The sequence below is a fragment of the Ptychodera flava genome (genome assembly GCF_041260155.1).
Source record: "Ptychodera flava strain L36383 chromosome 23 unlocalized genomic scaffold, AS_Pfla_20210202 Scaffold_24__1_contigs__length_23054250_pilon, whole genome shotgun sequence".
Lineage (NCBI taxonomy): Eukaryota > Metazoa > Hemichordata > Enteropneusta > Ptychoderidae > Ptychodera > Ptychodera flava.
In genome coordinates, this window is record NW_027248278.1 from 22,288,610 (window position 1) to 22,432,788 (window position 144,179).

General features: G+C 37.6%; 5 protein-coding genes across 6 annotated transcripts in view; all 5 read right to left on the bottom strand.

The window, feature by feature from the left end:
• LOC139125012 (multiple epidermal growth factor-like domains protein 10) overlaps nucleotides 1-708 on the bottom strand; it is a 5,795-nt gene extending 5,087 nt beyond the window's left edge. Inside the window, exon 1 of the mRNA XM_070691121.1 lies at nucleotides 350-708. Coding sequence (XP_070547222.1) covers nucleotides 350-660 — 311 coding nt within the window. The 5' untranslated portion in view covers nucleotides 661-708. The remainder of the gene's footprint in view (nucleotides 1-349) is intronic.
• Nucleotides 709-21,257: 20,549 nt separating this feature from the next.
• LOC139124548 (multiple epidermal growth factor-like domains protein 10) lies at nucleotides 21,258-30,231 on the bottom strand. Of its 2 annotated transcripts, XM_070690684.1 has the most exons (7): nucleotides 29,610-30,231; nucleotides 28,074-28,123; nucleotides 26,246-27,170; nucleotides 25,256-25,311; nucleotides 24,233-24,344; nucleotides 23,037-23,101; nucleotides 21,265-22,795 (listed from the first exon to the last, which is right to left on the bottom strand). In XM_070690684.1, the coding sequence occupies exons 1-6, from the start codon at nucleotides 29,756-29,758 to the stop codon at nucleotides 23,065-23,067; spliced, it is 1,329 nt and encodes a 442-aa protein (XP_070546785.1). In that variant the 5' UTR covers nucleotides 29,759-30,231; the 3' UTR covers nucleotides 21,265-22,795; nucleotides 23,037-23,064. The 2 variants fall into 2 exon arrangements, with proteins under 2 accessions (XP_070546786.1, XP_070546785.1); XM_070690685.1 differs by lacking the exon at nucleotides 24,233-24,344 and having other exon boundaries at nucleotides 21,258-22,795.
• Nucleotides 30,232-37,081: 6,850 nt separating this feature from the next.
• On the bottom strand, nucleotides 37,082-39,107 carry LOC139124461 (uncharacterized). The gene is made up of 4 exons (XM_070690601.1): nucleotides 39,024-39,107; nucleotides 38,620-38,805; nucleotides 38,061-38,264; nucleotides 37,082-37,283 (listed from the first exon to the last, which is right to left on the bottom strand). The coding sequence occupies exons 1-4, from the start codon at nucleotides 39,040-39,042 to the stop codon at nucleotides 37,099-37,101; spliced, it is 594 nt and encodes a 197-aa protein (XP_070546702.1). The 5' UTR covers nucleotides 39,043-39,107; the 3' UTR covers nucleotides 37,082-37,098.
• Nucleotides 39,108-41,650: 2,543 nt separating this feature from the next.
• On the bottom strand, nucleotides 41,651-46,065 carry LOC139124733 (multiple epidermal growth factor-like domains protein 10). Its single transcript, XM_070690848.1, has 4 exons — nucleotides 45,717-46,065; nucleotides 44,982-45,031; nucleotides 42,883-43,807; nucleotides 41,651-41,720 (listed from the first exon to the last, which is right to left on the bottom strand). Exons 1-4 carry the CDS (start codon nucleotides 45,857-45,859, stop codon nucleotides 41,651-41,653), a joined length of 1,188 nt encoding a protein of 395 aa, XP_070546949.1. The 5' UTR covers nucleotides 45,860-46,065.
• A 1,701-nt stretch (nucleotides 46,066-47,766) lies between these two features.
• Nucleotides 47,767-73,539, bottom strand: LOC139124569 (death-associated protein kinase 1-like). The gene is made up of 12 exons (XM_070690702.1): nucleotides 73,449-73,539; nucleotides 71,969-72,070; nucleotides 70,989-71,087; nucleotides 57,839-57,937; nucleotides 57,206-57,310; nucleotides 55,770-55,829; nucleotides 55,285-55,416; nucleotides 54,411-54,662; nucleotides 53,472-53,598; nucleotides 51,762-51,910; nucleotides 50,984-51,163; nucleotides 47,767-50,297 (listed from the first exon to the last, which is right to left on the bottom strand). The coding sequence occupies exons 1-12, from the start codon at nucleotides 73,476-73,478 to the stop codon at nucleotides 49,092-49,094; spliced, it is 2,541 nt and encodes an 846-aa protein (XP_070546803.1). The 5' UTR covers nucleotides 73,479-73,539; the 3' UTR covers nucleotides 47,767-49,091.
• Nucleotides 73,540-144,179: the final 70,640 nt, after the last annotated feature.

Sequence of the window (144,179 nt, forward strand, 5' to 3'; positions counted from 1 at the left end):
TATTTACAGGGCGAGTCACATAGTAAACCCACTTTTATTAAATCGCTGCATAATCACTGAAATTTGTTTTCAAGGATTTGCCTTTGCACCAAATACACAGTATGCACTGAATTTGTAACCAAAATTACATTACATGCTCATATCATAAATATTGACATTATCATATCACCTCTCCATTGACGGTGGGCTTACAGATCAAGAGAATCAGATTTCCCATATTTTGCTGATTGTCAAGCACATCGCGACTTTGGTTTGTTCGCACATTTTTTGAAATTGTTACACCATCTTTTTTTTTCATCATCAAATACCAACATTTCCCATACCCAGAAATTCAATGTACTCCCCTTACCTCTCTGGACAGATACATACTCTAGTCGTATCAACACCAGCTACCCCGTTATCACTCAGGAGATATGGCAGTTCACAGTTTATGCCTATCCATCCTGCTACACAAGATATACAGTCACCAGTATCATTGTTGCATTCCAAGCAGTTCTCGGGACATGTCATTCCTACGTTACTACGTTCATTATCGTAACCACACTGATGATTACATCGATCACCATACCAACCGGGTGTACAGATACATGATTTGTCCTGAGGTCTACAGTCATTTCCGTTGTAACAGTGTAGGCAATTGTCTTCACAAAAATTGTGCATGTTACTATTGGCTTTTGCAACGGATGTATAAACGTTACAGTCTGTACAGTCTCTTCCTCGCCAGGTAGACGGACAATCACACACATTCGGATTTGCCTTACTACATTCCCCTCCATTGAAACAATTACATCGATGTTGGCATTTGTCCCCATAGAAACCAGGGTGACATTTACAAGAGCCGTCAGCAATGTTACAGAGCATATTACTTGGGCAATTACACACTTCACTGCAGTTCACACCCCAAGTTCCACTTTTACACATACAGCCAGAGACGGGATCACAAACAGTACCATTGGGACACGAACACTTGTTTTCACAGAAGTTGCCATAGTAGCCCTCTTTGCACGTACAAGACTTGAATATTCCTTCATCGTCGTTACACGTAGCGTTATTTTCACATGAACAGTTAAATGCGCAAGTTGCACCATAGTGTGAAGGGAGACACTCACACGATCCGTCTGTTTTATTACAAATTCCTCCATTTTCACATAAACACTTATACATACAGCCTTCGCCATAAAAACCATTAAGGCACTCTGAAAGAAATCCATAGTATTGGTAATGAAATAGATACATCAATTAAAACCTTTTCATAAATGCCTCTATTCTTGGAAGAAAACACGGTCATGATTAATTAATATCAGAAGGAAGAAAGGACGAAAAGTGAAAGATGTACGCACAACTTCTAAAACAGCATTTTAGAAAAAATCACATTAAAACTAAGATTTGTGTGCTTCGAAGAACTGTTGAAATAAAAGTGGGGGTATGAGTTGATTATAACATAGATTTCCTTCAAGTTGGTAACGACGTTCACAAATAAATAAACAAACAAACAAACAAACAAACAGACAAATAAATAAATAAAAAATATGTTTGACACTTAATAGTACAAAATTATATCGACTCAACATTTCAAACAATACGTTTCTATTACTATAAATAAACATTCGTGTACGTCAAATAGTTACACTATTTGTAGTGTCTATGTCTCTTCATGTACTTGTTTCCCTCTCAATTTAAATATTTGCTATTGTACACTTTACAATAACCTAATCACATGAATAACTTAAAGTGAATATAACCGTATAACCGTTCCTGGTTTATTTGTAGTAACATGAAACGTAGTTACAGTATGTTTAACATTAACATGTTTATTGCTGTGTTTCACTGACTGAAAGCTCGATGAAATTGAAATCTAAAGTATCACTGAGAGCCTGCCAACGACATTTTCTGTTGCTGTACGTTTCTGTTCAAGTGCACTGGTGACTGTAAGTATCTACAAACGACGTCGATTTATTGTACTGGTCATTGAAATCATTGATACAATTTTTATACTTATTTATGTTATTAATCTTTTTTAAAATTTCTTGAAATCCTAAATCGCCTTCTATTCGTAATATCCCCGTCCCCCCAAAAACCGACCAAAAGTTCCATAGTTCAAGCGATGTACATGATCACGACCACTCTGAAGGGTTCAAACTGTGATGCATTGCTAGTATAGCATATTTATTTTCATGTTGAGACCCATCAAGGCTTTTAGTTTTCACGATGAGTGTACTGGTATAATGTACTATATGTGTTGATAAAGCGATTTAATTCGCTATATTTGTGAAATCGGAGTTGATGGGATAAGAGTGAACTCTCCCCAGGAGATAACGCCTCGCTGCTATCCTGCATTTGTGTTGATAGGTGGTCGCAATCTCGTGGTACACAAGTCACTGCATGGGTGCGGTTTATTACTTTAATCAATTTCACGGTGATATTGATGCCATGATACTTACCGGTACAGATGGAGTTATTGAGATAGTAACCATCACAGCATCTGCTTATTCTGTATAGAAGAAGAAACAATAAACATATGACACAACAATATTTACAGAAGACATTTCATATTGTTCGTTAACAGTAGTTTCTATCTGAGTATAACGTACAGTTGAGACTAGCGTCGAGGTCAATGCAAAAACATCAGATGTACGAGGACTTTGTGAATTATCTGAGCATTTAACACATTTTAAATTCAAATTCACGAGCAAAGATGAAAAAATACCATTTTCTCAAATGCCCTGATCTTCACATTATTTAAAATTTTGATTGGTATTCGTATACCGTATGGATGAGTAATCGTGAAATATCCATTTCTCTTTATATTAGCAAGGAGGTCTTGTCAAAACAGATTTTCTTGTTTATGAGTAAAACAGCTTTAAGATCAGAGGTAAAAGAGCATCTAACAAAGTCAAAGTTATCGAAATCCGTGTCACTGTTACAGTACTACACATCTATGGATAACAGAACTAGTATAATAATTTTGCTTCAAGTTTTAAGCTGGTTTACTTGTCACAATCCAATCGACATAATTTTACGAAAATATCTGAAATACTTACTGCTGTCCTCCCTCGTAATGAAAGACGCAATAATGAGGATCACCGGAATTCAATTGACTTGTTCCGTAGTAGAATATCCACAGCACAAGACCAATACAAGAAGATATGCACAAGACAGATGACAGGTATTTCCTGTTCCCATTGCTAAAATTCTGCACTTTTCACTAGCAATGCTCTATACAACATTTGACGTTTGAAACGTGTATTAATAATGGTGACGTCCAACACCTCTTAACAATCCTGATTATGACAGACAATCCGTAACTGCACGTCTACCAGAGGATATTCACCCAGGCTTTGGTGAAACGGCCGGAATTTGCTTTGATTTTCCTCTATTAGTAAGTCAGAACTGAAACAGTTGTCATTATTTTTCGTGATTGATTTTGGTTTCGAATCGTCAAAGTTCATCGGGAAATAAAAAAAAACGAGCTGTAGAACAATGCAAACCATTCAACTGAAAGCCCTGCCAATCTTCCTCTGCAATAGAAGCCCATTTAACAATATGACACAAGTACATTTAGCAGAGTTGACAAGGCTTGGAAAACTTCGGTTTAGTCACCAATTACTCGTTTTGCCTAATCTCGCGTGACAGAACAATGACGAAGAAAACGCGATATGACTCCATTGGTTGCTTATACCAGGTAGATTTAGGCTTTGTACGAAAATCTTGTACCTTGTGCATTAATTTATCGGCAGAGCGTTTCCATCACGTGCACTTCACCAAAATTAAACTTGATTACGAAACAGGATGAGATGGCAACAGCATATTTGACGGAAACACTGCCTGTATCAACAAAAATTCAAAGACACTCACTTATGAATTCACGGAAAATTTAGTTGCAATAAACCAACATGGGGTATAGAAACATATACATATTAATATTTAGTTTTTTAAATGTTTCAATACTCATTTTTATAGTACTAGTGCTACTTTCAAACGTCTTCATTGCAGACTTTCTTTTCGTAAATGATCGGCTAAATCAGTAACTATGTTCAGAATTTAAATTATATTTCCAAATATATACCTTCCGGATCATCTTGCGTCTTATGGTATACACATTAGTTATTCAATTAACTACCTCTTTCAAAGTTTGGGTTTTTTTTCGTTTAGCCGAAAAGATTTCAAGATTTCAAGATAATATCTTTGTACCAAAAAGTACCATGTTGCAATGTACATGCAAATAAATTGGATTATTTCTCAGAATTATTATTTTCACCACGCTTTCGAATACATTACGTACTTTTATCTAACTTGGATAAAACAAGGTCCAATCGACATGCAAATTAGCGTATGGCAGCAACATGGCTGCAGTAACGACAACAATAATACTGCAGGTAGCATCGTTAAGAGACGCAAAAACTTTTTGTGTCAGTTCAGGATTCTTAAAATGTTCTCGTGCCAGCCCTTATTGATAAACTTAATAGACACACAGAGGTGTTCTCGAGTATAGTACTAAGCGGCGTATAAAATTGACGTAGAGGGCTCGTCGATTGACGTTTTTTATTGTAAAAAGTTGTTTTTCTTGGGCAAAAACAAAACATCTTTCAATTCACATTGTTCTATCATATAAGTTATGTCAAAGTAACTCAACCTCTACCGTTGGTCTCGTTTTAGATGAGGATATTAAATCAATATTTTACGCCTGCACTTTAGATAAAAGATTATATAATCTTTTTTGTGTACAGGATGTAGGATAAAAGGATGTAATTATTGTCTATCTCAACGTAAGATGATCCCATACATATGCAATAAGTTTTGAAAAACAGCCATGAGCGTTTACGCCATTGTCATTGCAATAAAAATAACGAAATAACAAGGAAATGAATGAAGGCGGAGAAATTTGATAAATTGTTCTTGGCGCAAATGTCGGAATGCGTAATATCCTTCTAGCTCATACATACCAACGTTGTATTATCCTGTCTAGAAGATGGCGTCATACTAACTATGGAAAAAAGATATTTAGGACAGTTGTGAATATTCATGTTTTTCTTCGAAAAACACCAGCCTTCATCATGAAGGTGCAGTTATAATTTATTCATATTTCTTGATGTTGGATTTTAGATAGAGTTGACATTGATACCCATACAAGTGCCATGCCAGGGTCAGTTACTGTCAAGAGCAAGTATGCCAATGTGTTCAATGGCGAATCTGTGGAAGCTGAAGAAGCACCGATCAAAATCGTAAGTAATATTAAATTAACGCTTTGGTCTGTAAGTATCATATTTCTGCAAAGGAAACAACTAGTAATATGTCAAATTCTTCATTACGTGAATGCACGTGAACACGTCTTTAAGAACGCACAAAACTTATCTCTTCTTTTTGAAGGCAAACGAAAGGGATAGTGTTAATTGAAGGCCGATCATACATCACATTTTTATCCAACTATAGAAAGAGCTTAAAGCTGTACGCCCCTTTGAATTAAAGGCCTCGAATGTTTCATCAAATTTACTCTACGAAACATTCAACCATTCCATTTGCAAAGCATAAATACAAGTCAGGAGTCGCGTTCAAAATTTGGCAGAGAAAGAATAATAACTTATGTTTACCGGTATTTGAAATTCAAATTAGCCGCGATCTTTGTATTCACCGTATTGATAAAGTTAATTTCCATTTTGCACAAAACGGAGACGTCAAAACTTAACTTACTTCTAGAGTGTCAAAATGTGCCCTGATAAGTGGTACTCCAGACAAGAGTTTTGTAGTTTGAATATCTGTCTCCAAAGTCCATTAAGCTTTAATTGACTGTTTTCATACTTGAGGTCAACAATATTACATCAATACTGACACATGGTACTGCTTCATATTCACGACACGTCACGGACTCCCTGTGCCCCGCAGAGAGTGTCCGTGTAGAATAGCGCATGATGTGATTATGCGTACATAGGGATAAGGGATTTTGATTAGCACAAGGAAGGAAGAAATTTGAGACATAATTGCACTCAATGTGTACATGTCAAAGTACATATTACCACACCACCCAATAGTTGTACGCTTCCCCGCTTATACTATGACAGCTTTTGACCATCAGGTAGTTCTTCTTTATTTTTTAATTTCAACTCTATTTGCTGATCTATTCAATTTGGATTTTCAGCATTGTATTGCAAATATTAGAACATAAGTTTTGTCTTTCGCACATCTAAGAAAACACAGCTTGATAATCGAAGATCGCAACGGGCGTACAAAATATTTGATTTTTATTTACTGCTGATCATCCCTCGATGTTCTAGAGAATAATGTGAATTAAAATGCACGTTCATAATATCGAACCTTTCGTGGTGTTGCCTGCTAGCACGAATACACAATACATAAATAATGCCGACTCTGTAAAACCAGTTTTAAAATAGTCACACTTTGTCAGTAATAGCGACATTATAATAGAATATATACCTTTACGCAGTGAATTTCAGACACGCCTAATGGAGATTTTTATGATGGGCTCTTCCGCCATAAAACGCACTAGAGGAAGCAATGACTCGGCTATAAGTATTTGCTTCATTCTCAAATGTAAATAAAATAACATCATGATATCTTTCCTTACAAAAGAAGAAGAGAAAAAATAGAGGTAGGAAAAATGAGAAATTGCAAATTATGGTCTGTAATTCTGTGCACCATATTTACCGCCTAAAGAAAACATATCTATGTAAGAGGTAACAATGGCGGAAAAAATGGGTTACTGTTTGTCTGCCAGGGAGACGTTTTATATATAAGCTTGAATGGAAATGATTATTGGACCAGTTAAATGTCATATTTTATCACTGCGGATTTACGTACAATGCGCATTTCGCTTCTTTTCGGTTCTGCTTAACATCTGAAAAATTATATATAATCCAGGCTTTTGAATTTGGATATGCAGATTGAACTATCGATTGCTAAAATTATCGAAACGAGTACAGTCTAATTCTTTCGATCCATACTGCATGATGTCCAGCATACAGTACATTGTTCCAACATTTGTTATCTAATGCAAACAACCGAATGTCTCACAAAAGAGAATCCATCGAGCTAAAGTAATTTCGCGTAGAGTGGCTACACTTGAGATAAGACTCGGTTGCCCTGTCACGAAAGAGTAACGTTTCAAAAATATGACCACCATTCAATGAGACCGTATCGCTTTATGATACTTTCTGTTCTGTTTGTTAGATAAACATATTACGGGTTTCACGCACACAACTAGTGTCTACCCACGCACACTGTACTTTTATTGATATGAGTATTCGCTATACTGATACGAGCAGCAGAACAATGCTTCTTCACAGTCATAACAATCCTATTCAGGCATCGTTTTATCTGGAAAGGCCTCTAAATTCAGCATACAGTGTAAAATTATACTTTAAGGAATTATAAAACTTCCTTACACAGTTTGAAATTGAATACTCAATATATATTTACAAAACATTGGCCCTTGTACAAGGCACAATAAAAACATACGTATACACCGATAGAGACAGACTAAAACACCACTTACAACAGTACCGTGTCGGTCGAGATTGCTGTGGTGAGATAAAATCACGGTTTTCTCGACAAATAAATCCTACCTCAACATTTAGCAGCACTTAGCTTACTTCGACTGCATTAGTCCAATCATGGCATTATGTAAGCTATCGACAGCTGCTTCAATTATTGGATTTTAGCTCATGTTGTTTGGTTTCAACTTTCCCACAATGCAGTACTTCTCCATAGGATTCGAACTCGTTACTGAGGTACCTTAATATAATATGTTGAAGAAGGTCTACTGCCTCCGTTTTAGAAGACAGTGAAAGATTATAAGCACCGATATGAATCATCTGACTAAAACGTTGTGACAAAATAAACTCCATGTGCATTCGATGAGGTCTTTTATTTCATACTTTGATAGGAAAACATCACAGAAGGCACTCTTCAAAGCTATACAGAACATAAAAAATTATGACTTTTTATAACAATCTATCACAAGGGAACATTGGCAAATTTTGCCTGCATTATATATCTGCGAATAGTAAATTTAATACAACATTTGGACTTTTCAAACATTTTAAAAATGATCAAAAGCGTCGGTAGTGTCGTTAACTGCAACGTTTCTTATAAGCTTATTTGTGAGACTTAATACAAATTTGGAGGAATAAATGAGAGTATCAGTTAGTTAAGGTGCTAGTATTTGGCATGATTGATTGAGAAGCCAAGGGCAGAACAACTCGGCAAAATCCCTGCGTCTCAAAAATTAGTGGTTCTATAACTGAGCTAAGTTGTTACGATTTTTCTGACTGCGACCTCCCCAAACACCGTAGAGTTCGCACTCACGCTCGTGCACTCACTATTACACACGAACTTTGTCTAAGCAATTGATACATCCGTTCGCTTAAACTGGACGATAAACAGCCTCGAGGACAATTCTGTCCACCAGCACTGATGAACCTAGGGTAGAAAACACGGTAAAATTTCAATCGTGTTCAAAATCACGATAGCAATGGAAAGAAATGGGAAAAAAATCGAGCTTATTATGAAAATTAGTGAAGTCTTAAACATGTAAAGAGCTAATTAAGGTACCCTTCCACATAACATAGCATACTTTTGCTCAAAATCACTCTTTGGTAAACATTGATTTGATTTTCATAAATGTGCCGACCAAAGAGTACAATATAGGTTTTGTTCACCTTTTAGCATGGCAAGCCACTGGAAGTTGTATAAGAAAGAAGCGTTAATTGATGCAATACTGGCTCCACTTTTCTCTAGTTTTCAACATTTCAAAACAAATTAATTCTAGTCTGCCTGAGTCAAATTTTGTGAAATTTCCATATTTAATAACTATATAAAAAAAACAATAGTGCTGTTTTACATTAAATATTTTGCATTTGGAATAAGAGTAATTTCGTGACTTTCATGACTTTAATCATTTTTAATGCCAGTCTTTTAGCCCCTGCCAAAAGAATAGGAATAGACGATAAAGTAAAAACTTTCGGTTTTTCTGCAAATACTGTAGTTTTCAAATAAGATATTATATTGAATAAAGTAGTGTCACGGTTTTTTACATTGATGATAAAACTATGCATCAATCATGCATTCATCCATTTGTTGTTTTAATGTTTGCAAACACTGAAGCTATATCAGTTCAAGTTTGCAAAGCAATGAGATACATCAAAGGCAAGCACGACCCCTCCACAACTCTCCAATTTAAAATGACGGCTCTCTTATCCTCACTTGTACAACGCTCTGTGCATCTTTTTGCAGTGATATAAACTTTTGATGTAAACTTTTGTGATCTCCACTAGTGCCTTCCTTCCGTGTCAAAAGTCCTCTATGATATAGTACGTTAGAGTTACCATAAACTCTCCGGGGGTGCTAAACGGGAGGAATCAGCAAAGCCACAAATATTGCCAGTCAGGCTACATTTTGCAGTGAAATATTAAGGTCAGGCAAAAAAGTGTTCATTGTTTTTTGGAAAGGAGTGTGTTTGTCGGTCAAACTCAAAAGACTGTCAAATTTTTTGAGTAGAAAAAATATTCATGTCGGTAGTTTCACCACCCTGTTAAGATTTAATGCGGTATACCTTAAAACAGCTTTGTGCCAATTCATGAGGCTCGCTGCGTAGACTTGATATCAAACGATTTCCAGCGATACAAGAGTTAAATAAACAAACAATTCGTATATTGTTCTGCTCTCCAAAGATAAAGAACTGAGTCATTCATCAATTGACATGAGATTTTATTTAATATTACCATAAACCTGCGCGAAAAGCTTGGACATGAATCGGACTTAAATGGTGAGTCGAAGAGGTGAAAGAGACAGATGGAACAAGTGACTCGGAGACGTATAGTAAAAAAAGCAGCCAAAAAAGCGTTATTAAATATATTAGTCGAACTGTCACGGAGAAAAATCTAAAGTCACGGAGAAATCACCATCTGTCATAACCAATATTTTTAGGGGGTTGAGGGCAGCGTCATTTAAATAGTTATGTGTTCATTTCAAACAAGAAGGTAATTGAACAGTTCCTGATAAACAATATTCGGTTGTAATAAAATTACAATAATTGGATGGAGAAGTGGTCAGAAACACACCCTCGCCAAATTAACACTGCTAAATTTGTCTTGAGAACAATGTAATCAATACTTTACGAGCATGCTAAATGTACCTGTTTACGAGCATGACAAATCGTATCAGATAGTTTATAAATTTTTAATTAGAAGCTATGTGATTTGTGATGTCAGTTTTCAGCACGTGTGTTTTGTCATTAGTCATTTGTTTTGTCATCTGTCATTTTGTCATAATTAATTGTATAAATAGGGCGGTTGCTTTAGGGAACCTTGGCCTTTATTCATCAGCTGGTTGTCAAGCATCTTCATCAAAGATATACAGATTCTTATTGTCATCCACAAGCAGCTACTCTGGTTGATCTTTGGTATCCTGCTCGTAAGATGAACGTAGGATCAGTAATGATAGACAGATGCAACTAAAGACTGAAGACGGAATGAGCGAATGTTGGGGCTGTTGCAGTATAATAATGGATATTACGAGACAATGGATGTCGATTGAAATCGATACATGTGCACATAAAAGACAAACTTTGTCTAAGAATAACAGAAGTTCTGTGTACTATGTACTAATAAGTGATTGTGACTCGTTATAAATTAAAGCTGAGAGAGAGCAACAAAAATGAATGGCAGTTGTGTTGTATTTGCCGAGCTTGCTTTTCAAATGTCATCGTACTTGCCTCGTGTTGACAGACTTGATTAAGACAAATCTATAGTTGATTTACTCTGGAAAAAGCAAAATAGCTCCAAAAATGAAGAAAGTATGACAAACTTATGGTTTTACACTTTTTTTATCCCTAATATAGTGATATCTTCTGCCTCGTGTGAATCATCATAGTATGAAACCATATACAGCTAATCTAAATACCATGCTTACCAGGCAGGATCGTCAGGGCCGGACAATAGGTGTACTTTGGCCATGGAAAACAATAAGTGATTTAATCCAATTTGACAACGTGAGCTACAACATGAGTCATCAATGCCATATCGGGGTATTTCTTACTACATGCTATCCACCACGCAAAAGCATCATGAAACAGTCATTAATACTCGGTGAGTCAACAAACCATTAAAGTCTACTATATGGAAATCCGAAGACCAAGTCATTACGCGGAAATTCCCAAAGTAAAATTTTGACATGATGACGTAATTCTCCGCAATTAGCACGTATTTAATAAATTAGGCACCGTGGGGCAGGGCTACGGTAACAGGCTCACTATCATAGGATGGCGAGCTCGAGACCCGGTACTAGAGTAACGGACTCACTGTCAAAGGATTATGAGTTCGAGATTCCATCACGGTGTTGTGTCCCTTAGCAAGGCACTTTACTCCTCATTGCTGCTTGGGGAAGTTGGGTGTTGGCACCTCATCCTCTAATTGGGTCCTCCTGTTGAATGAGAAAATAAATGGAAAATAAATAAAAATAGAAAAAGTAAATAATGGTGGTAATTTTAGAATTACGCGGGATTCTTGATGTATCCATTCAATCGGCATTAGTTTCCCTACTGCATTTTTCTTTTTCATTAAACCGCTCTCTTAGGGCCAGTTTGCAATCCATCTAGCATTCAAGCCGGAGTCTAAAAATAAAGTGTTTCATCTGCACTGAGATGAGAGAGCACTTACTATTTCAAAGACTACTATTCAGGATATTGCAATTTTAAAGAGGTCACGAAAATTCTTCTCCGATTTTTCCGTTCACATTTTTCGTCGGAGTTTATGATCATACTTCACATGGGCTGATCATTCGAAAGTTTCGATGGAATATCCTAATGTATGCCCTTTGATTAAAACTAATGACTCTTCATATAATTAAGTAATAAAGCACCCAGCGATAGCGAGTGCATATATGAAGTGAACTGGACAAAATCGAGTGGTATACCGTTGCTGGGTGTGATTTATTGCTATTATATCATAACAGTATATTGTAATTCAGACGTTGAACGTCATAAACGGATTATGCTCAAGCTGAGAGCTCGTGCGTATGCCAGCCGTATATCGTCAATATACCACGGTTCTTTTCGCGCGACGACCAATCAGATTGCTATATTTGCACCATCAATATACTGTATAATATGATAGTGGTTATCTTTACAGATTAATCGCAAATGCCAAAACATTGGTGTTTGCTAGTTGCCGGTAGAATCACACTTGGTCCAAGCCTGAGACTATAAAAAATACAGTCGTTTAAATCTTCTGTAAAATACACGTTTAAGCATTGGATAATTCATGTCTTATATTCTACAAGTGGTTTCATCCCTCCTAGTATACTCTTATCAGTTGGCTTGAATTACCAAATTTACCGCCACTGATTGTGGACCTGTTTACTTTGAATCGGGTTGACAATGTAAATTATCGCATATATCTTCTTTGGAGTAGTTTGGGTATGATAAATCCAATCCAGCGGTTACATGAACACAGAGTCTTATGAATGACTTAATATCGGACTCCGATCGAGTTTAGATATGTGTATCATTTTCTGTCCCTTGTATCTCTTAAATACGCGTGAATGTGCAAATTAATTATTTTATATTTAACTCCTTGTGCAGGGATTGTTTTATTATGGTGTAAACGATGCTAGTACTAGCTTATTGCTTGTCAGATTGATACCATGTTATACAATTATTTTAAATTTTACGGTTATTCTTCTGTAAATGAGAGGAGCAAGAGTGAGGATTGCCAGCATACACATTAGTACGTAAAATTTCAACAGCACAGAACAAAAACAAGCGGATGTGACATGACACACAAAAAGAATTCCCGTTTCCATTATTATAATATGCTTAGCTGGAACCTGCTATCGTATGTTATTTGGTTTATATTGTCAACAAGAAGACATTGCGTAACATTTGGAAGCTCGCGCATATTTCAAACCCCAGTTGGAGATCTTCATCGCGACATTATTTTGGACAGGTCTACGACTTAAGGTTGATTTTGATTGTTTAATTGTAGTAAGGTGCAGCTCGATGAACTCACAAATGAAACGTTTGTACAAGCAGCGACGGCGAGGAAACAAAAACATATTTTTTTTTCAAAATTTCTTTTGAACGTTTTCAAGTAAAATTTTTCAAGTTTGACATGTAATCGATGCCGTGCGTTACCATATTGCACAGAATCAACTGAGCACTTGTACGCGTTCTCAGTGCGTTCTTTTTAGAGTTTGTGTTGATGCTAGGCTGCTGAACCCTCGGTCCAAATTCGCGTCCCAAATAAAAACATTGTCCGCTTTTGTATTTAACCTTATCTTAACACGTAACAGGTTTGACCTGAGCGAGCGCAGCGTGTATTGACATTAAGGTTATTATTTCCATCATTTGACAAAGCATGCATGCCAATCACGATGTTCACTGCATATTTTTGCCAAAGTTCTGTACAAGGAACTCAGAGAATGACTGTCAAATATTTTAAAAAACAACAATACATTTCAGTGATTTATCTTGAATCGGCCCAGCAATCAAGTTTACCCAAGAATATCAATTTTAATGGCAAAATAACATAGTCAGATCAGGCTACAACAGTAACAAAGGCCCCGAAAAGACGAACACATAACAAGTATTGGAACCGTGGTGGCGCTCTGCATCTGATTTCGATTTCTTGCGTGAGTTAGAAGTTTGTATTCCATCAACCTATGTAACTCTCACAAGTGTTGGCTTGTTTGAAAATGGCGGCGCACAGTGATAATGAGCCCGACTCTTACAAATGGTCGAAATAATATTTTTTACAAAATTACCTATTGTTTTTGGAACAGAACACGATTGGAACTAATTTGGGATAATTGGATTTTCATATTTTGCAAATTTCTCAAAAGTGTTAGGTGCAATATAGCCAAATGATGCCATATCGCAAATTTTTCAAAAAACAAGTGTGTATAAAACAAAAAAAAAAAGAGCAGATGAGATAACGTTTGTAAATTGACATTACTTCACCATCGATAAAATAGTTCCAATCGTGTTACAGAGAGCCTCTCTTATCAGCAAAGTCCATTTTCAGCTTGGAAACTCTGGCAGTTGAGATCTTTTATATCTTGTAATCCGTGACAAAGTAATCACCACATATGAACTGAATATGCTCACGTGTTTTACAACAGGTTCATTATAGTAGTACGCTTCACATATCAATAAGATATCTGTTATATCACTATATGTAGCAGGTTTTATCAACTTCGCACAGTACTCTCAGAGTTTAATCACTAATTACAAAACTTTATTTAATATGGAAATGAGCTTTAATTAACTTGACACTGCTCAATGCTTCATGGGACAATTAGATATCAATCAGATCAACATTTGTAGCACGTTTCATTTAATTCAATGCCGTAATTTTACAGTAATGTCACTAATTAAAAGTTCATTTAATATGCAAAGGAGCCTACATTAACTTGACACTGTTCAATCTTTCATATCACAATGAAATATTTATCAAATCAATATCTGTAGCACGTTTCACCAAATTTGGTGCGGTAATTTCAGTGTTATATACCTAATTACAAAGTTTATTAAATATGCAAATGAACCCTTAATTAACTTCACACTACTAAATGCACAACACATTTAGATATCTGTCTGATCAGTATATGCAGCAGTTTTCATCACATTTGATGAAGTTATTTCGGAATAGATAAATTATAAAGAAGGCAGTTCAACCAGTACTCCTTGTCTTCTAATGATCTTTATTTAAAAATACCGACGTTTCGGCAACACACAGGTTGACTTCTTCAGGGCAAAATCTGACTAATAAAAATGAGCACAAACAGAAGTAAAAATCGGGCTGGTAAAAAGTAAACTGAGAGTAAAAACGAAATAAAATGAGAATTACAATACTTATGAAAACTGGAATTACAGTGAGTGAAAAAACCACAACTACAGCTGTAAGGAACGAAATTAAAAACCAGTAGTGATAAAAAACAGTGAAAAGCGCTATGACTAAAAATTAAAGATCAATAAGCCTTTTGAAACAAGAAGGGTGGTTGAAACAAAGGTACAATGGAATGAAACTGACCTGGGTGCGGAGAGTGGAACTGTACCAGCTGAAGTGGAGGGTCGGAATGAGCAAGTTCATGGTGAAGGGACTCCTAAGACGGAAAAAATAGTCTGAACTAAGGGGTCCCCTAAGTGGTTGGAAAAGGGGAAGAGTTGAAACGCGGGAAAGTAGCTTTATCCTTCTCTTTGGTTAATGCCCTTGGGTGTGAGTGTGTCAATTTCTACAATGTATTTTTGTTCACATAGTCTTCTTTTTCTGGTATTTGTGGTGTGTACTTTGTGTAAACCAGTAGCTTGGAAGTGTGATGGACTGTGGTCGAGTTGATTGAAATGTTCTGAGACTGGGGTGGGTTACGACTTCGGATCGTTTATATGTGTTCGTAAATTCGTCTTTTGAGTTCCCTTTTCGTCTCCCCGATGTATTGTTTTGAACATTTCTGGCAGGTGATAATGTAAATGAGGTTACGGGTGTTGCATGGGATTTTGCCGATTAGTTGTGGGTTTTACCTGTTGTGGAGCTGGTGATTGTGTTGGTTTCTGTAATGAATTGGCATTGATTGCAGTTGCCGCAGCGTTTAGTTTCATCTGTTGTGGGCTGATGAGGTAGTTTTTTGAGGTCTGCTCTTAGGGGAATTTTTCTAAGATTTGGAGGTTGTCTGAAGGCTGTGATAGGTACTTCCGGAATGGCTTTGTTTATTTCTTTGTCCTCGGAGATGATACCCCAGTGTCTGCGGATAATGTTGGAAATCTTAGGGGGAGTGGGGTTAAAGGTGGTGACAAAGGGGATTCTCTTGTATTGGGCTTATCAGTGGGTTTTGTGGTAAGTAAGTCGTTTCTTTCTATGTTACTGGCTTTTTCAATGTAAGCTTTGACTGTTGGGTTTGTAGCCTCGTTTTGCAAAATGATGTGTCACTTCTTTGCTTGCTTTGTCATAAGTTGAAGTGTCTGAACAGATACGTCGATAACGGAGAGTTTGGCTCCAAATGACTGATTGAACGTGTGATTAGGATGGCAGGATGTTGGCCAGAGATAGGGATGTTTATCTGTGGGTTTGCTGTAGATTGAAGTACGAATAGAGTTGTTTTGTATCGACATATCAGTACCTAGGAAAGCAATGTGTTTGAGCTATGTTCAATGGTAACTTTGATGGTTGGGTGTACTTCATTGCAGTGCTGGTGGAATTTCAGGAGGGTGGAGAGGCCATGGATCCAGATAAAGCGGACGTCGTCAATAAATCTACGCCATTGTGTGGGCTGAAGGGGTGTGTTATGAAGGATCGTATTTTCAATTTTGCCCATCGCGAGGTTAGCATATGACGGGGCTACTTTAGAACCCATAGCCGTTCCATGTTTTTGAAGGTAGAAATTGCATTGAAAAGTGAAGAAGTTGTGTTCAAGAATGAAATAGAAAGATTTCCAACATTATCCTTACAACTGTTTCACTCACTGTAATTCCAGTTTTCATAAGTATTGTAATTCTCATTTTATTTCGTTTTTACTCTCAGTTACTTTTTACCAGCCCGATTTTTACTTCTGTTTGTGCTCATTTTTATTTTCAGCTTTTGCCCTGAGGAAGGCAACTTGTGTGTTGCCGAAACGTAGGTATTTTTAAATAAAGATCATTAGAAGACAAGGAGTACAGGTTGAACTGCCTTCTTTATTTAATTTATCTATGCCATGATCCTGTTTGTTCCCGCACTCTACGTGTTGCTTCTATGGTGTAGTTGGACTGACTCTTTTTAGAACACTCTACTTATTTCGGAGTTATATGAGTAATTATACAACTTCATGAAATATGCAAATGAGCTAATTATAAACTTTACACTGCTCAATGTTTCCCAGTACAATTTGATATTTATCAGATCAATATCTGTAGCAATTTCATCAAATATAATGCTGTAATTTTGGAGTAATATCACTAATTACAAAGTTCATTAAATGTGCAAATGAGCCCTTAATTAACTCCACACAAATAAATGCTTTACACCACAATAGATATCTGTCGAATCAGTATCTGCAGCAGAATTCATCACATTTGGTGCAGTTATTTTGGAGTTATATGACTAATTACAAAACTTCATAATATATGCAAATGACCTATTTGTTAACTTGACACTGCCAAATGCTTCTCAGTATAAGCAGATATTTATCAGCACAATATCTGTACCAATATTCGTTGCAAGTGTCGTCAAGTTTGGTGCAGGAATTTCAAGTTATCTCACTAAAACAAAAGTTAATTAAATATGCAAATGAGAAGATAATTGACATGACACTCACAGTATCATGATAATGTTCTGAGATTGTCATCTGTGAAAAGTTTCATAAAATTCTGTGCAGCATTTCTTGATATATGTCTACACTGTCGTTACCGTCTCCATAGGGAAACCATTGTACGGAAGAAAAAAAAACGATATAGCATTACTTCATTAATATGCAAGCCACACTAACCATAATCTTATCAGTTCTTGCAAGTAGCATATGGTACGTGTCTACCAAATCTGACTTGAATCCGTTCAGACACGTTGCTAAAAATGGCCGCCTCCATGTAAAGACCGGAACTGCAGGCTTTTCAAAGTCGTAAAAAAAGTAGATTCGTTCCTTTCAAAATACATGTACACAAGTGTGGCCGCTTTCGCTTCACTCGCTATTATAATAAGGTTGTAAATAGTGCCCTTGAGTATTTGGTGCGGATATAAATCCTCTGAAGTGAAGTGAGGTGATTATTTCAAGCCAAAATATGCTAATGTTTAACCCAGAGGTCTTATAATATCCACAATCAAATACCCTCGCTTGCCATTTAAAACTTTCTAAGTCAAAACCGATGGACCCAGCTTATACGTTCTTTGGTACCGTACGACAACTAGTTCTTTTTTACACTACTGAACAGCACAAGGATGAGCTTAAAATAGGTTTGCAATTAGTGTACAATTCCACACAGGTAAGATATACTGATATAAATATCAAGATTTTTAGCGTCATCGAATTCACTTTGCGTACAATAAGACTCATAAAGAAGTTTATAACTTACCCAAGCAATTTTTAAATTCAACGATAAATATTTAGTGTCGATGCACATCCAAAATTGTACTGAGCAGAATAAAATCATAATCCGCACTAAAATAAACGGTTACTGGTCAACTGAATTCACTCCGAGAATAATATCGTATATGAATATGCACACACATGCATATGAAAGCATGTTACAAGCTTTGGGTTAAGCAAAACAAACAAATATGTAAGCAAACAAACTAAAAAACTGTCAGCCGTAACCTGAACTCTATAGCCGTGGATGTTTTATCGTCAGTCGAGAGCAAAAGAGTTTCCGTCAAGTGACAAAAATTAAGGTATCTACATGTGGGATATTCGAGTTTCTGTAACAATAAATGTCCATAAGACGTAAACATCAACGACAGGAATCGGGAGTGACGAGTTTACGCCAGCGGAGACCGGTGACGGCGGCGTTCTGTCCTCAAGCATGCAATGGGGTAATCTTGGCCGGATACTGTCCAGCGAACGGAAACCTTCGGATCCGCAAAGATCGCACGCTTATAATATTTTTGAAAAACCAAAACATCGCCTAGAATGTGCAGTGTCTAGGTCATATCGTTGTATTGACTTTATAAATATTGAAAATACTCCAGATAACTCTGCATATCGTTGCTGTCTGCCGCTAGCGCGGTGAAACTTTTGTCTGCCGATGGATGATTTGCTTTGGCGTCGGGACAACGCCAGACAATACCTGACACGGTCGCTTGACCGAATCTGTATGTCTGATTGGTTGAGATGAATTGCGGTGTATCAAAATTCCAACTTGATCGGATTTATGAATGAAAGTACCTGCAAATCATTTTCATATCTCCTAGGTGATGGGCCGTTTAACACAGCAAATTTAGAGTAACCCCACGAAATAAAAGACAGATTGCAAAGATACTTTTATAATTTGCGACCAAAATTTTTATCTATCCACATCGAAAGAAACATAAGAACACAAAAGATATAATAAATATATAATCCCATGGCATTTTTCTGTTTGCCTTCATCGCTCTCTCTCTCTCTCTCTCTCTCTCTCTCTCTCTCTCTCTCTCTCTCTCTCTCTCTCTCTCTCTCTAATATATTCGTCAGTTGGTGATAAAGGAGTGTAAATATGTTGTGGGCTTTATGAAAATTCAAACCTGTTTTAACCTGTTTTTTGTCTTAGATAAGTATCAATTAGTCAGAATCGTGGAATGATAATAAAAGTTATACGTTTACGCAGTGAGTTTCAGATACATGTGAGATTGTGGGCTTTTCCACTATTAAACGCACCAGCATAAGCAATTGCTGGACTAAAGTTGCTTCTTTCTAAAATGTAAAATAAAATGGCAAGATTATATCTTTCTTTACAAACGAAAGTTAGAAAACAGTCAAAGAACGAGCGAATGAAGAAAGAACGAACTGCAATTTCTGCCTGCAATCCTTTGCATCATATAAACCCCGAAAAGTAACAATATTCTTTGTAAGAGGTAACGATAGCGTAAAATGGTTGATTTCCATATGTTCGACAGGAAGTGCAGCCATGTTGTTCCCTATACGTTGTATCGCTATGATTATATATGTACAGTACATACCTAGCTTCTTTCGGTTTGCTTCAACTTTGTAAAATTTTCTTATTTTCCTCATTGTCATGTCTACTCCAGGGTCTTGAATTATGATAGCATGCAAATTGAAATAAGGATTGTTCGAGTTGATTACATGATTACAGTGTGGTTCATTCAACCTAGATTATATAATGTCCAGCATGCAGTTCATTGTTCCAACATTTGCTATCTAATGCAAACTACAGAAAGTCTAATAAACGAGAAACCATCTAAAGTAATTTCGACTACAGTGGCTACACTTGCGATAAGACTCGGACAATCAAATAAATGACCACCATTTATTGAGATGGCATCTCTGTTATGATTCTTTCGGCTGTTCTTGTGTCAGATTAAAACGTTGATGATTTCATGAATACAGTGTGTGCAGACGTTTATATCTGCTTCTTGTTGTTCTCATCAAGAACTATAGAATACGCGTCGAAACTAGTATCTACCCACGCATGGGTTACTTTTATTGATATAAGTATTTGATATACTGATACGAGTAGCCGAACAATGTCTCTTTACAGCCATAACGATACTATCGAAATTTGCCAGACGCTCAGCCGTACATTGGCATCGCTCCAGCTTTGAAGGTCTGTAGATTTAGTATTTGTGAAAGTAGACCCTAAATGAATTATAAAACTTCCTTACACAGTTTGAAATTGAATACTCAATATATATTTACGAGGAACACCAAACGCAATATACATTGTGCGAGGCATAATAAGAGCATTACGTGCATTGGTAAAGACAGACATTGAGTGGTCGACTGTAACAGCTGTTACAACAATACCATGTTAGTCGAGATCGCAGAGCTGAGATAAAAATAGGGCTTTTGCAACACCATATACCTTGCCCAATTCAAGGTATCCCATAAGCTACCGACAACGACATTAATTATGGAATTTTATTTTGTGTTGTGTGGTTTCAAATTTCGCAGTTTTTTTCCTGGTGGATTCGTACTAGCAAAACATGGTATCTAATCACCACTGGGCCAAATGCAAATCTCTAATGGAAATCTCTAAAAGGGTGGTTCTATAACCGAGTTAAATGGTCAAATGTGACCAACAGTCCCTCAACAAAGCTAGATAATTAATGAGCCGCAATCACAGACTAAATAGCACTAGAAAGTTTGAGGTTTAATAGCAAACAAATCGTATAGAGCGAAATATATATCACTGTTCGGGTGCCTGTTACAAGGTCAAGTCCTTACATGTGTGTATGAGACTCCTTATTTCGATAACTTCTATTGACAATTGAGCAGATTTGCCTGGTTAACTAGTCAACGTAAAGACTGCACATTCCATAAGTTTAGCGCCGCATATTATGGCATGTACATGGTGTCTTAATCCTTAAATATTGTTGAAGGTGTACTCTCTTCGTTTCAGGAGAAAACAATGAGAAATTATAAGTAGCAATATCTGTTGTCTGACTTCAATGTTTTGGCAAAATAACACTCCCTGTACCATTGAGTAAGATCTTTTATTTTACCGTTTCACATGGAAAACAGATAACATAAATCGCAAAGTCTCTCTTACAGTGGAGGTGGATGTTAACTATTATTGCGTAGCTCTTTAGTTCCTTGACGAGTAGAATATAAGAGATTAACGAAAACACAGACTTGTGGATGATTAACAAGAATCTTTATTTCTTCAACAATGCTCTACACAGAAGTGCCAGCTAATTGTGACAGGGCTGGTCTTTCAAGGTACGACTCTACTTTGTACCATACAACCTATTATAATTCGCCATTTTATGGCGTGTAAATTTTAATAAAGACACAATATTTACCGATCATCAAACAGCTGCACATTGCGTTAAAGATCCAAACAAACTCGTAAAAATAAAATCCATAATGTGACAGGTTTACATTAAGTTAGCGGTCGAACAAACGCATAAAACTTAATATTAATTTTATTACAGGCACAATTTTTAACAGATTAAAATATTTATGTCAGCGACCTCCAGGTGGGTGTATGCTCCTTTAGTCAAGACAATGATAACAAGAAGGACTAGAGTTAGCTCTGTACCAGAACATATATGACCAAAGTTTTATGAATGAGTGCTGAGATATATGATTTTTTTATTACAATCTATCACAATAGAACAATAGCAGAATGAAATTACAATTTCAGTTTATAAGCCCAAATAACCCTCTAGGTATCTAAGTTAAGATAGATCTCATTGCAATGTTAATATAATCAGGTAAATATTATTGGTAACTTTCCAGAACACCAGATTAAAAGTTGATATTTTAAGAAACGCTATGGAAAGGATACTTTAAAGCAGGGAACTTTGGTCTACTTGACCCCTTTTGTGAACATGCATAGTCTTGCATTATGCATATATACGCGCGAAATTTCAAATAGATGTATGACTGTTCCAAAAATATTCAACTTAATCGAAATTATTTATATCATCGTCAAATGCCTTTCTGATAAGGTTATTAGTGTCGCTTCACATTTTGAAGAATCGTCGAGAGTGTTAGCTAAGGTACTAGTATGATTGTTTAAGATGTGGTTGGGATACAAATGCAAATTTGAATGACTTTTTTCGTGAAGACTGCATCTAAAAAGGACAAACTAGAGAGAAGAAAGGCGTTTTACAACATTGCATTTTACACTCTTATTTTTGTTCGTAATCGATAAACATTTCATCAGAAATACCGAGATGTTCATCAGGACTACCAACTTCTCTTTCTTTAAGACCTCGAAATTAATCTCTGCTGCAGTCCTTTAGAGATAGGTATGAACCTCTAAATTTAACGTTTGTTTATATCTTTGCATTGTCTCAAAAACATCGAAACTAATTAAAATCGTTCTACCATCGTCTACATCAGTGCTGTTTGTGAGATCTTGTGTTTAATTGTGTGTATCACTTGATGCAAATCTGCTTAAACCATCGACAGTGCAAGTGAGTAGAGGCATTTGTCATTGTGGATTTAGAAGCAGATGAAAAGTCGAAAGACTCATTGTTGAAGAGTACGTCAGAAAATGTAACAATGCAATTTTGAGAGTAGAAAGGCAAACGACTAAAGCTAATCTTAAAAATAAATTGTTAAAAGACATCGGTTCAATCCGACATCACGTCAACACGTTCACCAGGTCTCCTATCTCTTCTTTTAGTAGGATCATTATTGTCACCGGCTTCACCATCTGAAAAGATAACAGGTATACCGTGACAGCTTTCAAAAATGTGTTGAACAATAGGGAAATGACAAAGATATCGTATAACTATATAATATGAAAAGTAGGAATGTTACAAAGTAGAATATCAATGTAGCTCAGAAAATGTCAGAAAAGTTATTGTTTCCTCGTTTTATAGGTATGTAAGTAAAGTAAGGGAAAATTATAAGAATGTATTATTCCAGCTTGGAGCAGATTACTGTTGGCTTACTGTCGTGTCAGTGTCTCATCTGTCTGCACTAAATAGTTGCATAATCTGGGTCCTGATGTATATTCCTGAGAGAGAGAGAGAGAGAGAGAGAGAGAGAGAGAGAGAGAGAGAGAGAGAGAGAGATATGAGGAAATATCCTGGACGTAGACCTCGTATACTGTAAATAGTAAATTCGATTAGTAAGGTCACAGTTAAACATACAAACAAGCAAACAACCAGATAAAATGAAAATCAAGACATTGATGCGGGGAAACCCTTACTAAAAATAAAGGGTTTTCGAGTTTGAGACTTTGCAAGTTACTGATATTTTATTTGCGACAATCTTCGATGTGCTCGTTGATGTAAACAAACAACAATGTCGAAGTATTGTTTTTGACGAGCAACGTTATTAACAACCCACAATAATCATTACAGCCTGATAAAATACATCAATTTCAAAGATTTGACTCCCTGTGTTTAAGTTTTGTCGCCAATATAGATGTTCGCATTCATACATCTAGACTCGACCGTCGCCTAAACTTTTGTTGCACAGAGAGTACCTTTATGCCGCAGCTGACCCTTTCAACGAAAATTTTCGTCAATTGCTGCGTCCAGGCCGCACGCTTCGCCTCCAAATATCGTATTGTCAAATCAATATTTTCGTAGATAACGACAATAATAAACATGAATACACAAGGGTTAATTCCAAATGAACTAGAGTCGGTGTAGCAGACTTGACCGATATTGCATGTGTCGTTGAGATTCAGTCATTTTTTCCTACAATCAGCAAAACCTTGTCTTGAGTTAATTTCATGGCCTATACTATCTTTGAAATAGTGTATATTTCGCTGTCTGACATTTACGCTGTGTAAAAAATGAGCGTCATTTCTTAGCTCAATCGTATTTCTTTCCTAAAACGAAGAAATGAATTTATGAATAATATCTAAATGAAGAAAGGTTTTAGTAGATGAGACATACCCTGTCACAAAAATTCAACTGCGTAGTTCAAGTGCAAATGCAGTTTTATAGAATAAAAAGGAGAATATTTGCTCTAACTCTTATGTATTATACTATCGCTAGAGACATTGTTAAGTTGGCTATATTAAAAGGATATTAGCAATCGATATTGGCCGATATCTTTTACCGACACTATCAAAGATCATCAAAACGACAGAAAAATTATGAGTGCCCTTTTTAAAATATGCCGATGTACCCACCTTGATTTCAGTTTTTTGGTTCGATATCCTACGTATATCCATGTAGCCAGAATAACAGCAAATAATATGAAAACACATATCAACAGCAGAGCTATCGGAAGCATGTGTTTGCCTGTTAAAAGTATTGATACGGATATTTTTTTTCATATGAAACAGTTATACAGTGAAACACTGCAGTGGCAGTTCCTCCATTGACTTTTTAAAACACTTTATAGATACGTTCATAAGGAAGTGCTCGAGCAAGAGAACATTCATAATGTATTGGTATGTTCTCACCTCTAATCACCTTAAAAGCAAACTTGCAAATCTAACAATTCTTCTTGGCCGGTCTACAGCTTACGCTGATGTATGTTGGTACATATAGAGTAACATAAGTTTGTATCATCTTGTATCTTCTTGTTTTTTAATTATGGAGATCGAAAGTATTTTACCCCATAGTCACAGCACATACAACGAACACATTTTATAATTCATGTCGGTTAATTTTGAAAATCTTCTTTTATCAAAACTGATGGTTCATTTTGTTCTGTATGAGGAATAGAATGTTTTACAAGCATGATCAAATTACGAAGAAACGTTCCAAACATTCATGTTTGTGGTCCTTTTGCCTGAATTCTAAATGAGCCTTGGATCCTGATTAACATTTTATGTGACAATACGTTGCTGTCTTGTTTAATTTTTGAAAGTTGTGGACTGAATGAAGCTTTCAGATTCTTGTTTTGTTTTACTGTTCTCAAGAGATTAGTAAAGTAGTCTTCTTTACATTCAAATATACATACGGTTTAGGAAATTTGTTCAAAAACTCCAAATTATGCGAAGTGAATTTAATTTCTTAATTATGAAAGACTTTGGTTCAAAGTTACCTTAGGAAGTTCAACGTTTGCTGAAAATTTACAATATGCTTTATACAATAGCGTATAATCTCAATGCTGTCTATTGCTTCGCTGGTTTTCTTTGAAAATTATAAAAGATAGCACTTTATAATACTTACGAAAAACGGCCAAACTAACTACCTTACCATACCTATAGTATATCCTTTGTACGGATCACAGGATCCATCAATGCAGTTTTCCCGACAACTGTGAATATACAGAAGTCTGATTAAGGTCTGATGTCATGTACTACATTGACAGTATATACAATTTTTCGTGTCAAGCAACTTAATTGCTTACAATGAGCATATGCTCCCATCGGATAATGTTTCACCCCTGTCTGTCTGTCTGTCTGTCTGTCTGTCTGTCTGTCTGTCTGTCTGTCTGTCTGTATGCCTGTTTTTGTGTCTGGCTGTATCTTTTTTTCTTTCTGTTCCCTGTCTCCCTGTCTGTATCTCTGTCTGTGTCCCTCTGTCTGTCTCTCTCCGTCTCTCTCACATTTATATAAACCCGTAGGTCCTTCAGAGTACCGTGTACCCTTAGTGTTTATCTCACTTTTATCTCAGTCGGATGGCGAGTTTTACAAAGAATAACTATTCTGTACATAAGCGATTTAATATCCTTAAAATCATGTTATCATTTGGTCTATTTGTGATGCATTAATCCCATCAAGGCCAATTGTGTGTATTTAACGAATAATTATTTTACAATGGTACACGTCGTTCTTGAGTAAACGCCATTTTAACAAAGGAGACCAACAGGCAAAACATATATATATTCAATACTTGGCTTCTTCGTTCTGGGTTATTTTACTTTAATGTTCTTGGCAAATTTGGACATTATTACAACTAACATTTTTGCTGTAATTTTCAAGAACAATCTATGGACGCCCTAGATGAGAGAAAACTATGCCTATATCATATTTTCAGGATCTTATTTCATGTTATTCTATTTTAGAAATAGAACGCTTCGAAGAACACTATAAATGTGAAATCAATACTGTTAATTAACGCCATAGTCGACCACAACGTAACAACTCCTAACCTTGATAAATGACGTCAGAACTTTCAAACTGTTTTCATGCATGTGCATGTGTGGGGTGTGAACCAATCTTGATGCTAACTGATTTGTACTGGCTTACCTTTCTGTACAGATGCACTTTCCATTAGCATCAGTGCAATTTATTTCGTTACCATTTTCGGGCAGATGCAGCTCACAATTCACCCCTGTCCACCCCGTGACACACGACATACAGTAATCAGTGTCTCTGTCACATGCCAAACAGTTCGTGGGACATGCTTTGTTACAGAGTGGGCCATAGTAACCTGGACGACATGAACAGTATCCTGTCACATGATTACAAAGTTCAAAACTCTTGCAAGGACATTTCCCAGAGCAGTTGTATCCATAGTAACCAGTCTCACACTGCTGATCACATCGATCACCATGCCAACCGGGTGTACAGTTGCATGTTTTGTCCTCAGGCGTACAGTCATTTCCATTGTAACAGTGTAGGCATTTATCGGCACATAAATCATGTTTCTCGCCATCAGATTCATAATTGTTACAATTTGTACAGTCTGGTCCTCGCCAGGTGGACAGACATTTACACACATTCGGATCTACATTATCGCATTCTCCTCCATTGAAACAATTACACTGACGTTGGCATCCGTCCCCATACAAACCGGGCTGACATTTACATGAGCCGTCAGCAACGTCACAGACCCTATTAGCTTGGCAATTACAAACTCCTACGCAGTTCACACCCCATGTTCCATTTTCGCATAGGCAGCCTGAGACAGGATCACAAAAAGTGCCGTTGGGACACGAACACTTGTTTTCACATATGTAACCATAGTAGCCCTCTTTGCACGTACAAGACTGGAAAATACCTTCTTTGTCGTTACATGTACCGTTATTTTTACATGGACAGGGAAATGCGCAGACTGCACCATAGTGTGAATAAGGGCATTGACACGACCCATCTGTTGCATTACAAACTCCTCCATTTTGACATAAACAGGAATACGAACAGTCTCTGCCATAACGACCATCGTGGCACTCTGAAAAATATTGTTAAAATTAACGGTAAAGAAATACGTACATCGATAAAGAAACATGAATGGCAAAAGCAATCGATATTTTCTAGTCGATAGAGAAAACATTGTTACGATTAATTTAAATGTGAAAGAAGGGAACGGACAAAAGGTAAAAACGTATGCACCATATCTAAAACAGAAATTTCAGAAAATATATTTATGTCTATTTATTTATCACTAAACATCGCGACAATATGTGAAAGTAGGAATTCCGACCCTTATTACAAAGTTTCTTAGCAGAATTGCTCCCTGATCGTAGCTCTGCGTAGTAGGGTAGAGTTTAGCTTGATTGCTGAGGGCGAACAACTAAGGTTTGATAGTGATGTAGTAGCCTGGTTAAAAACATCATAAAAACAACCAAACAAACGGATAAATAATGAATAAACAATCAAACAACAAACAAAATATAAATAAATACATACATACATACATACATACACATACATACATACATACATACATAAATACATAAATACATAAATAAATATATATATATATAAATAAATAAATAAATAAATAAATAAATAATTAAATAAATAAATAAATAAATGAGTAATATTGATAATAACATTGCTTTTGAGTCACCGAAACTATTACGGTCACGAGCACCATCACTTGGCAAGATAACAAGTAGTGATCTTGCCATTAAAGCTTGCTAATATCGTGTTATAATTTATTTGATATCATTCCATTATATTGATTGCTCAAATACAGCGATTTGATTGGTCTTAACTAGAGACAAAGTCTCGCTATCGCTCGTTCATTTTTGTCAAGTAATGTTCAAAGTCTCATTGTACGCCACCTGTCGCTTGGTATGGTTTAGTGCTTAAATCTATTTCATGATAATATCAAGTTTTGATTACTTACCGATACAAGCGGAGTCATTGAGATAGTAACCGTCACAGCATCTGTATACTCTATGAAGAAGTGACAACAAACATGTGATTAAACACTGTTAACTAAATGCATTCAGGCTTATAATAAACAATGTAATAATATGAGGTTATTACGAAAATACCGCAGAGGATGCACGAGGACATTAGCGCAGCGTATCGCCCAACGCGAAGCGGAGGGCGTTGCGCGGCTCCAATGTCCGAGTGCATCCTTTGCGGTATTTTCGTAATAACATTATTATTATTATACATGTTACATTCCTGAATAGGCATCAAATTGTCAGAGTAGTGAACCTTACCGTGCAATGTCAACAATTTTTCTTCCGATTTTATCGCGCCAGTGTGAAAAACTATCTCGGACTCGCTTCTGCAAGTTTTGTAGTGTGTGCACTACACACGTACGTACAGAGAGCGCGCGAGACATATTCTGGCACAAGTCCAATGAGTCCCTTGTGTTCAACAGTGAACGCGCAGATACAGCCGCAGGGGATGGGGCGCTTGGAAACCGTTCGTGTTACGGAACGGGCGTTCCATACTGCGCACGCAAAATTTTATTGTTCTCGATTGTAGATGTATAATAATATACAGTTATTTAGAAAATACTGTAGTTTCTGTTTGAATACATCGTACTGTGAGAAGGCTTGAGCAGTTGTGAGGTCAATACCGAAGCTTAAGCATGGGTGTGTGGGATTGTTTACGGAGCAGGATCTTTGAGTTCAAGTGATAGAGACAGAGGCGTCGACTGTATTTCTTCAAACTTTATTACTACAGCTACGATGAACTACTGCTACAATAACATAATGTATCAGTGGGTGGATAAGTGACGACCGATCCAGTAGTGAGCGATGCGCTCTGAGTGTACGCATACACATACACTATACTGTGCATAAACATTTACTAAAGTAAAGTGGCTAATTCAGGCTGTGATATAGCCGATTTTGGCGGGGGAAAGTAAGAAGCGTCTTTGACTTTGATTGGTTAGAGATGAGTCACACGTCAGAAAGAATTAAAACTATGTGTAAACACAGGATATTGGAAGGAACTGAAAGAGTTGCAATCTGTCTTCATTGTCAAGGAATTAAGAAGTAGCTATCTTTGTATACGTTTCTCGACAATGGGATGCACTAGTTCATACTGCACATACACATATTGTTATACACAATCAGTGAAGAATCGTATCGTTTAGCACACTAATAAAATATTCAGATCTGGTCTTCTTACAATGTACGAAATAAATGTTGGTAAGGTATACATTTTAGGAATTCCACTCTTTCAAATTTTGTTGAAAACAAGCTTTTTAGTTAAAAGTCAAAGAGCGTCCAAGAACACCTAAAGCTCTTTGACCACGCGTCATTGTTATTGTACTCCGTATCTAGGGATAAGGAGAGTTACTGTATGGTAGAAATCAATGCGTAACAGAAGAGTATGCATCACAATTTTTATTTTATGTAGGTCTGTGCTCGTTGCTTGTCAAATTAACACTATGCTTAGGAGTGTCTGAAATACTTACGGTCCAGCTAGGCCTTCATGTGCGAAGCAAGCATGAGGATCACCAGGATTCACATTGGCTTGTTTAGAATTAGAATTAGAATATCCAAAGTACAGGACAAAAACAAGTAGATGTGGAAAAGATACACGGAGGGCGTTTCTTGATTTCATAGCCGGAGTACTGAATTTTTCAGCAGAGGTACCAGTGACTTTAGGCTACGTGTGACTTGTGTCAAGACGTGTCAAGTCAAACACCTGTAACAATCCTGAGTATGAGAGGAGATCTCAAACTGTACGTCTACCAAAGGATATTCACCCCGACCTTGATAACTTTCATTCGTCCGGGATTACAGTTGTCGTCAGTTTTCGTGATCACTTTTGGTTTCGAATGGTCAAAGTTCAAAGAGGAAATAAAGAACGAACGGTAGAACAATCCTACGCACAAGAGTAGAGATCGTAATGGTGTTCCCCTGCAATACAAGTCAAGTGATCCAACTTACACAGTTTCAAAAGTCTAGGTACACAACTAAATGAATACGAGCTGACAGTGAGGTTGGCCTAACTCGTGTGACCTAACAATGGCGAGGAACACGCACTTTTTGTTGTTTGGCTGGTTGTACCAGGTACCCCTAGCCTTTTCTATAAACTATTGTGTACTTGCGCATTGATTTATTGGCGGACTACTTTTGATCCTGTGTTTGCGCACTATATCAAAGTTTAACTAATATTAACGAAACAATAAGCTTGCGTAAGCATTTTTGAGAAATTTTGCGATGGAAATTTAAATACCTGTTAATAGCAATTCTAGTAAAAGGTGATGATGAATACAACCTATATAGGCTACAGAAATGTATTAAGATAAACTGTAAGCCAAAAGTATGTTTCGATTATGGTAAGCCGATAATATGTTTTTCGTTCAGCGAAAATACGAGTGACAAAATATTCATGGCACCAGAGGTCGAGAACAAATGTTGACAAGGTAATGACGTCATTACCATTTACGAGCTGAACGAAAGGCTTGTAGGCATGCGTTATTTTTTGCAAAATAAATCGAGTTTCTTTCAGCGATTCCGCTTTGAAACTCTGACCGACTTCTGCAATCATATGAATATCAAGTTACCAATCACTTTGAGGTTTCAGTTGCACGCGACGAACATCGCCCGCTGGGCAAATTGAAGGCAATCGCTCACTTTTACGTACCTCCTGCGGAGTTACACTATTACACTATTTCTAAGATAGCATAGGCCCAGAAATTTATCACTGACAAAGTTATGCTATTTATTCGATTTACGAATCATAAGAATCTCAATGTCGTTCCAGCTAGCTTTGGCAGACATGCGATAATAGAAGGCAAGTAGGAACGCTTGAGGCACTCAAGTAGAAATACACATAGATCAACGTGAGTAGGTGGTGTATTTTGAAAATTATTTATGTATCTCTTTTGAAATATACAGATGTTATTGTCTATATTTTTCTTGTCATTATTTATTTTAATCAAGAAACACATTCTGACGCTAAACGTGCTGGAACGCTCTACCTCATTGACGTAGTGGCATGCCATTAGACGTTTATTGCACGCGCAGAGCTGTTTTATAAATACATGTTACCAACATTGAGCTTTTCGCCTTTGAAATCTTTACTGTTATCATGTAACAAGACGCGCTCGGCTTTGTTCAGTAAGGCATGTATTTCAGATTATTTTGTAAATTTTCGTTATGTCAGTTTTTTGAAAATCATGTTTAGAAAATAGTTTTACACCCTCCTTTCCTGTCGGACCAGTGTTTAATACAATATGTATCAGAGCTTGATAATTCAACTACTAAATGCCTGTGAAGCTGATGACAAAGATTATCCAAAGGAGATAAACTAAGTTAATAGTTATCTTTAGAGACTTTTATTGTACACATCCTTGAGTTTTCCAGAAGTTGAACTTTCTTTACGCTCACATATTTCAAATCTTGTCCAAAAATGTTTTGAAACACTCTGGGCCTAATTGTTGAGTGTATAGTATAAAAAAATCAAGAAAGCATGAAAGACCTGTTGGTGCGATTTTGCACACATGTTGTTAATATTCCAGGATTTGGAGAAAATATCAAATGCTTATATGCAGTATGTATATAACACAACATTATGGTTTTAACAATGTTATTTCTGAAGGTGTTTCACCTTATGCAAATTATACGGCGTAAAAATCACAATATACTAAACGCATAACCTGTCTTAAGAATGTGTCACAAAGTCACATTTTTAGCCGAAGGGTCATTCAAAAGTATTGTAAGTTTAAATTAATTGTATCGAAAGGTGAAAATTAGAATTCTATAGTATATAGATTTTCAAACACGGTTCGAAGGCATCATTAGGAGGAATGTCATTATTATATAGTCACTTATTCAGAATATAAACTTTTAATCTCAACAGTTGCACACTTCTTTCTTTTAAAACAGAATCGACAATTATGAGAGCCACCTATTTTTAAATACTGTAAGTCGATACAGTTTTGGTGAGTTTTTCAGTAGTAACCATACAGAAGTCACATATATTATTTTGGTTATCTATTGATCAAATGATTCATACTAATGGGTTGTTAGTTCGACGTCACGTTGCTTTTATATACGGTGCACATAGATTGTGCAGATAAGACACACAAGTTTCAATAAGATATGCTGTTTATGGTATTTGACCGGATAAAAATAACGACACTGATATACATTTAATTAAAGTTTTTGTAAAGACGTTACTAAGAAAGAAATTCACTGAAATAATCTTCAAAGTAAAGGCCATATTATCATCTTAACAGCATACAGATGTACAGTAATAATGAAAATACACCATACATACATTAAGTATACTACATAAAAAGATCTTCAGGGAGTTCTGAAAATGAAAGAAAAGCGATAAGGTATTAATTGTTTTAATCGCAAGATTTGAAAATGTCTAGTTAGTCTTGTCACTAGTGCTAAAAATAAAAGAGGAAACATATGGAAAAGAAAAATAATATTTAAAATGTAAGGTTTGAAAGAAATGAAGCACCATCTTTGAACGAAAAGACGTCACTTCAAAGTGAGGAGACAAGGAGCAAAGTGTATTCGTATATCAGAATTTTAACTACTTGTGATACATGGGTACTCTACCAGGAGACGCTGCTACAGCTCGGACTCTCCTTTTATTCAACTGCTGAATACGTATGTCCAGTATGAAAGTAATGTAAAGAAGATTGACCCTACCCTCAATGCCGGCTGATTAGAGGCAAACGTAGAATTTAGACATCAACATTATTTTATGTACCATAGGAAATGTAAATCTGGATCTGTGATCATTTGCACCATAATTGCCGCCTCAAGGAAAATATTCCATGTAAGAAGTAACGATGTCGTAAAAGAGGGTGACCGTATTTCTAGCAAGAAGGGAAGTCAGGCATACCATTACACATACGTTGATGTCGCACTGATGTAATACGTACATTGAATTGTTCGCGTTTCTGTCGTTTTGATTAAAATGTGTAAAGTTACCAGTTTTTTAATCGCCAACGTCTATTTTTGGCTCTTAAATGGGACAAAAGGTAGGTCTAAATAATGATTACTCGACTTATCGACACGACAACAGCAGAGTTCAATCAGCTTAGCCTTATGGTCTCTAGTTAAAAGTTTACGAATCCGACATGAGTAATCTAATACAAACAGCAGAAAGTCTCGTAAAAGGCAATTTTACTAGCTTCATTTATTACGCCTACAGCAGCTACGTGAGATAAGACTGGATTCTCCTGTCATGAGTGAATAAAGTTTTAAATCAATGACCACCGGACTTAGATTTATTTTGATGTGTTGAGATAAAATCACTTTTATGAGACTTTGTTCTTTGTGACTGTTCGATAATCATATTTAGGCTTTCCTGCATACAATATGTACCGACATTTCCTCATCAACAGTTGAAACTAGGATAAGCATCGAAATAAGCATCTACCTACGCGGAGGTTACACTATAACTCATATGAGTACCCGAACAATGCCTTGTTGCAGTCATAACAATCATATCATAACTTGCCAGATTGTTAGCCAAATAAAGGCACCGTTTCCGTCGGGAAGACGTCATCAGATTCTGTATTCGCACAATTAGACTTCAAAGGAATTATAAAACCTCACTATAAAGTTTGAAATTTGATAAATAAATATATAATAACGAGGCGCAGCCAAAGCATTGTACTTTGTGCAAGGCTTAAAAAAGCAACGTTTTTAACTGCAATCTACATTGGTAACCAACATTGAGTGGTGAACTGAAACAACTGTTACAACAATACGGTGTTAGTCGAGAATGCAGAAGTGTAATAAAATTAGGGCTTTTGCAACAAAATCAAACATGCCTCGACGATTTCTGACAATTGAATAGCTTTCGCCGACCGCATCGGTTAAATCATGGCATTTACGAAGCCATCGACAATTGCTATAATTATTAATTGTTTTTTTACAGGTTTCCCACTATGTAGGATATTTTTCTTTGGTATGTGAACACGTTACCTTCGGTACATACTCACCTGGGAAAGAATTCAAAGATCGAAACCAAGTGGTTATATGCAAACCTCTAAAAAGGTGACTTCAAAGGAATTATAATACTTCACTATAAAGTTAATAATACTATAAAATTAATAGCCCACACCCACACCGCATGGGTCACTTTTCATTCATTCACTACAAAATAAATAAAATTCGTATAGTGGGGTGAGTCACAACTTCATACCCAGAAAATTACATTTCTCTGGCTTTGCATCATTCGTATGACTGATCCTCATAACCAAAAAAATCAATTCTTAAGTTGGTTACTTCTGTGCGAGTCCCTGTTGAATTCATAGGATCCTTAGGCAGAAATATTACGTAATGAGTTTAGCCAAAACTCACTATAAACGCACATGAAATGAAGAGCCCACAGGACTGACCACAATGATTCCGACTGATCCATTAACTCACTTGGGAGAGCATCCGAAATGTATTCGGGGGATGTGGGTTCGTGTCTCGCATGGGTCACTTTTCATTTCATATACTACAAAATTAATTACCTAGTTAAATTGTCATTTGTAACCAAGAGCCCCATCACAATAATCGAGAATTAATAAGACACGCACACTCTTAAGTAATGCACACCATTGAGGTAAAGTTAAATGAAACACAATCACGCTAGCAAAGAAACTCAATAAAGCGATTAATACATCACTATTTTGGGTCAATGTCACGAGGTTAGGCCCTCAAATCATGTATACAGGACAACTTTGTAAGGATACTTCTACCGACCATAGAACAGACAAACATAAAACTAGTCCTGTGATAGACTGCATATTCTGTAGGATTAGTACCATTCAGACTGGCATACGTAATTCCATTAATTCATGGTGACCTAATTCCAATATGTTGAAGGAGGTCTACTGCAATGCTTTCAAGAGAAAACAAAGACGGATTGTAAATACAAATGCTCTATAACTGAAATGGTGTGGAAAAATAACACTACTTGCACTTGATGAAATCTTTCATTTTATAGTTTGATATAAAAAAGGAAGAATAGCAGAAGGCAATCTGTGTAGTAAAGGTGAATATTAATTGTCACTCTACGTTCTTCTCTTCCTTAAAGAGTAATACATTACACATCAAACAAAGAACAGATGTGTGAAAGATTCATAGGAATCTTATTTTTTTTCTTCTAGGCTATATACAGAAGATCCCACTGATGGTGAAAGGGCTGATCTTTTCAAACTTTAACTCTACGTGCACATCTGTCACAATATATAATTAAATGTGTAAATTTAATAAATACAAATGTTCACCGGTCATAAAACAGATGCACATTACGATAATGATCCGAACAAACACAGAAAAGCGACTAAATAACAATTTTAATACTAGCACAAAGTGCATTCGATAATAAAAACAGTGCATATTAGGTTCAAAATTAAATCAAGCTCATTTATACGACAAAATAATGTTTAATTAACTAGCTTTTTTGATTAACAATATATTTATATATGTTTATTTGTTAAAATTGTGGTGTCTTAAGTAAAATATCCATGTTAGCGACTGCCAGATGTATGCTCCTCCACTCAAGGCATTAAAACACCAAGGACTCTCTGTTCAAGAGTTAAACATATACAACCAAAGTTGAACGGTTAATGTTGTAATTTTTGACTCTTTTTGACAATGTAATATAATGGAACAATGGCAGACTGAAAGTTTACGTTCAGATAATATTACGTCAGAACTCAATAAAACTAAATTGAAAAAAATGGCAAACCATTCTGAAGTTCTACCGAGAATTAGTAAAATTTGTTCAAAAGTTTGCATTTTGTGTGAAGTACAAAAAAGCAGTCTCTCGAAATTAAAGTGCTCTATCATAGATGCAAAGACAAATTTACTGGACAAAATGTTTGATATTCGCCTAGCATATTTATGTATATTGACATATATGGAACACAATATTAATTGCATACGCAACGTATATCTTTGTATATGGAACATTCCAATACGTTGATATGCGTAGCGTATTTCTATGCAGATCATGAGTATACGTAATGCAGATCTTTGCACACTAAGTGTAAACTATAGTTTTGCATTTTATTAGGATACGTACGTGTATACTTAACGTATTTGACACATGTACAGAATCAGTATATGTGTATATATTGTTGTATATCAAGCATTTTGCCAAGTTTAAATATGAAAAAACAGTATTTGCCTTAGTAGAATTTTGCATAAACATTATGATAGGTTTTATTGAAGGTTATGATTATTAGATGAAATTTTGTTGACTTGTACCAGCACGATGAGTAAAAAGTAAAGAAGGAAATAATCACTCCCAAAGCTAACACTTACTTCAAATCAAACAGCTATGGTGCGTTCATCCCGTAGTGGGGTAAGCAGAATCAGCCTATGGTTTGGCTTTCCGATAGAATTTCCGCCTTTTATCAATGATTAAGAACGATGTGTCATCAACTTATTGACAAGATGTGACAGTCTGATTATTGCCTTTGAGTTCAGGGTGTAAGGTAAGGTATTCACCACTGATTTGTATTTCGTATTATATCCATAAAATGTAGTAAAATAATATTGTCCACAAATTATATCGGGTCAACCGAAGCAAAGTAATCGGTGCCAGACAGATTAAAATATTTGAACTTGCGAAAGGTCTTCCGTAAGGGTTATATCAGAGTTAAAGACTACAAGATGGTAGCATACCTACTGCTAAGTGTTTTACGATTTCTATTAGAATCATAAATGTGAAACACATTTTCATATTTCATATTTTCAATGAGGTATGTGAAATCGATAAATGTCTTTGAACGTTGTATTTTGTTTTATAAAATACAAAGGCTTCTTGATTATTTAGGACAAAAAGTTCCGATTATATATATATATATATATATATATATATATATATATAATAACATAAAATAACAAAATACTTCAAGTACAAAGTAATAATATCTGTCACACCAATATCCACAAAGAAACGACAGGTTTTTCAGCTCTGCACTCTCATTTTAATTGACCACGCCCACAAGTTTTTTCAGATCTGCGTACTTTTCCTTTTACAAGATTTTGATGTTCATCTCTGCTAAAGTCCCTCAGAGATTGGTATGGGCGTTTGGGTTTAATATCGGCCACAGCGTATTCGGAAGTGTCTTTCTTATCACTGCGTTTGTGTCTTGATATAGTTTGACCTGAAAATATTAAGGCATAGATAGATCATGGCATATTCAAAAGATCGATGCCCTGGACGTGCACAAGAATTGAATTGGCTTAGCACTCATATTCAGTAGGCAATCGGTCAAATTTCAAAGTGGCTACATATTTTCTATTCTTACATATATTTTTACAAAAATCCAATTTTATTATCTATTACAACAACAATACTATTTTCATCCACTGATTTCATGCACTTGACGTTTGGTTATAAAGCCTTTAACATCGAACATTTCTAACAAGCGCATTTTACATGAACTTTCATAATAGTTTAGTAAACGAAAGTATGGTAAATTTATAGGAATTGTGGCTTATATTCATACAGGGTCGTTTGCTTTGAATTGTCAGCATAATCAGGCGAATATTGTTAGTAAGTTTCAAGAAGAGAATATATTTAACAAAAGCTGTTAATCGGATATTTGAAACCAATGCACTATGATCTACCCGACCTCTTTGTCAGTCTACATTGAGCTTGCATTACATGTGTACGCTATGTAATTTGAAATGCAACTGCTAAACTGATTGAAACATTTTCAATCTGATCGAAATGGATTGTCGTGCTGTCAACTGCAACATTTCTCATAAGATTATTTGTGTCACTTTAATAATGCAAAATTTGAAGAATTATCGAGAGTGCAAGCTACTTATGGTGCTCGTATTTTGCATTTTTGATTGATAAAGATGTAGATCTTTAGCTGAAGAGTGCATTTGAAAATGCAAAGGGCAAAGAGAGCGGAAAGTCTTTCTCATCTTACATTCAAATCGTTGCGGGTCATTGATTTCATCGTAAATGCCGACATGCTCATCAGGCCTCCGCTCATTCCGTTTATTTAGAACTTGATAATCATCCCTGCTGAAGTCCCTCAGAGATTGGTATTGACGTCCGATTTTAGCGTTAGCCACTGCGTATTCGAAAGGGTCATTACAATAAGTGTGTTCATTCCTTGGCATTATTGCACCTGGAAGTAATAAGGCATAAATGTATTTTGGTGTGTTTCATGATAATGGTGAATTATAAGCTTGGAAAATATACCCTCCTATTGTTTTAAAACAGAGATTGATTCAGCATCGTGTACATTAATGTTGTTTGTAAAGACTTAGTTTTGATGAGTTTTCAAGTAAGCAATCTCATAGAATCTTAAAATCTTACAAATATCGATAGTCCAAGTCAGTAGAAGTATTTTTGAACATTGTCTATGAAGGGCATGTTTGAGAAGCAGATTGAAATTTAAAAGATTTAATCTTGAAGAGTAATTTTGAAAATCAAAATGCAATTTAGCGACTAAAAAGGCATATGAATACACTTTATCTTACGATTAAATTGAGAGTCATCGCTGTGATCGGTCCTTTCAACAAGTTCACCAGGTTTATTGTGTTCTCCTTTGATAATACTTTGACCTTCACTCCTGCAGAAGTCGCCTAGAGATTTGTATGAACGTCTGATACTATCGTTCGTTACAGCAACTTCTGTAGAGCTATAATTGTTACCGTCTTCACCATCTGAAACGAGAGCAGGCATACTGTTACAGCTTTCAAAATAATACGAGTGTTGGACAATAGAGAATGACAAAACTGTATTATGTAATGTATAAATCAGTAAGCGTTTGAAAAGTTATTGTTTTTTTGTCAAGTGTGGTGTATGTAAACTTGTAGAAAACTGTAGAGTTACTGTTTTTCCCAGTCTTGAGATTTACCTAGACGGATTGCAATTGGCTTACTCTTGTCTCTCTGTCTCATCTGAGTGATGTCTTTAATTGCGCCATCTGGGTTCTGCTGGTTATACCTGAGAGAGAGAGAGAGAGAGAGAGAGAGAGAGAGAGAGAGAGAGAGAGAGAGATATTTATCATTTTATGTCTTGAGACGGTAAATCATGAAAACAATCGTCGACAGTTGCTGGCGTCTAGCTACAGAATATTACGTAAATAGCAAATTGCACGGAGTAGAGAAATAGAACTGAAAGGCTAGTTAGGAAAACGATATAACGGCAGGAATAATGTGAATTATCACATGCAAAGCCGATTTTTTCATCTCTTTACAAAAAATACTGGATTGATCGTCTGGTCGTTCTACATAACGACAGCCCGTGTCTATGATATCAATTTTGGCGCGTCCATCTTCTATATTTTCGTCCATGTGAAAAAATTACACGGCGGTCGATATTTCTTCCGGGATTGATATCTGTGTTCCTGAAATTCGTCAGACCTTTTAGAGTCTGACAAAATAAATAAATTTGACATTTTCTTCCTTGGGTTTTTGCTTTTTAGCCAACATGGAGGTTTGTACTTGTGTATCTAGACTCAACGGTCGCCTAGACTTTTGACGTACAAGAGTACTTTCATGCCGCTAGTAACCTTCGTATATTCGAAAGGAATTACGTAAATAATTTTCAGAAAAAAAGAACGCGAGGATGGTGGCATTACCGTAGGTTTCGTAATCGTGCAATCGGAGTTTTGCGCGGCCGGCTTGATTGATGATACGGCGTCCTAGTTGTTGAGATTTAAATGATTTCTACGTTCTTAAAAAATAACATGACTTTGTCTGAGGTAAATTTCTATATGCTATCTATGAATTTTTGTATAGTTTCGCGGAAGGTATCTGTTGACCGAATATCGCTTTGCATTAGCACGTCCACGAACGTAAGTGCCATGTTCTTCGCTCATGCCTGTAAAACAAATAGACAACATGTCCATCCCGTATCGATATTATTCTATATGTTGGTCAAAAATTTAAATGCAGAATCGTTACTGAAAAATCCTAGCAATTAGCAAAAGCACGAATTCTTGGCCTGTGCATATGATACGTACATTATTCCCTAATATTCTTTTCATTCAGCTCGGAAGGTACTCATGGTGTCACCACACTTCGACTAGTTTTGACACGTTCATCGCATTGCCCTTCGCTGAACGGAGATAAAGATGCTGAATACTATCAAAATAATAAAGATAAGAAACAACCAACCACCAAAATCAACCGCACAGTGAAATTAGACTGTTTGATAGAATAAAATGTAATATATTTACTTTAACTCTGTGCTCAAATATAATTTTTCAGAAAACCTCTAGGGTTGCAGACACAAAAAGGATATTAACTACCAACATTGTTCACATCTTGCACCGACACAATCACAAGTAATATCACACAATGACAGAAAAATTATAAAGTTATTTAATTATATCTCTTACTCACCTTAATTTCCGGTTTTTCGATCGATATCGTGTGCATATCCATGAAGCCGGAATGGCAGCAAAGAACACGAAAAAACATACGGATAGCAAAATTATTATAAGCGTATGCTGGCCTGTTAAAAAGATTGATACGGACATTTTTCAATTAAAGCTGTCAAATGAATGCGTTCATTTTAAAATACATGATACAATGAATAACTTGTTTTATGTAGTATTCCTTTCATTGTGGTAGTTCTTATATTGACTTTCTCACAGCACACTTCATGGTACGTTGATAATGAACACCAGGAGAAGGGTTTTCGCAAAAGAAAATGTAATGTATTACTGTAGTCTCACATCTAGCGGTCTTAAAAGCAAATTATTAGACTTCAAATGTCTCAATTGTTAGCTGGTCTACAGCTCATATCGATATTTGGTACTTTGTAAATATAGAGTAAAATAAGTTAGCTTCATCTTATTTTTATGAAATCAAACATCCCCCCCTGGAGGCACAGAAAACGGACAAATTGTATTATTATTTTTGCTGATCTGCACAATTTTGAAATAAAATATAAAATTTTCACGATCAATTTTGTGATTTTCGAAAGTTACAAATAGAGAATGGCGGCTATTTGAAATCGTTTACTATCGGTAAATTAGGAATAAAATCTATTATCAGTACCTATCGTTCGCTTTGTTCTGAATGAGAGAGAATATTGTACATCTATTGGCAAGTAAGAAACGTTCCAAAAATCATTGTTTGTGATCAAAATTGCTTAATTTAGAATGTGCCTAGGGTTCTGATTCACTCTGAATTTTATTTTACAAAATGTTGCCGCCCGTCTGACTTGTTGGCTTATTATGAAAGTTTTGGACTGAAAGGAGTTTTCAATCTTTTGTAAGTTTGTTTTTTTCTCCATAATAAGTAAACAGGTGTTCTATACATTCTCATATACGCGTATTTTAGAAAATTTATTTTAAAAATTCAATTTCTGCAAAGTGAATTTAAATATTGCTCTAGATTATGAAGGAAAATGGCTTAAGATTACCTTTTAGGAAATTGTACTAAAAGTTTACGATATTCTCTATCCAATAGCGTATAATATCAAAACTGTCAACTGTCTCTCAGACTTGTATGCGAAACAAAATAAAATGTAGCACTTTAAAAACCTGACATCAAACTACCTCAACATACCTATAATATATCCTTTGTGCGGATCACAGGATCCATCAGTGCAGTGTTCCCGACACCTGTGAATATATAGGATTCAAGTATAATTATGCATGCAACATTCAAAGAAACGTATAAAAATGTTTACACTATTTTCATTATCGATCAACTTAAATGTAAACGAGCACGTGGTCCTAATTTAAGATGATCGGATCATCCTTGTACCCAATCTGACTGTCTGTACGTCTCTCTGTCCGTCCGTCCATCCGTCTGTCTGCGTTTGTGTCTGTCTATCTGTCTGTCTCCCTGTCTGAATTTCTGTCTCTGTCTCTGTCTGTCTCTGTCTCTGGCTGTCTGTCCATATCTCTCTCCGTCATTCCGTCACTCTCTGACAAAGGTCTTTCAGAGAAGTATCGTGTAATCTAGATTTAATAATGTACATAATTAGCGAAATTGTCGGATTGTTAGTTTTTATCTCAGCCAGATATCCAGTTTTAGCTAAAATAACTGTTCGGGAAGGTAATCATATAATATCCAAAAAATCATAATGCTACATTTGTATTTGTTATATTTATGATGACTTTATTTTATCAAGGCAAAAATATGTGCGTTAAATGAAAAAAATAATTCAAACAATGCTGCATGTTCTTGGGGAAACACCATTACAGCAAACGCAGTCAGCAATGAGACAGATTAGCAGATTTGTAACTTATAATGTGTTTACCTAATGCTCTATTCAGTGAGAGATCGAAAACTAAATAGCACTAAATAATACTCAGAAAACAGTCAATACAAATACATGACAGCCGTGAAACGCATAGATCGTAACCTCTCTAATGTTAGAATTTGTACTGAAGACGTGGCTGCTTTGTTTTACATTTATGCTCTTGGAAATTTTGAAATTATTTCAACTGACATTTTTTTCTGTAGTATCGAAGAGCAAATTTCTGGACCTCAGAGGTGTAAGATTGCTGTTCTTATGTCATCTTGTCAGGATTATTTATTTCTAATATGTTATTCTATTTCAGTGAAAAAAGTTTCGCAGAACCCAATCACAAAGTTTTAACATGAATTATGCAAAATCAACATGGAAAATCGATCGACCTTATAGCTTACCATAATGATAGCAATTCCGAACCCTTTATAAATACTTCACAGATTTCATACATTGTTTTCATGCATATGTCTGTGTCGTGTGTTCGACGCATCATTGTCGATACTATTTGATTGGTGCTGGCTTACCTTTCTGTACAGATGCACTTCCCATTCACATCAGTACAATTTATTTCGTTACCATTTTGAGGCAGGGAAAACTCACAGTTCGTCCCTGTCCATCCTGTCACACACAATATACAGTAACCGGTGTCCTTTTTGCATTCCAAACAGTTCTCAGGACATATTTGGTCACATGATTGTCCAAAGTAACCTGGGTGACATGAACATTCTCCTGTCTCATGATTACATCGTTCAAAACTTTCGCAAGAACATTTCTCAGAGCAGTTGTATCCATAGTAACCAGTCTCACACGGCTGATCACATCGATCACCATGCCAACCAGGTGTACAGTTGCATGTTTTGTCCTGAGGCCTACAATCATTTCCGTTGTAACAGTGTAGACACTTATCTTCACATAATTCATATATTTTGCCACCAGATTCATAACTGTTACAATCTGTACAGTCTCTTCCTCGCCAGGTGGACGGACATACACATACATTTGGATTTGCCTCACTACATTCCCCTCCATTGAAACAATGACATTGATGTTTACATTTTTCCCCATAGAAACCAGGATGACATTTACACGAGCCGTCAGCTATGTCACAGAGCATATCAGTAGGGCATTTACAAACTCCACGGCAGTTAACACCCCAAGTTCCACTTTTACACTCACACCCGGTGACAGAATTACAGACAATACCATCTGGACATGAACACTTGTTTTCACAGATGTTGCCGTAGTAACCCCCTTTACACGTACAAGACTTGAATATGTCATTATCGTGGTTACATGTACCGCCATTTTGACATGGACACGTAAATGTACATTTTCCACCATAATATGATTGAGGGCATTCACACGACCCTTCTGTTTTATTACAAATTCCTCCATTTTGACACATACAGTCACGCCGGCAGTCTTTGCCATAACGACCATCGTAGCACTCTGAAAAAAATATTTATTATATTTTACTGAAATGAAATACACACATCGATAAAGACCTTTACTTTGGCAAAGTCTAGTCTAAGGAGAAAAAAACGGTCAAGATAGATTAGAATTAGAAAGAAGAAAGTAGACAAAAAGTGAAAACTGTAGTTAATCTACAACATAATATTTGAGAAAATAAACGAGTCATTTATTTAGTTACCATTAAAATGGTGACAGCGTGTGAAATATAATATTTGTGTTCTTCAAGTTGAACGAAGTTTTGGAACTGTAAGGAGTCACCAAAGTTTATGTTACGACTTCTCAAAAAACGAAGCTAAGGATGCAAGTATTTCCTATGCAGGTAAATGTCCTACTCAAAAAACACATCCTTAAGGTATTGAAAGAAAATAGATCAAAACATCTATGTTATAGGCGATATATTTATAACCACTCGGACGGGTCTAAACTGCTATAGATTGTTTCACAGTTAGAGCATCAGATCTCTGAATTTTCGAGATCACTGTACCGGTATAATTTAACATTATGTAACATGGCTATCGTAATTTGCTAACACTTAGTCACATGGCAAAACTCAAAATTGACGACTCTTCTTGGAAGGGAACGCGAAAGGCTCATGGCTAAATCCAGCTGAATTAGCGACAGTTTATAGTCTCGCAATTGACAAGAGATTCTGACGACAAGTTCAAACAGCGATATCCTCATCTATGGATTTTTTTTTGATTTTCGATATTTACGCATATCGATCTGAAATTAAGCCGTTCAAAAGCAGAAGTTTTTGTTCCGTGCAATAAATTCAACAACTCATCATGATGGTGTTCATGAAAGTACTACTGATTATATCATCGCATTTGACGTATCAAATCTATTAGTGTCACTAACACCATTACATGACCAGACGACAAATGCTAATCTTGCTATTAAAGCTTGCTGATACCATGTTTCTATTTATCATATAATACTACCATGTTGATGGTGCACATATAAGCGATCGAATAGGTCGACACGTGGAACAGCCGTGCTACATTTGAGGTGGAATACGTGCGAGCTCTCAGCCAGAGACAAAAGGTCGCGATCGCTCGTCCATATTATTTCGTTTACTGTTCAAAACATCATTACGCATGGTTTATTTCTTAAATATACCCAATGACGATTTCAACGCTTGACTACTTACCAATACACATCGAATTATTGAGAAAGTATCCATCACAGCATCTGTATACCCTATGACGAAGTAATAATGAACACATGATAAAACAATATTTACTGGATGATAAACAATGTAATAATGTAAAATTACTCACAAAAATACTGTTTTTTCATTAGGTTCATCGCACAACTGAAAAAACCAACACAATTGTGAGGACAATACCGTATCATTATATATGCGAGGACATTAATCTCTTTATTATATAAATAATTAACAAACTATTATCCACATTTTAAAGTCGAGTTTACGAGCAACCGGGTCAAAGTACAGTTTCAGAATATCATAATCTTATAGTTAGTTGGCGGCAACGGCGCGTGTAATCTAGATACCCGTCCAAAGCGTCAGTGAAAAATTGCAGTTCAACAGACATATTGATACATTGTCATAGGTCTTGTCTGGTTTTCTAACACTGGTGGTGAAGTATACATATTTTATCAAAAAATGAAAGAATGTCAGATTTTCCAGTGTTTGTTTAACACGGCTTTTAGGCCAAAAGTCAAAGAGCGTCCAACAACACCTTAACTTATTCGACCCCTCCTCGCTATTATCTTACCCGGCGTTTACGGAGAGCAAGATTTACTGCACGATAGAACTTAATAGGTTACTGAAGCATGTGTATTACAATTCTGCTTTATATGCTGGATATGTTCGTTGCTTGTCCGATTGGCGCTATGTTCTTTAAGTGTCTGAAATACTTACGGTCTTTCTCCTAGGTGATAAGCAAAGCAAGCATGAGGATCATCCTGCTTCACACCGGCAAGCTGCGTATTTGAATATCCACAGCAGAGGATAAACACAAGTAGATGTGGAAAGGATACACGGAAAGCATGTCCTGATTTCATACTTGGAGCTTTGAACTTCCGAGCAACGCCAACGATGACTTAACTTTGCGTGTAACGTGTAGCAAGAAGGGTGAAGTCCAACAACCCTGAACAATCCTGAATATGAGAGACAATCTGTAACTGCACGTCTGCCAAATGATATTCACCCAGACCTTGGTGAATTCTGAATCGTTCAGGATTACCTTTGATGTTCCTCCATTAGTAAGTCTGAACTGAAACAGTTGTCGTCCCTTTTCGTGGTCAATTTTGGTTTCGAATGGTCAAAGTTCAACGAGGAAACGAAAAAGAATTGCAGAACAATTGAAACCTCACAATTATATATTCGTTTGGTGTTCCCTTGCAATGAAAGTCCAGCAAACAATGCAGTCAGTTGTATACTCTACTACGGAAAGAATAAGATTTTTACAACGTTTGGAATACTTCGATTTTGTCAACAATATTCTGGTTTACCTAAACTCGGTCACTGAAAAATGACGTGGAAACACACTTTGACTCAATTGGCCGGCTGTAGCTGTTACCTCAGCTTTCCTACGAAACTGTTGTATACTCGTGCATTAATTTATCGGTGGAATGTTTTCCATCATGTGGTGGCGTACTTCACGTAGGTTCAACATATAATGACGAAACAAATGAATAGGCATATATGACAGAAATGCTTGTACTTCTTGTGATAATACCAATTAAAAGACATCAAAATATGAGTTTTTGCAACATTTGTAATGAAGACAACCAACACGAGCTAGAGAAATTATTAAGCACTGGTATCAAAACTATAAAGCAATGATCCGAACTTGCCAAAGGGATGGAGTGAATGAGGTCGTGACAAATTGTATGGGAAGTTTTACGTAGATGTTAATATCAAGAAAAATATTGACCACAAAATTGCTCTTCTTTATTTGTTTATGTATCTATAATAAAACAGAAGAACAGACAGCGACTTCGAGAACCGGTAGGTCCAGAGAAACGGACTCACTTTCACAGAATGGTGAGTTTGAGACTCCAACATGACGTTGTGCCCCTGAACAAGACTCTTTATTTCTTATTGCTCAAATGGGAAATGGGTGATGGGGTACTTCATTCTGTAATTGGGTGTACGCTTGTTGGATGATGGATAAATAAAATACAGAGAAACGAACAGGACAAAGAAAAATGACATGCTAATTACAGGGCTCGAAATTAGCGGTAGTCCCGCGTCCACAGACTACCAACTTTTCCTTGGGGCTACCGATGTCCATGAAATGGTAGCCCACATGGACTACCATAGCCTGGGACATGAAATTCAGTCAGTACCTGGCGTGCCATTTCCGGTCTTTCACTTTGGACGAGCTAAATGCAGTCGAACCCTAGCTGGACACAGTAAGGCCAGACCGTAACTTTGTTTTACAAATCACAAAGACGAACCCTGCGACCTTTGCAAGAAAGTTTCAATATCTCACCGATGTACTTGGATAACAGACACAGGAAATGATGGCCAATGAAAACGTATTCTCATTGCATTTTGATCAAATGGTATCAATCACAAACTCGTTCCTGCTACAGAAAGCCCATGGTCTGTTTTAGCCTCGCTGAGAAGGTGGTGGTCATTGACATGAAGACTATTGGCACGCAACTCTGAGAATGGAACGGGTTGTCAATACAATGATAGGTCACCAAACTTTTTATAGTGTCACCGTCGTTAATTATACCAGTTTTCTTTTGGGGAGCAAAGGTGTGCAGTATTCACATCAAATGTCTAACAAATTCACTTCATGGGCAGAATCTTGAAAAATCCTTTTTCTTCTCTTGGTAATGAAAGACAATAACCCTAAACTAAAATATGCATGGGCTACCAGCCATTGTTACTGGACTAACAATTTCAGAAAATGGTAGCCCAAGTGGACTACCAGGGGAAAAAGTTAATTTCGAGCCGTGTAATGTTATTCAACTTTACAAAAACACCCTTCCATTGACTTACTTTCCATTAAAGCGGTTTTATTTCAACTGTTACAAAACTTTCGATCTTGTAGAAGGATCTGTGTTAAAATTTAAACTTTCCTATAAAATATGGAAACGATCGATCGGAAAACTTGCATCAGAAATAGTTAGCCTTTACACTGTATCACCGAGCATTCACAGAAATCAATATTATTTTTATAAAGTGTTAAGTGTAATTTCCTATTTCCAAAACAAGCTGTTTTTATACAGTCCCAGTTCAGGTTGTAATAGTCTTTTTTGTACCTGATTACGATTGAATAAAACGAGGAAACAATTTGGCCTCTAGTGTGTAATAAGTGATTTGATGACACAATTTTCATAACAATTTTACAATGAAATTCCGTATATTCTACATTTACTAAATATGTTATGGAATGTTAAGTCTTGTGTTGCTGTATAGAAAGACTTGAGTATGCGTGTAACAATGCGGTAGCATGTTTCAAGAGGTCAAACAACTTTTCTTCAGAAACTAAATGTATGAAAAGGATAAAATACCCTTTTGACTAAAGCGAAATGTCCCTTTTGACGCCTTATATCGACATCATCCTTTTCAAGCTAAAGTTTTTGAGTTTGCCGTATATGCAAGTTTGTTCTACGTAAGCTGTTGAACGTTCATTCTATACCGGGTAGATTACGAGTCCTAGATGTCATGTCTTAACAATATGGCTCTTGTGCGAAAGGGTATCATCCTCAAAACATACTGTTGGCTATACATGTCTTGCAGGGTTCGACAGAGAGTGAGTATTATTTACTGAAATTACATTACTTAATATGATTTACATTTCACGAAAAGCATGTTATAATCTTAAATGTGTTCTGTGCTACAGTTTTCGTCTTGTAGATCATCATATTTTTTTCCAAAGTGTTCTGACACATTCTATATTATTTGTTCGACGTCTTCTCATTGCTATCTGTCTTTCCTAGTTCGGACCTCTTTGGAAAAATTGTGTAACAGAAAGTTATGTTTCTAATTCAGCTTGCATTCCCATGCCTTACACAATCAGTTAATTTGCATACAATACATGTCGTTTCTGTGAAATCTTGCCGTAATGGCTTTTCTTTCAGTCCTTGAGGAATACTGTCATCGGTTTTATCAATCCGTTCGAAATCATTGAAATGAAGTTATTTAGGACACAATATCTCAATGTGTAATGTACAGGCATCATCTGTTGGCTGTATTTCAGTCTTGAAGTTAGAATCACAGTAATTCAATTAGTCAATTGTTTGCCCTGGTCAAATAATTCGAAGACGTTGATAGCTAGAGTTTGTTGAACATTTTCTGTATTTCTTCTCTCGCAATGTCTACATTACAATCTTCATGGCGTAGAATTTTCATCAGGTTTATAAAATTGCTCTGATAAAAGCAATCATTCTCAGGTAATTTTTCGCCACCTCGTTTTCTGTCCGCCCACCGCTTTGACCATTCTGACAAGATATGTTGAGTAATCGATTTTGGAAAGGCTCTCTCTTCCCAGCCTGCAACTTCCGCATGTTCGAAGCCCATTAGGTCGGCCATCATTCTGTAGTCTCCTCCAACACTCCTCCTTTTATCCATTATGATTGAAAACGTCTTCAGTGTATCTCCAAGCATCCATTTAACATCACTTTGGTATCCAAGGCTTCGAAGAACTGTAGGATCATAACCGATGCAAAGTAAGCTACTCGTTTCTTCTAGTTTATTTTCTCTTTCATCGAACACTTTTGCGTTCTTACGTTCTGCTTCTATGATTTGACTCATAGTGTAGTAGCTGACTTTCTCAGGGTCACTGTGATTTTTCAGAGAATTTACACTCAGAACATGGACGTCGATATTGGTGCCAGGGCAACAGGTATTTATGACATCGTATACGTCATCGGTAACCGATTCAAGCATTTTGTAGCATTCTCCAATCTCTTCTTCTCTCTCTGCCCGTACGCAGAGATGGATAGCTCTCCATCCTTTGGTCATGTAAACCAAACCCTCTACATTACAACAAATTTTACTGCCATTTTTCCAAATGCCTTTGGTTGGGTTTTCCAAATCCCTGAAATGCCTCTCCAGTCGGGTTTGAAGTCGTGGAAATAATCCAGGGGAGAAACTATCTGTATCATCCCTACATTGGAACCTCCTTCCATAGTAGATCTTCTTTGTAAGATCTTGTTTCCACTGATCTTCTGGTATCTCATTTTCTAGCAAACCAGGTATTACATACCTTAACTCTGTACCTTCAGCTGTATTGATAGAGACCTCGAATAGAAGTTCAAGCTCTTTAAGAAGGTCTACTAGGGAGTCAATATCAGCAAAGTCTTTGAAAACGACATCAACATCATTCCGTGTGTACATGGTCTTCTTTTCTAGCCTTTTGGAGTACTGCACGAATATCTCTGGGGCCAACATCGGACCAATTACCCGTGTACACAGCCATTGAGGGTCGAGTACAATTATATTACCACTTTGCGTTAAGGTACCCTCGATGTAGAGAATCTAGTCAATAAAGTGATTGCAAAATGGTATTGGGTTATTTCACCACGAACATAGATGAATATTAACAAAGAGATGCTGTGTTATTACCGTATGTTACATATATGCGTTGCTGATTATTAAATAGGAAAGTGTTCACAGAGAACGGGTGTCATGTCACAATACCACTGTCAGATTGCGTTGAAGGTCGAAGCTTGAAACTCCTCTTGACGGAAATTAATGTATTAAAGATCGGCTAAATAGGATCTTTATCATTCACTTATGTGTTGGTCTTACCAATATCCCAACCGTGCTCGTCATCGGTAAAGTGATTTATCAAAACAACCACAAACTATTAGTGCGGAATTCAATTTCATAGAATAATGAACGGGTTAACATGGAAATGTGTAAAAAGTCACCACTGAACTTAATATTTCGTTGTCAGGCCATTTTATAATATTGCATGTCTGACTAAAATCCTCAGAACAAATGTATATGAATTGTTCGCTAAAACATATTAATACAAAATATTTACATATTGCTGAAGTGATTGCAGATAAATTTGTACACTGTCTCTACAGCCTGTTAGATGCCATATTTATCGTGTCAGTCAATTAACAATGTCGGCTGGTACACCTGTGTATGTACATATGCAGCATTGCAAACTAACGGGGTTTTTTTGCCTCAGTACATTGATATTAGCTACACACCTCGCCTAAGTAGTGCAGGAATCGTGTGATTTTCCTCACTGGCTCTTCATAAATAAACGGTTTTAACTCTTTCACCTTCTGCAGATAAGAATCCCATTTCATAACAGGGAAATTGGTGTGCATCCATCCTTTCTGTTCTGCTCTTATATATTCGCAAATTTTTGGTACAATTTCTTCCTTCTGAAATAAAGGAATAATGTGTAGAATGGTTCAACGACAGCTGTAATTATCGATACGTTCGTCCAAAAACATTCCTCGATGAACCCACTATTGAGATTAAAATGGCAGTTTTGCTTTGAGGATTTTCTGGGGCCAAAGTGGACCAGCGTACGGTATGACTTCTTGAACCCCACCACACGCTGTATGAAAGTTGCAGGAGACAAAATTCCTTACTTTTGTACCTTCCCTTTCCCTAAGTGAACTTTTTGCACATACATCATGCTTTGTAATTATGGCCTGCTGCAATGCCGGTCCTCTTGGCTGATCGAGCACAATATCTACCACAGTTTTTGCGAGATTGATGGCTATTTTACCAGTTAAAGCATGTATAAAAGCTTTGGCCACTACAAAGAAGCAGGAACACTTGTAATGCTAGCAAAACAGCAGAATACAATAGTCAGTACAATAAAATCTGTTGTTTAGTTTTCAAATTAAGTATATATTCAAATTTTAAGTGATATATGCAATCGTATATTGACAATGTTTTTTCTATCAAACGTTCCTTGCGACTGCAGTTATCAAATTTCATATACCATTATCATAGTACTGTAGAAAATACCTTTGCAAGTTTGATGCATGCTCGCAGTCTCTTCATATCACTATGCTGTGAGTCGTGACAGTTTAGTATAAACGTCTCATCAAGTATGTTAAGATAAGCCCCAAACATTTCCCGAGCTGTGTGGGAGATGTTGCAATACATAGCCTCCGCTGTGAAATAATTAAAAATAAAATATTGAACGGGGATAACTAATCGCGATGACATATTTTAATGGAAAGCAAAGATTTGAAGTAGCTACTATATATTACATTTAACCGAAAGCTTATGTAAAACAAATGTTTGCTTTTATTTCACATAGAGCAAGAGATATGATAACAAAATATTTACATTCTATACAAAATAATTTTTACAGAAAGGTAATATTCAAGTTTTATGATTGTTGAATATGCAACATTGATTTCTACTGAAAAATAAACACCGTGCAGATATTTAAAAATGTGTTTGTTCTTGATTTTTGCCATTTACCAGATCATTGAAGTTGACATTTGCTTCATCGAACATTTGAAGTGACATTGCAAATTCGTATGGGAGGAGTTTATCATTAATGTTATACTGTTTAATAGAAAGGCAAACATTCATAGGCGCCTCTACAATAGCTACTACTTATAAAATGTTGCTACTTATACTGATACAGTACCTGCGCTATACACATGCTTTGAAGAAGCGTTTTTTGGTTATTCTAATTTTGGCCCTCAAGTATAATCACGTCCCGCGTCAATATCCGTCAGCCGAAGCCTTAGAAAGTTTTAGTACTTTCCGAGTCTGATTGTGCTCCGTATTTGCTGACTCTAAAGTTATTATCTCTCTAATGTTTGCAATCGACATTGACTCTATGCTATAAGTAATAGAAATTAACACTACAAGCCAAGTATTTGTTTTGCATGGATTGTCTCCACAGGAAAAAACAGCTTGTTAGAAGGACCCGATCAAGGTAGTTAATGGGTCTGAAGATGAGCATGGCAATGAATCTTGGACTACAAAATGTGTGTTAGGTGGGTTAGAAAGTGCCGGCTGTGCTTAGCATGATCTGCCAATATAGTCGCAGACAACAGCAACCCCGTGACAGAAGCACATGTCCCAAAATCTGTAAACTCGCTCTTTCATATAATTGTCTTTCAAATTCAGTTTTGGCGAGGAAATGCTGAGTTCGAGTTGATTGGAGAAATGGTAAAATCTGATAATAAACGGCCAGTAGAACATTATTGACGCTTCAAGTGTCAATCGAGAAGCAAATGTCATTGTTGTATTCAAAGTAAGAGATGATCTCTCTCGCCATATTCCACAACTGGCCGCTGTGCTTGGCGCAATGTGCAAGTAAGAGATTTTGATGTGATATTACCGTTCGAACAGTTTTGCCGTATCTGATTCTTGTTTCTAAAAATAAGTGATTGTATTGCAATTGATATCATGTCTTTGGCTGGAATAAACGATTGCTAATATTTTATCATAAGCAAAATGTGTATTACAATTGCCAATTCCTCTTTGGTTATCCTTAACAAAATATAGGGGAAACACATAGCAAAGTATGATATCGGATTACCTTTTTGTGAACCGACATTAATCACAAAATCAGTTGTAGAACTGATGAGAACAACCTTGATTTGTATTTTTCGATATTCTTATTCAATTTGCCAACGATGACTTCCACCTTATGTACACGTTTACCGGTAGTTGCCTGCTGGATAATGTTTCCTACACAGTTTTACGCACCTTGCCTCCTTGTTCCCTTTTTCAACAAGTCTGCTCTGCTCGCTATCAATATTACAGTTGGTTTTACACGGTCTTCCTCAATACATTTCATAATAACTGCTTTGACAAAAGCAAGCCATGAGGTAACCTTGTAAGAAGTAATGAATTAAATATGCATTACCTTGTGGCAAAGCATACTTTTTTATTATATCATTTTTCCTGCTCATAAAACTGTTAAATAAACTTGCTTTATAGCCTTGTATTTAAATGATTATCAATCAATAAACAATTAATAAAAAAAATATCTTCCAAGGTCACGCAGAACGCGTTCCCCTCTCCTCTTCCAAGGCTGTGTGGCCAATATTTTTTCTATCGAGGAACGATATTTTTCTGTATTGACATGGCAATTTTGTCATATATACTATTATCACACCATTCGATTATCGTGCTTGGCTTAAACTTGGTTAGTTTTCATAGTATTACTTAAAATTATAAAAAACATGGTTTAGGAGGCATTTGCCCCACTGGGTGAGATGATCTTGGTCGCCTTGGATGTCCATGAGCTTTTTGCTCATCGATTAAGTGCCCGGTGAGGTGATCTAACCGTTGAAGGGACGTACCTATGTTTTGTTATCGCATTCTTTTAGCATTACATACAGTCGTACACTCATCCCTGCTAAATGCAAGTTTTAGAGCCGCAGGTGCACGCCACGTATCATTATAAAATTAAATTGTAGATGCCTACGATTGCCAATAAACACTGCCGTGTTTCTTCTTGGCATTGTTAATTTTTTTGTCGTGTTGATTTGGTAAATGAATAGTTGAAAGTTTTGATTAGGAAGGTTTGAGCTAAAGTTTTAGTCTTTCACTTTTGAGGCTCATGAAGGGAACAGGAGGTTTCCTATAAGCCTTTGTTATCTAAAGTATATTTTCACACACTGTAAGTAGATGTACACTAACCTCCTTCTTTTGCTTCTCAGGTTTATCAGTGATCCTGAAGACGATTGCGAATATAGAATTTTCAGCCGAGAGGAACATATTGTGGGTGACATAATATTCCGTCTGTCCTGCGAAATCCCATACCCTGAAGGTTCCAACTTTTGCGATGTTAATCGTGGCCATGTCTATGCCAGGGGTTGGTTCATACTCTTCATCCCCAGAAGCGGGCGCTTTTTCCTTTGATCGACTTAGGAGCTTCGCCTCAAGAAAGCCCTAGCGAAAACATGTCTTTGACTTTATTATTCCCCATTTTTATATCTTAGCTCATATAAACACCATTGCAACCAATCAGTCATTTCACATTTGTGCTATTCAAAATGTGGTAAATGAATAGATGGGATACTTAAAGTTTATTTTCTAATGACAGTAATAGTCAATCAAAAGCAGGTATGGTTAAAACATATCGATCATAGTACACAGTTTTTATCAAAGTGTCCGTAAAATATATGATTTTTCCTAAAAACGTTGACCACAAATAGACAATGAAACTGCCGGAGAAACATTCGACGTCAGATGAGAACGCTTTTAGACATCGCCCATACAGCTTTTAAATCGATGTAAGATATTTTATATAGAATGCAAGAAGTTTGCAACTGTTATTTGAAATAATTTTCCATTTCCTTGTTAAAATGAAGGCGATGCGAAGAGTGTTTGACCATAACGCTTTGTTGCTCTGAGAATTATATTATGATTCATACCGTTGGTAACTTAAAGAATTATATTGCTATAAGGCATCATATATGATAAGCATTCTATTGTTGATAGACAGACTGACGTTTTGTCAAAACTATGGCAATCTCTATATATTATTTTAGTCATATCATCAAGTGCCTACCCGTTGTAGAGCATTTTTCAAAGTTGTTTTTCCATTACCACCAAATCCGCACAGACAGATTTTCATGATATTGCGTCGCACACCTGGCTGTTCCTTCATCAAGGCATTAAACTCTTGCTGCTGGCAATACATCTAGGAAAGTATAATAAGATTATGGTATGCGACTGAAGATGCAAATTGGAAAATATCAAGTCATATTTATATTTTTACAGGAAGGAATCATAGCAAAAACCAAAAACATGTCATATTACCAACAGCATCGTCGTATAACTTTTAAAATGATTGACAAATCTTACAGCAATGGAGGATAATATTTATGGTTTGATACATGTGTATTTCACAATGTTGCATTTTACTTTTGTCAGTGAATAGTATAATATTCTTCTGAGCAATCTTGTCGAACTTACAAGTGTTCACTTGCCAAAACAGACATATAACAACTATGCTTCTGACATCAGTTACATAGCGACGTACATCATACATACCTTGTGATGATTGGAAAGCTCAATCCTGGTATCCCTATTATAGATCGCATTGAAGATAGTCTGGAGTTGTAAAAGATTTACACAAAACTACTTTATTCACTTATAAATTTATAGTCAAATGTTTAATGTTACAAAAATGACTTTAAACATACATCTCAAAATCGGGGAACCTTTAATGTTGTGGAGTGGCAAAAGGCACCTATCTCAGTCTTTCTGACACTGTGTGACAGCATATGTTTGTATATTGTTTACAATTTTTCGTGCGTACCCACAACCCGTTGTTCACGCCGGCAGCGATTAGTTATTGATCACGTAAGGTAAAAAAAATATTCGTGTACTGAATATCACATTTGCGTTTTGGCTGCGTTGCACTTCATGTTTATATGTAACTCGTTAGTGTAATGGGGACGAATTGTGAACTTTTATCTAAAGCAGCATCTGCGCTTGTGAGCGTGAAATCAGCAGGCACCAAATTTGCAATCGTGGCATCGTTGTATCTCACAAATAAGGACTATTATACAGCAAGACACTGGCAATGCCAGTCTTGACAATCATGTGCTTTTCTCTCCTGCTGTCTCTACCGACGCGACAATTCACCATCTGTGTCATATCAGTATTCTACTGGTGAACTGTTGTCTGAGCTGTAAGTTTGCTGGCCAGAGTCACCATGCCTGGTTTAAGTGATCTAAATCTAGTGGACCATAACCGAGTTTGTCTGCTACTTCACAAGTTCATGGAGTGAACAGCTTATATCGAATTTGAGAGCTCCTTTCCTGGCCAGCGGACTTTCAAATTTGTAAACGGCATGTAATAGTGAATTCCTTGTTGCATAATTAGACATAAACTAGTATCTCCGAATAAATTGTAAACATTGTTCGTTTTTGTTGCTTAATGTTTACTGTATAAAAGTCCGTTTTGCGAAAGCTCTACCACAAATTCAAAAAATTGTCACTTCCCAAAGTTTTCTCTTTTTCTTTTCACTTGGTTCTTCCTAACTTTTAAGTAAGCCTCTCCCTTTTTCCACTTTGAGACAAAGTGCAATATTCGCCTAATTTTGAACATAGCGTCCAACGCAATAAACGTAATGGATTACTGTGGCGTAGTCTATTTGGAAATCTTACTTCCCCAATCACTGTCTTAAAATTTCTCATTTAGAAGTTAGGATGGTAGCAGCCATAAATAAATGAACCTGTCTGTCACTTTTGCAAAATCAAACTCACAGTATACAACTTTTAGGAAGGCGTTCCTCGTCATGACTAAAAAGGATCAGAAACTGTTTAGGTAAAAATAAAAGTACGCCGAGGCTTTTTATTATCTTTTTTATGCGATGGCTTAACGGCAATCAATTCGGTACCTGAATTGTCGTTTTGTCCACAAGCAACCTGTACAAAACCAATTTTCAAAAACTATTTGATTTCACTAACTAGAATACTTACATTTGTGATTTTGTCGTCGTCATAGAAATATTCCAGAAAAAACTTTGCAACACCTTTATTCTGATGAGCACTTCGTCCCGCGATTGTCAGTGCTGTTTTACCGTCCTAGAAAAATACAATATTGCCTTCATTAGTTTCTCGCAAGACAACGACGAAGAAAAAAGGGGTATTTTACTACGAAAAGTGAGAAAAAGTTATCTTTTGTGAAACACGGTGTAAGTCGTAACTCTATGTAATTTAAAGTAACAACCGAAAACTGTTTGGGTTTGTAATTTGTGTTTTCCACAATGCACGACGCGTGCCAAGTTAAACATATTGAAAGATTATTTCAGTATTGTAATCGACACGGGTATTCTTTTATTTTTTTTTATTTTTCTTTACGTAAGTGAATTGAAAGTAAAGGTTTGCAGAAAATCATCGAAGACATTGAAGAATCGCTGTGTGATACAACTACCCACTTTATCGTATACAGTTTTTACTAAACAAGTTAAGTAGTCTTCATATGCATATAATACTAGTGTGGGAGTCGCATAGCAAAATTACCAACTGGGATTCTAGTATCCGTTATTACATAAACTTTTGTGTTAATAAAGTAAGGCACTGTCAACTGAAAAAGCCAGGCATCACATTTACCGTCGCCTCTATGTCCGTTGCTGCTTGAGATTCCAACAGCAATCTAATAACGGGTACGTGACCTTCATACACTGCATGGTGTAGCGGTGTCAAGCCATGCTGTGTACATATTGAAAAAGCATATGATTAAAATTCCAATGTTTGGTTGTCCGTCGCTTTCAAATTGGACGAGAAAATGTATCAACTTGATACTTAAAATTAAAAGTAATCAGAGTAAGTTTATCACGTTTAGGTGATGCTTAAACCGTTTTGGACCGTTTGATAAACATGAAACGAGCACAGGGAATCATGTACATCATACTGAAGTGAAACTATACTCGAAGCCAACATCACAGAAAACACTGCAAATGTATGGTTTAGCACAATAGGGTATAAATGATCTTATATTCTCTTCGCTTTCATACTTCCCGCTGAGATATATTTTGCGTTCACTTCACGGCACTTAATGACAACGCAGAAAATGGAACAAAACTGGTAATTCACACTGCTGTTGATGACCAACGTAGAGTAGGTGTATCAACCAACAGTAAATTCCTACAGCTATGATTTATTAATGTATAATATAAGCTACAATGCATTACACCCCTTGCAAGTTAGCTCCGGGTGATAAACATGTTTATTACACCTCACTCATTCAGCGTGCACTGCCATTGGTTAATCACGACTCACGTGACATGTAAAAGAACGTGATGATGCCCTCTGCGAACTTGATGATGCCCTCTGCATTTGATATTACATGGATGACGTCATTTTACTTACTGCGCGTCCTTTCTGCGCAAAACAAATTGTCGTTCGCTTGTTGTACTTTGCAGTTGGCAACTTATGGCTGCAAAGCGTCATGCAGAGCTGTCACCGGCACAGTTAGACGATATTTTGATGCAAGTAAACAGCAAACGATCGAAAATGGCAACAAGGATTGCAATTTCTGTGTTCAGCGACTATGCAAGCAACAAATTTGGATACGCCACCGAGGAGATCGGCAAACTTTAGCGGCAACCCTAGACTCGGCACTGACAACATTTTACGCTGAGGTCCGGACTCAGAAGGCGAACTGTTCTCGAAGAAGTCTTTGTGTTTTTGTTTCTTTCCATGTTTGCTTGTTCGGTGTAATATAAATAATAACACATGAGAGCTTGGGCAATATCATGATTTTTTGCCTGCCCTCGGGCTGGTGGTCATGATCGAAATACTGATGATGCCCTCGCCTACGGCTCAGTATTTCGATAATGACCACCATCCCTTGGGCAGGCAATAAATCGTGATATTGCCCTCGCTCTCATGTGTTATTATTGAAATAACATGATTTGTTAAACATAACATAAATTATCAATTTTCAAGTGAGTGCCTTTAGGGACATGTGGCTTTTGATTAAGTCCACGATTAATAAAATGTTAAAATGATCTTTTTAAGGAACCCGAGTGAGCTCTTCTGTCGCAATATAAAGAGAGAACTCGTATACTGATAGGAACGAACACTGAAAGATATGGAAAGAGAAAAGTGATTTTCCGAACAAACTTTATCGAAGAGAAATCAGAATGGCCATAGTGTCGTTTATCCCTTTCACACGTGGGATAACGAATTTTCAATTGCGTCATAACAGCAGTTATTCAACATCGTCCTAAAAGTAATATATATTCTACTCATAAGATTCCCCGTATTATGGCTATCGATTCAAAAGGTAATTACTACTATATAGTAAAAAGAATTCAGGTTGACCTATTTACGCCCGGGTCTTTTTTCACCCCGTTCTCCAAGCACAGATCGTAAAGAGACCCTGTTTTGTGGCCACACGTTCTCTTCTCATTCAGGAACACGGTGGTACAGAAATATGCTGATAAAAATTCATACTGTTGATAAAAAATGCGGTTTTTCAAAATCTCTCGCAAAATCCCGTGTACTCTCGCTTACCCTAACAATTGACGGTGCCCCCGCGCGAGAAATTATAATAAAGGCAAATATAAACAAACACAATCGCATTTAATGAGGTACATTTTGGTAAGTTTCTTGCGGATTATTGTGACATTCACCTTGTTTAATTTGTTTGCTTAAATTATCTCCGTGTTTGAGATTAATAATTATAATATCCCGTCTCCGGTGGGGGGCTCGCGACCGACTTTTTGTTTGTAAGTGCGCCCGACCGCTATACGTGACCCCCGTCGCTTACCCTATGTTCTAACGGAACAAATTCAGCACAAACAAAAACCGCTAATTTCAAGTATCTTTACGCGTATGATGTCCCGAAACATGTTAATTTACTCCAGCCGTACCTTTGTTTAGTCGTCCCGTCTTTAAAATTGTGAATGGGTTTGATTTAATGACAATTAGCGACATCAAACGAACACTCCGGACAAGCCGCGGAGTCGCACCCCCGACCATATTTTGCCTGTGCAAAACAAACATGAACCTGTGACCGAACCGGTATACGCTCGTAAAAGAGGCGTAGATTTAGATCAATAGATAGGAATATGATAGGAGCCATGAGCTTTTTTGTTAGCGATCCCTGGGATCGCCTTTGTTCTGGTCTGTAAGAGGATTATGGAGGTGTGATAGCCTTTTGTTATCCATTGAAATTGTAATCTGGTGGGTATATTTCCTGATGAGACTATCTGGTGCCAACACATGCCTTTAAAAATTATACCTTCAAACAACATGAACTATTCAAAACTTCCAATTTTTAAAAGATATTTCGATTTCGCGCGCGTCGCCCAGTCGGTCGCCCAGACGTACAATGAGGTCAACGAACTCCTATGTATGTTACAAGCCGATGAAAGGCGCGCCGTATCCTGGCTTGGGAAAACGTATATATGTGCATATTGCGCAAAGTGAGGAGTTTGTGAAAGGATGTTTGGATAATAATGTCAGAAAGATAAAGTTTTACAATGAGTAGGGATGTAGTGTATTTCTTTTCAAGTATTGCTGTCAAATTGCCATGATTAAACACAACCAGTCCGGCCGGGGCTGACACCGGGATGGAGTGGCGGAGGTCGATCATCACACGAAAGGACGTGAAAATGTTCTGATGCGACGTAGTCCGTCCCTTGATTTATTCTCAGTGCATGGAGACATGGGACATAACACTAAAACAAAAGCTGACCAACTTCGCCTTTTGTAAGCGCAAGCGTTCCCGGGGACAAGGATCCGCTTCGCCCGTACCCTGGCCCATACTTCCATCCCAGCTTTGTACTCAGCCGGCGGTTAACGTTTTTTTTTTATCTTTTATCTAATGTAAGCCTCATGTATCCATGTGAGATATACACTCCGTGTGACAGTTTTCGGACGACCTCAGTTTTCGGACATTTAATGACATGCTGTTCGTTGTACTCACTTCGCTCCGTATTGATAGTGTTTTACAAGTCATGCTACCGCATATTAAGTCAGGTGACGCTGCTGTCCCGTTTTGGATAGTTTTTTTTGGTTGAAGTTATTTCGGGGGCTACAAACTTGGCGACGTCAGCCACACCGTACGATACAAGGTGTCGAACGCAACACACAAAGACAGCCCGTGTCCGATATCTAAGCGCTAATACACGTCGAAATATAGTTGAGTCGTCCAAGGATTAAACGTAACTAATTATCACGAAATATTTCCATATAGTTTTCTAAACACATCGAAATTGAAAATCGGGGTTCGAAGTTTCAAAATATCAGTATTGAGCCCGTATAATCGTATTCCAAATACGACGTCCGATTATTGCGATAGAAGTCCGATTACTATGCACTCAAGATGGGTATAAAATTTGGCAACTTTGACCCCCTAAATGCCACTTCTGTCGGTGTTAATAGTTTGAGGATAATCACAATAAAGTTTCGAAAGGTATGATAATAAGATTTCGCAGTGCTCGTCATTTACGAAACGGATTTGTGCGAAATTCACTACCCTGTCCGAAAACTGTCACACTGAGTGTATATGTGGTCCAATTTCGATATATTGTAGTCTAATTTCTATATTCTGTCTTACACACAGACCGTCAAACATAAAAAAATGCTCACATGCCGGCTGGCCCGGCGTGTAACGCCGGTAACACACGGAGGCAGTACACAACTCACGGCTAACATTGTCGGCCAACTTCAAGAATCATGTCTCAAAGTTCTCCATTCTCTTCCAATAAACCCGGGACAATTTTACTGACAGTATTACACTGTTACAAATCAATCTGTTATGATGGACTGTGTATACACTCAAACTTTCGATTTCATAAACCAGATTTCAGATCTCTCCGTTCAAGAGACGAAGTTTCTCTTAAAACTCAACCAACAAGACTCAAATTAGGATGATCGTTCTTTCTCATATGTCGCTGTAGCAGCAGCCATAACTCTTTTCCGTTGCATGACTCGGGGTTTTCCGATTGCAATCCATATTCGTCCGAGAAAACGAGAGCTACGACTGCACAGATGAATGTCGCTGCTTCTTCGTGGAATAGACTTTCTAGTCATATTCGGTCAGCATCAAGTAACGAAGTTTTGAAATCTTGAGAAAGCAAAGTCATGCGACAAGCGCCAGTGAAAGTTTTCTTTATATGCTTTGTCTGGAAAACTTGGGTCATTTTGCTCAGCTCTCGTCTGACGTTGCACTAAAAATAGCGTTTAGGACCCGATAAACAAAATGTTACACTTGGTGGGGTGATAGTGATAAGTGGAACGGCGTTTCTGTCCAATCACCTACTGTTGCGCTCGTAGTTAGGGGAATTACGAGTTGAGAGGTACCAGCCTGGATCGTAATGCTTTCAGTAACTGAAGCCGACACACCAAGATGTAGATTTAACACAACCTTGTACTTTATTGCAAGATGGCGACCGTAACGTTCACTGTCAATGGTCTGATCTCAAGTCTCCGTCTCTCTTCTAGTCTAAGCTCTCTACAAGTTAAATACATCTTTAAACTGACATAATTATTAAAGTTATCACGTGGTAATTTTCCCACCAGTCTTTGATTGATTCTTAAGATTAAATAAGATCACACCATGGAATATCCCATTCTCGATTGTTCACAATGAAATCTTAACCAATAATTAATTAAACTATCACACTATCTCTTATCTGCTTCTCGTACGATCTGAGTCAATGACCTTCACACGTCTTGGCCACGTGAGGGACGCTTCGAGATAAATCTCTACAGGGAGGGGCGTTACACTCTCCCACCTTTTTTATAACCAGCGTCCTCGCTGGTCAAAACGAGTGACGAAGCATGGCGATAGTTGACAATTGCATCTACTTAAAATAAAAAAATACATTAATCGTAAGGCAGTGTGGTTAAAATACGCATAAATCACATATTTTACAAGTTAGCATAAAGTCATTATTCGTGCACCTACAAAATTACAGACTAACATAAACGCATCTAAAATACTTACAGAAATACTAATAAAATCACTAAAATACATCCAACTACAAACTCAAAGTTCAACTATTCTACATAAAATACAGAAAATCGACGAAAATTATTCGAAAATCGTAACATGTATCAATGATTTTTTTTTATTTGTGTGAAAGGGTGGTTTAGCTGGAAGGGGGTGGACATTGAGAAGGATGACGTAATTTTGCTTGGTGTATTCTGATATCACGGTCAAAGGTTCAGGGTAACCATAGTAACGACCGTTAGGCATCACTAGACTGTAGCAAATAGCAACTCCTGTGCCAATATTCGGGGCTCTTTCTATCTCCAAAATCTTCATAAAACATAAAACAACAAAACATCAACACAAAACCTCCTCAACAACGTCAAAACTCCAAAAAAACGCGATTAACCTCACTATCGCTCTATCTCCAAAAACTCAATTCCTCAGGCCATCGGTCAAAACTAAGGACCATTGTATCACTTACGGATCACTAGCACTGGCATTCCTTGCTAACTGAGGGAGATACACAACAAAACATCCACAACTCCTTACACTTCCTTCTTCAACAACAAACATAACTTCAACTTCATCAAAACAAAACAAAACAACTCTTCAAAAAGAAAGATGCCTCGTTTGCATACAATTTAGAGTATTATCCTAATAAAAGAGTGGTTTCCAAAATACCAGAAAATTCACCAAAACAAAAAAAAGTCATACATGCTTATTTGCGCTGCTGTCGGACCTTAGAGTGGGTTTACCTATAGTGGGGACTGGATTTGACTTCAAACTTTCCAAAGCTGCGTCATTCAGATTCTCCTCCGGTTCCCATGTGTTATGTTTCGCATCGTATCCATGCCATTTTATCAAATATTCGCGCTTTCCATTTCGATATCTACATTTTTCAATTTTCTCTATACCAAAGTACTTATTCTTATCATTATCATCACACTCATCATCAGTTTGTGATACAGAAAGCTGGCTCAATCGTTCTTCGGCGCGCTCACGAATTTCGCGGCGACGTTGTTTGTTTCGTTGATTATTATCAGATGACTCGAGGGGCGTTTCACTGGCACTAAAGTAAATGTCGGTATCTGACTCTAAGTGGTAATCTACAGTTGCTGGGTGTGGCATGTTGTTTACGTCGTCGTTTGTCTCACTATCATCAGCGCTGTACTGACTCGATTGTGAATCTAACAGTCGGCGTGGTCTCAGATGGGCGTGTTTCAATCGATTAACGTGAACAACATTTTGTACTGCTTTACATTTCCTATTGGTTGTAAACGGTAGTTTACTGGGGATACTTGTGCACTGATTGTGTATGGGCCTCGATAGGGATGGGCGAACTTTGGACTTTTTCCGACTGCCACTGCTGGAGAGTGTAAATAGACTGTATCGCCTACTTTAAACTTGACAATCTTGCCCAATTTTCTGTCGTGTCTTTCCTTCATAACATTTTGCGCTCTGTGTATGTTTTCTTTGGCTAACCAAACCGCTAAGTTTCGTTTCTGCGCTATGTCTTTCAAATGGAAATCTATATTTCTTGATCTTGACTGTTGTGGCAAAATTTCTACATCCACCGGAAGTTTCGCTTCATATCCGAACATTGCCATGAAAGGACTGACACCAGTCGTCTCATGCGGACTTGATCGATACGCAAACATCACGGAAGCTAAATATTGATCCCAATCATCTTCTCTTTCAGACACATACATAGACAACATACTCAGAAGACTTTGATTCATACGTTCCGTAGCCCCATTGGAGCTCGGGTGATAAGGACTCGTAAAACGTTTTGTAATTTCAAAATAACGACAAACTTCTTTAACAATTTGTGACGTAAATGCTGGTCCTTGATCTGAATTAAAATACTGGGGAAACCGAATATACAAAGGATTTGCTCAAACATAATCTTAGCAACTGTCTCAGCCTTCATATCAGGGGTTGCAAATGCCCAACTAAATTTCGTCAAATATTCCGTAAACAACAAAACGTACTTATTGCCTTGTTTTGTTTCTTTCAAGGGACCTAGAAAATCAACTCCAACTCGTTGCATAACTGAGGACACGGGGATGGGGAGCAAAGGGGCTTTACCTCGAGGACCGCGCTTGCGCGAGTGACATTTCACACATGAATTTACATAATCAGTAACGTCCTTGATCATTGTTTTCCAGAAATAACGCAATCTTATAGTCTCCAAAGTACGGCGTACGCCTTGATGACCAGCTGTAATATCATCATGCATTCTCTGAAGGATATAAAGTTGCAATGATTGGGGAACCACAACCTGTCTAACGCATTTCTCTTTATTTGCAGCCTTACCTGTCGCATTCCAGTAATGATATAACACACCGTCAATGATTGCATAGTTATCGCTATCACATGTCACGTATCGCGCCAATTTATCGTCATTCGGTAATTCGCCTTTCTCGATAAAATCAAACCAATATTTTAACTGACTATCTTTCCTCTGCAAATTCTTAATCCGTGTCAACGCCTCATCTTCCTCTACTATTTGATCAGTACTACTCGAGTCACGGCGATTAATCTCTAGATTTCCATCGTCAACATCATCACTAGATTGTAATTCCGCGCCTGTCTTAGATTCAGTCTCCGTATACAATTGCCGTACATCCGTTACAACATCATCATCGGAGGGGATACCTATTTTATTTACTGGGACCACCGATTCGTTACTTTGAATTTCCGTAGACATACTTGTATCATTATCCTCATTTGATTTTGTCGCCTTGAAATCAATATCTACTTCCGATTTCACATCATCAATGAAATCTCTACCGCTGAAATCGGAACTATTGTCACAAACTTCCGAGTATTTCCTACGAGACAATCCGTCCGCATGCGCAATAGACTTCCCTGGTTTATGAACAATTTCAAAATCATAACCCTGCACTTTAAGTATCCAATGAGCGATTCTACCTAAAGGTTTCTTAATTCTGAACAAATACGGGAGATTTGCGTGATCAGTAATAATTTGAAATTTCGTTGAACGCAAGTAAGGGTCGCATTGGGCCAGACCATGTATAACCGCGATAGCCTCCCTTTCTGTAGTTGGTATCGCTGTTGCGCTGCGCTGAGGGAACGCCCACCATAACGATAGGTCTCTCTACTCCGTCTTGCTCTTGTGTCAATACAAAACCAACGCTATAGGCCGAGGCATCTGTGTATAATTTGAAAGGTTCGCCGAAATGTGGAAATCCTAGAACTGGGGCAGTAATAAGGGCTTGTTTAAGAGTATCAAATGCTTCCTGACACTTATCATTCCAATAAAATTTAACCTCCGTCTTCAACAATTTATAAAGGGGACCAGCAATCTTTGCAAAATCTTTGATAAAACGACAATAAAAGCCAACACATCCTAAAAATGCACGTAATTCGGAAACATTCTTGGGACGGGGAAATCTCGAACAGCACTCACCTTTTTCGAATCAACAGAAATTCCATCTTTGTTGAGAATATGACCAAGAAATTTCACCTGTTTCTTACCAAAAGAACACTTCTGAGGACGAAGTTTCAATCCAGCCTCACGGAGGCGAGACAAAACCGCGTCGAGATGTTGTAAGTGTTCTTCAAACGTCCTTGAGAAGACAATCAAATCATCAATATACACCAACACATAATGCCATAACATATTCCTGAAAATAAACTGCATAGTACGTTGAAAAGAATTAGCTGAATTTCTCATACCTTGGGAAGTCGATAAATTCATACAAACCATCATGACAGACAAAGGCCGTTTTGTGGGTGTCTCGTTCGTCAATGGCAATTTGCCAAAAACCGGACATCATGTCTAAAGTCGAAAAGTACTGGGGATTTTGATCACCGATCATTTCAAGAGACTCTGTAAGGTTGGGATAGGAAATACATTCGGTTTTGTAAGAGAATTTATACGTCTATAATCTAAACAGAATCTATATTCGTTCGATGATGATGATTTCTTCACGAGCACGACCGGGAAGAGAACTGAGAAGTGCTTGGGGAAATTATACCTTGGGCCAGCAAATTATCAACTTCCTTCTCAATGACCTTGCGCTTTTCTGGGTCAACTCTATAGGGCGGCATTTTAACAGGTTGAGCCCCCGGGACTAATTCAATTCTATGCTTTATGACATCACAGTAACCCAACTTCTTATCATCACCGACAAATGCTTGTCGATTTTTCCATAATATTTCTTGCAAACTCTTTCTTTGTTGATCACTCAAAATGAATCACTAAAATCAAACTGACTCAGATCGTTGACGGGCGGTTTCATTACTTGCTCATTCACATTCGTACCAACATCAATATCCAAATTATGAACAGTGGCACCCCCGGGCAGAAAACGGAACGCCCCAGTTTTGTCCCCTTTCTTATGTATACATCCCTTTCGGTCGTATTAACTAATCTTACTTCTTATAAACTAATCATTGATAAAACACGTGCTGCCACGACTCCCAAATGGCTCAAAGTTTTGGTGTTTTCTGTATGTCCCAGAATTCCATCGGGCATATGATCGTTAAATTTACCGGAAATTTCTAATTCTGATCGAGGTGGAACAGTGAAGCCCTCGGTAGCCTTGACAACCAAAGCCGAACGAAGCTTTAATCTCTTACTAGCAATATCAATTACAGCTCTATACTTTGTAAGAAAATCAACACCAATAATTAACTTTTGTTTCAAATTTTCTACTAAATGAATCGACATCATAACTTTCTTACCAGCAATATTAACACGTGCATTTACAACACCCTTAATTGGAATTTGACGATCATCTGCTAATTTGATTGCGTTGTAATTTGACTTGTGAATTCTCTGATTACGCAATTTGGGAATTTCAGATAACAAACTCACCGGAGCAACCGTAATGGCAGCACCTGTATCAACAATTGCTGGAACATTCTGATTCATTATACTAACATTGATAACACTAATACCTTGTACACAATTATCATCAATATTCAAATTACACACGCTCTTAACATTATCAAATATCCCCTTATCTGGCCGTTCACAGGTACCATCCCCTTGATTCTTTCTCCAAACACCTGCCGGCTTTATTCGTTTTTTTCTTGGTATCCACGCCCCCCTGCCGGACAGTTACGAGCAATATGGCCAGCTTGACCACAATTGTAACAAACTTTAGCACCTTGCCCAACATTATTATTACTATAATTACCGCTTGGACATGCAGATTAATGTGCCCAACCCCTCCGCAATTATAACAAACCACATTTGATTGATTTGCCGATTTTGAAAAGTCTGTTGTCTCCCATTGTTCCTGAAATGCTGGCTATTGTTCCGTTGGTACGAGTACGAGTTCTGTCTCTTGTCATAATTATCACTAAAATTAGGACGTACCATTTCTACTTGTACTGGTGCTGGTGATATCCCGCTCGTCGCTGCAACCTGCGGTACGGCGGTCTTCTTTTCTTCTGCCAGAGTTTTATTCTGTTTGACCAGCATCATGACGACCTTTGTCAGCTCCGATGTCGAAGAACCATCGTCCTCAGGCAGATCAACCACTAACTCGCCGGTCTTCGCGGACGTGAAAGCCGCCCTGAAGTCCTCGGGGTCCCGTCCAGCGACGAACTTCTTCAGCTTTGGTCGCAATCCCTGGAGGAAAGCGCTCAAAAGTTCGGCATCAGCTCGACCATACCGATCACACTTGTCTTTCAGGCGACCTGCATAACTCTCCATAGATTCGTTCGGCCCCTGGCGAATGCTGCGAATTTCTTCATCATTACGCCACCTCGGTGCCTGTCGGGTAAAACGCTCACGAAAAGCGTTTCTAAGGGCCTCCCAATTTCCCAAGATTTCCTCTGTCTGTGAGTTAAACCAACACTCAGCCTCATCAGTCAGTAGCAAACCAAAGACATCACGGATATTGTTTGGCTGTAATTGTCTCAAGTGCACGTACAGTTCAAACTTCCTCATCCATTTCTGAGGGCAGTCGCTCTCTCGCCCAGTGTACCTAGGAGGCATGATATTTGCACTAATAGTCAAATTGTCAACGTGCCTACCTAGAGCATCCATTTCGGCTTGTCGGACTTCTTGCCCTCGGTCTTGCAAACCCTGCACCTGTTGAAGTATCTCTCCGATGCGCTGCTGGAGGTTGTCATATCGCTCATCCTGCTGCTGGTTCAGTTGTACAGCTACTGGTATATCTGCTTGTTCTGCCATGTTTGGTTCTTGTCGCCTGATAATTCTACCAGATCTAAGAATCATATATTCGTCCTGCTTCAGTATACTCCGGATTCTCACACCAAATTGTTGCGCTCGTAGTTAGGGGAATTACGAGTTGAGAGGTACCAGCCTGGATCGTAATGCTTTCAGTAACTGAAGCCGACACACCAAGATGTAGATTGTAACACAACCTTGTACTTTATTGCAAGATGGCGACCGTAACGTTCACTGTCAACGGTCTGATCTCAAGTCTCCGTCTCTCTTCTAGTCTAAGCTCTCTACAAAGTTAAATACATCTTTAAACTTACATAATTATTAAAGTTATCACGTGGTAATTTTCCCGCCAGTCTTTGATTGATTCTTAAGATTAAATAAGATCACACCATGGAATATCCCATTCTCGATTGTTCACAATGAAATCTTAACCAATAATTAATTAAACTATCACACTATCTCTTATCTGCTTCTCGTACGATCTGAGTCAATGACCTTCACACGTCTTGGCCACGTGAGGGACGCTTTGAGATAAATCTCTACGGGAGGGGCGTTACACTACCATGTTTGGTTTAGGCGTCAAATTTAAAATTCATTGTTATCAGTGCGTACATATTGACACACACACACACCCACTAACTCATTAAGCTGGCAAACGCTCTCGCAGATATTTGTATGACAAAAATCTGTCATGATATCGTTATACCATATGCAAATTTGTTGTCAACTTACTTTATATTTCAGGAAGGATAACCATCAAGTGAGATATGTTGCTGATAAAAATGACTCGCGAACTGACTTTACAATTTAAAAACTGAAAACTGTGAAAGTAGGCTATGTGCATTTTTGGATATCTATGTTGTCGACGAATTTCATCATGTCAAGGCACTTCAGCAATTTTGGCTCTGACGCTTTGCTAGACCAATCATTTTGGTAGCGCACAAAGCTCATACACAACATATTGAATTGGGAACTATTTCATTCAGGAGGCTTCTGCGAAGCATCTTGTATTAAAAGTAAGTTAATCAGCACTGACTTACTATAAGAAATTTTGGCAAGAAATTTGCATTTATTTTTGAAGCCCTGCATTCTGGTCAAGATATACTTTGCGCGATTTTTATAGGTCTCAAAATTACTTATTATTGGCAGAACCAAAAACTTACCTGGAGTACTTGTAGGTAAATTGATATTTTGCAATTTTTTTGCGGAACGACTATGAAAAAGTCAGTTTAAAAGTTTGACATGCAAGTATTTAATGACAATCTATGCGATGTTTCCATAGGTGACGCTTAACATTACCAGCCATTTACAATGGTTACCGAAAACAAAAGGTGAACGATAATATTACATGATCGGTCATCGTGCGGAGTGAGTAGCCTTGAATGAACTTGATAAGGGGCTGGGCAAATACTCAGCACACTGCTAAATGTGGCCAGGAAGACCATAGTTTAATGTTCCACGTTTCGTTGTGTAACCTATATACATGATATCACCACAAAAATAAACTATTTTATGGCATAAATGATGTGCTTGCTTACGTTATGTTAAAATGGGACTACATTGTGTCGTTCATTCGAACAGTAAAATACGATTCCCTTGACATGTGTTGGCTACAGTGTAGCACATTGTTATTTTCCTACCTTGTCCATAGCATTGACAAGCGCACCATGTTTAATCAGCACTTGAGCCACATCTAAATGACCCTCTGCGGAGGCCACATGCAATGCCGTTGATTCATACTGCAAGAAACAATGTGGCTATGTTACTCTGTAAAAATAATTGTTTCACATGTAAGTGCGAAATTTCTTGGAAAGACATAAAAATGCACAATAATTCTCACATTACAAATCATGAAGAAGAAGAAAATGCAATAACGCTTGCTATCCAATGATGGTAGGGGATAATTAGGATAAAGCAGGGAAGAAGGGTGCAGGCAACGTGTATATGACTAAAATTATTGTCCAGTAAACGATGCCTCGCGTTGGTATTGTGGTTTACGTAAAGGAACTAGATAAAACTCACAGATATAATTTTTATTGCAATTGTTACTGATTCATTGACATTTTTATGTACATTTGTGTGACATAATGTTTCCGATGAGCGAGAGATTTGCAGCATTCAATGATTAACTGATTTAATGATTTAAATCAACGAAACAGTCTTCATAACAAGAGGCCGTTAAGGGTCCTTAACGGAATTCGGCATGGAGTCCCTTGAAGCGTTTTATTGACTTGGAACATTGCAATGACTTAGTGTACAAAAACAGTGCTAGATATCTATCTCAAAAGATGTCCGACATAATTTATTTGTTCGTTGACCTGCGAAGTCTTGATCAAGTTCCAATAATGCATAATGCAATGTACGTTGACTTACACACTGTCTTTTGTGTATAGAGCGCGCTGCTTGGCTAAGATACGTTGGGTCTGTTTTTAAACGTTAAAGTGTTGATATGCTTGAGCATTGTACTGGTGGGTTTGGTGACTTTGTCGTTAACTAATCGTCGCGAATTCGTAACAACATGATCGTATCAGTTTCAAGCTCAAATAATGAAACGTAATAATGATATTCTTGAATGCGTGGTCAAGTGATATTATTATATGCGAACTCTTATTATACTCACTCCAACGATGGAATAAATTCCCTTTTTATTGACATCATATCCCCCATCTATCAATGACTTAATTCTGTGAACATCATCGTCCATTGCAGCATCAATAAGGTCCTGTAGATGTAAATATTTAGTGCTATTATCCGGTTGTATGTATTCTGTTGCAGCGTTTAGAATTATACGTGGGTATTTTAATGTAAAATATTATACGGAAAGAAGTACCATTTTAAATTCCTGTATGATCAAACTCATTTATATTCACTGATGTATTTGCATATCACTATATATCACAAGATTTAGATGCGAACATGAGTACGCTGAAAACGCAAATTAAGCATTAAATTATCCCAATTTATGTTAAGGGATATAGTCGTCGGAACTGCGTTCAAAGGTCGCAGGAGACCCCGTACGACTAATGTAAACACTGTATAATGTTACGATGGTGATTGATGAAAGTTAAAACATGTCTTTTATAATCTTTACCGTATAATTTAAATATTGCATCTACGATGAAGAGGTGCATCTAGATATCATGCACGAAATAATTTTTTTGTAAACAAAAACTCACAGAGGCGTAGTTCCGACGACCGTTTCCATTTAAGAAGATAAAAACACTTTATTTCTGAACCAGTTATCTACCTACCCGGCCCAACATTTATTTCATCTGATTTTTACCATTACATTTTTATGATTTGATTATATTTCAATGTGACTTAGAAGTGGTTTTTATTCACTGACGAAACACAGGTAAATGAAATAGAAACGTTTCCCTTGTATTTTGGTTGATAATGTAAGACTATCACTTTAATGTATTTTTGTGAACACCATTCACGAGATACCCTGACTATATGCACATATTTGACAAGAGAGTAAAAAGCGCATTATTAAAGTCAAGTCTATAAGGAAATCCAAACAAATGAAGTTTAAACGTGGAAACGGATTACAGATATAACTACAGTGTCATCATTACTGTAAAAAAACTTATATTGCACTCCCCATTTTCTACATGGAAATATATTGTACAATATCATAGCTTTATGTATTTCATTTTCTCAAGCCTACGTGTAATTTACAACACCCACTGTGCCAAGGCCTAAGAGCTACATATTGACAGGTCTTATGGATAACTAATATGTATAGTGAGTCACATCATTGAGGTTATATTAAAGTGTCGGCAATTGGAAGGGTTATAGCACATTCATATGTTACTGTCCAATGCTATTAGAGATGTCTTACTACCAATAGAATCAGAATAATACTACAAAGCCATGATCCACATCATAGACATGAGTTCCAGAGTGACAAACTCGATTTAACCTGTTTTGTAAATGAAGGACTATCCTTGTCTTTTTTGAAGGTGATTCATAATTCTGACACAAACCAAAACTACAAAAAACATTAGGGAGAGTTGTGCTCTCTTTGATTTATTAAGGAACATTATTTGTTTTGATCAGTGGCCGCAATCAATTCTATGGATTTAAACTGCACCAACCTGAGGGTTCTTCTCCTTGCCCGTAGCCATGGTTACACCATTTACAATTCACTGCCTACATTTGCTATGTATATCTCCAGGGAACCCTGTTAGTCTGTGGAGGCAACATACAATTCACGGGTCAACAGACATTCGAAATTCATTTACTTTACATTTGATAATATATTTTCATTTGTTTTGGCAAATTGACGTTAAGATGTCCAAGGCAACAGGCAGCCAATTATATACGCATATATCGAAGTTGATTTAATATACCGCCCTTTTTCTCTGCAGCTCCGAAAATAGTGTTCCCCTAGCAAAAACTTTGAAAATAATTATGTCTTTATTTCAGAGGTGAAAACAGAGGTGTGGCATACTGAATTTCGAGTTGCTATGCTTACAAAATGCGACCAAGGAGGAATATGTCCGGAACTAAACAAAGTTTAAATGGTGCTGTTTTGAAAAGGAATCTTCAGTTTCAATGGTATTGGTTATTATCCCGTTTATACATTTCCTACAAATTACTGCCTTACGGGAAGACCCTGTTATCATGACACGAAATTTTCCGATACTACTTTCCAAATGCTGTACGGTTTTACTTTAGAGAACGAGGTCCGATGTTGCAATACACCAAAGAGAAAATACACAGTCCTGTATCAGACAAGAAAATGCATACTTTGTGGAGTCCACAATAAAGCTTTTAATGAATGTACAACAAGTCCTAGGGCAGTACTCGTGCTAATAGTTATTGATCATTGTTTACGGCAATGCAGTCGACAACGTATACATGTAAAGGCTGGGTTAGCACAGGAATTTTGTATTGTCTCAAATTAAAAAAGGACTGGCCCTAAGAGTGTGAGCTTGTACATAATGATTATCCCTGCATTAGGCCAGGCCCTCTTTAAATCGCATCGTTATGATCATCATCGAAATATCTGTACAAGGAAGAAAACGCCAATTGGATTCATGGTGGGAATTCCAAATCCATAATCCATTGTCCTCCTCTTAAATGGTGCTATGTGCTCACTGTGTGAAATAAGATATGATCTAAAAAATTGTCCATTAAGTCACATGTAAAAAAGCTGACATGTAATTCATCGGGCAAATTCTATGACAAAATATCGCTGTCTAAACAACACAGTCTCCTCTGACCTATCGTCAGCTTTTGGAGAAGAAAAGTTGAAATTTAGTGACTGATACCTGGCGATGTTTGTTGATTTTCTGCAGCCTTGTTTTACCACAGAAACATTGTCAGAGTGTTTGGAAAGACCTGAATTGGATTTGAATTCACAGAAAAACATCTAAGCTCGGATATAGCTATACAAAAGGCGATCGCCGGTATATTTACCATCTATTGAAAATTCTAACAAAGGGGTGGCCTTGCATGACCCGAGTCAGCGCTTTCTATTGATTTATTCACAGCTTTATTAAAATGTCGTCTGCTAAACCAGTCAAGTTTCGTAAGCCTCTTCAAATTTTAGCGGACGGAACTTTTATGGGGGATCAAGTCAATTTTATGAAATACAGGTTTTTGCATTTCTAAAATCATTATGATGTTTATCTCCATAATAAAACAGCTGAATAGTTCTTTAGATTATAAACTGTGTTCTATAAAGTCGTTGTCTAACCCAGGTTAAGCAGGTATCGACCTCTTATAACTTTATTGTAAGTAAGTAAGGGATGTCAAGTGTAAACGTTAGTTAATGACTGAAGTAGAATTTCATCTGTATGATTTTGTATTCGTCTACAAATGCGAGTCTCAGGTCTGCTTGTTGTCCGTCTAAATTCACTGTTCTGCATGAAGCTGTGCATTAGGTTGCCCAATATAGCCATAGTTACTGATATTGCTTTCACTTCTGTTAGGTATAGAAAACTGTCAAATAGCCTAGCCTATAATAAACCGTTTACAGACCCTTAGTTGTTAATGTCCATTTCTCAGGACCAAGATGTTTCAAATAGTCAGAATAGCTTATTTGCCTGTGGCCAGCACATAATCCAACACAAGTACAGATGGTCTTATGGAGTTTACAGAACCCGAAAAAGTACATATTGCTCGAACAAGAGTATTCAATAGTTAACAACCAAACTTATAATGTCGTAGTGTTTTGAACAAAACAGCATTGAACATCACTGTACAGAAGATTTGCGATAAACAGTCAATCTTTTCTTGAAAGCTCTAACAAAGAGAGTCACTTGCCATGACCCCATTGTAAGACATATATTCTATCGCCGATGGCGTCAAATATTCAGACTAGTGTCATCTGCCAATAGGGCCTTGAAGAAGTGAATTCCTTATTTTGTGTTCGGAACCCCTCTGACTTCACATTCATAAAATTTTCTGAACCAACAATTGATTTTAGTTACGTTAAATGTTTGAAAGGGCAAATTTCTTCACCTGATGCTCAATCTTCGATAAACTTCAACCTGAAATTCCCATTCTAAAATTCCAAACAATTCTGCTAGTAATATAAGAAAATAAATACAAATAACAACCTTAGATTCTGTCCGATCATGCTAAATTATTGTATTGGAATTCTTTGTTTGATTCCTTCGTTTCGTTCGTCTGAGGAGAGGGTAAATATGTAAAACTTATTTAATGAGGCGCTCACTTTGACCCAATTTCCTATTATGTCACAGCCACTCATTCAGACATGCAAACACCAGGTCAAATGTCCGATTATACATAGTGCAATGTAAGTGCACATAGCATTATTACACTAAATGTAACATTAGGTGAATAGGTACCTTAGAAAACATTCCAGCAAAAGTGGAGTGGTAGACTTGCTCCAAGTCTGTGGGCATAGTAGTATCAAAACATACAATAAGTTGAAGGAATAAACATCTGCTGACCGATCGCGACGCGCTAATGGAGTGTATCAAGGGGTGAACGCCTTTGCCCAGAGTAACTGAACTGCTAAGAAAAGCAAGGCGACTGGGGCCAGTCTACTGTTGTGGCAACTTTCAGAGCAACGTGGCAATGGTTACTCTTCAAGAACAATATTTGCATGAACTGATAAAAATTGACAAGGGTGATGAGTTGAAATACAGTGCCGTACCAACGCCATTTCTATCTCAAATTTTACCGTGAATGATTTTTATGGGGAAATATGTTTCTACTCACGTGAATCTTCCTCTCTCTGAATGAGGTACTTAGAGCATGCGCTGAGAATCCCACTTTTGACACAAACAAAAATGTGATCTTTTATTATGCTAAATAGTCTATACATAAGGTTTCCGGTTTTTGTTGCGTGTGATGGCAATAACCTCAAATCAGTTCTCTAATATTTTGACTCAGTTCCTGTTGAATATTTCTTTCCACATCTATGTTAAAAGGACAACATGTCAAAAATAGATGCTACAAGTTTAATGCTATAGGAAAAGCACATTTAAATACAGTGTCCTTCTTTAAATATGATTCACAAAGGAAAATGTCTGAGTATATTCTAATGCACATAGCTCTGTACTCCTCATGACGACGAAAATACTAGCAGTAACAATCGCACATTAATTTGAATATGAGAGATGTCCAATTTAGAAAAAAATACAGGGTTGAAATTTAGACTCTAATCATGGCATTCATTCAATGATATCAAATGACGAATATTTATTCACTGGGCACAGAAAATCAAGGCTATTCCAGTAGAAAATCTCGACGCCTTTGAAACGCTTTGAATGTTTGGGTCACTGGATAAGGCCGACTGACATTGCTAGAGGATGTAGGAGCATGGTTCAAAGTTCACCTTTTGTATACATGGTGTACGCAAGTAACACGCTTTGAATACCGACTTACAAAAGGCCAGTAATGGATACTTCGCATTCAGTGGAGAACTCGGACAAAAGGGTCACATTTAGCATGACGGCGATGTGAAGTGTGACCGCGATGTGCTGTGCGCATTTACTAGTTCACCGATATTATGTCTAGATTGCGACTATATATGAAAGTTTATTGAAAACGAGCCACCGATTTATCAAACTAATGTCATGATATAACTCTCTTCGTCTGTCGCCTTAATGCCTTTTCGCTCATATATTTTTAATGAAGTGAGCAAATGGGATATTATCAAAATAAAGGCACAATGTATGAATTACAACAATTTGGATGAAAGCGTATACCTCAAAGAATCAATATGGTTGAACGAAATCAATCGATATTGATTTGAAGTGCTGTAGCAAATGAACAACTTTGAATGTAGGCTGCCCCTGTACATAAAATAAATTGGCATGCTGCTCAATAACCAAACTTTGCATAGAGAACAGTTTCCTTGCAGCGGGAGTCATCGAATGTTCCGGATTTCAAATTTCTACATCACTATCTGTGAAACAACAAAGAAAAGCTCAGCGGGTTCTAATACAGTTTGTTCAAGTTCTTACCTGTAGAAGACCAAACGCACATGCATGATTGTAGACGATGTTAAAGGGTGTGCAGACAGCTGCGCACGTTTCTCAACTACTAAAAATAACAAGCCATCAGTGATCACGAATAATAGTTTCCCTGGTGTTTCAATCAATTCATTTCGAATTGGGATTTATAAGCACACACCTAAGCACTGGAAAACTATTTCAAAAACACTTGACGTAAATCAACCGAAAGCTCTAACCAACAGGGCCACACTGAATGACCTAATTTTTATATAAAGGTCGACAATGTACCTTTTGTCGTTTGACCGGTTACACTATGTACCCCTAGCCTTTCTATAAACTCTTTTATACTCGTGCATTAGTTCATTGGTGGAGTTCTTTCGTTCCTGTGGTGGCGCACAGAGGTGCATGTCTAATGTGATAACTGAAAGCATGTAGAGACTCGGCCGTCTTCGTTCAGTTTCAAGGAGTAGTCATAGATCTTTGTCGTAAAATAACACAACGGTGCCATTGGTTTTCAGGAATGCAATTACTTTAAAAATATCAGTCAAACACCGACGTTTAAAATGATCTTGTATATTTTAATGTAGTTGGAATTGGCGAAACGTTTGCAAAGTCATTAAACGATTTTCTTTACTTTTAGCCGCACGATGAGTCTTTTTTTCTATAAGTGAATTTCAACTGTTGGAAGATATTCAGCTTGAGTCATAGTGTTTGTAAATAAATTCAACTTTGTCTTTTAAAGGGCCATTATTTGTAACTTTGACCATTTTTACCACGGAAAATTCCATGTTGGAGGCTCATATTTGTTGGGAAATGTTGTTTTACGAAGAAACAAACATGATTAGTGATGTTATAGCCAAATAAAACTGCTAATTTTTGTTCAAACGTGTTGCCCTTCCAAGCTCGTTTGTTGACGTCTGGCATGCTCGGCGTGCTTGGGAGAACGCAGATATGGTGACCCCGCGATCACGCCAGATGTACATTATTGCGGGATCAAATCAAACATCTGGCTACGCAACGTGCTCGGAAGTAGTAAAGAAAGCGTGGACAACTGGGATGAAGTAAGAATTTTACACCCCATTTTATTCATTTATCTACATGAAGCGAAGGAAAAATTAACCATCCATGTAACTAAAGTATAACCCTGACCTATATACGAACTCACGCATGCGCAGCAGTGCATTGTCCTGAACTAAGCAGGGAAATTCCCTTCTGAGTCACACACAACATGTTTTATACATGTACGGGAAATTCCGTGTGAGTCATCACCATCAAACTAGCCTATATAAAGGACCCCGTTGTCAGTCCGGCCGGCCGGTCGCGGAGTCTAGCTGATGTTGAACTCGAGAGTTCCTATCGGTGCGAACTTGTTCACCTGATAGATAAAATTTTAGTAATTTCCTCTGAACTTAAAATATGACGAAAGACCATTACTTCAAACAAAATGAGTCGTTTCAGATGAATGGTACTGATATCTAAAGTGTTCACTCTTTTATCTTTACGTACAAATGTAGTTCCTAAGTCGTTCTCTATTCTATTCCCACCAACAAAACATTCAATACTCATTTCCCCTCCCCGATCTTTATCAATACTTATGATAATATCACAAGTTGTTCTGTTATCTGTTTTCATAGCATAATATCCAACCAAATCGTCAAATTCATCTCCAGTAGCTAACTTTACACATCTAATGAGAACTGTACCATGTTGAAGTATTTTCATATTATCAGTCATCTGTTGATTTACTGTCTGTAAAGTGAAATCAGCTGCCTCATCACCGACACTTTTAAGACCCAGTTTCTTTAAAGTTGTGTCCCAAAATAATCTTACTGGAACTCCGCTAGCTGTATACGAGCAATAATTCTCCCCCTCGTTTATCCACCTTCTTAGTGTATTATCTGCCTTCATTATTGTATTAAGAGGACTAATTTTAAGATGAATTGGTATACCAAGAAGTGCAATGTATGGATTCGTAGGAGTAAGCCAACTACGAAAATCTACAATTTATATTTGTTTACATTGCTATCAAAATAAATCACATTCGGAGTTCCTGGTGGTTCAGCAACACCTCCTGCAATTTCACTATCCCAATATATCTAAGATGTTACGCGGCACATTATAAGGCATGAATTTCTGACTAGCCGAATCCCATGTCAGAGCAAAAGGAGTAGAATCATTCGAAGCCTTTGTGGCGTCAATTACAGTTTCATCAATGTCTTTAAGTTCGGAAAATCTACAGCATGTCGTGGGGTGGCGCCGCGGCATTGGCTAAAACGAAATATTTTTCGCGGTCTTTATAACGAAGGACGTAATCCTTATTATGATTAGCAGCCATTTTAGTATTATTGTTAACTTTAACATCACTCAGATCTTCAAGCTCAAGATTTTGCATACGAATTGTACCTAGACCGAAGCCACTTGGATCAGACATACTCCGTAGGGACCTATATACAGTGAAAATTAAAATAATACCTTGTAATATACAATACACAGTCATGGCTTCAGCTATAGGAATGACAGTTCTCGGTGCTGTATTAAATGCAACGGCATTCACAGGAGGAAATATTATCGGACAAAAGCTTTCTGGGAATGGTGACGCTCTTATTGAAGAGAAAGTCCGACATGATAAAGCATTAGAAAAATTTGAACATGATCGCAACGTCTGGTCAGAAAAAAGATTACTACAGGCTGACTGGGAAAGAGAAAATCAAGCAAAGGACGCACATGCTGCGGCAGAATTAAGAGATACAGATGCAGAAATCCTGGAAGAAGCAGAAGCGGTGCAAAGCAACTCTACGTCAGGCCCTTTCGGAACGGTTCCGAAGGGGCAGTTCAATTCTCAGATTATTATCAACCCAGCCCTGAGCAAAAGAAATATGAGATGATCTATATTGCTGGAGGATTAGTCGTGGGATGGTTTATCTTCCGATAGGGTTCCTTCGGAACGCACCGGTGGGCCCGCTTCGGGACTACTACAGCAATTCAATACAAAAGCTAATTGGCCAGTTATTGAAATCGATCATGTTCCCATCCTGATCTGTTATCCAGATACGCATTGAATTCATGTAATCTCCCCCTTTTCTCAATGGCATAGAAATTGCTCCGTTTTTAAAATCGTAAGTAACCTTTTCACTTATTTCTCTCGTATCCCGGATGGGAAGTATTTGTAAACAGTTCGATACTTTCCCCTGTATGTATCCTCCGGAGGCACCCGAACCAAATGAAACATAATTTCCAGTAACATCGACTACATCTGAATGAACTATATATTTAGTGACTGTTAAGAAATCCACTTTCTTCGGACTCATAGTACTTTTTATAACTGGGTTGTCCTCAGGTTTATCTGAAAAACCAACTACGTTGGCAAAGCTACCTGTAGCATTGAAATAAACTTAACATCTTTAGCCAAAGTTAGAAGAACGTGGTTTGTCGGCAGATGTTTTTCAAAATTAATTTTTTGCTTCAACCCGATTGCTTTGTTTTAACGTATCGATATTGTAGTTACCTGGACGTATTGATTTAGTCTTCTTCGGTTGGTCACCTTCTTGATATTTTATTACATTATTCGTCGATGTTATGTTATGCCATGAATTATATAGTCCGCACTCTAGCAGTCTTATCTTCGTAAACTGTGTCGTGTCAATGCAAGGGTAAAAATTAACAGTGACTGGTTCACCTGTTTGGCTTTCAATCCAAATGATCATTGTTGTACGTTGTATATATTACTAAGTATAAGTGTTCGATGAATATTATTATTATTCCGAAGGTGCCCATTACACAGTATAAGGTTCTGCAGGAATAATATTTTTCTGTTCAAGGAGATCTTTTGTGCGCAACCGCGGCAGCAGTCGCACCGCCTAATTTTGCCAATCGAATTAAATTTGGTCGACTTGGATCGCCAACCTCTATTTTCAGAAATTTGCTGGAGATCATAAGATATCCCATCGCAAGTCCTGGCGATTACAATACCATCGTACATTGTGTTTACAACTGTTTTAATATCCATGATTGCTGACTAGTATATAAAATAAAAAATAAAATAAAAAATATGGGGAGTTAATCCATCTCATACAATGTAGAGGAGCTGGGTCCTCCCTCCCCCTCCCCTCTCCCTCCCCCTCCCCTCCTCTCGGAACCCCTGTCGGAACTGTTCTGGATGGAGCTGCTACGTGCTCTGTTTTTTTTCGCTTTCTGTGGAGGATCTTTCCGGACGGAACAGGGGTATGTCGAGCACGCCCCAATATAGTCCTAATGCAGTCAATGAAACTCCCACAATTCCTAAAACAAGATAACATTTATTATACCAGCGTGAGCTATCGCGTGAGCTATCACACTGTTCTTTCATTGTAGGCGGTAGGCTTATACAGTTTGTCGCTACCGCATCACTCCCCTCCCCTCCCTCCCCCTTCATTGCTTGGCGTTTCTTCTCCTTGTTTTGCCTGTTCCATTCCGCTAGTCGCTTGCCCGCAGCAACTCTCCCTGGATGCTTCGTCGGTAACGTCACTTTCTCTATGTTGCGCTGTGTCGGTGGTAGAGTCGTCCCTGACGGAGTCGTTTGCGGTGTGGGCTCCGTCGTCGGCGGGGCTTCTGACGGAGTCCCTGGCGGAAGCCCTGACGGAGTCGTTTGCTGAGTCGGCGAAGTTGAATCCATTTATTTCAGGTACTATATTAAAACCGATTTTTTTAAAATTTAAATGTTTACCCGTAATTAAACCGGTGGAAATTAGAGCAATCAGGGGTCCCATGTGTAGGCTATCCGTCCTGATAATCGTTTTATTTCACTGTTTAGAATAAAATCCTTTTTAGATCAGTGGCATAGTTATCTCGATCATCGATTGGAACTACCTGACTTATTGCACGGGCTCCTAGATCTATGAAACTTTGAGTGATTATTATCATTATAAGAGAACTGTATTTCGCTTCATAGACTTTAAATGCTTTATTCAACGTTTCATCTCCCCATTTTTCTACATCAGCAACTGAAATCTCCTTACCAAAAAATAACTTGCTTTGACCACTTGCGATGACACAGAGTATTTTTTCACGTTTTGTCTCTATTATGGATCGAGCGTCTGAAGGTAGTTCCGAAGGCCCTTCGGAACGCGTATTTGCCGCTGCCGATGACTTTATTAAATTCTCCATTGTTTGCAGTATGTTATCTATTCTTAGTAAAAAATAAAAAATTCGTTTAAACCTGAATCCGAAATATAATATTAACATGGTCTGGAATGTTAGTACCCCTAACGTTCCGACAGGGATTCCGAAGTATGGAAAATTCTCCTCCATTAAAATCTATCTGTATATAGAAACACGAATCATGAGTACAGACTTATTCCCAGTTGCTTTTCAATTGAATAAGATGAGCATACCAACAGTACAGCATGCTGATTCCCCCCCTTCCAAACCGAATGGGGGAATAAAACCTATTCTCATGGACTTAGAAATATATGTAACGCCGACAGATAAATTTACTTTTCATCCACGGGATATATTTAAAGATAACGTAATCACTCATCGAACAGCTAAAGAAAGTAATGTCTGGTTGGGCAGTCCAAACATGAAATACTGGGACCAGCAATTAAATTTCGCCGTATGGTGCAGCACTACTGGTTGCGGTATATCATTCGCCCATCTCTTGGTTCGAAGGAAATTTCCGCCGCAAATACGATCATTCTGTCGTTTTCATGTATATTTTACAATACGTCGTATCCTTCACGAAATGCAGGTTGCACTTCCAGACGATACCCCCACCTTCAAAGCGGGCGACAATCCGTACAATCTCGTCCAATATGAACTTCTATGTACAGAATTTGGAAATATAAGTCCAACGAAGTCCGACTTTCGTTATCGAAAAGGTCAAAATAAGGGTCTTGGTTATGGATATGAATATTACACTAATCGTGGGCCCGTTAGACAGCCAAAAGCAATATACAACGGTCGGGACTTTTTCCTCTCCGCCGACGGAGGCGTTTTCTATACACATACCATTTTTGGAAAGAAAAAACATATACTGTCCGACAAAGAACGACCGCACTACTATTTCTTCCGAAATGATGGATCGGAGGGCGGAGGGACAATACAATAGTTTCATTCCTCTGAAGGGAGACTCGGGACTAACAAAGGCCGGTCTCGCCCGCCTCAATGAAAGCCTTGAAGCCTACGTATATTGCATACTCGGCGCACAAGCAAATATTCGCAGTACCATTGTGGGCGATACTGGCAGTGCACAGCAAGTCCGAAAAGAATTCGGTGTTCTCCTCGAAGATGAAATTCGCAATACGACAAAGTAATTAGTTATAGGCGATATCAAGACACAATAATGAATACTGGTGTAAAACTTGATATGGCAGTTTCACCCAATTTACTTCTCTTACCGTCTGAGATGGTCATTCTTTCGGGCCCGGCGATCTCGGGTTATAATAATGAATTGCAATACGCTACAGAATCTATGTCCTTCGGGGTGAACGGTGATATAAACACGGAAGTTCGAGAAAGTGCTGTACACGAGATGGAGGGGGAGATCCTGTGAAGTGGCAGGACGAGCCCGGAGAGTCACCACACCTCACAATGACACGACTCGGTCCCCGAAGGCCCTTCGGAACGCTTCGGAACGGGCAGCAGCAGTGACCGGCGCAGACCCTATTCACGAATATGGTAAAATTGGTTTGTTATCTTTAGCAATATTCATTACATTTATGTACAGTATATAGATCCGATGTATGCAACTGTACCATTCAACATGATTGTAACTGGACCGACAAATTCTGGCAAAACAGAATATGTGATGGATCTCCTCACCGGTCCGTACCTAGGAAAATTTGAATATATAGTTTTCATTTGTCCGACATTCATGAACAATAAAACGTATGATAAAAGATTCATTTTCACCGATGACAACGTGTTTGTATTTCCGGTCGGACTCGATGCTGTGGATGATACACTAGCCTTCGTACGTGACGAATGGGCCAGTACAAACACTTTAATAGTACTCGACGACTGCGCTGCGTCCAAAGATATGAAGAAGCGCAGTGACGTTTTAGTCAAACTTGGTTTCAGCGCAAGACACGACGGACTATCTGTCTGGGTTCTGACTCAGCAATATACTAGTATTAGTAAACCATTTAGGGAAAACATACAGATGTTAGTACTTTTTTACACACCGAGCAAGACAGATAACAAGACTATTATAAAGAATATGGAATGGAGGTGTCAGAACGGGAGGCCACGGACCTGGTCAGACAATTGAAAAGTAAGCCATTCAGTAAACTAGTATTTCATTTACGGCATCCGTACGACATAAAATTTTCGTATAATATAGCAATTATGGAAGCCGAAGGTACTCTTAGAGAATTATATTACAACCCGAAAACTGGTTTTGGAGGTGTACAAAAATTGTATGACGCAGCACGGGCCAGCGGACTCCACGTCACTAAGAAAGAGGTGCAGGAGTGGTTAAAAACTCAGCTAACTTATAATCTACATAAACCGGTACCTCGTACTCGTGGCGCGTTCCGAAGGGGCCGGCGCGTTTTTGTAACATCGATAGACTCTCAATGGCAAGCGGATCTCGTGGAATTCCCTCCCCCGTTCGCAAAAGAGAATCGTAACATTCGATACATGCTAACAGTAATCGATGTGCTCAGTAAATACGCATGGGCCAGGCCGATACAGTCAAAAACGGCTGATGATACGTTAGAGGCGCTACAAGACGTGATTAAGAAATCCGGGAGAAGGCCCGACAAACTTCAGACAGATGAGGGGCGGGAATTTACAAACCGAAAAATGCAGGGGTGGTTGGAGGAGGTGGGAATTCATTGGTTTCACACCTACAGTGACAAAAAAGCTAGTGTTGTTGAACGTTTTAATCGGACCCTTAAGACGATGATGTGGAAATACTTTACATACAGACAGACACGAGAATGGCTTTCTATTCTACCCCACCTTCTTGAGAATTACAATAACACCGTTCACGGAAGTATCAAAATGAAACCCAGGGACGTAACAGAGGAGAACGATTGGCAGGCATTTTATACACTATTCGGTCCTGAGTTGGCAGCTGGGGGAGCCAACCCTGAATTCAAGCCGGGGGAGAACGTGTCCGAATTACAAAATACAAGACCACTTTTAAGAAAGGATATTTACCAAATTGGACAGAGGAGATTTTCGTAGTTTCAAAAGTTGTGTATGCAGCTGGACTGGGAACGCCACCAGTTTACAAAATAAAAGATCTGAATGGAGAGGAAATACTCGGCACTTTCTACTCCGATGAACTTCAGAGCGCCCGGGGAGCCGACGAGCTGTACAGAGTAGAACGAATTTTGAAGACGAAAAAAATTAGAGGAAAGAAATATTATCTGATAAAATGGCGCGGTTATCCAGAAAGTTTCAATAGTTGGGAGCCAGAGGAAAATGTTATTAGTACTACGTAAGTACTTCGTAAGTTCATGTGCTGGTACTTGTCAAGTACTACGTAAGTTCCTGTGCTGGTACTTACGAAGTACTAACGTAAGTATTTACGAAAGTTATTCAATAAGTACCATGGAAAAAGTCTTAATTTCTTGAAAGCCGAAAGTGTCAGTTTACCACCTCACTTCCACCCACCTGGCCAAGTATTTATCATGTACTGTCGTAAGTAATGTTCACTTATTGCATCTTTTTCGGCAGTATGTGGATGAGGTGGTACCTCAGTTCCTGAACATATTAAGTTTGCAAGATCTTCAAAGCGACTTCTCATGTTGCCACGGTCCGTTCTTTCGAGCGCCCCTTTTCAGCTTTATCAATAAGTTCTGGCTGAAGTATAATGTACACAACTGACATGAACCATAGACAAGTAACTCCAAAGTCCACCCTTTTCATCATATCAAGTGCTCGTAAGTCAAACGGAGCATTATAAGCACACACTGTTTCACAAGCATTAAGAAGTTTGTGTAGGTTCTTGAGTGAGACTCGACGTTGTTCTAGTTGTTCTTGACCAGGTGGAAATAAGCTTTTCAAGTTCCTCCTCCTCGAAACCGTCTATTAAAAATCCCTGGCTGCCGCTATCGCGTGTCGAAGGGCTGCCCCATGCAATTCCAAAGTCAAAAGCTTGTGGAAAATCTACTGGTCCGACTGTCTCTGTATCAATCGTTGGATTAAGTATATTCTTGAGAACTTCAGGCGTAAGGGGCTGACTAATTACCAAACATGGAAGCCTGTAGTCGTGGCAAATTTCTAAGAAAGTCTGTTTGAACTTGTTGTGAATCTCTTCTAGTTCTTCTAAGGCGGTACCGGTGATTTCGTACGACCTGGCTCGAGTCAACACATTCCGCCTGCAATAATCCCAAGGCATATCTTTGAATATGATAATGAAACTATGCAAATGGTCAAATGCTCTAGAAACAATCTTTTTTTCTTCCGACTCCGTGGAAACGCCCCGGATTCGAGAAAAAGTCAGATGTTGAATTATGGAAGAGTCACAAATAATGTAGCGTTCCGAAGGGAGACCCTCCCCTCCCCAGCCTGACATTGTAAACTAAGAGTATGTTCTATAAACTGATTCTGAAAATCAGCAATCGAAACGGGGGTGACACGCTCATTATAAAGTCGGCAATGTTGCTAGAAAAACTAGTGTCAAATTCTGGTACGTGAGACGCAGACAAATTTACTGCATCGTAACTCTTACCACTTCCAGTTGGTCCATTTATGAATATGTATGACATTTTGGGGATATACTATATCATAGAAAAATTTTTTAAAAATTTTTTTTATTAAGATATATACGATAAGACAATGACAATCCTTTCTATTTCAGATGCAATAAAATACTTGAAACCGGAGAAAACATCAAAATTGATGATGGAGGCAAATTAGTATTTGGTGAATATGTAGATCCTTTCATATACGTAGACAGTGAGCTAGAAGTAGTTTTCAACATCGGACCTAAGTACGGTTCGGGAGGAGATCCTGCTACATGCGATGGGGTGTGTGTCCGTTGGCAACCGAGTCTTCAAAAGTTTACTGATTTAATAATATTCCGTACCCTAGGTGAAAGTTTCGATGCATCTACTGCTAAAAGTTATGCTCTAAGCCTGGCCGCTCACTCCAAGAATACTATCGGAACCGTCACCGAAGGGAATCCTATCGGAACGACCTGCGGATTTTACAATCCATCTAAAGTGTATCAGAAGCGAGGGAGCGAGGCACAGCCGGGCATGAGGTATTTTAAATTTCAGTTTAAAAGAGGGAGAGGGAGAGGGAGAGGGGTTCACGATTTCGCTACATGTATTGATATGGTTCAAGAAATTGACTGCGGTTTTAAACAGTGAGTCCGTTACTACCAGTCCGAGAAAATCCTGCTATTGTACCTCGTAATATCCGAAAAGGTAGTAAGATAGAATTCTTAGCATTTAAACCGCGATTAAGTAAGCGTGGCCTTTCTTTCACTGTTGAGAGATTAATATTTTGTGCTGCGCCTAATAAACCAGAAATTCAAGATGTGGAAGAACTAGTCGACTTAGAAAGATTAGGTGAGATATATAAACAAATAAATGCTGACAAAAATATTATAGTGGATTTTGATGACCTATCATAGAATAATTATTTTTCATTTTAAAAATTTTTAGGATAGTATATATCATAAAGATGGCCGTCGATTACATACAGCATTCAAGGGAGCAGTTTTACAAAAAAAATTTCCTGAAGTCAAGCGAGTCAAGGATATCGGGGAGCTGGTGGATATTGAAGGTATGGTCAAAGGGCCAAAGGGGCGGAACGAAAGATGTACTCTGTTTATACCGAAATGGAAGTCAAATTATCGGATCCGAAAAACTGGTAATACACAACCGCGTTCATTGTATGTTAAATTAAATGATACATACACAAAAGATGTAAGAGGATCGGATCGGATGTGGGGCAACAATTAATAGATCGCTACGATCGTATGCTTGATACAATTGAAAATGTTGAGGGTTCTGGTCTCGTTCTCGAGGAGATACTTAATTTGAAGTAATTCTAGTAGAAGTTTTACTCGGGGCTGGGGCTCCTACGGGAACGGAACGAGTCCAACTTCCCAGATGGTTAAAAAATAAGCATTGTGTGAGCGATCTGGTGCTACCTTCGGGCAGCAGAACTGTTTTCAATACGCCATCGTAGCAAGTTTAAAGTTGGCCGACCCGAGTTTCGTGAAAAGAAATGTGGTCAGGTAAGGAGAAAATGGAATACGTACGCCCCATTTATGGCTGACTACTGTTGGGAAGGTATTCCCTTTCCTACGCCCGCCGATCTGACTGTATTCAGGCGCTTCGAGCAGCAAAATCCAGGCATCAAACTTCAAGTATTTCAGATCTACGAAAATGATCCCGCTCCCCCGTCCGACATAACTGTGTTATATAGTGCCCCTGGCGGAGCCCCTGACGGAACCGTTCCGATAGGGGAAGGTGAAGCCCGTTCCGAAGGCGGAGCCCGTCCGAAGGCGGAGCCGTCGAAGGTGATAGGAATCAATAGCAAATATCTTACTGATAGTTGGCGAAGACGGCGGCCGTTCTCACTTCGTACCAATTACTGCGGAAAATCGCCTTCGTAATTCTCGTACTAATCGAAAGAATGAGCGCAGACGGAAGTGTATTTGTATGGTTTGTAAAAGAGGTTTTAAGTCAACAGAAGAATTAGAAAAACATCAGGTATACTGTGGAACAGACACTGCCCAGCCAGATTTTCCTAAGGAAGTGTGTCAATTTGAAGGACATCGGAAGAAGGTTCCTTCTCCCTACGTCGTCTATGCAGATACTGAGGCAATTATTGAGAAGGGGACCGGCCGACACATTCCAATTTGTCTTTCGTATGTTATGGTGGAACGGGGGTGGGGGGAGGATCGCGGACCTCTTCGGAACGAGGCCCGGGCCGACCCACTGTTTATGGTAAAAGAACATTCACAGGTCTCTCCTGTGTTACAGACTTTCTAAAGGATATGAAAGAACGGGCCGAGTATTATTCTAAATCGTATTATTGGAAAATAATACCGATGAGGGATCCTTCTAATTACCGGCGTGACGGATGTGATCCAGTCTGTATTGCATGTGGAGAGCCGGCAGGATACCGAGTAGTGAAGGAGGAGGCGACCTTCTATTGCGAAGGATGCCGGCCGTCGAGAACCATTCCTATCTACTTTCACAACCTCAAGGGATACGATGGTTCTTTTATTTTGAAAGAATTACATGAAATCGACGCCGGAGGGGGACCAGAGCCTAAAATCATAGCTAAGACGAGCAATGGAGGAATTATGGGTCTCTCGAAAACATTTATTTTTCACGCCTCAATTGTTGTTGCCGGAGGGAAGAGGGAGATAAAGAGACGTTTCTTTTCTATAAAGTTTATGGACAGTGCTCAGCTGATGATGGGGTCATTGGCGAAGTTGGCAAAAACTGTGCCGGACCACGGATGGACGGCAGAGTACCACTTACGTACCCGGACATTCAAAGGGCGAAAGGTTTCTTCCCCTACGAATATTTAGACTCGGTTGACAGATTAGAAGAGGGTGAGCTCCCGGAGAGGGGGGAATTTTATAGCGAATTGACGGAAGAGGGGATTCGGAGTCTGATTACGAACATGCATTAAGAGTATGGAGACGAAGTTGGATGTAAACGATTAAAGATTATATGGAATTCTATTGTGAGACTGACGTTCTACTTCTTGCAAATATATTTGAAAATTTCCGTGACACATGTTTAGAAGCATATAAGTTAGATCCAGCCCACTATATGTCGGCGCCCGGCTTGACATGGGATGCTATGTTACTTTACACAGGTAATAAATTTAAGCTCATTCAAGATGCTGAGCAGATGAATTTCGTACAACGGGGAATCCGAGGTGGTATCAGCCAGTGTAATATTCATTATTTACAGACAAATCATCCGGCCGTCGCCGGCGGAGCTGGCGGGAATTACGATCCAGAGAAGCCGGTGACCGAAATAAAATATCTCGATGCAAACAATCTCTACGGCTGGGCAATGAGTCAGGCAATGCCTACGGGCGGACTTCATTGGATGACGATGGAAGAGTGGGAGGAATGGGAAGAAGGGGGCCGAGGCGGAGCGGGGGCCCGAGACGGTGGAGTTGGCGGAGCGTGGGGACCTGGCGCCACCTTTCCACCAAGTTTTCTAGAAGTAGACTTAGAATACCCAGCCGAATTACATGAAGAACACAGCGATTTGCCATTAGCACCGCATCACTATGAATTTCCGAGGCAGGGCGGTCGACTGATTACAAGTGTGATGGATAGAGAGTCCTATGTCTTACACTACAAGTTGCTGGAATTCTATCTTCGGATGGGAATGAGATTGAAAAAGATTTATCGGGTGCTTGCTTTCGATGAAGCTCCATGTCTCGCGAAATATATGACTTTAACACTAAAATGAGGACAAAGGGGAGGACAGATTTCGAAAAGAATTTCTATAAGCTGATGAATAATGCAATGTTCGGTAAGACAATAGAAGATGTTCGAAAGTACAGAGACTTTAAATTTGTTTCGGACTGGAACGGTACGGATAGTGGCGTAAAAAGATTCAGAAGTATAATCCAAAGATGAAACATATAACTTTCATAACTTCCGAAGAGGATGGTGATTCCTGCGACAGTGCCCTACTGGAACTGAAAACGGATGAGCATAGATATGTAAAACAGTTTTCATCGGCGCCGCAGTACTGGAACTTTCTAAGCTGCTTATGTATGAGACGCATTACAATTACTTTCGGGTCAAGTTCCCTGGAATACGATTAGCCTACATGGATACTGATAGTTTTGTTTACAGTTTGCCGATACCGAACGCCTCCCCGGACGGCTCACGCGTCAGCACTTTCAATGATATAGTCCGAGAAGATGTGGAAAAAAGAATGGTGAGAAGTCTATATATGATACTAGTGGGATGAGCGGCCCCGCCCCCAACTTTCGAAGATTAATAAAAAAGTGATAGGTAAATTTAAAGATGAGTTGAATGGTGAACCTATTCTTGATTTTGTCGGCATACGCTCGAAAGTGTATGCTTTTCGAACTCCAACTTCGGAGACGAAAAAAAATAAAGGGTGAAAGATGAAAGATGTTTGTGTTAGAAAACATTTGAACTTTGAAGATTATAAAGATCTATTTGAAACTGGGAAGAAGCCCGAGCGGGCACAATTTGTACAGTTTGTACGGAAAAAGGCTGGAGAAATCCGTAGTGAAAAGCGTAGTAAAATTATGATGGCGCCAAATGATATCAAACGTGTGCAGTTATATAATCCAGACACGGGTGAATGGCTGGCAGAAACATGGCCGATAGGACGGACGACGGGTCATGGTTAATATTGTAAAGACATTAATCTACTATTTTCAACAGTGACCTGGGCATCACTGATAACATAAATGTGGGCAAATATATTATCATTGTGAGCGTCATCGCCACCCCACTCGGTATCTTTCTCAGAATTTCAAGTGAATTCCGTCCTTTGTGTTCATTACTTTAAACCATTTCCATGAAACTCAATATCTTTAAAACTACGCAGATCGATAAACAGACAGAATTTATTCTTAATAATCGAACTCATCTATATCAATTTCACACCAATCTTTATCTTCAGCAAAATACCGTCGCACCTCTCGCCAAAATTGTCTTGTATCATCTTCTGAGCGTACACTTTATTTGCAATGCCTTCGATCATTACAGACACAGATTCAATGGATGGGTTAAAGAAAAGTTCACTGTTCAGTTCTGATGATTCTGATTTTTAGTGAAGAGTATAGCGATACCTCTAATGCTACGTCGTGGTACATTTATATTTTCATTGATAACCGTGTCCGATTCTTTGAATGGGATTGTTCTAAAATAATGTATATGCTCGTAAAGGTAACTTTTTCCACCGTTGTAATAACCAGCAGTTGACCTCGCGAGATCGAGGTCAGAAATTGTTTCGTATTCCATTTGAATGTTTTTAATTTATAATTGGCTGTAACAACCTGATTACTGACAAGTAATTGGGGGGCGGGTGCTAACGTAATTTCCCATTCAATATGACTCCCTAACGCTTTTGGATATGCAACTCCATGACCTGTTATTAGGGGATGAGTAAGACGAATAGCATATTTTGTTCTATATGTGTTGAGAAGTAAATATCACCCACGACGGCGGCATCTGCATCTTTCGCAACACTTCTCAATTTTCTTAGATTTTCGTTCTGAATTCCGTACAGTGTCATGTTCGTTCTCTCCTTTTTATGTTTGAAGAGATCGCGATAACATTCAATAAGGTTATATTTATTCAAATCGGAAAGTGTCTGACCCTCAAATGTGAGTTTCATACGCTCCACCAAATTTTTTGCAACATTTTGTACTACTCGGTTATATTCATCTCCCATTACTTCGAGATCAAAAACCAGGTCGAAGGTATCTGGAACTAAGAGTACTCCGCTTTCTAACTTCGGACATCGTATGATAAGTGTCTGGCCTGGATCTGCCTCACTTGGATTATGAGCAATCACGTGATGAGTTCTTTCTGACTTTGTTCCATTCGGTATTCGGTTGGTGAAAGTCGTGATAATGTTCTATCGTACCCCATTTTTCGTGTAATGTATATAGTAGAAGAAAAAAAGAAATTACATGTTAAAAAGAAAATTAAGTTTCACTTTGTGTATATAATGACTTAGAAGAAAAAATCACATCTTTACATAAATATTTCCGTCTGACTGAAAGATAAATCGATTACCTGTGTCGCGAATCAATCGAAGAACCCAATATTCTTGGAGATGATGAGCCTCTGGTCATCCTCAGTATCCTGGAATACAGCTATGAATTCTAGTCGCTTAAAGAAGTTAGTCTTTTGACATTCCTTCACGAAAGCTAAAATGTTATGATATAGATTATCATCTTTGAGTCGGACACCTGGATTTGCTCGAAGTATATGTCGATTTACCCGCCGAAGTTTGCACCATTCCAATTCGACAGAGAAGAAAACCAAACAGGTCTTTATTTTTAGAAAGAAACTTTGCAATATTCTTTTCACCAAACATGCTGATTCCGTAGGGGTGTCATATATTAATACATAATTTTATTTATAATGACTAATGTTAATCCAGTTAAAAATATCCATAGCTGTTCTCCAACAAATCCGACAACCGATCCTGCTGTTTTTAATAGAAAACTGACGAGGGAGCCGATTAAACCTGGTATTGCAGCAGCACTTTTTGCGGCAAGGTTTTTAACCATTCGCCAAATTGCTTTACAATTTCTTTCGCTTTTGTATATACTTTGGGCGGACCTGAACCTCCTGCGTTTGCTCCTCCTCCCCCTGCTCCCCCTCCTCCCCCTCCTCTCTAGTCACAGCCAGGGCAATTGTTGATATTGTCATTCCAAGGGCAGTCAGTATTGCAGCGATTGTAATACCATTTCGTTTAAAATAACTCAGTCAGCTTCAGCCTGAGTGACAATTCTGGATCGGAAATTACATCACGAAGAGACCTAGTCGACGCCAGTCTTTCATGTGCCCCACTGATATATCATGTTGTACTTCAATTCGATCATTAATTTTAGCTAGTCTTGTTCTGAGTTCAGGTGTAAGTTCTGTCTGCTCTGACGTAATTTTATCTCTTTCATTGTAAAGCTCATTAAGACGCATATTTGCCATCTTTAATTCATCAACAAAAGCTCTGTAGTCAGGGTTTAGATTATTCCATTCATCGATTTTATTTTCTATAGTATGTATTTCATCGGCATTATCGCTAAAATTTACTCGTAAATCTGTTATTCTATCTCTGAGTCGTCCAATGTCGTAGGGTTTCAGTCTATCGGCCTGCCTGTTCATTAACATTTTCGCTTCATTATCAGTCAATTGTGTTACTAATTCTGTTGGATATTCTAATATATCTCTTTTAAATTCTGCAGCTCCCTTACCTTTTCTGAGGAGAACATTAAATACTTCTTGCCTTTATTATATGTCAGCCTGGCGTCTCGATAATACAGCTCTCCATCCCTAATACTAGCATTCGTACGCATTAATTCTCGTTTATGCGCATCAGTAATACTATTACTATCTAAGTATTGGTTAGCCATTATATCTGTAATTCGCTCCTCTCTGTCCAATCAACAACTCACCTGCGGGTCTGTCGCTTAATCTAGCCTGGAAAGTATCGTCTTCTGCAGGGGTATTATTGTCAATAAAAGATGTTTCAGCATCATCATCATCATTCAAATTTGCATCATTGAAATCCTGGAGTGGTATATCTTCTCCTCCTTCTGCCATATTGTCTTTCTATATTACTACAATTATTTTTTATCCCCCCTTACATATACAGTAAAATGCACATCTCAGTTGTTGAAAGCGTTGAACAATTGGCTGATTACATAGAAAGAACAAGTGCTGCATATCGACGAAGTTATAAATTAATGGGTCGAATTGATATGGCTCTTAATATTACTAAAGGAATTCTTGTAAGCTCTGCTGTAATAGCAGCAATTCCAACAGTTCCGGTACTGTTAGCCTTAACTCCTATACCAGGTGTTGTTATTGATGTGATACAAGGGAAAACTGGTGTAGCAAAGAGACGAGAGAAATATAAACATTATTATGTTCAATATAAACAGCTGCTTACACAATACAAGAAAAGGCGCAACCCTTCGGAACGAGGAGGCTCCGGAGTCAGAACTTATTCAGGACATATTTCATCAGGCGCTAGAAATTCAAAAACAAGAAGGATTTAGTCACCTCTGGAAAGATATTTAAGACATTATGGATTGAATGGATATGAAATTTAGTTCGCACCGATAGGAACTTCGTGTTCAACATCAGCTAGACTCCGCGACCGGCCGGCCGGACTGACAACGGGGTCCTTTATATAGGCTAGTTTGATGGTGATGACTCACACGGAATTTCCCGTACATGTATAAACATGCTCAGAAGGGAATTTCCCTGCTTAGTTCAGGACAATGCACTGCTGCGCATGCGTGAGTTCGTATATAGGTCAGGGTCATACTTTAGTTACATGGATGGTTAATTTTCCTTCGCTTCATGTAGATAAATGAATAAAATGGGTGTAAAAATTCTTACTTCATCCCAGTTGTCCACGCTTTCTTTACTACTCTCGGACAATGGACTACGACGTAAGTGCCGGGCATAAGTAATGAATATTTATTTTGAAATTGCTGTAAATGGCTCGCGCAGGTGCAGAAGAATTCGTACATTGAGATCCGCGTGTCAACAGAGTTGTATTTCTGCCCGGACAAAAATTGAAATTTTCGTTGTAAAATCACATGTTATTTAGTTGTAGGGCACGTAATGTTTCCGAATAATATGCGATTCTCTGTTATTTGACAGGCTATTCAACATGAGCCAGTGATCATTTCAATCAAAACTAACGGAAAAAATCGCAAGAAGATACAGCTAATGGAACTTTAAAGATGATGTGTCCTGTTGAAGATGGATTTTTGTACGTGACACTGATGATGGCATAGTGTATGTGTCGCCAGAGAGTTCCTTATTGTATAGTACTGGCGAGCAAAATGAGAATATTCGTGTTACAGCAGTAAATTGCAATGATGAAATGATTGGAAAAAATGGCAATTTTGATTTTTGTATTATTAGCAGGTGATTTTAATGCTCGTGCTGGGACCAGCCCTTGAAAGAGGTTTTCACACATCAAATGAAGTACCAAATGGTAAACTATTACACTTTACGTGCAAAACATTGTGTACTAATAAAAGTTGATAACAAAATTACCGGAATGTCTTTCCTTTTATATTGTACAGCAAAGATACTGTCGCGGCCAGGACAATAACTGAAAGCGTCTCATGTACGAGGACATAAACTTGATATCTGTGAATAACCTTAATATACACCAATTCAGTCGAACCTTACAAAAAGTCGATAGTGCGCGCACAGTACAGTGAAGGAATGTTTCTGCACCGGAATAAAAAGCATGGTGTTCTACAGGCTCAGTACGCCAAAAGGATTAGGTAGTTGGGATACAAACCAACCTTCGTGAGAATGGACGAATACACGTATTTCTATGCCGTTGCTAAAAGTATCACTGTTCTCTGGTGTAATCAGTCAAAAGAATTAAGACTTTTGTCACCTTTACTTGGACTGCACACACAAAGCTTTTTTTTTAACTTTAAATGAGAAAAATAATGGCGTTACTTTATAATATTGTTGGCTGTGGTGAATAGCATCCTTGGGGATACAAGTACAAAGGCAACTCTATTACTAATACTAGTTTTCTCATTGATGGTTTTCATCTGTGATGGGAAAAGTCTAAGTCTTGTGTTAAATCGGACAAAAAGATGGAATGCTATGTCGCAATACAAAATTCCCTTCGTGAAAATTTATTAAAGGACGGGTGCCTTGTAAAGTGTAATGATATGTGTGTTATGTCTTTGTTTTGTTCGCTTCTTTGTATTCTCTGTGCTTCTGATTTAAATAATTGGAATGAAAAAGGAACTATTGTTTAGTGATCAGTTTTTCCTACCGATAATATTATCAACTACGTAACGCTTCCTGTGAATTTGTCACGATCTCATTCAGTGCATCCCTTTGGATAGTTTGGATCATTGCTTCAGAGCTTTGTCGCAATAAGAGATTTATGTTCGCTTGCCGAGACCTGACAGCCTAATAACTTAATGAATCTTCAACGCCACTACATCAATGGCGTACAGCGTTCCTTCACGTTTACCGTTAAAATTTGTTGTGACTTCAGATACAAGAATAATAAAGCTATACGCCGCCGCGAAACAAAAGATGTTGCAATATATATATTAAAGCAAACTTAACTGCATACCTTACTGACGTGTTTATCCCAGGTGAAAGTATCATGTATTGAAAGACCTAGAAGCTTTTCTTGCTTAACACATTTAAGGTGTTAGACGTTACAAAAAAAAAATTGTACACATTGTCTGTTCGAATTTGTTTTTCTTTAAGCTTCCAAGGACGAGCACCTTGATCTTTTCTAAATTCAAACACATTAAATTTTACCAGCTAAAATGGATTTCATGTCACCATTCAGCTTATTTTCAAGTTCTTTGATATTGTGGCCCACCGCATTATTTGTGTGAACAGGCTTCATTCATAAACTATACGAAGAAGTCAATATAACGTGCGACATCGCGACGAATCCTGCATATCAATAAAAAAACTCAGAGGAATTATACCGGAATTCAAAAACCTTCGTACAGGACGAACTTTTGAAGGTGCACTATGCAATTGCAATTATAACCTGATTTAAAATCTCTCCTAATTTCGATCACGCTCGTTCGTCGTACGGCGCAGAGAGACCGCCATTTGTTTGTTTACACCGAGATCTGCCAAGTCAACAGACGTCACGCGCGCGACATGGCTGTAACGCCACGCGCTTACTACTTGCTCGGAAGTAGACCGTGCCGTGCAAACGGCAAAATATTTGCTAAAGCTAATCAAAAAAATACAAGAACTTTAATGGACAAGTCATTGACAATGACATAGTCCCCACTTGTAATAGGAGTATTAGTCTTGATGAGACAGGGAAATGTGGTCATGAAGAAGTATCACTGGAGTGTATATGTTGAGATCTATGGGCACATAGGTCTATGTCGTTGTTCCCAATTTGAAATACATGAGGCATGTCTAAGTTATGGTTCTAAATCGGGAAAAAAGATCAGACCTCTAGCTGTATTGGCCAGCCAAGAAATACATATGCGCATAATAAATGAGGTACAAGATGTGACATCTTAAGGTATAATATCCTATCAGAATTGGAGGGTATAGAACTTGTGGTTACTGAGTTATGCATATATATGTATAATCAAGGTCAAAGGTCATCAAGGTCACGTGACATTTTGAAAAAAAAATTGTATTGCTAATTAATCCCTATATGCCAAAAATCAGACCTCTAGCTCTATTCCCTTGGCCAGAATTAGATGTGTGCATAATTAATGAGGTAAAGCGTGTGTTGTCATAAGGTCTCCCATCCTACTAAATATGAAGGACATAGCACTTGTGGCTACGTATTAATCGACATAAACGTATATCTCAGGTCAAAGGTCATCGAGGTCACATGACATTTGGTCAAAAAATTTCTATCCTAGAGTTATCCCTATATACCAAAACTCAGACCTCTAGCTTGCTCAAAATTAGATATGCGCATAATTAATGAGGTACAATATGTGGCGTCATAAGCTGTCCCATCATACCATATATGAAGGGTGTAGCACTTGCAGTTACTGAGTTATGTACAAATATGTATATTTGAGGTCAAAGGTCACCAAGGTCACATTACACTTTGTCAAAAAAAAAAAAAAATTAGTGCTAAGTTATCCCTATATACCAAAAATCAGACCTCTAGCTCTCTTGGCTTGCTCAAAATTAGATATGCGCATAATTGATGAGGTACAATATGTGGCGTCATAAGTTATCCCTATATACCAAAAATCAGACATCCAGCTCTATGGGTTGCTCAGAATTAGATATACGCATAATTAATGAGGTACAGTATGAAGCATCATAAGGTGTCCCATCATACCATACATGAAGGTAGTAGCACTTGTGGTTACTGAGTTATGGACAATTATGTATATTTGAGGTCAATGGTCACCGAGGTCACATGACATTTGTAAAATAAATTGTATTGCTTAGTTATTCCTATATACCAAACATCAGACCTCTAGCTCTATTGGCACGCTCAAAATTTGATATGCGCATAATTAATGAGGTACAATATGTGGTGTCATAAGCTGTCCCATCATACCATACATGAAGGGTGTAGCACTTGTGGTTACCGAGTTATGGACATATATATATATATATATATATATATATATATATATATATATAATATATTATATATATATATATATATATATATATATATATATATTTGAGGTCAAAGTTCACCAAGGCCACGTGACATTTTGTCAAAATATCTTAGATATCTGCGTGAACGGATGGACTCACAGATGGACTCACGGACGGACATGACCCAATCTATAAGCCCCTGGACTTCATCCGTGGGACTCAAAACTGTGTCACTGCATCCTTTTTGCAATATAAATACGATGAGAAACTAAATTGTTATTTTTCTTGGCCTTATACATGGGAGTCTATGGACTGCCTTATACATGGGAGTCTATGGAGGTGAAAACTTAAACGTCCTCTAACTCGGCCAAATTTGATTTCATTGTGAAACAAATCAACGTGCATCTGTATTGGGAAGGGTACTATCCTTGTGCAAAGTTTGAAAGAAATTGACCTAGGCATGTCTGATATATCTGCGTGAATGGACGGACGGACAGACGCACGCACGCGCGCACGGACATGACCAAACCTATAAGTCCCCACGGACGGTGTCCGTGGGGACTAAAAAACCATCATGGTAAAAGAACAAAAGACAACGCTTTATGTCCTTAATTGGCGAACCGAAATATACTTGTTCACCAAAGCCCTGCAAATTTGAACGTCAGCAACATCGCTTTGTAGACGGAGAGAGGCAGCGATTTTGTTTGTTTTCATTGTCTACCATCAAATCTCAAATGTAGTTCGGGAACACTCCAATATCGATGACGTTTACCGTGCATATCTCGACGTTTACTTACCGTGAAATATCACGGCTGATACTTATTAGGATGAAGCGATATGGGCAAGGGATATATATTATTATATTATATCATGCTATCATGTGCCATTCTGATGGACGAGAGCTCAATCCATCGATGCTAAAATACTGTTTTAGCACTGACAGCAGTGCTAAAACGGCCCCTAAACCAGCATTTTCGAAAATTGCCCGGTCGGTGCATTTGAACGTACCTATCTAAACCATAGACCCTCGAGAAAGACCGAAACAGTCCATTTTGTTTCAAAGACCGAAGACCGAATTTTGATACACCGATAAAGTGTGGGTCTGTAACTCACCTCTTGGTGTAAATAAGTTGGGATCGATGATGAAAGACATCTCTGAAGCAGCACTTTTGGGGTATGATGCACACAAATATTAGGGCGACAGCGCACCGTTTACTTTGCGGGAGTCGAGACGTGATGTATCCTAGTATCTCTCTTTAAAATGGAGATAGTATTCGTTCATACACAAATAAATTGACACTTCCTCACAGTAACGGTATGTCAGATATTATTTACCAAAGTTTGGGCTATAACAGATTGGGATGTCCTAATGATGTAGACCAAGAAGTTCAAAATAACAATGGGATGACTTCTGGCGACTGCGACGATATTTGACATCAAATGCAACAAGCAGTGTCAGCGTCCAGCTCTCCCTGCATCGGGCAACACACTCAGAATCTGCACAACTGTTCATCACAGTTGCAGTCATCGCAAGTCTGGATTAGGCCAAAGTAATTAAATTCTTTGTTTTGCGTCCGCTCTAAATTGGAAAAGGTACGCGTCTGAGCGGCTGAAGAAACACACACAAGAAAATTAACACAGTGTAATTGATTGCAGCAAATAAAAAATTGTAACAAAATTTTACTTCAGAAAAGCTAAGCGGTCATGTCCATAATTTCCTATTCAAATACATTGTGTGTGATTTTCATGTAAACCTTAAAAACCTACGCGGATGGGACGCAAAACAAAGAATTTAATTACTTTGGCCCTATTTTGAAACTGCTTGTTTTCTGGTACAATTAACGTCCAAATTATCCATCACAAATAGATCCTGTAACTTCACAGTGACACCACTGAATGTCGCGACGGTATGCGGTACTGAATGAGACATATCTATTTTTAGTATGCCAAAAAAAGCCAGGACTATTGTTCTTATGTAAATTTACGAAAAAAAATGTTACTTTTTTTCTTTGATTTGAACTCTTTACCCATTTTCTGTGTGAGTGCAGCAGGTATTTTTGACAAGTATCGTTCGTGTTGCATGCGAATAAAATGCAATATCGATATGTGGACGTAATGAGTATTTATCGTAGGATACTGTGTGCCTGTACGGGATCCCAACTTATAAAAATGCTCCATCTCGGGCGCAGAATTTCCGACGTTCGATCTCTCAGACGTCCGTTTTCTGCATTTGGCGCTTAGAGTGATGAAAAATACCCAAGTCAGACAACAAATACACGCAAGTTGATATAATATAATAGCAATAACCCCCTTCACAGTCGGGTATATACTCGATTTGGTACAATTCGCTCACATAGCACTCGCCTGTCGGCTCGTGCTATATGTCGCGCATTGTACCAAAATCTCGTGTATACCCTCCTGCGGCGGGGGTTATTGCGTAAAAACTTGTAATACAAAATTTCCGCTTTCTGTCGAAAACAAAAATGCTTACACCTACTTATTGTGTTTTGGAATCATTAGTTAAACTTTGATATAGTGCGCCACCACAGGATCGAATGTACTCCGTAAATTAATGCGCAGGTATAAAAGAGTTCATAGAAAAGGCTAGGAGTACCTGGTACAACAAGTCAAACAACAAAAAGTGCGTTTCCTCGTCATTGTTCAGTCACGAAACTGCGTTGTCAGCTCTTATCCGTCAGGTTGTGTACCTAGGTTGCGTTAATTGGCTTCCATTGCAGGCGAACACCAGAATGATCCATATTATGTGACTGGGATCGTTCTTGCATTCGTTCTTTATTGCATCGTTTAACCAGTCCGAAACCAACGTTGATCACGAACACTGACGTTTCAGTTCCCACTTACTAGTAGAGGACTGACAAAAGTAATCCTGAACGATCTACTGTTCACCAAGGTCTGGATGAATATCCTTTGACAGATCAACAGTGATTGTCTTCCATATTCTGATTGTTCAGAGGTGTAGGACTTAACCCTTCTCGATACCAGTACACGGAGCGTTAAGTCATTGTTGGCGTTGCTAGAAAGTTCAGACCTTCAACTATGAAATCAGGACATGCCTTCTGTTTCTGTATAAAATTAAAATTATTACGAAAAATAAAACCAATTGCTAAGTAAGGGATAAAACACAAACTGTAAAAGCATACAGACTACTTATCTCAGCTGGGACGGCAAAGCTCCAGTCCTAGAGTTGTAACAGTCAGTCGGATGAATGAACAGTCCTTTGGCTTGCAGGCTTGAAGTTGCACAAAGTCCATGGTATAAATCAAGCGTTGGCAGTAAAGGTCTTGAAAAGTCTTGAAATTAATACTGCTGGAGTTTACAAAGACTTGAAGTAACATGCAAGAGACACGATCCCAAAAATCCGACTGCAAGCCTGCTGTCCCAGTATTTATAGTCATGTGGCTGTATAAGAGCATGTAGGTATAAATACTGGGACAGCGTTAGCCTTACAGAAATATTGACGTTACGTTTATGTTCTCTTTACAGTTACAACATTTCGTCCAAGAACACAAAATCTTAGTTTTCATGCGGAACAAATAAAGAATGACCAAATTTCTTAAATATTCTGTTAAAAACATAGTTTTCACTTTTTGTCCCTTTCCTGCTTTAAAAATTAAAACTACCGTGACCCTGTTTACTCCTAAAACTATAAAATGATTATGTCTTTGGTCATAAAAAGGGTCGTTATCAATAATTACCGTAAACTTTAGGAAATGCTTTTTTTTTTCAGAGTGCCACGATGATAATTATGGCTTAGACTGTTCGCAAAGCTGTTTATGTGAAAATGGAGGAATTTGTAATAAAATAGACGGGTCATGTCAATGCCCTCCTTCACACTTTGGTGCAGTCTGCGAATTTCCATGTCCATGTAAAAATGGCGGTTCATGTAACAACGTCGAAGGAGTGTTCCCTTCTTGCACGTGCAAAGAGGGTTACTATGGTAACATCTGTGAAAACAAGTGTCTGTGTCCCGATGGCGTTGTCTGTAATCCTGTCTCTGGATGTCAGTGTGAAAGTGGAACGTGGGGCGTGAACTGCTTGGGAGTGTGTAAATGCCCGTCTAACAAGGTCTGTAACACTGCTGATGGCTCATGTGAATGCCATCCTCGTTTTTATGGAGACGATTGTCAACATCAATGCAATTGTTTCAACGGAGGAGAATGTGGTAAAAAAGACCCAAATATTTGCGAATGTCCGATTACCTGGCAAGGAAAATATTGTACTGATTGTAACATTTATATACACGTTTTTAAACTCGATGGCAAGAGACACGAACTTTGTGAAGACACATGCCTACATTGTTACAATGGAAATGATTGTAGGCCTGAGGAGAAAACATGTAACTGCACCGCTGGTTGGCATGGTGATCGATGTGATCAGCCATGTGAGAATGATCACTATGGACACAAATGCCGTAAGGTTTGTCAATGCGAAACTTTTAAACAGTGTAATCATGTGACAGGAGAATGTACATGTCCCTTAGGCTTCATAGGCCCATCGTGTAACCGAACATGTCCAGAGAACTGTTTAGAATGCAAAACTGACACTGGTGAATGTGCATCATGTTTGGCAGGATGGACAGGCGCAAACTGTGAGCTGCCACAGCAGGATTATGAAATAAATTGTACTGATGCGAATGGAACATGTATCTGTTCAGAAAGGTAAGTCAGTACCAATCAGTTATAATAAACCACACAAAAGTAGTATGGGACCTTCTCTGTATTGCTTTTCCAGATTTTTCCAAAATTATCTCTATTTCGTGGCATTTGGTTAAATAAAAATCAAGCTGTGACCTAATTGTTTGCTCTTCTATTAACATAATTGGTAGGTCGTCACAGTCATGGTCAAACTATATCATGGGGAAATCAGGCATGCCTTTGAACAGAAGACCATTTGTAGTGTCAGCCCTTACAAAAGTGACATCACAGACCAGTGCTGTAAGCAGTTTTGTTTTAAGAAAAACATATGACTGGCATAAGGCACTCGCAGTATCCATATGGGGAACTTATGCATGAATTTGTCTCTACCAAATGTTGCATCGAAGACAAACTTACTTGTGAGATTCAAAAAGATTTGATCCAAAATAGACAAGCTCTTAACGTTGTCTTTAGCTTGTATTATGTTGAGGTCAACTGCATGTATATTATGGTACGAATACATTTGAAGTTAGCCTGACTAATTTTGCGATACTGACCGTGTCGTATCAAACTAAAGAGAGGCCTTTAGTGAGATGGTACATTGTTGAAGTACCTTTTCAAATACCGGATCAACTGATCGATCCAAAAGTGTTGCTGTATTTTGTTAAATATGCAAAATAATAATTTTCTGTCGTTTTGACCTTACTTGACGCATTTTTAGTATAGAACGATGAAGAACATGTGTACAGTGCCTTTGTTATTCACAACGTGAGAAGTATGCATTGAGGAGTATAAAACCGTCTCTAACAGCTATAGCCTACCGATGCTGTAAAGAAACTAGCCGAATAATAATATTAGGATAAGCTGAGTCAAGGAACGAGCTTAAATTTTATATTGAAAATACACGGACTTGACCAAAGTCACAAATAGTTCTAAAGTGGTTAAGAGACTTGGTTCTATTATGACAATCCAGCGTGGTACTGAGCAACAAACTGGATGCTCATGAAAAGTGACAGTTTCAGTACGGAACAAAGTATCAATGTGTGAAAAATGTTTTTGTAGAATTTTTCCAAATTTTCATTGATTTTTTTTCATTAAAATGAACAAAAACTTAAGATATTTATCCCGACCTGATTTGGCTGACGCTGTACTGATAGTGACAGACAGACTCACAACTACCATAGAAATAGCACACGAGGGTCGTAATAAGGATCTAGGGAACTCGACAAGTAATACAAGATTACTGTGTAGTGACCGTACTCTTAGCTATTATTATTGTTATTATTATTATTATTTATTTCAGATATAATAATCCATATACAAAAACAGAAAAATAAAAAGTAAATGACAGAAAAGGAGTTAAAAAATCCAATTACACCAGTTTTTCCATAATTTACTATGTGTGAAAATGGAAAAATTCAGAACTGCTGAAATAAGGGGGTTATTAGAGATATGCAATCTACTGAGAAAACCCATTGACTTTTTTCTAAGAGTATTGAGCATTCGTTGCCATAATGACCACAAGCGTTTACTAACATTTGCTGCCCGTAAGAACCGGTGGAAAAAATAACAAGGTTATCTGCGTATATCAGATGATTGATCTTAAAGTCACCAATGAGACAACCATACGGTAGAAAAGCAAGTGATTTGATAAGATTATCTAAATAAAAAGTGAAGAGTATCGGCGATGTAATGCCTCCCTGTTTAACCCCGTTCATTGAATGGAATGGATCAGAAAGGCACCCATTCAATCTGATAACAAAGTCCTGATATCTATAAAGGTATGACATTACTCTATAAGATATGGGTGTACGCCTCTAGTTAAAAGTTTTTCAAATAAAATGTCATGTCTAACGTAATCAAAGGCCTTAAAGGCGTCCATGAAAGTAACAAACACAGGGGTATTATGTTTTTTTTATAATAGTTGAGAGTCTCTTTCAAGATAAAAATTGACATGTCTGTACTATGATTAGGCTTGAAGCCGAACTGATTATCGGTGGTTACGAGAGAATCCGTACAGCGGTGCAACCAAACTGTTTCAAGAATTTTAGATAAAGTTGTCGCAACAGCAATGGGTCGATAATTTGACTTATCACAAATGTCACCTCCCCTGTCTTTAGGAATCGGAACCAAAAACAGTGGTCATGAGATGTTTCGGAACAATACCATGAATAAACATGGAAGAGAAGCAAAGTGCTAATAAGATGCAAATCTTTGGAGATGCATACTTCAGGTGTTCCGCTGTAACTCCATCCATACCAGAGGAGGCACCTGTTTTAAGATCACTAATTAAGTCAGAAATTTCACTGTGATGCACAATCATGTCTTCAGAGAACTGAATATTGGGAAAAGCAGGTGTACAATCTGTACCAGTATTTGTCAGAATAGTCTCGTAGTGGTGCTTCCACATTTTTACAACCTCATTATCACCATGACAACCATCAACAGATGACGGTACAGGTGGTTTACCTTTACGTTTGGCTATTTCTTTCCAGTAGGCTGTTGAGTTGTTGTCTAAACTTTGAGCTAAGGCATTTGCACGAAGCTCATTCTCCATTCGTTTGCAATATGCTAGCTGCCGTTTAAAATGTGCTCTTGATTTGCGCATCAAGTCGAAAAAGGGACCATATTTAGGGGAGCCATTATCCTTCCATAAAATAAAATCTGTACGAGCTTTATATTGCCGATAATTAAATTGTGATCAGGCGTTGAATATGTACTATCAGATACCTCATGATAAATAATTTGTATTCAATATGTACTCAGTTATCGCAATTAAAACCCCATACTTGGCTATAGCAGTCATCAACATGGCCGTACAATATACCATCTGTCAACTGGCTGACTGGTCACCTGGCTTAGTGGTTTGTATGCAGTGGTACCCATTGATCACGCCACAGGTGCTCGCAGCATTGCCTTGATAGTTGTCGAACGCCAAGAAACTGTAGACCTCGGAGGCACCTAAACGAAAAGCTACTACTCCAAGTTAGGTTAGGCCTTTTACCTCACACGCAGGACCTTTGGCCCTCCATCGACTGTCCAGGAAATGCTGCAAGCTCTTCTGATTCAAATAGCAATTTACTGGACAGTCTACCAAGATATGCTACAATGTCGTGACCATCAACATCAACGCAATAGCGGACTGAAGTTTATTCTGACTCGATTTTAGGATGTATTTAAATATAGGCTCGGGACAAGTGTACACTGTCAGATTATCCAGTCTACATTCCTCATCGTGACGTGACAGCTGAAGATGGCTGGAAATGAGATGCGCTCGTAACCCAAGGAAAATCCTCGATGATCGAACTGAAGATGCTGGCTCCTTTTCATGTTTTCTCTAAAATGACACAATACCATTATTACAAAACGGTTAAAAAGATTCATTTAGTATGATACTGTTATAATTTGGGTAACAAAAAGAAGTAAGACAGGGAATCATATTGAATAAAAAAATCAAATTATGGCGACACCGAACCTTTAAAGGAAATAGTGGACAATAGCTGCGGTAAAGTTGTTACAACTTTTACAAAAATGTTCTTGTGAAGCGACTAAACCATTAAGAACACAATTGGAACTATTTTGTGATTATAAGATCTGAGCATTTTGTTGTAATCTATTTAAAAATCACGAATCTAACAGTGTTTTTGTGTGAAGACGAGGGCAAATTTTATAAAGTATTGATAATTGCACAATCATCAAATACACCTATAACAAATTTTAAATTTTTGTCTAGCTTTTCGCACTCTCAGGAAATGAGAACCCATTAAATGTAACTGATTTGTCAATTTTGTTTAGGTTTAAGTGAAAATACAAATTTCCTTTCCAAGGCTGATTTGTAGGCATTTGCTTTTCTCACCGAACGATGCATGATAAAATTTTAAATTTTCGATGGTAAAATGGCCTTCTACCTCTACCCAAATCAGTTCTGCTGTAGTGTATGTTTTTTGGTGATCTCTCTTTGAAATGATTTGGTAGATGTTAAGAAAATGACTTGTACATTAATTTATTTCATATACAGGAAATGAGACCTGGTAAATTTGATAAAACTACCCTTTTCTTGTGCTTGTGCTAATTAATGCTGGAAAATTTTAAAAATCACTGAACTATTTCAGCCCTTCTATTAAAAATGAACTCTTTTTGGTAGATTCAAAGAAATGTAATCAATATCATCTGTCTGTTGAAACCTTAAAATATTAACGGCAAAAACCAACAGTTTTTGTCTGGAATCTTTAGGGACTGTGCAGAGATGTCTTTGCAGCTTTCAGGGACCACTCCGAGGAGACCCTAAATCTTTTAGAGACCACACTGACATGACCTTGAAACTTTCAGGGACCACCCAGATGAGTCCTTGAAACTTTTAGGGACCACCCAGATGTGACCCTGAATCTTTCAAGGACTATCCTAATGTGACATTGAAACTTTCAGGGACCACCCAGATGAGTCCTTAAAACTTTCAGGGACCACCCAGATGAGTCCTTGAAACTTTCAGGGACCACCCAGATGTGACCCTGAATCGTTCAAGGACTATCCTGGTGTGACCTTGAAACTTTCAGGGACCATCCGGATGAGTCCTTGAAACTTTCAGGGACCACCCAGATGAGTCCTTGAAACTTTCAGGGACCACCCAGATGAGTCCTTGAAACTTTCAGGGACCACCCTGATGAGTCCTTGAAACTTTCAGGGACCACCCGGATGAGTCCTTGAAACTTTCAGGGACCACCCAGATGAGTCCTTGAAACTTTCAGGGACCACCCAGATGTGACCCTGAATCGTTCAAGGACTATCCTGGTGTGACCTTCGCTCGTCAGCTTGTGCATTCACAAGCATTACTTGGTAAAGCTGACAGGCAGACGAATCACTGAAAAGATTTGGTCCAACTTCCTGCACATACAGCGTCAATATTCATGACGGTCGAAGTTAAGATTATGTAATGGCTTAACACAGCGTCCTCATCGCTCCCATGTGTGACTGGTCGGCCGGCTCCAAAACACGTCTTTGCTATTTATCACGCGACGAGATCTACAAGGCATGTTCTTCCGGCATAAATGTGATAAACTGGGCAGTGGCTGAACCTTCAGTCGACTTAGACGAGCAAGCCTTGACGATTAATGGTAATTTACTCGCTGGTTGAAGTATGCTGTTACTGGCCGACGCGCCGCTGGTCTGAACAGTAAACAATTAATTATTCGCAAACAATCAGTTCATAATGGCACATTCCATTTTAACCTACAGGGGCATCTAGGATTGTGCGATTGTGTAAGGTCCCGGGTAAGGTACATGTTGCTCTTTTATGCTGTAAAGTTTCCCCACCATTTAAACTACTGTGGTTGTATGTTACAGTCTTCGTGATTAAGTTGGAGATATAGTCAATGATACTTTTCTTATTAAGCGACACACTGAATCGTACACCAACTAATATGGTCCTTGCTAATTTACATAGTAAAGGTCACGGGTCACATTGTTGTGAGGCTCTGTATTGTTTCAAGTCGAGTGTATTAAACAGCGTGATGTTCGAATGGATTTTGACTACTGCGCTAATTCCGAGCGGAAAGGTTGCCGATTCTGAATGTAGGACGTCCATTACCCCAATTATTTAATGACAGGACTACATGGAAAGCAACGGAATACTGGATATCTTCGACGAATTTGATGTCTGTTACCACGGTCCTTTGTGGAGTGACACTGACAGTGCTGTTCCCGATCTCGATAATGATGTCAGCGACTGTGATTGTAGCGTGAACATGACCAAGACTATGAGTCCTTGAAACTTTCAGAGACCACCTGAGGTGTCCCCGAATCTTTCAAGGACCATCCTAATGTGACCTTGAATCTTTCAAAAACCGCCATTGCAAGACGAGTCTTTGAAACATTCAAGGACCACCCTGATGTGTCCCTGGATCTTTTAGAGACCACTCTGATGTGACCTTGAAACTTCCAGGGACCACCCGGATGAGTCCTTGACATTAGGGGAAGGCTCCATTAACTTTGATGGTACCTGAAACCCGAGTTGCTGCCTGCCAACTCGGGTGACAAACAGAAGACTTTTAATCCCAAGGTGTTAATTTTCCATTGTTGCGATTATCTTATCGAGCTGGTGCTATGATAGGAACGTCAGGGCTGTAACGACTCACTCAGTACCACGGGCACACACATATGCTTGCACATGGAACTATGTTGACAGGAAAAAGTGAACTGCCCTTTTTCGATGGAAGTAATCTAGTTTATTCTTTAATTTAGGCTCTAAACTAAGTTTTAGAAATATGGTGAAACAAAATATCGTTCTTCGTTCACTTTCATTCAAGTTTCCTATTTTCGGACGCTTCACTTCAGTAACGCGCATTGATCATATATGCAAATGTGATCAGAACAGCATGGAACGTTCTTTCCACGAGATTTTTCTTGCACTTGCAAACAACGTAATGACTGAGCATGAAGGTAGTAGCTACCTCCATGGACTGAGTAAGGACTCCAAGAGCTGCGCGTATCCTGTTACATTACATCTCCTATAGAGCGAATTTAAGTCAATGAATTGCTAGCCGGATCCGTCTTTAAACAGTATGGCCACTCATACATATTATAAGAAAGGAGATATAGTAGAGGCAGTTAACGAGGCCGGTCGGCGGACGGCACAATTTTCAGTGATTTAATTCACGTTATTAATTTCACAATAAAACGAATTCGCGAGCTTACCATTGATTTTTGGTGATGTTGAATATAATTGAAAAAGAGAGCTAAATTCCAGTGTTCATGTTTGATAAAATTCCAAATTGACGACACCCAACGTCAACCTGTACGACACCGTATGTGTACAACACAACCTGCAGTCGACTAGTCGATTGTGACACAGTAAGCTTACAAATAATGCAATATCGGTCGACCCACGTCACAGTCCCTCTATCCATGCATTTCTGCAGTTGTCTTTCCTATTCTGCTCAGTTAACAGACATGATTTCACAGAATATTACACAGAAAACATATTTAGATCATATTTGGAGGCACTGAATATTAGCATTGCAAGAGAAAGCGACGACAAATTTTCCGGTGTGATTCCAGCCGTTGCTTGTGCTACGTCAACCATGGATGTGAAAAATAGACATCCATGCGTCAACACACTCGCAGCGATCAACCCCAGAAATTATCGCACACTATCATCATTTACGATGGGAGAAGGATCACGAAAAACAAACACCGGTTTCAGGATATGATAATTTCTGTCTTCGTGTCGTAGATAGACGCAGAGAACACTTAAGAGAGCCAAAAACAGCGAAAATTCGAGAATAGCGTACACACAATCGGGGACTGAGGCATGCAGGACAAACCCAAGCTACGCATTATCACGTGACTGCCCTCGTATCGCGGTTTGGCTGTGCGATCCAGGTGATTGACACCTTTTACAATAGGCGTTTCCAGACCGGTGGATAGAGGGACTGTGGTCGACCTGAAAGTTTGATCGACGTAGCGTTTCAAAAGTACGAAAAATGAGACCAAGTAATTGTTTGTTTATTTAGATTTGATCTAAAACCTCCGGCAACCAACAGACAAAGTCCTACTCTTATGCAGAAAATCAAAGTTTTCAAGCGTAGACTCCCGCGCAGACTTTCCCTTCGCTTAACCATGGCCCCTCCACAAAACGCGATGTAGATCTATGATCGACTATGGATGGATTGACGTGGCGTTTCGAAAGTATGACAAATGAGACTCAGTAACTTTTGGTCGCTTTACATTGATCAAAAAACTACCCATCAGACAAGGCCCTACTCTTACGTAGAAAACAAAAGCTCTGAAGCGTCGACTTTCTCTTCCGCGTTTGAGACTTTTTCTCTTTCGCCTTTGAGAGAAACAAACGTCGGCTTTATTCGGAAATGGCCGGCTATTGGTGGGCGTAACGTCAGTCCAATGGTAAGCTGCACCCGATGTGAACGTCGGAATAATTCGGGCTGTAGTCGGGAAAGCAAGGATGACCTCGAGAACGATTCCCGTACAGTACACGTTCGCAGATCGCGGTACTACAGGCTGATACTAGATAGCGACAAGCTAATTAAGTTCACCGCGTAAATTGCTAGATTACATATAGCCACATAGGCACTTCTGAAATGTTATCTCCGGCTTGCAAGACAACAAATATCAAAATATTATTATCAAAACCAGAATTTCGGGGCTAGAGAGCGAAACATTGCTGAGAAGTAGCCGGCCAAAATACGGAAGTAGCCGGTCAATTTGGCCGGCATCCGGCTAAAAATGAACACGCGGATTCAAACAGAGAGGCTTGTTGCGATGGACAAGTAGCCTTTGGCTTTTGACCAGAAAAATAAGTGAGTGTTCATTGATAATTCAAAGACTGGATCCGTTGACACCAAAGTTTGCTCGTGACTTTCATTACATTGCATGCACCTTTCCGCAATGTGAGTCTGAACTGAAATTGAAAGAGTACGTTTTAGTAAAAGTCCTGTTTTGTTGTGCTGAAGTCCTGTTTTGTTGTGCTGATTTCGCTACCGTACTTTCTCATACAAAAAAAGCTTTTCGAATGCAAAATCAGCGTACGTTAATTAACTACTAGTATTGTTTAAACAGCATTTTATTTGAAAGGGATTTTATAGTACCATCGTTTTTGTAAACTCTTCATGCAATTTTATGAACTAAATGATGACCTCAAAGTAACAGCAAGTGCTGGACGGCACTTTTAACGCTGGTCGGAAATCATGAGTGCCGGACAAGAGCCGTCACGGCATGGGCCATGCTAAAGTAGTTCCGGCAGTGCTAATGTTTTGTTTACACTAAAAGATAATCTGTTCGCATATGTTGACATGGAGATTAATCCTCTGATAACAACTCGGGTTACTCGGGTACGTACAAGTTAATGGAGCGTTCCCCTCATGAAACTTTCAGGGACCAACCTGAGGTGCCCCTGAATTTTTCAAGGACTATCCTAATGTGACCTTGAAACGTTCAGGGACCACCCAGATGAGTCCTTGAAACTTTTGGGGACCACCCTGATGTGTCCCTTAATCTTTTTAAGGGACCACTTAGATATGACCCCTAAACATTTTTAAGGTCTGGCCTAGAGGCACTTTGAAATAGTAAAGAACCAATCAGATATGATCCCGAAACCTTCAAATGCATCCAGGTCCTCTAAACAATACAGCAATCATCAAGTTTTGACCTTTAATCTTGACATTTTCAAGAATGTGTATCAATGAGATGAATTATCCTTAAAAAATTGTCAAAAAGGATAAATTTACAATTTTTGAAAAGCAGATGGCTTTAAATACTACAATTTTTTAATACTACTTTAACATTTAATTCAATAATTACAGTTTTGATGTTTTCATTAGAAAAATTGATAATTACTAAATGCTTTGAGTAAACCCTCTCTTAGAGAGCACATTCTGTGACTTTTACTGTTCATCTTATAATCACAAAATAGTTCCAATTGTGTTTAAGTTAGAAGAGAACTCTTTTACCTCCCTTGACTAACGTACGCGTGACCGAAAAAATAAAACGACGCAGGTCACAACTTTTGTTTATATTCTGTCATGGTATCAACAGAAGCGCGATGGTCACCTATAAGCACTACGGCCGGTATGAGTCAAGAGTGCTCGGCTATGACTACACTGTAGCCATATTATTTATAGCCCTTCCACGCAGAGCAGACGAACTGCAGTAGCCAAGCCCTTCTTTTATTGTGCATGTAGTCTTTGGTTCTGGCAAAATTTGAAGCCACCTAAGTCCTTGTAAATATATCGGCCAGACTATAAAATAATTAATATAATCTACTCCCTGCAAATATTTTTAACCAAAACCTTTGGGGTCATATTCCTTATGTTGCTGTGACTGAAGATCTTGTGAAGTTTGACTTGTTTGGGAAATATTTCTCAAGAAGTTGAAGAAATTTCTTGCCAATGTTACTTTCTACGTTGCCAATGTTAATTTTTAGTTGATTGATTGTTCTTGACATATTATATTTGGTCAGTGTAACCACTGGACTTCAACGCTACGTCCTGGTGACACTTGTATTTATCTAAGATGCCATTATCAGTGGATACTGTTGAGATGCGTTTGCTTATTGCATGAGGGGGTAATTTATCATAGTTGAAAATTGGAACACATGCTTATTGACGGCCTTTGATTGACTTGCCAATGAAAAACGTGTGAAATGTGTGAATCGTAACTATAATTTGAAATGGGGATTGATTCCTTTTGGTATATTCATAGATGTTTGGAAAAATGCACAAGTGAATCCTGTGATCCGTATGTGGCACATACTACAGGTATGGATAGACAGTTTATATGCCACTGGGCAAAATGCTTGATATACAACAATATATACACATATACTGTTTCTGTACATGTGTCAAATACTTCAAGTATACACGTACGTATACCAATAAAATGCATTAGGACAGTGTGCACTTCGTGTGCAAAGATCTGCATAACGTATACTCTTAATCTACAAAGTTATACGCTACGCCTATCAAAGTTTTGAAATGTTCCATATACAAAGATAAACGTTAAGTATACAATTAATATTTTGTTCCATATACGTGAATATACGTAAATGTACCGAACGCATATCAAGCATTTTGTCCTGTGCTAGTTTTTCCCAACACGAAAAAGTGTTGTTATCTTTGGCAATATGTACAGAAAATTAGGGGAGCAATTATTAACAGTAAGGAAGTAAGCCATTATTCACAGGATATTTTAAACTTTCAATCAAATTTTGCGTTTCTTAATTTTTGAAGTCATTCTCTCTCCTACGCAATTCAATAAAATTACAGTGACTATACAAAGTTTGTGTATATTATACCTATATTTGTGACTAAAAGAGGCCACTTAAATCTTAAGGGGAAAAACTAAATGAATCCAGAAAAAACATTTTCGAGTTTTTTCTTTACAAGAAATACTAATTTTAGTAGTCTTTGAAACAAGTACTGATTAAGGAAGTGTGATAACATTAAAATCAGTATCGTAATCCTTTCTCTGCCAAGTTGAATGAGTAAAATAATGTCAATTTGAGAAAATATAACAATATTTTAACGTTTTCTTACTCGAGTGCTTCTTCTTGTGTTTTTATCAACATTTCTGTAAAAAATGTTAGCGGACGGTGAAGGCAAGCCTGCATTTACAGTAGTTCTACTGTTGATGTGTATTTTCGCATTCTTTGCTGTCATTCTGGCTGCGTTCAAATACACTCGACATCAGCTGAACAAAGTGCAATCTTGGTAAGTTAATATACATAGTTGTGTTTATTAGTGAAGTTAAACTAATTATGCATTTGTCATTTGTGATCCGCCTAATCACTTGAAATAATGTACTACGAAATGTTGGCGAATATCTGTAGTTAATACACTATATGTTTAAAATATTGAGATTTTAATGTATGTATTATACATTATAACTCTAACAAGCTTGTGTCCCCGACTATGGGCCCGGTCCATGATGGAAGTTATAGACAAAGTAGTACGTATTTTGCACAATGCATAGAAAATTATTGTTATATTAAAAACCTCATAACATCACTCAATAACATAGCCTATTGCATAAGGATTGACATGCGAGATATCATTTTGCGGCTATGTTATGCAGCAAAGATTGTCATCGAGTGGATGAATGGGTCATCTCAAATCTGGCTATATGCCATTTGAAATATTATCTTCACAACTTTAAGCATTCACACAGGTGTTCTTTCCTCTTCGACGTTATTGAATGAGACACTCAAATATTGCCTTGGACTAATTTATGTCTTATAAATATTCATTATATGTGTAGTGATATCACTTGATGATTCGGCTTCGAATATTTTACTGAAATGACATTCTGTGCATTAATGGTCTTGCTACTCACAACAGAAAATGAATCACATTATTCCGAGTCCTATTCAGCTACTTGTGCATTTTTCCACCTTGTAAATATGTAAATTGTCTGTCTGTATTCCTCCCTTCCCTCTCCGTCTTCTTCTCTGCCTCTGATTGTCTGTCTGTCTGTCTATCTGTCTCTGTCCCTCTGTCTCTGTGTGTGTCTGTCTATCTGTCTCTGTCCCTTTGTCTCTGTCTCTGTCTGTCTGTCTGTCTGTCTGTGTCTGTCTGTCTCTCTCTCTCTCTCTCTCTCTCTCTCTCTCTCTGTCTCTGTCTCTCTCTCTCTCTCTCTCTCTCTCTCTCTCTCTCTCTCTCTCTCTCTCTCTCTCTCTCTCTCTCTCTCTCTCTCTCTCTCTCTCATGTTTAGGAATAACCAGCAGGGCCCAGATTATGCAGCCATAGACTTCGCTCAGATAAGCCAGACGGAAAACAGTAAGTCAATAATGATCTATTTTAATAGATGTGGAAATTTTATCTTAATGTGCTCTATTATCCATGGCATCATATGCACTTTTAAGAAGATTTTAGATTTGAAGTGGTTTTCTAGGCTTCACAAATCCGCAATCGTTCATGTGGGGATGAAAAGAAACTGGTCCGTGGTTAGTGACAGTCTTCCTACTATCTGCTTTATGAATTAAAATAATGTTTGCTGATTCGAGACATGAAGGAGAGGCTGATAAAAAATTGTTGAAAAAACTTTATAAAGAGGAATGCTAAACATGTGGCACCTCGATACGATGTGACTTTTCTGACATGGGAACATGATAGTCGACAATGAACCTTGTTCAGCTCTATCTTTATCATTGGCATGACATTCATGGAAAACGAGGCACATCAGGATAAGGATCGTTCAATAGCCTTGTAACATAATTCAGTGAAAACTAAATAGAAGTATATGTAAAAAAGCCCTGACTTATCAAATGGATCAGAGGCAGAAATATTATAAAACTTGATGATTGGTTTTGAGGAATAGACCTCTTATCTTGCCCTTACCAGCAATCAAAATCGCTGTTCATTTACCAAAATGCCATCAGCCGTATTTTTTATGTAGGATTTTTTATTTTTCTTTAGCCAAGTTCTTGAAAGAAACCCCGTTTAGTCAAGCTGTTCATAACTGTTATAGCGTCTTCTTTATGAAGCAATGCTGCTTTATTTTCCTTTAACACTGTAGTTAATTCCATGTCATACCAACCAGGAAATTCCTGTTCCAGTCTGTAAGATGAAATGAAATCCTTAATCGCTGTATAAGTCATGTCATGAAATAACTCAATAGAATCATCATGCCTACTATCTAGAATGCACCTTAATGATAGTTCAATCGTCCTATTCAGTATCAAAATCAGCTATTCTAAGGTTATAGATTACTCTATTCTGCCGATAGCACTCTTTTTAATGAATATGTATGAACATGAAACGTGATTGAGGTCTGAATAAAATGTCCAAGCCAGTTCTGACATTATGGATTCAAGTGGAAAACAAAACCAATTATAAAAATGATTGTTACCATTAGGGTAGTAATTACATACTAGAAATAACCATAATATATTTATACCTTATTATTTTGAAGGTTCAATTACACCCAGTAATGAACACGATGATGATAAAGACTCATCGGACTATGAATGGCCTGGCGATAGCATCAGAAGATCATACCAATCGCTAAAAGGCTTCAGTAGAGATGAATATCAAAGCCCTACCAAAAGAGAAGATTGTAGGCCAGATGGACTAGTTGGCATGGACAATGAAGTTGATGACTCACGAGAACATGATTGTAAGATAAGCTGTTTTAGAATTCCTTTTGACTCCCCACCTTACCCTTTGCGTTTCACAAGCACTTTCCACAAAAAAGTCTTGCAATTTGGGGTTCTTAACTCATCTTTAACAATAAACAATGTCAAATACCAATACAGTAGCTGACTTGCTCTCTTGATGATTCTTCGAAATTCTATGAAGTGATGCTAATAAACTTGTAGAAACGTTGTATTTGTCAACGGTACAAACGCTTTCGAGCAGTTAATTCATTTTAAATGGTCTACAAAGTTGTATTGAAAAATTCCCGCGTATTTATGCATGATGCAATCCCTATGTAAACTCATCAAAATGGTTGATGTAGACCAAAGTGATCTGCTTTGATGTATCCTTCCCAAATCATTTCTGAAAAAAGCAAACGTTCACCCGATGGTCTTGAAACGTACGACATTGCCCAATTATTGTGACATTACTTTCATGGCCCTGTTGACAGAGTGACACCTGGAAGCGAACAATTTTGCATAATACAGAAAAAGACACAATCGATATACTATATGGTGGTTTCAACAGGGTTCGAACTCACAACGTACGGATATACTCAGTCACCTAGCGGAGGAGCCACAGTCAAAACCGCTCGGCAGAATCCCCATCTCAAAAAGATGTTATGTTACCCTTTTTCTTTCAATTCGTATGTGTTTTGTCAAATGACATATTGCTTACTAATCCATGTAGAAGTAGTGAAAAACGAGTAATTCGAAACATTCCATCTTCACAGGTGATGTCACAACATACCATTGATGTTTTCTTTTGAAAAGTAGAAATGTATCAGAGCTAAGGCACATGTGATCTGTGACATAATAACTGCATCGATGTCGTACTACATTGTAACTCAGGCAACTGGTCGACTTTCGATAGTCCAACCTTCAGTCCCGTCGGGCAACCCAGACGAGAAAATTTCCGCCAAAGGGACAATGTTTGACATTAGGGAAATTATTGACTATATGACAAAGACGTAGACGTGGTTTACAGCCTATAACCTAACTGCTACACTAGGAATTTGGAATATGGTTTCACGTTGTTCACTGATTTGGTTCAAAATTCTCAGCTTTTATTCAAATGTAGAAAAAAAGTGTAATAAACTTAAAATAGTCGTGATATTAACATTACAAATATGCAATTTTGAGAATATAGCGAAACACAAGTCTAAGAGTGAGTTGACTTGTTTACTAAAATACTAGCCTCTTTACTAGTCAACATGTAACTTGATCATAGACACACAGTGAATCAGTGAAAGAGCTTTTAAAGACATTGACCAGATTTATACCACAATATCCCCACCAGTTTTTGAATCACCTTGTTTGACCATTTACCTAATTTTACACAAGGACAATGCAACCGGATTGTTTTGTTTTGATATCGAATGCGACCATTATGACACAAAAAACGCCCCAATTAATTGATTGTCAGACACTTTTTAGACATTATTTCATAAATGAGTAATGAACAACGTTTATTATGTGCATAGGTAATTAAAAACTTAGTAATAGTTCTAGAGATCTTAAAATGTAAGCAGTTTTCCTTTCTAGTTATGGCACAGTATAGAACGCTATGCTACATGCATATACACCTTCTGACAGCCATTTCAGCCGTTTCCCATGTCCATATCAACTGTATACCAAATTGCACATTTCATGATCTTTACCAATTAGTGAATTAAAGTGGAAGCTCCTAAATATTTACAAAAAGAGCATTTGTTTCATTGGCAACTATTCTGAAGTTCTGGTTGGCACAGGCACATGTGGCGTAATAATAGATATTGTCTTTGTTTTTTGTCACCCCTAGATGCTCTAAAATGAAAATGAATTAATATTTTTGCCACTAAATGGTTGCCATTGTTATTTGCAAACCATTAAACCCCTATTGTCATTTTATTGCTTTCTAAGCCATTTCCAATGGCATTTGGCACAAAGTGAATAAGTGACATTGTATTGGATATTACATTTGATTTTTCAACCCCAGGTGCGCTTGTCCTTAATATAAATTTAGCAAGCAATGGTCCATCGGGTGATGTTTTATAAAAAATGATATTCAAATTGTTACCACGGAAACAAGCTTCACTAGTATAATATCAATTGTATTCATTACAACCCTTTTTAATTACAACCCAATTTTATTTAATTTTAAGTCATTTTCAATTGCATTTAAAAAATGATAATTCAAACCCCAAAATGGTTGCTATGAAAATATGACATCAAAACGAACATCATTTTTGTTCATTTTGCCGGAAATGCCCATATACTGAAATCGTCATGAAAATTGGACCTATAACTATTCGCATTATGAAAAGTATATAATTCCTCATTTAATAAGTTTGGTTCAAGAGTAAGAAAAAAAATCATCGTATCGCTATAGTTCAAAAAGGTGCCTTTAAAGTCCCTGATTATAATTATTTGATGTTTACTAATGGTGTAGTGACAAAGGTCTTGCGCTTTTATTCTGAAAGAACAAATAATTGTCATATAAAGCAATTAGGGAATTGGTATCGAGTGGTCAAAACAATGGCATTGATGTCGATAAGGGATTGTACCACACATGATAGGTAATAGTTGAAAATGTGCATTACCTCCTCGTCCATAAGTCAACTGCAGACGGCATTTAGCTCATAAACAATAATAACCGTTTGGCATTTGTGGATGTCTTACGTATCATAATTTTGAAGACAATGATTCACAGTCATTATGAAAGACACCACGTGGTATTATTATTTTAGGTGCAACTATGCTAAGAAATGAACAAGGTGATTTCAAAGACCATTCCGAATATGCAGTGCCAGACTACATCAGACGTTCACACAAATATCGAAAGGGCTTACCAAGAGATGAATATCAAAGCACAATCAAAGGGGAAGATTGTAGACCTAATGAACTTACTGGCATAGATGATGGAATAAATGACTCACGACGAAATGATGGTGAGATGAAATGTTTCAGAATGTCTTTCCTCCTCTATGTTGTACCGTGTGTGTTTCGATGCTTATTTCAGGAAACAAAAATCTTTCATATTTGAATCTGCTTCCTAATCACATCTTTATCATAAACAGCGCCACATACTAGTACTTAAACTAACTTGAGCTCTCGATAATTTTCCTAAACTCGCATCAGTTACATTAATGACCTGAAAATAAACATTGCATTTGACGAAACTACAAACGATTTCGTGTAGTTTTTTAACATTGTCGAAATAGTTCACAAATTTGTATTTCTCAATATCCTACGCTTGCTTACACGATGCATAAGCCCACTGTAGACCCACAAAAGGAGTCCTTTAGACCAAAGCACAAATTATGGGTAAAAGTACATTATAGGCAGCCTTCTAGGAGAGCTAAGATAATTGTCGAGCCTATTCAACACAAAAAACCTAAACATAAAAATGAAAGAATAATAAAACGTTTATCTCAGTTTCTAACTACAACATTGTACTCGTCATATTGTGTATTGTGAAAAAAATCGTATGTTCGGTATTTCTTTAACGTCCTGAATATCATCCTTTGAAGAACGCGATGACCTATATATGTCTTACTATCTTTTCAGGGCAAAGTGTGTCCAGAAGACAACTTCGTGGTTGTAATGAACTGTCCAAAATGGATAACGTAAGACGCCCATATATATCACTAAAGGCCTTCACTTACATCGCTCTGTAGGACTTCGCCTGAGATGAATATCGATGTGGCATCAAAGGAGAAGTTGCTAATTGAAAGATATAACCATAGTGCAGATAAGTTTGTGTCAAGATACATTACAACTCAGCTCTATAAGACTCTATGTGAACAAATTTTGCACTTGAATATTGTGCGAAATCCACCACTTAGCCGCCGGCAAGAAGAGCTTGCTGCGAAGAATTCCATAACATAAATTGTCAAAAGTGACGACAAATTAAGCAATATTGCGGTTTTTCGTGTTATTTTATTTAACGTTTTTTGTAATATCATGATGTTGGTCTTAATATACAATCGGCTAAGGGCACCTGTTTAACTGTTAAAGACATACTATATCATACTAAGAGCACCATTTTGATTGTCGATAGCTCATTCTACAGATGCTGAAATACTCTTTGCTAAAACGAGCCCCTAAATCACCGTAGAAGGATTAATGCGGAAACCGATAAAGCAATGGCATTTAGCTTGCAGGGAACGGGTGGCAAATAAATAAATAAATAAATAAATAAATAAATAAATAAATAAATAAATAAATAAATAAATAAAAAAATTAGTCATTACTATTTTGTAAACACAGGTATAGATTTATTGATTCTCATTTTAGAAATGTATCATTGTATTTTGGCACTTTGCCATACCTACACTCTCACCTTTTGTCGTCTGCATGATTTGGCAATATAATCCCACCCTATAAAAATGCTCGGTCTCGGGTGCTTAATATTCGACGTTCCATCTCTCAGATGTCAGTGTTTGTGCATTTTGGGCTAAAAATGACGATAATAATCCAATACGACGAGAGACACACACGAGTTATAATATATAATAGCAATAACCATTATCACAGTCAGGGATAGACTCCATTTTGGGTACAGTTCGCTCCATATAGCACTCACCTATCAGCATGTGGCCGATGTCTCGAATCATACCAAAATCTCACGTACACTTCACCGCGGCTGGGTTATTGCTTAAATATAGGATATAGGCATATGTTCTTGATAGATATCGCATATACAGTAAGGTACATTTAATTTAAGTACTTTTAAGTTTCAGTAACATTCCTAATTTACTATGCTGCAAATGGAGGCATTCAGCTCACCACGTTTTACATATGGATTATTATGCATTGAAAATTTACTTAAGGTTCCAAGACAAGAAATGTGACCTTTTAATCTAACAATTCTCTAATGGTTAATAAACTCAGAACTCCCGTAAAGTATACATTTTCTGAAAGCCTACATATATGGGAACATTTTGGTAACCACAGTGTCACCATTGTTTACATAACTATCACGTGACAAGATAATTTGCATATGCTTTCAAAAGTCGGTTTTCCCTATGTTTTGTCTCAATACTTCAAAATATCTGACTCAAACTTGCTGGAATGCAAGCTGTCACAATGCTCTTTCAAAGTGTGTCTCAGATTTTTTATATCTTGCTTAGTTTTTTTGGAGCACAATTTTAAAGAAATCAACTATGGTAAAATTCACTGCTCTGGAAGTTTTTCTGGCATAAAAACTGTTTAAGAAGGTTTAAAAAAATTCTGAGACACACTTTTGAAGACCTGTAGGATAGCTTGCACTCACATGAATTTCAGCCACATATCTCAAAGCACTGAAACAAAACATAGGGAAAACCGATTTTTGAAAGGTTATGCAAATTACCTGTCACGTGATAGTTATGTAAACAATGGTGACACTATGGTTACCAAAATGTTCCCCTATATCTAGGCTTTCCGAAAATATACAATTTACGGGGGTTCTGAGCTTATTAAACACTAGAGAATTGTTAGTTTAAAATGGTCCATTTCTTGTCTTGGAAACTTAAAAAATCTGCTATTTATAATACTACTTCAAAATCTGTCCTTTATTAAATAGTTGTTGGTAATGTTCAAAAAATAGCTCCTTTTATCCCGTAGAGAGCACTGAACATAATTAATTGGTTAGGTTTAACAAGTATTTTATGTCCTGCTAGTTGGCCAATATTTTACTCACATTTATTAGTTGGTTAGATTTAGCAGTATGTCGTGACAACGTGCAACAGGAGACTATAGTTAAATATTAGGTATAAATCGTAAACTTCCGACTGGTACTTTCTGTTCTGTTGAGCTCACTTTAGTATAAATAGCACAATATTTATGTTATTGTAAATTTTAATGTCTCGAATTTGCATCAATACAAAATCCAATGTTCAATGGTATTTAATAATTTTATAGAGTGAAAATTTGAAACAATGCTTGCATGATATGTTTCACCTTTATGGCATTGATACGATTGAAAAATTCGTACGAAACGGAAAGTACGTTACCACGTCGCAGCTTTAAACTCCAATGCTACTTGCACCATTTCAGAACATCTTGTGTACGTTCTAATATCGTCAAAAAAGTGTCATCCATAAAATGTTTTCCTTCTGTTGAAGCAATATTTATTACCACATTGTATGAGCAAAGTAAAAAGAACAAGTGACTGGTGTACATTCTACCCTAAACTGCACTGAAAGGCTGACGATCTGACCATCACCATGGATCAGCCCGTCACATAAATTGATGTGATATCGTCGACCATTGAGAAAAGATTGTAGTTTAATCGAAAATAAGAAATTGCTAGCTCATTCTTCATTTTTTATGCTACAGTATAAACGTATGATATAAGAGTGAGCCTTGATAAAAAATAATACGAGCAAGCTTTACACTTGGTTATCTCATTCTTAATGTTATACTCATCATCCTGGGTTGAAGTCAACAGTACGTCTATATTTATGTAAATATATTTAGATAAAATCTATCAAAGTAGGTAAAAAATCTAGTAATTATATATTTCTGTTCCCAAATGTGAAAGAGCATTCATTATTGCCAGGCATATTGTTACTCAAATACAAGGAATATACCATATTGTGTTTTTCACTAAATCAAAATTCGCAACAAAGTTTACTAATTCTCGATTGAACATTTTATGCAAAGAGAATATTTTTTCCATTCCTTTGTATTACATTCTGCTGTAATATGAACTGACCCTGTACTTTCGGTCTTCCATTGTTCTTATATGATAGATTTTCATAAGACCTTATGGGTTTCGACTTTTACTGCAGATCTTTAATCGTATACGCTCTGATACGGCTGTATCTCAATCACTGATATTTAGCCAAATTTGCATTTATTCATAATTAGTAATTACATATTTATTAGTTATTGGTAATTATAGTAAGGATAGAACAGAATTAATTGTTTCTTGCTATGTACGTTTGTATGACATGCTATGTACGTTTGTATGACAACTATGACCGGTTTACCCTGTTATGAAAACAGTTCATGTACACGATACCCTGCACGATATCCTGTTTAATGTGTAAAAATGTTAGACATAATAATTGGAAATATTTACCATGATAACTACCTATTTTGTTTAACAAGGGACGTATTGTGCCATCATTATTGTTGCAATAGAAACTGCATTGCCTATTTACTTCCACTTGCAAGCTGAAAACTATAGCGTTCAGTCTAAAAACCGGCAAATTTTGCATATAGTTATTGCGACAGAGGGCGCGTTTTCAAAATTCGATCCCAGCATTCTTTGCGTATGTCCTCGTTTATATGCACGACAGTTTTATCTCTTTTTCTAGTTTTTAGGCGTGATAGTAACGATATTTTGTATCAGAGACATGGTGGATAATAATACTTACTGGCCATATAAAAAATATATATTTTATTAATGGCGTGTTATAAAATAACATATTGCACGTTTCGTACTTGTTTATTAACGAGCACTCAAAAAATCATGGCTGCGCCCATGAAAGACGGGTACACTTCCGGTTACTCGCAAGTTATATTATGTATCTGCGCATGCGTAGTCAGTAAACCACTGGCGTGACTATTAAATATGATCGTATAAACGTTTACGAGTTTGATTTGAGCGCAGTGCAATGTGCAGCCGTACTAGGATCGGTAATATTTTACATATACACCTATATAAATATTGCATTGTGATAGATTTCATAGTCTAAAATTCCAAAGACTAGCCCTTTTCACAGTTAGCAGGCATTTGTATGGAATGTTGTCAGGAAATAAAGATTCTTATTATTCAATCACCTGCCTTTAGTTTGGTAGATCCCTTATTTGCTACTCTTGTTAAGGAGCTGACAAAATACCTACCTTTGCTGTCCCCTTTTCGATTTTCGTTATCTTTCTACATATCAAGATAAAAAATGTAAAAACTTCCTCAATGGTACAGTGAGTGTTTCTGCGTCACAACATTCAGTCAAACAATGGGAATTGTGGGACTTATAATTTCCATTGTCTTCCCTGTAATGGACCAAAGATTAAGTTATCGTAATTTAGTATAATTTCCTATGCAATGGTTGTAAGCTTCGGGAACATGCAGTCTATCACTGGACTTGGAAAGTGACGAAATTATTTAATAGTCGGCTGAAATTTTCTGTAGAAATAGCCCTATACAGTTAAGCAAAGGCCCAAACTCTTGACAGTGACACAGAGCAGTGATGTATTGATTGTTTGAAATGTATTAGCCAGCTTATATTGTTATTTTAAATCAAAGCTAATGCTTTGTTATTTGTTTTAGTGGTAAGTGGGTCTTATCAATTGTGAGACTTTGTCGAGGGGATCTCGGTAAAAAGTGACGGTTTAAATCGGTTGATAAACTGTCTTTCTAGAGAAGTGCACGTAGTCCAGTGGTTTCGATCCCTGTTAGCGAGTTCGAATCCCAAAGGAAAAAATACTAACTTGAGAGATTTGCAACCTCACAACATAAAGGCAGTCTGAGAATTCAATAATATTTTGATGACGTGAGTAATACCTTGATGGGACCAATGTACTCGACGTAAGTTAAGTGTATTGACCGCCCAACGCCTGTCTCTGTCAATGTATATTATGCTTTTATTTCGCCTCGTCGAAAATACAATGCTTTTGCTTTACCTCGTAAATATATATTTACTATGAAGTTCGATACTGTGCATGGACATTACTATATTGAAGTTTAACACATATTAAATCTAATTAGGCATTCACAAAAATGCTTTTGTTTTGCTTTACATCTGGCAATTTTCGATATGGTTTTTATGGCTGTAACGACACATTGTCCGGGTACAATTTAAACTTAACCTGTGCTAAGTTACATGTTAATATCGACGCTTATTTTAGCTCTTTTTAGCACACGTTTATGTCTACACATATTATATGTATAAAACTCGCAATGTGCTTATATCACATAGAACAGCGATTATTTTAAAAGCGGTACCGTCTCAATAAATGAAAGTGAATGTGTGTGATGTTGTCATTAATTTTAAACTTTGTGCTCTCGGGACACGAGACTTATTATTTCCATTGTCTTCCCTTGAAAGTATGGTAATAGACCTAAGATTAAGTTATCGTAAATTAATAGAATTTCCTATGCGAGCCAAAATGGTTGTATGCATCGGTAACATGCAGTCTATCACTGGACTTGGAAAGCGACGAAACTGTTCAATAGTCGGCAGAAACGTTCTGTAGAAGTAGCTCTATACACTTATGCAAGGACCTAAACTCTGTACAGTGACCCAGAGCAGTGATGTATTGATTGCATTTAATGTATTAGCCAGCTTGTAAGTTGTTATTTTAAATCAAAGCAAATACTTTGTGATGTGTTTTAGTTGTATAAGTGTGTTTTATCAGTTCTCGGACTTCGTCGAGGGGATCTCGGTAAAATGTGACGGTTTAAATCGGTTAATAAACTGTCCAGTGGTTTCGATCCCTGCTTTCTTGGTACGCGACTTCGAATCCCAAAGGCAATAATACTAACTTGAGAGATTTGCAATCTCACAACATAAAGGCAGAATTCAATAACAGTTTGATGATGTACGTAATACCTTGATTGGACCAGTGTACTCGACGTAAGCTATGTACATGGACTGTCTCTCTCAGTGTGTATATATATATATATATATATATATATATATATATATATATATATATATATATATATATATATATATATATATATATATATATATATATATATATATATATTATGCTTTTATTTCGCCTCGTCGAAAGTACAATGCTTTGAGTTAACCTCGTAAATATATATTCACTATAAACTTCGAAACAGCGAACGGACATTACTCCATTGTAGTCTATTTTACACATACTAAATCTAATGCGGCATTCACAAAAATACTTTTTTTTGCTTTACATCTGGCAACTTTCGATAGGATTTTTATGGCTCTAACGAGACATTGTCCGGGTACGATTAAAATAACCTGTGCCAGGTTAGACTGTAATATCGACGCGTATTTTAGTTTTTTTAGCACATGTTTATGTCCACACATATTATATGTATAAAACCAGCAATGTGCTTATCTATCACATAGAACAGCGAGTATCATAAAAGCGATACCGTCTCAATAAATCAAACTGAATGTGTGTGATGTTGTCATTGATTTGAAACTTTGTTCTCTCGGGACACGAGTCTCATGCCAAGAGAATCCGTCGTGGCGTAATGTGTACCGTGGACGAAAACGATGATTCTTCACACTGTTTAAAATTGCGCCCAAGTTTGAAATTTCTCTCCACTGTTTAAAATTTCACTCTAGTTTGACAATTCTCTATACTGTTTAATAATTCTCTACTAGAAGACTTTCTCCGCTCTATTGTTAAAGATTTCTCTCTACTGTTAACAAATTCTCTAGTAAAAGACGTTCTCCCCTCAACTGTGAAAAATTTTGCAACGTTTCACCTTTAACAAGGCCCTTATTAAATGTTGCTGATGGCTGGCATGAGTTTCTGTGTAAGAACTCGAATTTATTTGGTTGGTTTTGTGTGTCTTGTTGTCTTGATGTTCTCTTTTTAGATATAATGTATGATTTCCTGAGTAGATCTTGAAAACTGAAATTTGACAAAGGATGCACTTTGTTGATGCTGTAATTTTGTCTCGTAATATATATATACATATATATATATATATATATATATATATAGTTAGTGAGATAGATACATATATAGACAGATAGTTAGAGAGATAGATAGACAGACAGGCAGACAGGCAGACAGACAGATACATACGTACATACATACATACATTAAGAATACAAAGCTGTTCAAATCAAGCCTTGATTTAAGGTGGGTAACTCTAAACTTGGAAAAAGATTGGTTCAAAGAGACGGTCATTTGACGGTTACATACCAATAATGACGCTGTTGGTGTCAACATAGACCTTTTCTTTTAACAAATTTGAATTACAAAAACAATGCATCGTACTAGTTGCAGTATTTTATTATCCCTTACCACTTTCTTCATTTTTCTGGCCATCCAATCTTAAAAGCATGTAATATGCGTATGTTTGTTCGTACATATTGCACTCCAATACTTCCGGGTCAACAGAGCGGGGAGGAAACCAAACAGTGGAGCGAAGAACGTCTATTAGTAAGGAAATGTATAACAGTAGAGCTAACTTTGAAACCATAGAGAATTTTTAGCAGTACAGCGAAATGATGAAGCAGTAGTGAAATGTTAACAGTAGAGCGGAGAACATCTCCTAATGGAGAAATTTCAAACAGTAGAGCGAAACTCAAAACCGTGCGGAGAATCGTCGTTTTCGTACTTGGTATATTTGATCTGCTTCTCTTTTACGATATACTTTCTGTTGTTTGTATAAGGTAACCCTGTTGGATCCACGAACTTTATACTTGAGAGCATGTAGGCTGTGTCGACTGAACTCGGCTGTAAACGTTTCGATATCTCGAGCAATCCTTACTTCAACCTGCCACCAACCAGACATCATAAAGACAAGATTCTACAAGATTGTTGCGATAGCGTACTCATTATATGGATTTTATTGTTACAGTCGAGGTTAATTACGTAATGTTGAAACTCTCAGGCAACGTTTGTTTTGTTGCAAAAGCTCTCAGGCTGATTGCGATCACGAGCTTGAGGCTATTGTTTAGTAGCTATTTCAGTAGACCACACACTTCATGTGACCACACATGCACTTCCCGTTGTTATCAAAGTATAGCGCTTTTATTAAGCCTCTTAAGAAGAACAACAAATTTATTATGTCTTGAAAATATACATCATATCACATTTCAGTGGGTGTAAATTAGTATCAAATTAACATTTTTTGGTTTCGATAGCCTAATCAACCCTGATTACAATGTAGACTAAAGTAAATATTGCAATACGAAAGCAGGATGATATGTGCGAAACAGAAAAGCACAGAAACGCAACGAATATATTTAGTCACTGCTATGGAAGCGTATCCGTAACAACGTGGATACCGTTCTCGACGAGGTACAGTAACCCATGTCTTTCGTGTTCATCATCTGTTCAATGAAATATTCATTCAATGCGACGACAAACAGATGCAGAAAAGGCTGAGAAGATTGTTCTACTCGTGATGCACAACACAGAATAGTGCGTTTTAAATATTTCACCCACTGCAAAGAGACGCCCCCCTAAGTTATGCTCTCTCCTCCGTTTACCGTCAGTGTATTTCTTTACAAAATCATTGACTGTCACTCTATTCATTCATTGTCGAAAAATATTCAGTACCGTTTAATTTTTCAGGGTTGTATTTCCATAGTACTGGGAAACATACTTACGTTTACAGACATTTTTTTTCTCAGTGATTTCAATTGAACTGTTCTAAATAAATAGATTGTTCACGTCTAATATATTCTCGTTGACCTGATGGCAGTTTAGAGGGGAGGGGCAATGAAATAAAATAAAAATATATTGACTGAGACAATCGGATATTCACTCTGTATTGCAAACACTCGGGACTGCCCTACTTATCAAATCATGTCTACACAAATACATCAATTTTATGTCATATCTACACGGCACCAATCCATCATTAACACGGTTGGAACAAATATGGGATAATTGGATCTTCATATTTTGCAAATTTCTCAAAATTGTTAGGTGCCATATAGCTCAGTGTTGCAAAATCGCAAATTACCTATAAAAACAAGTGTTTAATATAAAGAGAAAAGCAGATGAGATAACATTTGTAGATAAGTCGACATTACTTCACCATCCAATTATCCAAAATTAGTTCCAATCGTGTTCATTGAACGAACAATGTCAGTAGCTTGTCCAAAATGGCGGTTGTATGAACACTATGCAGTACCAATAACCTGTTCAAAACACTACCGCCTATGGCTTTTTCGCAAAACTCTTTTGGAAACCGAAGAAGTCCTTGGAATTCACCCTCCAAATGAGTTATCCAGAATATACTGAACTCCCGTCGCTAAAATTCAAAAGAAAATATATAATCCCCATTACCTAGCTTTATCGAGCAAAGACTGCAATACAAATATAATATATGTCATTTTCAGTTAACAATGCAAACATTTGGCAAACATAGGTACATGAGACAATACTTTTACTTGCTTCGTGATTTAAAACAATGCACCTCCCATGATTACGACACTAGGAATAGCAAAAAGAAATTCTCACAGAAAGTGTTCCGGAAGTTACAATGACCTACAGAGATACTCTGTTCATTGCTTTTCTCGAATTGTAGTATGGAAACATGATATACTGTGTATATTCTTGTTATATGTATTCCAAAAGACTTTTTCATTTTATACAACTGTTTGGCATAATATACAGAACAACAAAAACTGAGAGCGCCCTCTTCAAGGGGAAACACAAATTGGGAGATATAGCATTACAAAACTCTATAGAAGGGAACATTGAGAATGGCTGCACAAATTTTATTATAAGTGCTCCAAACGTTGATCACACTAGGATATATCAGTCGTGAAGATACAAAGGGTAATATTATGGTAAATTGCTAATTTGCATATTTGATGAACTTTTATAATTAGGGATATATTCCGATTTCATTGATCAAGCTTGACGACACCTAGGTACATTGAAGATATTGTGAAATGACATAAATGAAGGGTTTTTAGCATTTTGAAATACGCCAAGCCTTTTAATAATTTACATTTGAACAAATATATATATATATATATATATATATATATATATAATTATATATATATATATATATATATATATATATGATACTAAACTTACCATGTTCACTGAACACTCTGTGAGATAACCTTATTGAACGTCCTTAACATTTTTACTTAAGCAGATTACTTCGTTGCATATTTAACGAACTGTCCTAGCAAGGGACATAATAAAAAGAGAACGTTAACAAACCTTATGAAACTTAATATGGATATTAAAGAGTCGAGGGACTGTGATCAAGACAAATTTTAAATCGCGTATACGTTTAGCATTTTTTGATCAAATATAACCACTGCATCATCCGAACAATCATCTCAATCAAAGAAACTGCGACTTTATCCAGACTTTTTAGGCATAGCCGCTTGTCTCTTCAACTGTTCGTTATATATAAACCTTTCCCCGTCACTAAAAAATATCCCGTCAATAAAGGTTGTAAAAAACCTTTAGGCCAAGAACAGAAAAAAATAAACGTTTTGTTTTTTTCATCCTAGACATCTTCCAAAATTGATGCGCTGACGCAGTTTTTTTACTCAATTTTTCTATTATTTTGTTTATTCCTCAACCACGTACTCAGCTTGGTAATCGAAACTGTACCGGTGGTACTAGACTGAGTGACTCCTATGAAATTTAAAACGCATGCGCGTATGTTGCAGTTCGAGTTTAAAGGTTAGGGGTCAGGCGCGTATCATTTCAGTCACAGTTCCGTATGGTTCGATAAATAGTGACCACCGCGTGGTATGCATAAAAAAACAGGCGGCGGCCGCTATGTATCGAACCACACGGAACCGTGATTTCAGTCAGTGACGTTCACACGAGACAAACGTTTATACGACCGTCGGACGACAGTTTTTCCGAAACTAGAACACCCATCAGAAGCAAGATGCAATAATTGTAGCCTTGGTTGTTGGTGGGGATTGGGCTTCTGTCGTGCAGCTTGCACCTTGCCCCAACCAAGGCTACATTTTCTATACTCATATCTGCAAGTAAAACGCCACTGTGGATCTGCAGTGGACTAGTACCATTACATTTTAGGGGTGGCCGACGGGTGTGAGGGGTGAATGAGCGCTAATGAAAACAGTGGCACTGGCAGTAGTTGTTGTTATTTTAACGTCATCTTTTCGAAGGATTGGAAAATGGTCGTAGACCGTTTGTTCCTTTTCGATTACAGCAAGAATACCACTCGCTGAAAGCCAAGAGGCCAGTGACCATTGAAAAACTTGCCATGCTTATTTCTGAAGTTGTGAAAGAGATATTCACTCCGAATGCAAAGTCTGCCGTCTCGTAATGTCTTTGCTATATTACAGATACTCGGACAATAAGGGAACACTGCGATATTATAAGATATCCGATCGATACTTTCTGCTACTAGACTATATGATATAGACTTAAGATTGTTTGGTTTGGTCACAGTGGATGGAGGGACTGCGGTTTGGCCGGATCTGTATGGCGGTAAAATCTTCGATATAGCCTATATCGGACACTTGTATCGTCTAGTATCGAAGTTAGAGCCATTCTAAGGCTTTGCCAGAGCTGTAAAGTGGTGCAATGTCTGACATATATCGGTAACTCTTTTTAATTCTGAAGCTTATAGTGGTACATTTCCCATCACTGTTTCAACTGTGCTAATAGTTCCGATTCGTAAGGGAGACTCTAAGAGTTTTGTCGACAACTTCTCTCAGAAATGGATTGTTTAGATACTCATAGTTCTAGTAATGGTAACTTTTACTAGCCAATGTTAAAGACTGGCATAGGTCAAAGATCATTTGTGTATCGAGCTACTAAAATTTTGAATTCCATTCCCCCATCTATCCGTCACTGTGAAGCGTTGTTGATGTTTAAATCAGAACTACATGGTTATCTTGTCATGAAATATTGTAATGAAGGCTCCGACTAAACTATTTTTTTTGTCTTCGACATCTGCTGTTCGCCCATTCCATATGGGTTTTTTTTCGACGATTCGTTTGTGTATTTTTGCCTCTTTACTCAGGAGGGCTGTGATGGAAATTACAATTACTGCATTGTGATCAGATTATCCTCTTTAAATAAAGTGTATTACTACTACTACTACAACTACAGACCCGGCGTGCCATGACACAAAGCAATTTATTTTAGTAATCCCGAAATCGTCGATATGTCTAACTTCGATACTAGATGGTAAATATCCGCAATTAAAAATTGTGCAAAGTCGCGCCGTCATAGACAAGATTACCGTTTTGGCACCCCGCTTCCGAACCTTGTACAATAACCTTTTTAGGCGAACATATTTTGCCGGGAATATAATGCGATTTGGCACCACTCTTTCGACATTCAACTACAGCGGAATCTTGATAATGTGGTTGAACCATGGAGGTAGATGGTTGAACTTAGTTGTGAAAGTTGAAGTAGTTATGTACGCCTCTGTACAATGAACAATGTGCATGAACAACCCGTTCCAGTGTCTGGTACGTAGTTATTTGAGAAAGTTGAGAGGACAGAGCATCTCTCTTTATTCACAAAGTGTTATATATTGTCATGGAAATTACCCCCCCCTTTGTCCTACCCTCCCATCAATCCCATAAACTAGCCCTACGTGTATGGCGAGAGTGTCCGGCTTTGGCTCCGGAGGCGGCTTGCAAGGCAGACACTCTCGCCATACTCGTAGGGCTACCCGTAAAACATGCTCATCCAGCCCCTCAAACCCGTCGCCACCCCTAAAATGTAATGGTACTAGTCGGCTGGGTACGGAGTTCAACGATGGCGGTCAACTTTGAAATTGACTTCGTACCCGAGTAGTAAACTGTCATTTTTCAGCTGCAAGGAGCACAGTTGACCATCGATACGTGATTTCAAGGATTCTAACATTATCTGGGAGTAGGATTGTGGTGAAATTTGCACACGGTAATGCGAGATTCTCTGATAATGCGGCCTTTGAGCGTCCACTGCAGATCCACAGTGGCGTTTTACGTGCAGATATGAGTATAGAAATTGTAGCCTTGGTTGGGGCAAGGCGCGAGCCGCACGACAGAAGCCCAATCCCCACCACCCCCCAATCCCCACCAACAACCAAGGCTACAATTATTGCAGCTAATCAGAAGCATGAGCAGACGGGGTCGATTGCTGAATTTTACTACTAATGATGTACTGAAAGGTTGTTTGAATGGCAACTCGGGCGAAAGCTAGCTCCAGTACAAGCACTGTAGCAGTGCTTCAAATTCGCTTCAGAGCCAGAACTCATCTCCTCCACACTTGTCATTGCCAAGCCTCGGGGTTAGATCTCTACCCTGTAGTGGTACGAGTATTAGTTGTCGTGCTCCCAGTCGAAAGACTGAGGTTTTGCGGTGAGTTGTCAAAGAACACGATTGGAACTAATTTTGGATAATTGGATGGTGAAGTAAGGTCGTTTTAATCTGCAAATGTAAGCTCCTCTGCTTTTATTTTTAGGTTACACACCTGTTTTTATGAGTAATTTGCAATATTGCAACATTCAGCTATATGGCACCTAACACGTTTGAGAATTTCGAAAAATACGAAGCTCCAATTATCCCTAATTAGTTCAAATCGCGTTAAGGTAGGTTGGGAGTTGGGCATTGTAAGCTTTGGGAACGCGTTCCTTTTCACCGAATCGTGGCGGGAGAGCAGCAGCCAAAAGCGTTTACACACCGTTCTCTGATGTGATTTTCCATCTGACTATCTCAGAACGTAGATTAAAATGAATATGTGCAGTTGAGCGATATTTGACATTTACAGATATTCTGGTCTTGATCATGAATATATATATACGTGCGTTCGGTTACAGCGCAGCGCCTTGTTAGGCTTTTTTCTCACTGAAAGGGGAAAATAATTAGTATTTCCGTGATCAATTGTGACATTGAGTTTTACATTTTTCTTAATTTTTATTTTCCTTTTCTTTTCCAATTTGACCATGGCGACATAATGCATTCCTATCGTCAAAGCATCAACCACTTAGTATATCATTTGTAAAGGCCCAGGGACGCTTAATCTACCGCAGCTACTGGATATACGAGGAAGGTCACCGAGAACACATTCCGGCCAATTACCTTGGAATCCCATTGCATCTTTACTCCAGAAGCACCCATTTACGATTTTCAACACGTAAAAGCTGCGATCAATCCACGGTTACAGCATTTGACATTTTTCCGTGTCAAGGACTTCGTCGACTCGCAGTGTTTGTAAATGTTTCAGTCATGTATTGGAGCATGAAAATAATAAAACTGTAAATCATCTCTTGTTTCTGACATAGTCTATTCGAATAAAGGCATAAACAGTTCTATGTATCGGCTTAACGTGCCGTCATCGATTTTCATTTAAGATCACATTTGGACCAATTCCAACTTTCTAGCAGCAGAGGTATTTAGTAGGCTTGTGTTGAGGTTATCAAAGGGCGTACTGTCGGCACATGTATGACTAAGTAAATACCGGCTATGCTAATTTTAGACTGTGTCAATGTTTGTTTAATACTTTGCCGGGGTAGGCCTTCTGCAGATTGGCCTTTCTATGACAGCGGAATATCGTATGCTCTCCTCAGTTACATTAATTGTCAAGGTGTCAGAAGCTGACATTGACTTGGTTCAAGTGGTTAATCGTGTATAATAATTTTCAGCAAGGTTTGGACGCATTGAGCAGTGGGTAGTGGACTGGCGCACGCGTGGAGTTAACGCGATTGATAGTATGTTTCTACCGGATCACCACCGCATCGTGGTCAGTAAAAAAGTCGAGCTTACTCTAGTACAACGCATTCTCTAAATAAGAAATTATTCAGGAGGTCATGGTCATGTTCCATGTAACTTTCGGACACAAAGCAAAAGATACTCACGAGAAAGTCAAAAGTTTGTGGTGTAGGTCGTTTACACACGTTTAGCTCTATGTAGATGAACAGTAACGAAATATATTATATATATATATATATATATATATATATATATATATATATATATATATATATATATATATATATATATATATATATATATATATATATATATAATCGCGCGCCAATGAGCGAGCTGAAATAATCTATACCCTCCCCTCCGCTGAAGAAACTGACCAGTCCCTTATCTAAATGAGTTCTGCGTTTCTACTGCGTCAGTTTTAGTCGAGCATCAACATGTCGCTTCGACAATTTTCAACAGGTGACAAGTACTTATAAGTTTTATTTGTATCACTCTCCAATTAATCATCCTGGAGCTAGTTGTTTACTCTACCCTGTTTGTCTTTACACCGTAAATCATCATTGTTTTTGTCATAGTCAATTTAAATAAAGTCATAAACAGTTATGTTTATCAGCTTCACGTCTCGTTGTTATCTATTTGGGACAATGCCAGCTTTTTAGCCGCAAAGGTATTTTATAGCTTGCATTTAATGTTATCAGAGGGCGAACACGGATGGTTAAGTAAACAAGCTTAGAGTTCTGTTAATCGTAAATCTTCTTATTTAGTACCTTGCTTAGGGTAAGACCACTGCAGATTGACTTTTCTATGACATATTGGAATGTTCTATGCTCTATGTTCTGACTCGTCCATGGCATCAATTGTCAAGGTCAAAAGAGAACATTGGCTTGCTTCAAATTGTAGGTTGTGTAAAACTAAGTCATCTCAACACGTATAAATGTTACTTTTAATTTAAACTGTTTTGACTGAGATTCCTCAACGTGGTCGTTTTCACGCGTTAGTGAGGTGAACACTCTGTGTGAAGTCGATTTGCGCGTGCGTAGAGTGAACGCGACTTTGAGTGTCTGCCGGATCTCCACCACTTCGGGGTCAGGATAGTAGGTCGAGATAACTCTACTACATCGCTTGCTCTAAATCAGTAATTACTCAGGAGGTCATGGTCGTATTGCGGATACAAAATGTAAGACACAAAAAGTCAGTCATTTGTCATTAAGGTAGTATACATACCTTTGAGTCAGACATGTTTTATTCGAATTTAGAAAATGTACGATAAATACTAGTCCGTGGGCTAGAGGGGGTCTACGTGCACCCCCCCCCCCCCCGAGGATAACAAATCTGTATTTTTCAGAAGCCTTGGGATCCCTAGAATACGAAATGGAATTTTAATAGAAAAAAATATAGGGACGCAATAACTGTTATGGTCATGTTTTGAAGGGTACAGCAAAATCACCATTTTCGAACCCAAATGCATTTTCGTCAAATCTGTCTTCTTGTAAGTAATTTGCTGAGCTTATTATTAAACATAACCTCACTTGTTTGGTATCATTAGAAAGGAACTTTATTGTTCCTCAAGACAACATATTGTACTATGCAACATCTTCTACAGTTTTTGTGAAATATGACCAAAACTTACGCCATACCCCAAAATTTAACATTGCAAATTACAGTAAATATCAAATTCTACCAATTTTTTAGCTTGGCATAATAAAAATGCAATGCTCTGTATGAAATCTGTTTTAATTGATACAGTGAGATATCTGAAATATGAAATACTCTTTTAACAAAACAAAATATATTTGGACTCTACATCTGTAATAGTCATATTTTGAAGAGTACCGCAAAATCACAGTGTTGAAGATTTGCATGCATGTTTGTTAAACCTGTCTCCTATAAGTCATCTGCTGAGCTTGTTTTTTGAATATAACCTCACTTGTTAGGTATCATTAGAAATGTAATTTACGAATCTTTAAAATAAATTATTTTAACATGCAATATGAGGTATAGTATTCATGAAATATAACCAAAACTGACCCCATACCCCAAAGTTCTTATCGAAAATTGCAGTCATAGCTAAATCCAAATTCCACAAATTATTTAGCAAGACACAAAAAATCTGGCCGTTCTGGCTATTAAATCTGTTTGATTTGGTACAGGGACATGTCAAAAACATGAAATAGACTTTTAACAGAAAAAAATATTGGGAATCTACAGCTGTATCCGTCATATTTTGAAGTGTACCGCAAAATCACAGTGTTGCAGATTTGCATGCATTTTTGTTAAACTTGTCTTCATATAGGTCATCTGTTGAGCTTGATTTTGAATATAACCTCACTCACTAAAGGTCAACAACGTGTGTTTTTCCTGAGGAAGTTCAACCAATTTAATGTAAATAAGTCTCTGATGACGTTATTTTATAAATCTTTAATTGAGAGTATTTGCACTTTTTCAATGGTCTGCTGGTATGGCAATTTAAATGTTAAGAACAGAAACAGAATTAATAATATAGTAAAGTCTGCAGCAATATTATCGGAGAACAACAAGTGGGCCCCACTGACTTGTAAGAGAAACATGTTTTACGTAAAGGGAATTCCATCATACATTCCAAGTTTCAGCACCCTCTACAAAACGAGTTTGACTTGCTACCATCCGGCTGCCGTTTCAGAGTACAGACTTTTAAAACCTATAGAACCTAAAACTTTTTTATCAACAGAGCTATTGGTCAACTGAATAGATTGAACTAGTTTTTAAATATACTTTTTTATCTCTCTGTGATTTTTACTTATTGGATGTGCTGTTTGGTATTTCAACCTTTTTTAGTTTGTCATGTTTTTGATTGATGTACTGTGTTTGTCACTGCTGCAATGTCATTGCCCAGTCATGGGTTAATAAAGATTTATTGATTGATTGATTGATTGATTGATTGTTAGGTATCATGAGAAAGATAATTTAATATTTTTTAAAATTTTATATTGTTACATGCAATATCTTGTATAGTTTACATGATATATAACTAAAACTTACCCCATACCCCGAAGTTTACATTGAAAGTTGCAGTCATAGGTAAAATTAAATTCTATCATTTTTAAACCTAGACATATAAAATATGTCCTTTTTTGCTATTAAATTTGTTTTATGTGGTACAGGGGCATGTAAGAAATATGAAATGGACTTTTAACAGAACAAATATTCGGACTCTACAGCTGTAACAGTCATATTTTAAAGGGTACCACAAAACCACAGTGTTGCAGATTTGCATGCATTTTTGTAAAACTGTCTTCCTATAAGTTATCTGCAGAGCTTGTTTTTGAATATAACCTGGTTTGTTAGGTATCATTAGAAAGATAATTTACTATTCTTTCAAATGACATATTGTAACATGCAATACCTAGTATTGTTTTCATGATATATAACCAAAGCTTACCCTATACCCCAAAGTTTACATTGAAAATTGCTGTCATAGCTAAAATCTAATTCTACAATTATTTTGGCTATACACAAAAAATCAGGCCATTTTTGTTAATGAATCTGTTTTATTTGGTACAGGGACATGTCAGAAATATGAAATATACTTTTAACAGAAACAATATTGGGATTCTATGGCTGTAACCGGCAAATTCTGCGGGGTACTGCAAAACCACAGCAGTACAGACTCATATGTGTGTTTGTTAATTTTGTCCCAGTGTAGGTCATCTGCTAAGCTTATTTTATTACATGACCATGTTCATTTGGTACCATCTGAAAGGCAATTTAGTAGTTTTTTTTAAAAATGACGTGTTGTTATATGCCATATCTTATATAGTTTTCATTGAATATGACGAAAACATACCCCATACCACAAAGTTATATCGAAAATTACTTTCGTAGCTATCGTCAAATTCTACCAATTTTCTAGCTAGACATAACAAATAAGGCAATGCTTCATATCAAATTTATTTATTTGCTACTGGGGAATGTCAGAAATTTAAATAGACTTTTAACAGAAAATATATTGGGACTCTACAGCTGTACACAGTCATATTTTGAAGGGTATCGCAAAATCACAGTATTGCCAACTCGCATGCTTTTTTGTTAAATCTGTATTCTTATAAGTCATCTGCTGAGCTTGATTTTAACAGAACCTGGCTTGTTAGATATCGATGGAAAGGTAATTTACTAGCTTTTTAAAATGACATATTGTAATATGCAATATCTTGTTTAGGTTTCATGAAGTAGGACCAAAGCTTACCCCATACCCCAAGGTTTACACAGCCAATTACTGCAAATCTGAAATTCTACAATTTTTACAATGTATTAACTTTGTATGCAAAAGGCAAGGCTTGTATGTAATCTATGAAATCCGTGTTTTCGTTTAAAAAGTATTTCACAAATATGAAATTAACTTTTAACAGGAATATAATATGATTTGATATCCTTTTGGATCATATCTTAAAGGGTACCCAGGTATCAGGGCAAATTTGCCGAAACACATACATTTGACATATATTGCTTCCCCCTCCAGAAATGATCCAAATGGATACTAAATTGTATCATCTTCCCTTTAAAAGTTAATTTTATACTTGTGACATACTTTTGTAACAAATAAATCAGATTTCATACAAGAATTGCCTTTTGTATTATGAGTAGCAAAAAATGATAGAATTTAAGATAAGCCGTAATTTGCGATTTGAACTTTTGAGGTATGGGGTATGTTTGACCATATTTCAGAAAACTATGAAGGGCATTGCATATTACAATATGTCATCTTACCACTAATGATATCTCACAAGCCAGGTTGTGTTACAAAATAAGCTCAGCAGATGACTTAGAGAAGAATAATTTAACAAAAAAGGTGCCAGTCTGTGGTACTGCGATTTTCTATGTCCTTCAAAATATGGCTGTTACAACTATACAATCCAAATATTTGTTCTGTTAAAGTCTATTTCACATATCTGACATGACCCAGTACCAAATACAACAGATTTAATACCAAAACAGAGCTCTTTTTATCAAGTCTAGTTAAAAATTCGCGGAATTTGATCACGTTAGCTATGGGAGTAGTTTCTATATAAACATTGGGGTATGGGGTACAATATATTGCCCGTTACAATATGTCATTGTAAAGACCAGTTATACCACTCTCCGCCTCGTGCCCATTGTTCTAACCATGCTTTCTAATTTCCATAACCGAATATTTTATTATTACCACCTGGCTTTCTTTTGTTTAAAAAGTGTCCGATTTACAAGTTCTTTTGTTGACAGTTCTTTTGTTAAAAACTGTCCAGTTTACTAGTAAATCGGACACTTTTAAACAAAAGAACTTGTAAAATGGACACTTTTTAAACAAAAGAAAATCACGTGGCGACGATTTACTAGTAAATCGGACAGTTCTTTTGTTAAAAACTGTCCAGTTTACTACTAAATCGGACACTTTTAAACAAAAGAACGTGTAAAATGGACACTTTTTAAACAAAAGAAAATCACGTGGCGACGAGTAAAAAAACAAACGCGAGACATTAACCAGAAGAAATTTATTTCACCATCAAGTACAGAGTAAAGACACTCTAAAAGAATCACCGGACTGAATTAATTTTGCACGACTGTACATCTCAAAATCAATTACATGTCACCGTGAAATAACGGATTTGATTGCAAATATCACTTCTGTGTTAGGATTATTGTTATCATGATCATTCGAAGCTGGAATTTAAGACTTCAAAGTCAGTTGTCAAACACTGAATGTGGAGATTTCAGTCGCCTTAGGTAAAGTTAAATCTAGCAATAGGAAACACACACACGCAGTACCACAGTCATTGTGGATCTAGACATATTGTTTTTATGTACTTGCAGTTTCTGTTGCGCCTTTCTCTGACGTGGTTGTGTAGCTTGGTCTTCCGATTGTGACTGGCGTGACAGGGGACTGTTCTTTTCCATCTTTGGCTTGGTAGTTGAAGTGCACTGGATACAGCTTTCATTTGTACTTCATCCGCCATAGCGAACTACGTAGAGCGACTGGGCATTGCATGTATGCTGCTCAAAGTTTTCGACCCAAATGAGCAGAGCGTGACTCTAACGTCGATCTGCAAACACCTTTTCACTTCATTCAACCAACCAATCAAGCAAGCATAATTCATACAATTCAAATAAAATCAGGTGCTCAACCACGTCATCGCACTACAATAGCAACACATGTCAACTTTGTTTTATCCAATCATGGTTATTTTTTATACTTTCATTCAACAAGGTGTCAAAACGCGTCAATGTTTTCCTGCCAAAGTTTCATCGTGCATTGCACTAAAATTACAAATAAAAACTTTCGGCGTGCAAACAAGGCTCTAAAACTCGGCAAATTCGTGGTATAACACGGTAAGCGAACTCGTAGTCGGCGGTTTACGGAATGTAACGGTACAGTTTGCCATAAAACTCCTCGGCCCTGCGGGCCATAGAGTTTTACTGGCAAACTGTACCGTTAAATTCCGTAACAGCTATAGATCCCATTTTTTTCTGTTAAAAGTTCATTGCGTATTTTTGATATTGCCAAGTTCAAATAAAACAGATTTCATAAAAAAATTTGCCCAATTTTTTATGTCTGCATAAAACATTGGTAGAATTTGACATTAGCTATGACAGTAGTTTTCGATGAAAACTTTGGGGTTTGGGATAAGTTTAGGTCATATTTCATAAAAAGTGTACAAGATATTGCATGTTACAATAAATCATTTTAAAGATTAGTAAATTATCTTTCTAATGATACCTGAAAACTTACATTATATCCTATAAAAAGCTCAGCAGATGACTTATAAAAAGGTAGATTCAACAAAAATGCACGCAAGTCAGGAATACTGAGATTTTGCTGTACCCTTCAAAATCTGACTGTTACAATTACAATTGCAGTTACAATTTTTTTGTTAAAAGAGACATTATTGTATCTTTGACCTCATACTGTTGCAAACAAGCAGTTGATAATGTTATTCGACTTACTGAAAGATGTCTAAAAAGACGACCACAGACAACTTCCATCCCGTTTGCGTACACCGTATAGAAAAAACCTTGGGTCTGAGGTTTATGGAGGGTACTGTTAACCTCAGAGTTGGCAGGTTGACCTGCGATCAGACCACACTGCTAACTGCTATCTAGGCCGCTGTAAGCATCCGCGTGTGAAAAAAGTAAACCACACGAAGTGACAGTCGAAAGCGGCAGTTTCGGGATTCCCTATTACCGATCCTGTTTGCTCATTACATTTTGACGGTCAGTTTTTCATGGAGATCTTGACGGCCAATCTGCTCTTAGATACACCATTCTTTGCTGCATGCTACAGAGCACATTTTAGAATGGGCATTTCAAATGTCTACCAGTACGAGCTGACGACGACAAGGCCTATAGTATATGGTAATTGCGGATCTTTTTCATCTCGTTTGTTCCTCCATATGCATATGTAGACTTGCCCAAAGCCTTTGAGCATAGAAATGTGAAAACAAATTAAAATGAAGGGATATTTAACTTCAGTAGACAGTCACGTTATTGTCGAGGTGATCGCGAAATTGAGCAATGTACTTTGGCGACTGACAAGTATGTGAAGACCTCAAAGTGGTCCCCGACTTCAAAGTGGTCCCCATCCTAAATGTCTGATAAGATAGGGGTTAAACTCAAGTCTGACGACACCTACCGCATAATGGACGCTTTTGTTGTCACACGGACGTTTCCGATGTAATATCAGCTGCTATTTTAGTATTTAATACTTAGAGTTGGGAAAAATGTACAAAATAAGGGCTGAGCACAGAATTAACAATGGGGAGGGCTAGTGTCTACATCATCATGACTTATCTATAAAATGACTCATTTGAAGTCATATCGATATTTGGAAGTCATTCTAATCGCTGCTCGTAAATACATAAACGGATATGAAATACAATTTGCAGCATTGCTGTGGCGTATCAATCGCACTTGCGGGTCAAAAATTCATCGCCACAAGCCAGCCCATAGACATTTTTGGTAGTTTACTTCGACCGGTACTATAACACTGGTCAGTTCACGACCCATTGTCTA

What these genes read in the sequence shown, in the direction of transcription:
- LOC139124548 (XM_070690684.1), bottom strand. Translation starts at nt 29,758, where the DNA reads ATGAAATCAAGAAACGCCCTCCGTGTATCTTTTCCACATCTACTTGTT. An exon ending in CAATGACTCCGCTTGTATCG is followed by an intron (nt 27,171 to 28,073) that starts GTAAGTAATCAA and finishes AATATTTTTCAG; the next exon opens with AGTGCCACGATGGTCGTTAT. An exon ending in GTACAAAGGATATACTATAG is followed by an intron (nt 24,345 to 25,255) that starts GTATGGTAAGGT and finishes TACTTTTAACAG; the next exon opens with GCAAACACATGCTTCCGATA.
- LOC139124461 (XM_070690601.1), bottom strand. An exon ending in CGATGACTCTCAATTTAATC is followed by an intron (nt 38,265 to 38,619) that starts GTAAGATAAAGT and finishes TATTACTTCCAG; the next exon opens with GTGCAATAATGCCAAGGAAT. An exon ending in TGACCCGCAACGATTTGAAT is followed by an intron (nt 37,284 to 38,060) that starts GTAAGATGAGAA and finishes TAATATTTTCAG; the next exon opens with GTCAAACTATATCAAGACAC.
- LOC139124733 (XM_070690848.1), bottom strand. Translation starts at nt 45,859, where the DNA reads ATGAAATCAGGACATGCTTTCCGTGTATCCTTTCCACATCTACTTGTG. An exon ending in CAATAATTCGATGTGTATTG is followed by an intron (nt 43,808 to 44,981) that starts GTAAGTAGTCAA and finishes TATTTTTTTCAG; the next exon opens with AGTGCTACGATGGTCGTTAT. An exon ending in AAGTGCATCTGTACAGAAAG is followed by an intron (nt 41,721 to 42,882) that starts GTAAGCCAGCAC and finishes ATATATTCACAG; the next exon opens with GTGTCGGGAACACTGCACTG.
- LOC139124569 (XM_070690702.1), bottom strand. Translation starts at nt 73,478, where the DNA reads ATGGCTACGGGCAAGGAGAAGAACCCTCAG. An exon ending in GCAAGGAGAAGAACCCTCAG is followed by an intron (nt 72,071 to 73,448) that starts GTTGGTGCAGTT and finishes TTACATCTACAG; the next exon opens with GACCTTATTGATGCTGCAAT. An exon ending in TGAAAAATGCTCTACAACGG is followed by an intron (nt 54,663 to 55,284) that starts GTAGGCACTTGA and finishes TGTTTTCGCTAG; the next exon opens with GGCTTTCTTGAGGCGAAGCT.